We start from the raw sequence: 144,179 nt of genomic DNA, 5'->3' as shown, positions 1-144,179 counted from the left end.
ACTCGCACATCCTCAAGCCTGCCCAAGGGCTCCCCCTTTCCTCTACTTAACCTTCTTCAGTGGCCCTGGAGGAACCCTCCCTCCCGTGCTCTGCAGTCACTGCTCCCTTGACCTTTCTGCGAAGCCCTTCCTCTCACTGCCCACGTGGTAAGCACATGTGCACCCGAAAACCATTGGGCCTTATCTCCCCTGTCCCCAGTGCTCTGTAAGAACCTGGGACAGGGTGGGTGTTCAGTGGCCCGGGCATGTTTGTGGAACAAACGAATGAATGAGTGAGTGAATGAATGGTGGAGAGACAGAGCCATTGCTGGCTGTGTTGGGACAGTCACACATAAAGCCCTGATGACTGAGCATATAGTTCCATTACGAGAGCTTAAAAGTCCCAAGGATATAGAATATCTGTGTAATGTCATTTAAAATATTTAACAAATGCTTAACATTCCTCAAAATTCACCATTTTTGACTTCAAAGAAAACTTCAAAATTGTTTGAAAAATAAAATGCCCTAATGGAGATCATTTTCTCTAATCACATTTCAGTAAATTTAGAAACAAGTGACAAGCATTGAATTATAAACAACTGCATGGAAATTTCAGCTCTGCTAGATAAACTTGGGATCAAAGAACCATCAAAGCCCAAACTACACGATATTTATTTAGATAATAGTAAAAATGAAAACACTGCATATAAGAAAAATCTGTGAAATAGAGCTAATGTTATTTAAAAAGGAAAACTCATAGCATTTAACACATAACTAAAAATGGAAGGGAGAAAAGGAATTAATTGGACCTTGAGCAGCCAGCTAAAACAGAAATGGAAAAAAGATACAAAAGGAAAGCAGAGCAATGGGAATAATATAGAAACAAAATGTTCTATAACTCAGAAAATCTGGAGATTTGATAAAATAATCTAAGAGCTAATTATGGAGTGGCTATTAGTTTTTCTTTTAAATAGAGAAGGCATAAATACAAGACCGAAAATGTAAAGGAATAAAAAAAACCAAAGACAGAGAGGAAAATAAATTTTCTCAGCCTCCCTTTTAGAACTCTGTGCAAGGAGGTAGAGAGAAGGGGAGCTGGTGGCAGCTTTGGCCTGGACCCCTGATCACCCCTGCAAACTCCCACCTCTTGCCCCCTGTGAGAACAGTGCAGTCCCTCCTGGTGTAGCTGCCTGGCTTCCAGGGGGCAGGAATTAGAAGGAAAATTCCTATTTGGGCTGCTGAGTTGCCCAGGGTGCCAAGGCTGGAGCTGGAGGGGATGTGAGGCTTGGAAACTCAGACTGGGGCTGCCCTTTGGAAGCCCTTTCTGTACCGGGGGATTGGAGGCCCGGCCTGGCTTATTTGTCCTTTTCTGCATCTATATCTTTATTTATCTCTAAATCGATATCCATGTCTATATATACTAATAAAGATAATTTTTTAGAAAATAAAATAACAGATTCTGGATCTAAAGGGCTCTGTATGTGGGATTATTAAGAAGTCTGAGGGAAGTGCAGACCCCTGTCTTCTGGGACATACTGGCAGATGTTTGTGGGATGAATGAATGACTGAATGGCTGAATGAATGAGTGACCCGGGGGCAAAGCCATTGTTGGCTGACTCTGAGAGCAACCTATAACTCTGTGCCCTCTGCAGATGGTGCACCCAGTAGAGCTTAAAAACCCAGTGGAAAAGCCACAGCTCCTGGGAATTTTGTGCATCCTATGATAACATTCACTTTTTCAAGCTAGTAATACTCAAAGTCAGCATGTGTCCAAAGCAGAATTCTTAATGACTCCCCTCAAAGCTGCTTCACTTCCCTCCTCCATCTAAGCGAATGGTCCCGCCATCCACCCAGAGTTGCTCAAGCCAAGACCAGGGATCAGTCACCTTTCTCTTCTTCTTCTCTCTGGACTCCTGTTCAATCCACCATCAAGTCTAAAATATTCCCCAAATCAATGTGGCTCACTCCGTTTCTGTCCCGGTCGAAGGCCCCATCGTCTCTGGCGTGGAGCCCCATAGCAGCCGCTAACTCTGTCTCCATGCTTTCCTAGCGCCACCACTGGAGTTAGCCTTCTACATGTAAATCGAACCTGTCACCTCCCGGTGGAAACCTTCCAAGGGCTGACGGTCAGCTTTGTAATAAAATCCAGAGTCCCTTCCCGGGCCTCTTGGGCACTATAGGACCTGGCCTGCCAACCTCCCCAGCACAGGCTCTTGCCATTCTGCCCCTCACCCGGACCACCCTAGTTGCAAGTGCCTTTTTTCCTGTTCTTCAAGTTTGTTCCTGCTGCAGAGGCTTGCATTAGCTCCCTCCCCCAGAATGTATGCCCCTAAATCATCTTGCGACTGAATCCCTTTAAATTTTCTGATTTCAGCTCACACATCATCCATTTGGATCCAGTCTAAGGTTCCCCTCCCCGACCATTCACTCCATCACACCCCCCTGCTTTATTGTTAATATATCATGAGCAGGGCAATCTAAAAGTCTCCATGCACTTCCGTATGTGCGTGGGAATGGACAGTAGCAGGAGGCTCTTAGCCTAGGACTCAGACAAGGATTTGGGTTAATTTCCTTTCTTATCAGATGTGCTGTGGAGCCTTTTCTGGATCAAGGAAAGTGCTGGTCCTAGAAGCTAGTCAACACTCCTTCCTTGACTTCATGCCCCTAAACCAGGTGACTGCTCTCCTGGGCCTTGTTTTCTGTCCTGGCTCTCTCAGCTTTCATTTCGCCCATGGGCCTCGAAGGGAATGGGGGTGAGGGCACCAGCCCAGGAAACACTTTTGGGGCCCCTGTCTTTGGCAACTCTGGAACTAGCCTTTCTGGGGCAAAATCCTAGGGAAGCAGGTACCTCTCTTCTAAAGTCACCCACTTTTATAAAAAAAAAGTCTTTTTGCAAAACCTGATTTTGTAGTTAGTTTCTCAGTTCCTTCTAGACAAGTGTTGAATGTAAGTACTGGTCATGTGGGGAAATTTAGAGGTCGAATCTATTTCAGAGGGGAAGGGAAAGGCATCAAGGCTAGGCTACTTTGCACAAAATGGAAGGAGTTAGGCTGGTACATTTAAGAGAAACTGTGCAAGCTTCTAGACTTAGGGGGCAAGACAGGAAAGCAAAGAGAAAAACCAGGCAATTCAGGGGTGGGTTTGCTTTCTTCCAACTGCAGGAGAGAAGGAAGCCAACGAGACAGGCCTGGGACCAAGCAGAGTCAAAGGCACGTTGAGGCTCTCTTGCATGTGCTCCCACCTGGTGCTCCACCCAGGACACCCTGCATGCTTTGGCTAAAGGAAGCAACTGGCTGTCAGGAGCAGGGCCGCCTGTGGGCCTCCTAACTCCCTCTCGGGGGAGAGTTAGCGAGGCAGGTGATGGGGCTGGGGCCTTTGTGCCACAACATGAATGATTGCTATGAAGGGGAGATTTTTTTTTTTATTATTTTTATTGGGATTGTTCAGATACCATACAATTATTCAAAGATCCAAAGTATACAATCAGTTGCCCCTGGTACCCTCATAGAGCTGTGCATCCATAGCCACACTTAATTTTCGTTCAATTTTTAGAAGCTTTTCATTACTCCAGACAAGAAATAAAGTGAAAGATGAAAAAAGAAAAAAAGAAAAGGAAACTCGAATCCTCCCCTATCCCTAACCAACCCCCCTCAATTGTTGACTCGTAGTATTGGTATATTACATTTGTTACTGTTTATGAAAAAATGTTGAAATACTACTAACTGTAGTATATAGTTTGCAATAGGTATATATTTCTTCCCTATATGCTCCTCTATTATTAACTTCTAATTGTATTATCATACATTTGTTCTGATTCATGGAAGAGATTTCTAATATTTGTACAGTTAATCATGGACATTGCCCACCATAGGATTCAGTTTTATACATTCCCATCTTTTGATCTCCAGCTTTCTGAAGGGGAGATTTTGAGTAAAGTGTGAACTGGTTACTCTTCCCTGTGGGTTTAAGGGAACCTCTAGATGTGCTGATCACCTGTTCCTGCTTTTAACCAGATCAAGGGGGTATAAACACTAAATGCAGCATGACATCCCCAGGGTCTCGTGCGTTCTCACTGTCATCCCTGTGCAGTCAGAGCAAGCATCGAAAGAGGATGCTGGGTTGGGGGGCCTCAGAGTGAGGGGGCGCATCCAACAGCCTACTGCTTACCTGCCAAACCTCCGCCCCACCTGGAGTAGGACTGAGCTGATGCCACAAGCTTTGTGTTTTATTATCTGTCACCAAGCACAGGCATTTGCTTTATTGGTGTAAGTTAATTAATGTAAATGCCAGATCAGCTACTACTAGTTAAATGAGTTAATATTTGTAAAGATATTTTACATCTTTACATAATGCGGCCTGGCCTTGTAAGTGCTCATTCTAATAATAATAATAATTGTTATTATTGCTGATATGGTGTTTCAGTACCTGAATTCTTACAGCAGGTGGAAGCAAACAACAACTCTGACACTGGTGTCTTCGGTAAATGAAATACACCTGGCCCCTTATTTTGCCTTTTAACAATAGCTCCAAATACACGTGCACACGTTGTATGTCTAACGTATGCAGATTGCACTTTAGTCCTCAAAGCAGGAACCTACTTGTTTGCAATGGGGAGTGAGGCCCGTCAGTTCTCTGTTCAAGGAGAACCATCTCTGAGCTACCTACCTCCTGGCCCCGTTGCCGGGGAGAGTGCATAAGAGTTCACTTGGATTTAGAGACTCAGTCGGTCAGCTGACACTGCCGGGCCTCCTCCCTGTCTCCTGGGGACATTCGCTGCACCCTCACCTCCCCATGCTCCCCTCCCTCTGCACACTAACCGCCCGCCTGTGCCATGGCCCGTGGATGTTCATAAAGTCCGCGAGTGAGGCCAGGTGGTTGGATTCTTCTCTGGGGGGCCCGGGTCCCTAAGAGAGAGAACCTCTAAGTCAGCCTGCCTGCCCCGGGACCACTTATCTCGTGACACATAAGGATGGACTCACTCGCTGTCTCTCCGCTTGTCTTCTCATTCCTCTCCTGTTTGCCCCTAGTCGTTTTGAGCTTCCCTTCTCAACATGCTCCTGCCCTCCCACTCTCTTGAGAATTCCTTTCTCCCGTTTGTAGAATCACCTCCACCTTCAGTCTGACGTGGGCCAGCTCTCCTCCCCACCACCGGAGCTTGTCCTGGCTGCCGTGCAGTCTCGCTCTGGCTGCACCCCTTGGCTGCCCGCGGCTCCGGGCACACCCCCTCCAGGTTTGATCCTCCTAGGCTGCCCTGCTGCCAGCCTGTTCAGGCCCCGTGACGGGGTTCTGGGCCCCAAGCCCCCAGTCTGGGGACTGGGCTGGCCCTCTTCAATTCAAGGGCTTTCCATCCGACTTCTACTGGAAAGGGCAGGCTCTGCCCTGGGACCCCTGGGCAAATGCCAGAGTGGCCTTTGGATCAGTGCATCTCTGATGCAAGCTGAAGGTGGAAATAGGTGGGCAGGGATTACTGTTAGAAAACATTCCCTTTCTCTTCCCTCTCCTCCTTCGTTTTATGTAACTAGCAGCTTCTCTCCCCTGCCCCCATGTGCTTTGGTAGCGCATACCGGCCCCGTTTTTCAGATTGGTGTGGATATACTGCTTTTTAAATGAACACTCAACCATCTTGACCAACTCCTTTGGTTGGGAAAAGAATGTCACACATTATTGCATGAATTGACCATGTAAATGCCTTTCCTGAAAAATATCAAGTGAGTTCCTGGGGTTGTGCCAATGAGCCCTGAGGGGGTGGGCTTTCCTTCTCCTTTATAGCAGCATCCGTTGATACACAAAGAACATTCTGGGCAGCCCCTGTGAGCCAGAGAGAGAAATAGTGGAATGACGGAGAAAAGCATTAAAGGGGGAGAGGAGTAAAAGGAGTGATTACATTTTATCAAGATGTGAGATTGGCTGTCTCTTTTTTTCCCCCCCTAAAACAGGTATTTTGTATTGATAGACCTAAATTATGAAGCAGTCTGTTTTCGTCTGATGTCTGATGTTATCAGCGCTGCTATTTCTCCATTATAGAAAAATCTTGATTAGTGGCGCTAAATTTATTTCATTGGGGGATGTAGCTGGTATGTTTTTCATTTTCTCTACTCCCCTGCGTATCTTCTCCATGCCACTTCATTCCTCTGTGCTTTGCTTATGTTCTTCCCAATGCTTGAAACCCCACCTTCTTCTGCTGGGCCCCTCCCGCTGTCAGTCGCCAAATTCCTGCTCATCCTTCAACACCCTATCAGGCATCACCTTCTCCAGAAAACCGTCCTGTCCCCTTTACCCCACCCCACACCAACCCTAGGACACGGCTTCGTGCTCGTTCTTCCCTGCTGATCTCACATACTCTGGGCATCTATGTCCCTTTTCCCTATCCATAATTTAATTAAAACTTCAGGTAATGTGTCTCTCTTCCCTTCTAGACGGTAAGCTCTTTGGGGACACTGAGTGAATGTGACGTGGCTGCCTTCCTACCTCTGAACACAAGCCCTGGCACACAGGAGATGCTCTCGATGGCGTTTACCCCCACGCTGACCTCTTTCCATTGCCTCAACTCCAGACCCTTTCCTTTCTTGAGAAGAAAGAGCGCACCTCGGGGCAAGACTGGCTGTGAAATTCTCTTTACTTTTGGAGTGGCTGATGGGTGGGCCGACGACTCCACAAATGCAGCTTTGTAATCCATACGCTCTGTTCTCCACGCCAGAAGCTCTTAAACGCTTTGGTCTCAGGATTCCTTTGTACTATTAAAAATGGTTGAGGACCCAAAGAGTTTTTGTTTATGTGGGTTTTATCTAATGATAGTTATCACATTAGAGACTAAAACTGAGAAATTCAAAAAACTATGGATTCATTAAAAAAAGAAACAATCATATTTGGGGCCTTGAATATATCTTTTACCCATGTATGATTTTGTAACATCACACATTGGTCATTTGGAAAAATATTTATGCAGGTCTTCTAAATGTTGACACAGTTTGCTATACAATATAAAAAATTATATTTGTTGATATTAATCCCATTAGAAAAGTATTTAAGTCCTGGGAAGCTATCATGGTCCAATGGCACATGCAAGTTTTCCAAAATTCTAATTTCCTCTTGAAAAGCTTGCACTTTATCACTGGCAAATAACACTATCAATTGTTTACCTTGAAGTGACAAACTCACTTATTTTTGAGGAAATAGCTGCCAAATATCAAAGTCTACATAATCATAGACTGTACATTTTTCTTCCAAGTAAAAATGATGTTCCACATGGAAAGGGGATAGTTCAGCCTGCAACTCAAGTGATCATGAAAAGAAACCACTGTAAAGGTAGGACACGAGAGAACGGGTGCTCTCTTCATGTGATTGTCTCACCAAATGCCTAGGAAATAGTCATGAGTTCAAAACACCAGGATGGAAAAGCCCTTTGAGATGACCTAATCCAGCATACTTAGGCCCAGAGAGAGGGGGTAAGTCACACAATCTCACAGCTAGATGTGTGAGCGCCCAAGTTGGAACTAGAACCCAGGTCTTCTGATGCCCAGTCCAGTGCTCTTTCTACCACACCCTTATTCTCGAACACTCTGTATGGTGGCCAACATGCAGCCACACTCAGAAAGGTGTCTGTTGTACTCAGAGTGGACAATGTTTTGTTATTGTTTGCATATATTCTGATGGCTTATAAGTTTGTTTTGTCCAGTCCACATTCAGGAAGCTATTTCCTCTAGTTACTAATTGGCCACCATGTGTATGGGGTATTCAGTTATGTCTTTGTGCCCTAATCCCTGTGGAGTCAGCCCATCAAGAGAACTGTGTGAATTTTCCCACTCAATTAGGCCATGTTGCCATTTATGATGACCTAAAGAGCTCAATTTCCACCTGCATGTTGGCTCACTTAAAAGAAGCCTCTAGAACATTTTCCATGGGAACCGTCATAACTGGGTTGCCTCGACATTACTGTTTTCTTTCATCCCGGTCATGACTTTGATCCATCGTGCCTCAAGGAGTTTCAAGAGAAAACTGTGGGCATTTTCCTCTGCCTGGTGGTTGGGGACTGGAAAAGATAGAAGCGGCTTCTCCACATCAGTAAGCTGTAAAGCACCTAATCAAAGCTATCAATGATGGCTAAAACAAAACCCACAATTTTCTTTAGGAAGAAAGTGCCGGGCCTGCTTGGCTTTCAGACAGCTGAGCTGAGAAAAATGCAGGCCTTCTCTCTTGGCTATTTTCAAACACCATGAAGAGACAGGTCATTGACAACATGCAAAGAGCACGTGAAAGAAGAAGAAAAGTCTATGAAATGGGACTTGAGAATTATTTTTACCCATATGTTGCATTTTCTTCATAAGATAGACCCTGGGAGTCCTCGTCAGAAGCTGCTCCAGGCTGGGGCTCACCTGTCTGGGGTCACAGGCTGGAGTCAATGACCACTTCTAGTTGCTTCTAGCACTCTAATCCCTCTACTGGTAACTGAGGGCCCCCATCACAGGATTGTCGCGTGAAGAACAGTGCGTGGCCCAGAAGCACCTTGTTTCACAAACAGCCCTGCTGCTGCCTTCCCTCCCATGGTGCTCCAGAGCCCCTGGACCCAGGAGCAGGGTTTCCTGTCTTCTCAGTCTCTTCCCAGGGCCTCTGCCTCACCAAGATGCTGGAGCCCTGGGTTGAAAAACTGGTGGATCTTGGGGCACCTGCAGGGCAGAGAGGAGTTAAAGCCACAGCCCTGGTTATTCTGGAGACTGCTGTGGAAATACCTAAAGACCTGAGATGCAAACATCTCAGAAAAGAAAAGTCAATCAGAGGACAGCTTGGCAATAGGCAGAATGTAGCTTAGTTGGCATTTCACAGAAAGAAAAAACCCTACCTGCCTGAGCAGAGCTTACAGTCTGATAGGGGATAGAAGTTAAAAACTCCAAATGGAATCCTTCAAAATATGAAATGAGTGACGATAAGATGCACAGGGATGTGGGAAGATTGAGAGGAGATGGTGTTACAATTAGGGAAACCTTCCTGGAGAGCCACCTTAGTGGTGAGTTAAAGTGATGATTTAAAGATGGAGACCCTTGAAAGGGTAAAGGAGAAGCCCTGATTCCTTCTCTTCTTTCTCTTTCCACAGCCCTAATTGTGTCTAAGCTCTTCTCTAGAACCCTAGAACCCTGAGGTCCCATTCTTCAGTGGTCATTCATTGACTTCCTTCTGGGTGATGAACCAACCCAGTGCCAGGTCCCAAACTACAGTGGTTTGCAAATGCTGGCTGGGTGTTAGAATCAGCAGGTGAGGAAGCTTATTGAAAAATGCAGACTCTCTGGCCAGTCCTTAACATAGTCAGTCATTTGGCCATCCCTGCTGCTGGGGCTATGATGAGGAGAAGAACATGGCTTCTGACATCAATGACCTTCTTCTATTGGGAGAATCCAGACCCTGTACTCCCCATGCCCATGTGACCTCAAAGTAAGATTGTCAATGATGGATCTGGGTCAGGATGTCTTCTCTGAGGCCACACTTCAGCTCACTTGGATTGTACTGTGCCTATTCTTATGGGCACGGGAGTTGAGCTCCTGAACTCCAGCTGGGTGCTGGGGCCTTGCCACCTGGCTCTGCCTACCTGTCTGTTCTGCTCCACATCTCCTATCGGACCTTCTGTGGTTTGGCCCACCTGTTGGTACCCCATACTCTTGTCCTTGCAGGCCTGTTGCTCTGCCCGAGTCTGAGCTATCAGCACCTGCCCCCTCCGGCACCTGGGGATAGTTCTAGCCTCTCTTTGGGCCTTATCCTGAGTGCTCAACAGGTGTTGTCTCAGGTGTCTCTCACCTGAAAAGCTCTTTCAGGTAGCAAGGAGCAGTGATATACTCAGGTCACCTCAGGTAATGGGGGCTTATTGTAAGGATACATAAGGAAATAAGGCAACACTGGCAGCTCTTGGCCTCACAGAGAACTGGACCATTGTGCAGGCCCACAGGGGCCCCACGGGCCAAACACCAGCTCTCACCATGACTTAGTTTCTGTCTTAGCTTCTATGTCTCGCCATCTCTTTAATCTCTTATAACTTAATGCTTGCTCCCAGTGTGTCTTTTGGCTTCTGTGTTGTTCTGAGAGGGGACAAGATTGAGCTCACAGGGCCAGGTCCCCAGCAAGGCCACCTCACGGGCTGCTCTCCAACATCAAGTCAGCTACGATTGGTTCAGGCACTAATGCCAGTCATCTTTAGCCAGGGTAGTGGTGTCACAGGGTACAAAGCATGGTGACCCATGTATGAGGAGCTCTCTGGGGCTGCTTCTGTCTGCTCAAACCAGGTGTCTGAGAGGTAACTGAGGCTTTAAGACCTGCCCAGTTGCATGGCAAGAGAGCCCAGATCTAGGGCCAAAGCTACTCCACGAGTCAACAATCAGTGTTGAGACCCTGTCTGAAGGTCTTTCTGATATAGTGTTAACCAAGTCCAGAGACATGCCTACACATACTTCTCTATGTGTGGAAAAGCTTCATAGAAAGTCTTCTCAAATATTACTAGAGCTCCATCAAAAGTCTTCAAAGACTCATCATCTGTGGACAGGACCACCGAGGTCACCAAGTACAACTACCTACCCCACACTTGACCGCCTGCAGCTTGGGAAGCCCAGTGCTTCCTGGAACTGCCCTTCGGCCTCGAACACCTTCCCCCGACTTGGGTTCCTAATTCGGCTGTCGGCTTGCTCCCCAGTGCTGCCCACTTACCTTCTAAGGCCTTACATGGGAAAGGCAGGAGGCAGCAGGGACCAGAGAGGGGCGAGGCTGCCACCTCACGGCTCCTCTCAAAGTCAGAATTACTCATTTCAGGGGGGAATATTTAAAGTTGGAAGGGAGATGAATCACCAATTTCAATGAAAGACTGCATCATGTGAAAGCACGTTAGAGGAGGGGGGTGAGGGGGACTGAGAGAGAAGGGGAACCAACCACAAAGGAAATCATTCATCACTTAGCAATTGAGGACAGGGAAGAAGAAGAGGCTAGGGGATAAAACGGTGGTGAGAGCTCCATGTTTGACGTTTCTCAAGCGGGAGGCTAAGTTTACTGGGGATGGATGCCTCCAGTCCCTCAGCAGAACATCAGGGTTAACTAGCGCACCCTCTGTGGCTGGCAGGTTGGTTGTGGAGGACGTGGGGGAAAAGGATGGGGTGGGGGCAATTTCTTCTAGCTCTGGAGGCAGTTTGAGTAGGCGAGGACGAGGGCTCCTGGGCAGGAGTGGAGGGCTGGCAGAGAGTGGGCCCTGCCCTTGCTTTGGCTTCTGCCCTTGCCCCATTCCTTCCTCCCCTCACTAACATGAGTTGACTCATCCCCTCTGCCTTTACCACCCTGAACAAAGAAATTGCCATGCATTTAGCTGTGAGGGGGGCTTTCATGTACGCTACAGTGGGCCATTCAATGGGAGCTTGAAGACAATAATATGCCACCTTGCCACCAGGGGCCCTTCCCGTTCACGTCTGACCCACCACTCCAGTTTAGAGGGAGAAGGTAGTGACATAGCCTGCTGTCTGGGCTGTGCTCACCAAGGCCATTCTGCCCAGGGGCCTTCTCCTCCAACCTGTCTTTGGAGGGAAGAAGGAGTTGAGCTTGCTAAACTGAATACGGCTGGGTCCTCCCGCCCTCCATTTATCGCTCTTTTACAAACAGCCAGACAGGCAGAGGCAAGAAGGGCAGGTTGTGTTTCCACTTAGCAGATCTGAGAGCGTGAATCTCCAAGAGGTTAGGTGACATGTCTACAGTCCTCCCTGACCTCCAGTGACATGAGGGATGGGACAGGGCTGCAAAGCATGGCAAAAAGAGTACAGACTTTTCATCACCCAGTCCCAGTTCTAAATCCAGTTTTGCTACTTGCTAGCTATGTGACGTAGGGGAAGTTCCTTAACTTCTCTGAGCCTGTTTCCTCATCTGTAAAATGAGGATAATAAGTCCCACCTCATGGGGGAGTTGTGAGGAGCTCAATAAACATTGCTTTCCTTCCTTCTTTAAACCATCTTTCCCAATGATGTTGTCAAAGCATGCAAGGGCTGCCATACCATGCACCACTTGTAGGAGAAGATGACAGCTGCTCCTTGACTGCCTTTGCTCCAGCCTCACCGTCCTCTATGATGAAAATTAACAATTCTGCTGAGGTGATTAGTCTCTGTCTAACCTAGGGGGTGGAGCCATTAGACAAAGTGGTCTTGACATTTTGGGTGGTCTTAGACCCCTTTGAGAATCGTGTCCATCCAAGCTCTGGATCCCCTTCCCAAGAACAAAACAAACACCTACACATCCATCTGCACCATTTCTATAGGGTTTGAGAACCTCTGAAGCTACATGCAAAACTTCTTTACCAGATGGAAAGTCAGGACACGTGAGGACAAATTCAGCATCATGAGTGATTTTCTATAGAGATTTTATTCTCTGATTCATAGTTGTTCCCTTGTAAAATGGAAAGGATGATCTTTCTGAAGGCACCCAATGGGGTGAGAATAAAAAGTCAAGGAATGTGAGTGGCTGGTTGGGAAGGTGGCCCCGGGAAAGGGCTTGGCTTGGCCTGGAGGAGGGATGCCAGGGAGGATCGAATGACAAGGGTCTGAAACACCATCTCTTTTCTCCCTTGACTGAGGATTGAATGAGAGAAAAGAGGAATATTATCAGACAGAAGGAACTGAAATGCTCTAGCAGGGAAAGTAGGTGAACAACAGAATGGAAGCTATGGGCCCTCGTACCTCAAAGGCATTAAAGAAATAGGACAGACGGACTTTCTTGGTGTGGCTCAGCTCATAACAGCCAAGGGTCGGGGACTGGCCTCACTGACCACACCTGCCATAGAAACATCCAGGTGAGAAGAATAGAGGCCTGTCGGGATTGTGCCACCACCAATTTTAGAGAACAAGAGAGTTCTCCCTATGATTTTTTGGAGGTATCTCATCACGACAACATGCTTTTTGCTGTCTGCTCCACCAGTATCCGAGTGAGCTCTGCAAGGGCAGGTTGGGGATTCCTGAGGCCCAGGAGCAGTGTTGCTGCACTCTTGGAGCTACGGGAGAGAGATGGGCCTCTCTGGCTTTGACGGAGCCCCAGGATCTGGCAAGCATGGGGGTGGCCAGACAGCCACGAACTCTGAATTCTCAACACCTGTTCCGGGAGAATGTCCTGACATTACTAAGTCACCTTGACCTTGAGCTCATCCTTGCTGCCTCAAAATGTTTTCTTTTTTTTCCAAAAAATATGATTTCAATACCATACACATAGTAGAAAATTTAGAGAACATAGAAAACCAATACAAAAAAGAAAATAAAAACCACCGGCAATCCCACCACCCAGATTTAAGCACCATTAGCATTTGGTTATATCTTTCCAGTTTGCCTTTCCCCCACCTCATTCAGTAGTATTTCAGTCACATATCCCCTGACTTACTGGGGTTTAGGGTTCTGTGCCTCAGTTTTCCTATTTAGAAAATGTCAGAGCTACCTGCTAACACAATTATCTGTTTTCATGTGATTATCTAAGCTGTTTGGCCAGAAGAGACGTGTGTCTAGCCATCATTGGCAGTGAGGTTACGAGAGCGGAAGTACTGGGTACAAAGCAATGTAGCAGGTTGATGGAAGTCCAGGAGCTCCTAACTCTTAACCAATATGGATGTCAAAGAAAGATCTCACCTAGATGTGAACATGCCCAGATGCCAGCCTGCTAGAGCCAGGGACAGCAGATCAATCCAGGATCTGCTGAAAACTGTGCTTGTGCCTCTAGGACATAAAATCAAAACAGCAGCGAATCCTGAGGTGGACTTTGCAATTCATGTTTTTGGGCCCATCAGAAATTCGGACCAAACTTCCTCTTTGCCACACTATGTCTGTCCCATCACCTTCAGTTCAGACCTCCTTCTTGGGCTTTCTTAATGAAATGGGACTTTCCCCCCATCTGGCTGATAATAAACTCAAGGTCTGCCTTAGACTGCTTTGGGGGTCTCTTTGTGGTTCGGTGATAAGGTCTCACTCAGATGGTCCCAGTGGTGCATTGATGATTACCCCCCTTTTGAGGTGCTGACCCTGGAATCCCAGACCATGTGCATTCATCAGGGAAGGTTTTCCTAAACCTTCTGGGGAAAGTTCAAGCCCTGGTTTGTTTATTACCAAGTTGCTTGATTGGAAAATGATTGGCTCCTTCGGTGCTCAGACACTGGCTTTGCAAATTTCCAGGGGCGGATGGCTTTTTTTAGCTGGGAATTTTTCTTTTCTTAAATTATGTTTGTGCATACTGTGCAGGGGCATGGTCGTTTATTTCTGTCCATGTGGCCTGCAAGCCGATGGCAGGGCCGACAGTTCCAACTTCCAGCTTTCTGCCAGATACCTTAATTCCCTCAACTGTTCTGGGTTGTAGCCTTATTTTGGAAATCAGAGCCTGGGGAATTTCATCAACTAGAAATATAAGAACTTCTAGATAAATTAATCAAACATTCACTAAGACAGGGAAAAGTTCTAGACAGGCTCTCCTGGATCCTCCAGTGTTCCCTCTTTTGTAGAATAGATGGTGCCTGCACCCCTTCCTACTCCCCAGTCTTCCCACATGGCTGAGCAAAGCTTCTTTCTACCTATTAGGCATGACTTCAAGCCAACACTGAGCAAGCACCGAAGTCCTGGACTTCTGGGTGCGGGGAGAAGGGATTGTGTGGGCAACCTACTCATACCCTAACATGCTTAGGGCATCTTTCCCCGAGCTCCACAGCAAATCAGGTGTGCTCTCCTGAAAGCCTTCTTTGGCTGAAAATGCAAAAATTGTGTTTTACCTTACAGATTTGAAGTTAGGGCCTTCTGAACCCTTCCTGCAAATTTATGCAAACAGCCTGCAAAAGTTTGTGACAAATATTGGCAAGGGAAGACCTTTTGCAGGTGAAGTGCAGCTGACACCTAATGCCTGGCGGGGGACTCTTGGGGGTGGGAGTGGTGGGTGAGACCAGAAACAGATGAGAGAAGGGGTGGGAGGGGCTTGACTGGTATCTGCAGCAGTGATGGAAGACTTCAGGGTCTTTCTCCTCCCAGCCTTCCAACAGGGGATGTAGCCAGCGAAGGAGAAGAAGGAGTCAGGGGATTCTCCCTCTTTCTCATTGTAGAGGCAACTTCAGAGCTTGGGTGAGGATGGGACCTGCTGGCCTCTCCTTGTACTGTTCCAGATGCAACTTCTGGCACTGGGAGAGTTTGAGTGGGCTCAGAGCCTCTGACCTTCCTTCCCACGCCATTACATTTACACCACCCCATACCACTTTCTAAGTAACTTCAAATCCAACCATTTTTTGTGTCCCTGGAAGGTTAAGCTTTGTGGGTTTTACTTTTCCATGTCTCCTATCTGTTATAGAGCCATTCAAATCCTAAACCTTAAAACTTGAAGGTACTTTAGTGAACATCTAGTCCAACCCCCTCATTTTACACGAGGGAACTAAAACACTAGGAAATAGAGCTTCTTGCTCCAGTTCTCAGAAGTAGAGTCTTAACCACCCAGATCACCTCTCAGGGTGACATTCCCATTGGACTGTAAGCCCTTGGCAATCTAGGGGCTCTCTGAGATATCCTGGGGGCAAAAAAATACTTGTCTTCTTTTAAAGGGTAAAGAGTCACGTTACGCATCCCATCCCACTTGCCTCCCCCATCATTCGTAGGAAATTGTGTGGGCTCATGGACATCACCAGCTTCTAACTGTGCTTTTCGAAAGACTGGGTTTGTAGGGTTGCTCTTGACTTGTAAATAACTTCTGGTCTGTCCCAAACCACCCTGTTTTTCTGATCACTCTACTCCCTGGGCGTTGTTAGGTGAGGATGTAATTGGAAGAGACGGGGAGTAGTGAAAGAAGGTAATGGCAGAATAGGATGTGGGTGTGAGGGTGTGCGGGTTGATAAAAGTAAACATTTATTGAGCACTAGCTATATTCCTGGCATTGTGCTTGGTGCTTTACCAAGCATTATCCCCATTTTACAGATTGAGGAAATTGAGATCTAGGGAGGTTAAGTAACTTGCCCATGGCTAATAGATAAGAGGACCTAGGATTTGAACCTGAGGCTTTCTGGTTTCAGAGCCCAAGGTTATCGCCACCATGCTCATGGAGCAACGGTATAAATGGGAAGCTGGGTTTCAGGAAACTTCTAAATGGCCACACCAAAGAATGACTCTTTTATAATAATCCTGTTTTGTAATTGGACTTGAGATTTTTAGCATCATAGTGGAAATAAAGACAAGAAAATAAGGAGGGAAATTCCACATATTCGCCTTGGTCAGGACCTGCTTTTTCTTGTCCACCCTTTCCTGGGGCTGATAGACTGGAATTTTCCCAACAGGTGTGGCCTCAGATTGCTGGGGCTTTACGGTTTTGTTTTGTTTTGTTTTGTTTGTTTTTGCTGGCGAAGGCAGTTCTCAGGCCCAGGTAAAAACTCCTTTATCAATTTGTTTATCCACCCAGCAAGCATTTATTAGAACCCTCCTCCATCAATTATTGAGCCAAATAAACAACAGGGTCACTGATCCAACAATCCTAGCTCAGATTTAGAGAGCCATAATCTAATTTCAACAAAACCTTTTGTAGATTATCCAGAACAATTTTTATAACCCTTTGTCTTCCACTCTTCTCAACTATTGCTTTGCCAGAAATAATCTCTACCCTGAAGCAATGGGGGAAGAAATGGAAAACTTGAGTTGCTTTAGCACTTGGGCTAAAGTTCTTTGGGGAAGGATATGGAAGCCAAAGACTAACTAGAAGTTCTGGCATTATTTGCACATATCTCTTCCCCCTGCTTGTCCATATCCTTGGGCACTTAAACTGGGTTCACGACGTAAGGGCCAACTGTTCACTTAAGAATGCATCCCAGCATCCTCAGCTGACTTCAGAACTAACTGCCAGTTGCCACTTGCCTGCTCCAACCGAATTAACGGAAGCCGCCAACAGTCCTCTCCTGACCTCATTGGACAGAACCAGCAAAAGTACCTCTTTCTTCTGAGATGTCCTCCCTCCTATCTCAGCGTAGGAAGCCCTCTCATGTGGAGTCCAAGACCCAGACAGAGAAGGACGTTGGGGTCATTCATTTGTTCCCATCAAGAACCCCATCATGGGCTTCAAGATGAGTCTTGGGGTTGGTCCTATGAAGAGCTGTTGTCAGGGGCAGACAGAAGCAAAGGAGAGGGTGTGGGAAGGGTGAGCAGTCCCCTGACTGCAACCAACATCAAAAAACACCGTAACTCAGGGCTGAACACAGTAGAAACCAGGTTGTGTTGTCACATAAACATACGTATTGGTCAGACCTGGCTAGTCCTTTCCCCCTGAGACCTTGTAACACAGCTGCAGGGATCTAGAAAAGACATGGAGAGCATTAATCACTGTGCAAGCTTAGAGATAGTACCTACGGAAGGGTGGTGTGTAGGAGTGTGGGGGTGAGGGGGTGTGGGAGGGTTCCCTGCAAAGTGTGTATAGAAAGGGTGAGATGAGCAGACAAGGCCCAAATTGCAAGCATGGCTGTGGTGAGATCGGAGCCATCTGGGAGGGTGGAGACATAAGCCAAATCATAACTGGTTCTGCAAGTGAGACTTCATGGCTGAAACAATGATGTTACCTGGAGAAGGACTTTTTTCTTTCTAGTTCCTGGCTTCAATTTCAAGATTATGTTTGATGGGCGAATGCATGCACATTAGAGATTTGCATGAGTACATATCTGTCTTGGATTTTTGGAAGAGTTTCTCTGTGCTAAAGATTGTTGGCTAGGTTAGAATATCAAGGAAGGTTATAGTTGCTTTTTCTCCATATTATCTAGAAAGTTGGACTTTTATAGAATTCTAGTAGAGGTTTGCTGTAGAATAGAGGAAAAAGTACTGAATATGGATTTTAAATTTGGCTGCCAAGCTGCATGCCCTGGGACAAGCTATTTAACCTTTTCAGCTATGCTCCAGAAAGAGTAAGATCTATCTTGCAGGGCTCTTTTAATAATTAAGAGGGAAAATAACAAGAAAAAGATATGTAACCTGTAAAGAGCTGTCACCACTTTACGATGGTGATGGTGAGGATCTTCAAACTCCTGGGATGGCTGGTGCTCATTCTTGCCTCGAACAATTGTATGTACAAGATAATCCTTCCAGCTTGAGAATTGTAGTAGTAAACTTATACGATGCTGGTCTTACCTGGATGTTTAACATAACTAGATCCACCACCTACTGCTTTAAGCACAGGAGTTATGGGGCCGTTAGCAACAACAAAGACCTTGGCTACAAGTGAATGGAATGTATAAGGGGGAAGGGATCTTTAACAACCTTTGAGAGCAATATGAACGGCAAGTTATTTTTGTTCAAGAACACAAAGCAAACAACATTAGCAGTGAAAGGAATGCAAACCACATCTTGCCTATTTAAAGCAATAGAGGAAGGGAAGAAAATTATACAGGCAAAGCGGTTTCTTTTGTTTCCCCAGCTATGAATCCTGGTTAAAAAGTACACACATACCAACGAGATAGTTGAAAGCATTTCCTCAGCTCCAAACACAATGTGTTTCTTCTTTTTTAGTGTGTTTCTTTAAGAAAAAAAAAAATGCTAAAAATAAAGCAATGTCACACTTTTCTTCAACTTGCCATCTCATTTGAGCTCTATGTTTATATTCTGTTGAGAAAATCTCAAGACATTATCTGTTTCCTCTGTAGTTTTAGTTGATTCTTTCCAGGCACGGGGGTGGGGGTAGGGGAGGGATAAATGTAATTTTTCCAAGCACACGCTCATTCAGTTATTCAACATTTTTAAAGACCTGCCATGTGCTGGGCTCTCTGTTGGATGGAAATACAAAAAATAAACCAAAAGAGAACCCTGCCTTCTAGGGAAGGAAAAACAAATACCCCAGTACCTGTGTTTGGGTAGAAAGTGATTTGTCAAGAGAAAGAGCAGTTTTGGAGTTCAGAAGAAGGAGCAGTTATTTCTAGTAAATCTGATCTGCTAGAGGTGGAATGAATGCCTGAAGAGAAAATAGTGGGCAATACTATTAGAGAAAGATTTAAACCAGATCAGGGATGGCCTTGAATGATGAGTTAAGGATTTGTGACTTTATTTTGAAAGCATGGGAAGTAGTCAAAGTTTTTTAAGCAGGGGAGTAGCATGATAGTCTGGCTATATAAATAGACTCTGAAATGTGGAATCTCATCTTTGAGAATGAACTTAGAAGATAATTGCTTGGGTGGATTCAAAGATGACTTGAGAGTGTTAAAAGGGAACAGCAGTTTTGGCTTTATTGTGATGTCACATTTGCTCCTTTTCACTCTCTGTTTAGTGTGGAGAGTTATGCATGAACACACGAGAGAATGGAATTCTTCTGTAATTCATCTCTGCGGCCGTGACACTTAAGAAATATAGATGACACATCTAATTATAGTGCCAAGAGAGAAATTCCACCTGGCTGAAGGGGACGAACTGGTCATTCTGGTGTGGAGATGTCTCTTAGCAAGGGGAAAGGCATCAAAGCAGAAAATGAGAAGAAGCTCTGGTACCATTATCTGCTATTGATAAGGGGTGGCATTGTCATCAAGCTCTGGTCATCCAGATGCAATTCTGGGAGCTGTCACTAATTTGCTGTGTGACCTTGAACAAGTTGCTTTTCTTCCCTGGGCCTCAGCCTCCTCATCTGTAAACTGAGAGGTTAGACTGGATGATCTCTAGAGTCCCTGGCAGCTCTGACAATCTGTGGGTTTCTAGGACTGAGTGAGCCTGCAGATAGCTCTAGCATGGCAAATCTGGTGATCCCAAGTTTCTCTTCTCTCTCCTTGGTGTGGAGCGAGGCAGTGCAATGAGAGGCTCAGAACCCTGGCCCAGTCTTAAGACTTGAGTTCAAACCTTGGCCTTGTTGTAGTTTAGCAGTGTGACCTTGGATAAATCACTTAACCTCTCTGAGCCTCTGTTTCCCCAAAACAGAGAAATTAATAAGCCAATGCCCTCCAGCCAGGGGGGACAAACTCAAGAGGCAGGACATAATCTTTGACATCCAGATTTTCACCATTGCTGAAACTTTGTTGATCGGTATCAAGAGAATATCCAGAGATGGTTGCCTGGAGTTGGACTAGCATTAATCTCCTCTGGTTCTTTTGTTGCCAGGAGAGTTGTTGAATCCTCTGACTGTACAGTAGCATTAAAAACTCTGGACAGAATACATCAACCAACTCTAACACAGATAATTGTTAGGAACAAAAGGATTATTAGTCTTTGTGAGAGGTCTTGAAGCCAAGGGACTTAGATAATGTAACTCAATGAAAACATGTCCCAGAATCCATCTGAATCTGCTTTAGAGAATCAGGTGGCCTTTTCTTTGACCCAGTTGTGTACTATTCTATTTGTCCTATAGTATTGAACCGGGGTACTTGTTACAACTTGGAGAAGAAATTAAGGGCTACGTGATTATCCATGATCGGTCAACTCTTGCTAATGAAGATCAATTTAAACTTATGTTCTGGGTTTCTGGAGCAAAGACTGTGTCACTTATGATGTCTGCTAGGGTTGGAGATAACTGTGGACTACCTTTTTCAGTTGTATTAATTCCTACTGTAGGAATTGTAGCTCTGAGTGTTTGCATGACAAGTGCTCTCACTCTGTGCTGGCCTCTTTTGGAGGTTTCTGATGATTCTTTTCAGAAAAACATGATCCACTGAAGGGTGGAGTGGTACTTTTAAATATCTGGAAGTCTCTCACAAGTCTCAAGGCCTTTTGAACACTCCCAAATAGGTCATTATTATTGTTCCATTTAATTGAATATAATTTTGTGTGTGTGTGTAATATTTTCAAGCAAGTTGTGGAAATAGTGGTAACTTACTTAGATCATAAAACCCATGTAGAAAATTTAGGAAGTTTTAATCATGAGAAATTTAATCCTGTTCATGTTCAAAGCAAACTTCTGTGCTGACATTGTTTGAATATGGTAAATCAATTTTTAAAGACTCTGAATAAGCCCAAAACTGTCTACCTTGGAACTAAAACCTTTTCTTATTATCTTGTAAATACAGTAGAAAGGGTCATGTAAATATACGTTCAGTGTCCACAAAAAGAAACAGCTAAATAACTTCCTTTTTAGAAATTTTTGACTGATTATCTGAATTCTTAGATATTCTTGGAATATAAACATAACAACTGCCTGTTGTTTTTGATTATCTTTATAGTTTTCCAAGAGAGAGGAAAATAGGGAAAAACAGAAAATTAGAGGGATCTGGCTGCAGATAAGTATAGAATTATCATTAGAGCTAATTATGTTCCTTTTGCAAGGAAAGGTAAGAAAGGTTAGATGTACAAAACACAGATTTGGACATATTCACTCAAAAGAGAGTGACATTATAGCTCTTTTAGACAACAGCATGGGCCCTTGACAATTTTATGAAGCTGTGTGATAAACAAACAGCAATTACTAATCCCTGAAGTATGGAAACAAAGGAGGAGAAGGGTGTTTGGGCCCTACATTAAGCAAAATGATCTTGTCTTTTAGACAAGACAGTATCGTCATGAGTGTCTCTTCACTGCTTGCTGTAAGGTAACTCGCAAAGGAACAACCTTGACTGTTCATGTCAAAAGTTCCCCAAAGACCCCATTGCAATTCCAGATCATGTGTTGTCAGAGAGTTAAGCATGTAAGTTAACATGACAGTGAGCAAATATGAAAGAAGCTGGTGTTTGGCCCAGAAGAATGCTATTTTACAGTGAGAAGACCTCAGTCTACCACAGTCTATAAGGAGAGTTTGGGTCTCAGGAGCTTGGTCAAAGGCCAAAGGCCACTTATCACCAGTTAGGATCCAGGCAAAACCCCCCCCTGATTCCAGGCAGATGGAACTAAAGAAAGCAGTTCTCAGGAGCAACACAAAGACAAGATTGAGCAAGAAGCCCTTATAAGATGTTGAGATGGTGACTTGGGGTAGGGTTTGCCACAAAGGATGCCAGTCTGAGAACACCTTCTGAACCCCTCTGCCCCTGGAAACAGCTCAAGGACAGACTTACTGAGCCTGTTCACGCTCTCCCTCCAACTGAGACCAACAACACTTAAGACATTAGACAAGCAGACAGACACAGGGGCAGGCATCAGAAGTCTAGAAAACAGTTTCACCAAGGAGCAACACAAATGTGATCAGATCACCAAGACGTCCCAGACGACCTTGTTCCTAGGACAACAAAATAAACCCGAAGCTGAAGGGCCTTGAGGAGATATCAGAACCCACTTCAGCCTGAACTTACCTCCCAGCCATGGGCAGCCTGCGCAAACAGGCACGGACTTGGGGGGTTTCACACTATAACTGAGCTGAGGGCCTCTTGGCTCAAGGAAGTGAGGACTTCTGCTGAGTCTCAGTGGAACCTCCATTTCTGTCAGTGCTCTCCAGCTAAAAAACCACCACAAACACACGAGTGGTCAAACAAAGCTGAGTTTATTGACTGATTTCCACAAGGAAGAATGTACACCAGGGAAGAGGGTATTTGAAAGAACTCACTATGGGAATCGGGCATGTGTTAGGTGATTTGGGGGGGATTCAGAAAGCAGAGCTTTTCCGTGGGTTGGATATTATCCGTCAGCAGATGTAAATACTTAAGTATCTTAATAATTTATTACCTAAAAAATGAAAAGAATGGAGCAAGGCTAAAACCTGTGATTGGTAAAGAAGCAGCAGCCACTCCTACTAGCCAGGATAGGGGCATGTTTGATATTTTTTGAGATTTTGCACAGTGACCTTGTTTTTGTCTATGCTTAGACAAAATTACACAGTATTTTTTTCTCCCCTCACTTCTTGGTCACAGAGTGATGTGATGTTGGCGTTCTATGAGATTGTCCAACAGAACACCATGATCTGGTACCCAAGCCAGCTCGCTCCTACAGACAGCAAGTCCTGGCAGTCAGCATCAGCCCAGCTCCTGAATGTTAGGGGCTGCTTTTCTTTTTCTTACATACACCCATTTTTCAGTGTTGATGAGAGACTGAAAATAGAGAATCGGTTAATGAAAGGATTGGGAAAAATACACAGCAAATGACCCACAGTTTTGTACACAAGATCAGTCTCCTCTGGTTTGCACACATCTGTGACAAGTTTTGTTAACGTGCACACAGAACATAGTGATAGCAAAGAAGAAGGTGAAGGAAGTGTTAGAAGCAGGAGCAACTGACTGATGCTAGTATGGACGCACCTTGAAAACACCATGCTAGATGAAGGAAGTCAGGCACAAAAGTCTACACAGTGTATGGTTCCATTTAATGAAATGTCCAGAGTGGGTAAATCTATGGAGACAAAGTAGATAAATGGTTGCCAGGGGTCTGGGGGAGAAGGGGGCAATGGTGGGGGTGTTCCTGACAATGGGACTGGGTTTTCTTTTGGGGGTGACAGAAACATTCTGGATTTAGATAATGGTGGTGGTTGCACAACTTTGCGAACATATGAGAAACCACTTTTAAAAGGGATGAATTTTATGATATGTGAATTATATCTCAATTTTGTTTAAAAAAATAAGAAAGATAAAAAGAAGAAGAGGAGCAACTACTGGCAACCTACCTGATAACTTGGTAGCAAGAGGGGAAACAGACGCTGAGGAAAGCTTTACTTAGAATCATCTAGAGCACCAATCTCTGCCAGCTGCTGGTAACCTCTGCAGGCTTTTCCGCACACAGCAGCCCTGCCTGCCCTGGGCTGGACCAGATGCTGAGGGCCACAAAGATGACTAAGACATGGTCCCTGCCCTCTAGGGGTTTACTCTTCACCATGGTAATGGAAGTTCATCATAACGACCCCAAGTGTGTTGTCAAGACAAGGCTAAATTACTTAGAAAATGCTTAGCCTAAGAAAGCAGTGGGTCGCAGGTATTAAGCTTGCAACAGTCTTGTAAAAGAAATGCAAGAACCCACGTTGTCAATGTTCCGTTACCTAGAAAGGGAACGCATGCCCAAGAATGACGTGCTGCTGTTTTTGCAAAAAAGGCAAACATCAGGGTATTTCAAATCCTTCTGTCTCCTGGCCATCTGGGATCCCATGGTGACTGCACCAACTGTACTAATTTTTGTTATTTTTTCCAAAAGACCCAATGTGCCTCTTACCCAGAAGGCTAAGAAGGGCATTAAACTAAGAGGGAGGGGGATGGGACAAGGGGCAGGGGCCGTGGTCTGGCAGCAGCTGAGAGGAGACCCCTTTTCACCCCTGTCTTTACCACTGGGTTTGTTTTTTTTCTGTAGTGTGGTTTAAAACCTTGACTGGCACGGGTATATCCCCTGGAGTTTTCTGCCTGGAGGAAACGGGGCAGGTCTTGGATGGCCTCGCTCAGAAAGGAGGAACCAGGCGTCCTTGTAAACCATGGCTTCCAGTGCACGGTTGTGTCTTGGGGTTGATTAAGAGGGGGCCTTGAGGACTGGGGGAGAGGAGTTCTGAAACCCTCTTTCAAATAGACATCGGCCTGGCGAGTCTGGATAAGCACGTTACCTCTAAATCACCATTTCAACACACAGGCTATTTCAAGAGACCCTAAGTTCCCACTTGCCACAGGTCTGGGGACACAGGGCCTACTTAAAAAAAGACAACCACTCAGGAGTTTTTAAAAACAAATTCAAACCAGCTTCTGAAAAAGATACGCTTACAGGAAATACTCTCACTTGAATGTAGCAGCTTCTCATTTGAGCCAAGCTTGGGGGAGCCCAGGGGTCGACGACGAAAACGTCATGCCCCGACACCCCCCATCTTGAGTGCTGGGAAACTGTAACCACGTGGGCCGGGCTCTGGAGCAGCACCAGAAGGTTCTTCATGGAGAAGCAACTGGTAGTGCTGGAGGTGCCAGGGGAGAGTTTCACTGATTGTGCTTTTAGAGTTTGGATAGAGAGCCAAATCTTCAGTTGCAGGCTTCTGCTTGGGTAGGTTCGATCCACTGGACTTTTACCAGGAATAGACGTGCAGGATGGGATGGAAATGGGTCGAAAGTCTGAGTGTGCTGACCAATTTTCCTGCTTCTCCTGCAAAATCTTGGGGCTTAGAGAGCAGACAGGTTAGTTAGGCTCACTTAGGAGGGACAGAGTCCCTCCCAGGTCACCTTATGTAATGGGGATTTATTGTAAGGATATTTGTGGAAATTGGGAAGCCACCAAGCATCAGGGCTCCATAAACACTGAGGGCAGATTGGCTTCCAGGAGCCAGGAACAGGATTCTGGGTCTGGAGCAGCTCCAGGGACCTGGAGGTTGATGGTCAGGTGAAATTCCTCAAGCACACCTCTTCACTCTCAGCTCCTTTGTCTCTGCCTCCACTGCTGCCCTAGCCCCAACGGCTTTCTGCTTATTCATGGCTTCTGCTTACTTGTGGCTTCTCTGTGTCTTTTAGCTTCTAGTCACACTACCAGCTGCCTGTTCTCGCACATGCAAACTTCTCAAGGGAGCCAGTTGTCAGCATGACCCATGTTAGTAGCCACTTTCATGCTATTTGCCCTCCTGAGCTATATGCTGGCCTATAAAGGAGATGTCCAGGGGTCAGTCGCTCACCACTGGTCCCCCCAGCCAGGGCTGGGAAAGCAGACTCACCAAAGAACTGGGATTTCCTACATGGAAGGGCCTGTTTATGGTGACGGGAGGGTGTGTGGAGGAGAGAGGGTTGAATGAGGGCATAGCAGCTCTCCTAAGACTTGGCCTGCCTAAAATTTTGTCCCAATGATAAAAATCGTGAAGCACTAGGAGGTGCTTTGAAAAAGTTCCAGAGGCCATTACAATTACAGTATACGCTGGAGATACCCCACTGCTGATTATACTGTTTCTTGAGTTCCCATCAGGTTGCAAAGAGTAGTTGGGTTGGCAGGCACTGCATCATTCCCATTCTCTTCATTACTTGTTTTAGCTCAGTGGATGAGTGCAAGAAGAGGTTACTGGAAAGGCTTTCAGAGCCATTTCTGGCTGCAGGAGATGATCCACAGATTGCCTTAGAGATGGGTTCTGCTGTGCCTCTGCCTGACACCTCAGCTCATCTGAAACTTTACCTTTTTATGCTAAACTTCACGTTTCTAAATTTCAAAATAGTATTTGGAGCATAGATGATGCTTACATGTTGGCTGAATGAATGAAAATACAGATATGCCACAGAACTTCAAGGACGGCAGGATAGGATTGGGTTGAGATACTTGGTTTCGGTAAAAGAAAGGCCTAGCTTTGAGTACCGACTCTGCCACTTGCAAGCTGTGTGACATCAGGAGAAGTTACTTAACTTCTCTGAGCCTCCCTTTCCTCAACTGTAAGGCTAGAATCATGCCCACTTCAAAGTTCTTTGGGAAGTCCAAGTGACCATAAATGTCCTAGCCCTGGGCCTGACACAGAGTGCTCATGTTTTGATAGCTTTAATGATTATGCTAACTCAAGGGGACAAGAGGGTTGGGGCAGCTCCTTCCCCGAGTGCAGGCATGGGGGGCAGAGGCCCGCTGTAGCGTTCACCACCACCTGTGGCTATGGAGAGGGGGACTGATGGGTGGGCTCAGCCCTATCTGCAGAGAGAGTGCCTGCTCATCTTCGCCACCCAGGGAGTTAGAGCAACTGTAGTGCCAACTCTGGAGTGCCAGGCTCAGCTGGGGCTGGGCCAGGTGCCTGGTGAGGGGGGACTGTGTCCCAGAAGCCAGGTGCTGGGCAAGAGCTGGGGAAGACCAGGGCCCAACACGAGGGTTAGCCCCACCAGCTTAGTCCACGTATGGTCTTTCTTTCCTATCTTAAATCCTGCCCTCATTACCAGCTCTTTCCCTTTAGCATTCAAACATGTTCCTGGCTCTTTCAATAAAAATTACAACAAAGTCACCTTTCCACCCTGGGTTCCAATGAAACTATGGCCCCGACATTGCTTCTCTTTAAAGTCAAAGTTCTTGAAAGTATCTGCATTTATTGTCTCTTTGGCATCCCTGCCATTTCACTACCCAACCCTCAAAATCTGGCTTCCACCGTTCATGCCCCCACCAGCATTCCGGGCACCCACTTTGGCTGATGTTAGGTCTGGGCCCTAGTCCCCTCTTTTGTAAGGCCAGGCTGCAGATTGTGCTCCCTCCCTCCCCGCCAACCTCTCCTATTTGAAAGTGCAAACCAGACATTGCCAAGTTACAAGATAAACTATGTGTAATCCCCTGTCGGCCAAAGCTCATGTACCTTGCACGTCCAAGTCGCCATGTAAACCCCCAACTGGCAGAAAGCCCTATAAAAAAAGGAATCCCGCCACCCGACTGCACGGTTTTCCCTCTGTGCAGTCTCTTTCTGCCAGCTGGGGCCACCCTGCAGCTTCTCTCAATAAAACTTCTTTTGTTGGCTGCCGTTTGGCTTCATCGCCCATCTTTCGCACCAGAATACCTTACAGCTGACATGATTGCTGACCTAGGGATCATGAAGTCCAATCGACACTACTCCGCAGGTTTTGCCTGCCTTGAAGGCTTTTCAGTGGCAGGCCATTGACCGTTCAAACCCTGAAATGCTCTTTTCCTTGATTTTCCTGACAGTGCCGTCTCTTGGTTTTCCTTCTGCCTTTCTAGCTCATCTTTTACGGTTTCCTTCCTGGAATCCTCTTCCTCTGCCCACCCCATTTAACAACTGGGGTTTTCCAGACTTCTGTTGCCTACTCTCTGCAATTCCCAATCAACGTGTTCTCCTTGGGGGAGCTGATTCTTCTCAAGGATTCAGCTACCATTTAAATGCTAATAACTCTCCACTGCTCTGTACAGCCAGGGTCTCTTTCCTGAGGACCAGATGGGGTACAGCTACCTGGGTACAGCCAACTGGGCATCTTTTCTTGGTTACCCCCAAAACAAATGCCTTCCCTCACCTCCAAACATGCTCCGTCTCCTTTATTCCCTATCTTGGTCAATATCGTCTCCAACCAACCACCCAACTGGCCAGATTCACCACCACAGGAGGTTCAACCCTGACTCAGTCCAACTGGGTATGTTTTCTGCTCCTACTTATTTTTGGTGATTTGTTCTCCTTAATGCCCTTACCTAATGGTCACCAACCTCATTTTGTTCGACCTTACTATCTGTGGAGTTCATCCTTCTCTTCACCCCCACTGCTACTACTGTACCTCAGACTCCCATCACTCCTGGCCTGGACTTACACAACAGCCTCCCACCTGCTCTCCCCCCCAGGGTCTGTGGATACCACCCATCTGTCTTCACACAGCAGTGGCCAGAATGAACTTCTTATGATGCAGATCTGCTCTTGCCGTCCTCCGGCTTAAAATGCTTCAGAGCTTCCCCAGTGCCTTCAGGATGAAGTCCAAACTCCTTAGTGGGGTGTTCAAGGCCCTTCAGCTCACAAGGTGATTATGAACATGGAGAGAGTGGGACTCAAATAGACCTGTGCTCAAATTCTGGCAACATTTTCTCTATGTCATCTTGGGTGAGTTAATTAACCTCTATGAGACTTCATATTCTTAAGTCTAGAAGGAGGGTAACTTGCCTACTTCCTGGTGTGCTGTGAGGATCAAATAAAGTCATGTACATGTGCCTTTTGTATTTGTCTTTTTATCTCTTGCAAAGTGCCTGGCTCATTGTAGGCACATGGCGAGTGGGACTCACCATCTCCTCCCCAGACCCATCTCCCCAGCCCTGTGTCTTGCCTGTCTGCTTTGCACCCCATGATCTGTGCTCCAGCCCCCCAGAGCTGCCGTCCTCCCTTATCTCCACCCAGTTTACACTGTCTGCATCCCCTGGGCTCACCTCAGACCCCTTCTTCTCTCTGCTGGACTAACTCGTCACAATTTGAAGGGATGCTAGAAGTTTCTCCCGTGCATGCCAAGATGAGTTGCCTCTCCTGTTTCCATGGTGGCTTTTCCATGCCCCCCTCAGCTTGCTCTCTGAAGCATCCTACCTGTGGAAAACAGAGCCTGAAGTTTCTCCTCTCCTTCCCGCATACTTGAGGTGGGAGCCTGGGACACTAGGCCCCTGCTGAGATGGAACACTATCAAAGCACGGCTCGTTAAAGTATGCATGGATGTGAGAATGCAGCTGGGGAACTGTTTTTCTGTTATTGTCCTTGAGATTAAGATAAGACCCATTTTGCAGACAGATATAAACAACCATGTGAAAATGTCTACGTGCACAATAAGGCATTTCTCTACTCTAAAAGCATAATAAATAAGGGTCTTGGAAAAGGGACTCACACACTCGCCAGACAGGTGGTGTGTCCCCTGCTCCCAATCTCCAAGAGATATTTTTGTCTCTAATCTTAATTTCTGCATTACCCCTGGCAACATCTACCCTGTGTGCCGACGTCTCCTTGAGAGTGGGGGTCCATGTCTTTTTTATCTTTATCTCGTGCTACCTCAGACATAGCAGGCGGCCTATGAACATTGGCTGAATGAACAAACACAGAACATAGGATGCTACTGGGTGGCACGAGAGCTCTTTCTTATAACTGTTTCTTGTTCATTTTTCTGTTCCGTGGGGGCATGGCCAAGTGGTGGCTGTCGGCAGTCAGATTGTAAGCTCCCCGAGGGCAGGATCCCTGGAAGAGTGGCATGCTGTGGATGGGCATGCAGGCGACTCTCCGTACCGATTGCTGACCACCTCTCGGGCCTCTGAGAGAAGAGAGCTCCAATGTGAGGCCACTGGCCCCTCGTCTTACCCAAATCAAACCTGATGGCTGTGGAGGGTCCTGGGTTGGTTTGGAGGTCCTAGGTTGGAGCTGGTCGTGAGGGGTGGGTGGCACGGGGGATGGGGTGCGGAGGCAAAAAGAAGTTTGAGAGGAGAGGCGGAGAAGAACATCCTGGAGGAAACGTGCGGTTTTCTTATTCGAGGCCGGCTGGCAGAATGGCAGACGTTTGCCCGGGGGAACGTCAGGCAAGGACAAGGACGGGCCTTTACCACCAAAATGGTTTAGGATTTTGTTTTTAAATCAGTTTTCTGGCAGGTCAGAGCATCTCTGAATGTCACTTCCCATCAGCTGATGAGTGCGCTTGCCTGTTTTTTTTTTTTTTTAATTCAGTTTTGTTGGTATATATTCACAGACCCTACAGTCATCCACAGTGTACAGTCAGTTCACAGTATCATTATATAGCTGTGCATTCATCATCACAATCAATTTTTGATCATTTTCATTACCGCAAAAAAAAAAGAATAAAAATTAAAGTATAAAACACCCAAAACATTCCATCCCCCACCCCCCACCCCCCCATTATTCATTTAGTTTTGTCTCCATTTTTCTACTCATCCATCCATACACTGGATAAAGGGAGTGCGATCCACAAGGCTTTCACAATCACACTTTTGTCACTTGTAAACTACATTGTTATACAATCGTCTTCAAGAGTCAAAGCTACTGGGTTGGAGTTTGGTAGTTTCAGATATTTACTTCTAGCTATTCCAATGCATTAAAACCAAAAAGGGATATCTATATAGTGCATAACAATGCCCACCAGAGTGACCCCTCGACTCCATTTTGAATCTCTCAGCTGCTGAAACTTTATTTTGTTTCATTTTGCGTCCCCCTTTTGGTCAAGAAGATGTTCTCAATCCCATGACGTCGGGTCCAGATTCATTCTCAGGAGTCATATCCTGCATTGCCAGGGATATTTACACCCTGGGGTGTCAGAACCCACATAGGGGGGAGGGCAGCGAGATCACCTGCCAAGGTAGCTTAGTTAGAGAGAGAGAGGGCAACATTACATCTGAGCAACAAAGAGGCACTCAGGGGGAGACTCTTAGGCACAATTATAAGTAGGCTTAGCCTCTCCTTTGCACTAACAAGCTTCGTAAGGGCAAGCCCCAGGATGGAGGGCTCAGCCTTCTAAACTGATATACTCCAATGCTCGCGGGAATATCAGGAATTCCCCAGGTGGGGAAGTTTAATATTTCCACATTTCTTCCCCAGTCCCTCGAGGGGGCTTTTCTTGCCTGTTTTTAAGTTCAGGGGATCCCTGGAGATTTCTCCTGCTTGCCCATCTGGGCTGAGCCTGCCCGGGAGCCCTCCACCCTGCACAGCCCTCAGGTGGCAGAGCACCACCATCTCCTGAGTCATTAGATGGTATTGGGGTATTTAATTGCATGTGGTCTCACTTTAGCCAAAGTGGAGATTGCTAGCAATCTGTGGATAACCCCCTATTCCTAGTCCCGCAAGAGCCCAAGCACTGACTGCTCCCTCTAGCCTGCCTTCCCCCCAGGTACCGGCACTGGGCTCTCAGGCTGGCGCTTCTCGGGGGACAGGAGGCAGGCAGCCCCTCTGCTCACCCCCCACCCCCCAGCAGAGCCCAGCAGCCCTAGCATGCTCTTATTATGCTCTCTGTCTCTCTTCCTCATCCTGCAGGTGGATGACATACGTGGGGGAAAGGGGGCTGAAGAGTAACAGATTTTTGTGCCCCAGGTTGTCTTTTAGACACTTTTCCACGTCAGAAACTTTACCATTGGCTTGCTTATCATTTGCTAAGAAATGGGGACAGGCTTTTAGGCGTCCTGTGCTTTGCCAACTAAGAATCCAGGCAACTTTCTAGAGGGAAGGCCTCATTTAGATAAGTGATCCTGAGAACTTCTTTAATAAAAATCGCTTTATCCTTCCTTCCAACCTTGTGAGTTTCCAGACGAGAGACCCACACACCTTCTAGCCCTGTGGGGAGCCAAGCAGTTTGAAGGGGGCTTTAGCTGCAGATGGGAGTGATTGAAGTCAGCTACGTATCTGGCACTTCTCGCTAGCAGTCAGGAGGTTTGGGAACGGAGATGGTCGTAGCCTCTCCCCCGAGGTCTTCCAAAAAGGATGAGCTCTCATCAATGTAGGCAAACAGAAATATGGGCTTGCTGGCTGATGGGGGAGCAAGCCAGCTGGTGTCAGCTAGACCATCTCTTTTAAGGTTGAAGTGGATTTTGTTACTGGCAGGTGTCTAAACAGTGAACCAGGGAAGTGCCTGCAAGTTGGTCTGCATTTGTACGGAAGAGCACAGGGGCTGCAGGCTTTTAAAGCAGAGCCTCCTCCCCGTCTCAGTACACACACATTCTCTCTCTCCCTCTGCCATCTCCCTGGTGGGGGCAGGAGTCTTGCTCAGCTCAGGGCAGGGAGGTTAGGAGACAAAGAAGATGGCTTGAGCCCCTGCAACAAAAGCCTTCCCAGGAGGAGTCTCCATGGTTGGGGCTAAATCACAACAGTCAATTGACAGATGCTTTCCCCTGGAGCACTGACTGGCAATCTCTTGTATTCTTTCTTTCCCCTTTCTGCCCGACAAAGGGTCTGCAGCTACATTGGTTGGCGGATTCTGGATGTGAGCATCCAAGCATGCAGCAGTGCTGTGGGCTAAACAGAGACTGGACTTCCATCCTGTCCATCTGGTGGATAGCGGAGGGAGGAGGGCCCCTTGAGAGCTGGGCCCACAAGGCCCAGAACTTGGAGAAATCTGACAGCTTTTTAAAAAGAATCAGCATCCTGTGTTAGTTTTTCAGGAATTTATATCTGTAGGGCCAGCCTGGAGTGTGATTGACTACCGGGGGTGAGAACTAATTTTCTTTATAGTTGTGCTGGAAGTTAGAAGGCGGCTAAAAGATGAGTGGCAATGGGGACTGGGGTAGGGGGTGGTGATCTTAAAACTGGGTTTTTTTTTTTTAAACAAGTCTTCTTCCATGTTCAAAAATTGTTTTTAGAAATCCATTTCCTGAACTCACTCTAGAGTAATAAAAGGCATTGGCCCTCAAATAAAAGGGGGTGGGATCAGAACTGTTATGTGTTCTTTCATCCATTCATTCATTCATTTATTTAATTAGTATGTAGAAGCACCCTCTGTGTCCTCAGCCCTGGGCTATATACACTGAGAAAGAGAGAGAAGTAAGATATGGCCCTTGCCCCCTGGAAGCTTACAGTTGAGTTGGGAAATCTATAGTTGTGCCCACAAAATGGCTAAGCACCCATGCAGTGCAGAAGGGGGGGGGGCAGTCTGAATCTTCTGAACTGATCTACAACGGATAATCTTGCTTTTAAATACTGAAACATTTTCTATTGAACACTTGTGATGAATAGCTTTTAAGAAAAGATACCCCCCTCTGCCTTAGAACACAATTTTATCCCTTTCTGATGGCTTGGTCCTAAATTGACCTTTACATGAACATTCCCCAACTTTTTCTAGTTGTTGGTTCTTCCTTGCAAGTCACCAGCAGTTATTTCTTATTGTGTCAAGTTCTAGCTAATCTTGCTGCTTCTGTACCCTAATCAGCCATAACCGTTAAGAATGGAAGATTGATTTGGAGGAAGGGGAGAACGATTCCTGTTTAAGGAGCAAATTTAACTTCACATCCAATTCAAGGTTAACGAGTTTTGGCTTGGTGGTTGGGGTGTTGCATGGACGATGTGATAACTATTCTCCTCGCTTTTCTGAGAGCATTTTCCTTTCTTTCTCTTAAGCTGTGTACTCTATAATCACAGCTGTTGCCTGCAACCTTTGGCTAAGGTAGGACTGTGCTACCTAAGCTGAGGTGTCAAAGAGAGTGGCACCATCTATAATGCTGTGAGAGTTTAAAGAAGACCATGAATCCCCATGAGCTGTGTGGCCCCAGAAAATGTTTTATGGAAATGAAACTTAACTGGACCCTGAGGACAGAGCAGGTTTTGAGCAAGTTGAGTGGCAGTGGTGACATTATTGTGAAGGGGTAGACTGAATTCTCCAACAGAATCAGCGGGTCTTTGTGAAGAACCTAATATACGATACCATGTCATCCCATCCCACCAGCCCATGCAGGGATTTATTCCACAGAATCTTTCCTTGGGGCACTCCACATTCTGCAGGAATCCATGGTGCATTTGCCATCTGTGCCTGCTTCCTGGAGTGTGAGGGGGAATTGTAGGAGGGCCCTTGTACTCTGGCTCTCCCTTGGATGATGTAAGATGAGGCAGTTCTCCTGAGCTTCTACGTGAACCTCAAAGGGAGAGGCAGAGGTGAAAGAACATTGGTTTCATCTCCTTCTTGTGCTGGCAAAGGCTCATCCAATTCTACAGAATCCAAACCTTCCTATACTTCGAAGGATCATGAAGTTGAATTTGAAATCAGGAGCCACACATAGGTATTGGCTTATGTGGGCATCTGTTATTTATGAAAACAGTAGGATCTTTTTTCAACTGACCAATTCTTGGGGAATCATGAACTAAGTCAATAAGTCAACAGTTATTTTTCAAAAGTAGGAAATTTTAAAATAAAAGCTATAGGGAGGCAGTAGAACTCATTTATTCATCCAACAATTATTGAGACCGTATTTTGTCTTTTGGTTCAAGATGATGGGGGTGGGGGTTTAGAAAAGTTGGCAGTCTCACCCTTCCATCCAAAAATACAAGAAATAATAGGATATCCTTGGTGCATCAGAAGCCATGAGGAATCACTAAAAGATGGAATGTGGCTTTGATCAGAATGATGAAGGGAATGCACTATAGAAAGATGGCTACAAAAGATGTTCCAGGCCTGGAAGTAGCAGATGTTTAGCAGAAGGGGCCTCAGCATACCTGGCAGAGCAATTAGTTGGAGTTAGCAAGAGGATCAGCCAGGCAGGTGAATCTGCACTTGACCCCATCAGGACAGGCAGTGGGCAATAGAGATTGCTTGAATGCTTCGGTCAGAGGAGAAAGATTTTCACTGCTATACTCCCTAAAGCATACTCTACCAATAGCAGGCACAGTCCCTATCTTATGTCAGATTGGCTGGAGTAAATCCTACGCTGTTGCACAGCTCAGTCTTTCCCTCTGTTGACCAGGTTCAAGAGGGATTTTCAGATACAAGGATGGGCATACAGCCAGGATTCACCAGAACTTTGTGGAAAACCAATACGGTGAAAAAGTTATTGATTTCAGCAGACAGATATTCACAACACCATGGAAATGTTAATAGTGTAAGCAGAATAGAAAAACTTTAGAAAAAGTATGACTATTGCATCCATAAAGAATCAGCCAGAGACCTTCAAAATTTAAAAAGTTCACATCAAAATTAAAAACAACAACAACAACAACAACAGATAGGCTGGAACAGCAGAGTGGACATCACTGAAGAGTAAATTAATGAACTAGAAGATGAAACTTAGGAATTCTCTAGAGTTTACAGTCCAAATGGATCATGAGATGGAAATACGGAAAGAAAAGTTGAGATATGAAGAGTATATCTAGATATTCTAGCACCCATCTATAAGGAGTTTCAGAAGGAGAGAATTGATGGAATGGAGAGAAGAAAGTAAAAAGAAATGATACAAGACAAAATCCCAAGATAAAAAGGATGACCAACTGCTAAATAAGATGAATGAGAAGGGACCTCTACTATATGTCTATAACCAGACATATTGAAATATTAAAGACAATGGAAAACTACTAAAATCTACTACTAAAAAGATCATGTACAAAGGAACAAGAATCAGAGTGACAGCAGATCTCTCAGTGGCAATACTAACTGCAAGAATGCAGTGAAGCTGAATACTCAAAACTGTGAGGACAGAGAAAATATTGAACTGGGAATTGTATACACAGCAAAACTAGCATTCAAGTAGTGTGGGTGAAAATCATGAATTCATGGATTTTACTATCCTTCAACTCCCTCTGAAAAAAATTATCAGAGGTCATAAAAAAGCAAAGAGAAAATAAATGAAGCGGGAGTTAAGAACTTACTTTTTGCAAACTGCAAACACTCCTGCCTTAAAGAGAGCAGGGCAGTCTCCCTGGGTTAGCTCGCTTTTCGTTGAGTAAGCACGGACTCTTCTGCCATCTCCCCGAGGCAAATGGCTAGAAAGAAGCAACTGCCAGTATGGAAGGCATCTTAATCTTGGGCTACCCTTGCAGGTCCACTGTATTGATGTATGAAATGAGCATGGCATGCTGGCAATCTCCTCTCAACCCTGGTCTGATACCCTACTTTACTTTCTGGGGCCTTGAGAAGTCTGGCTCCCTGTCTGGGGTTGCCAGCATTCCACCAGATATTTTCCATCCTTTAAATTGTCAGTTCCATCCCATGAGTGTTCAGAGAGGAATGAGGCTGGTAGGGTCTGAGATCCCTCTCCCCAGACCAATGGGCTGGATTGGAGGAAGCACAGCTATGTGACATTTTCTGATGGGAGGCAACACGACGGCAGGTTTAGATTGCTCAGAACACCAGGCTGATGCCCAGCTGCGGAGAGGGAAGCACTGGCTTGGACCTCTGGGAACTCTTCCCAGTGGCCTGGCATCTTGGAACACTGCCAGCCTTGCTGGATGGACGAGGAAGACCGGTCAGGAAGAGGCCTTGACAGCCATGGGAAGGAAGGAAGTCAAAATGGTTGTAGGACGCTATAGGTACTGGAAGACCAGAGACAAATTCACAAAGTACTGCTTTAGGGCACCTTCTGGGCAGGTGTGAGAGGAGGCTATGGGGCTGCCCCAAAGGTCACCAGAGTCTGACTTTGAAGGTTCCTGGCAGGCTTTTCCTCAGAGGAGGGTTTGAAGGTGCTTCAAAAATTCATATGTGATTAAAGTAATTTTCCACCTCAAATTTCTGTCCTCTGCATAATAGTATTTGGGAAAACCAAGTGGGGCAATTATTCCCAGCAGGAGCTTGTCATTCTCAGATGGAACAGAGCCCTTCTCCATCCTTCCTTCACTTAGATGGGCCTTCATCCCTTCGTTCTTCCCTGGCTCTCTAGATTAGAAGGAGGTTGGAAAATGCATTTCATCACTTGTCTTCAGTAGAGCCCCAGGAACTGGGCTAATATTTCTTAGCCTCTCTTGTTATAATCAATTGCGCAGGCTAGAAGGGGACACTGGGAGCCATTATGACCTGTCCCCTGGCTCTAGGCAGGACTGAATTTAAACCATTTTTGATAACTGTCATCTCTTTCTTTCTTCTTTTTTTGTTAACTACCCCAAAGAACAGCTACTGTAGCATCTCCTGGGAAGGCTTTCTTGCATTTCACTTGATGTTGGCCGGGAAAGGTTAAGTCACTCTCCTGCAGACCCACTACAACTTAGGGAAAGGACCAGCCTGACAGTTCTGAATCTTTTCTCTCCACAAAGAGCACTGAATGCATACGGTCTCATGCCACACCTGTCTAGGAATAAGAAGACCTCTTGATCTTAAGCCTGCTGTGGAGAGTTTTTATACATTACCTGTTAGCATTGGGTTTGGCCCTCAGATATTTTTTTTTGTGCTTCAGGCACTATATACCCATTTCAAAGCATCTGAAGCAACTGTGGAAGAGGGGGTAGAAGGTGAGAAGTGCAAAGGAAAGGGTGGTAGATGAACAAGGTTTTTTTTGTGGATGCCTTGCAAATAGATGCCCAGAAGTACCAGTCGACAAATGCACTTCACCAATAGGTTCCTTCTACATGCATGGAGCATGGAAGAACCATAGTGGGCACATTTCCCCATAAATTCTCTGCCAGAGAGAGCTCAGCAAACCTTGGTTTGAATGTAACATTTTAAAACAGATGTTTCCTACCAGGAGACCACAAGCATTTGTGCTCCTCAAAGGAAGGAGGTGCTATTTAAACCTTGTCTTACTATTTTTTAAATAGCAACTTTTAAAGATAGTTAGGGTTGGGTATTTCTGAGGCTTAAGAGCTGGAGCCCTTGGAGCACAGGCTTTCCCAATACTCTTTATCCTCCTTCCCCCTTGTTTTGCTTAGTGAGCTGGGGTCAGCATCTCCACTCTGATTGCCAGCCACAAGGTGCAAAATAATAAAATGCAAGAGTTAAAAGTGACCCGAGGATTCACCTTGTCCAAACTCTTCATGTAACAGAGAAAGAAATGAAAACCAGAAACAGAAAGTACTCTACGGGCAGGAAAAGACTTTAGATGCCCCCACCTTGGGGTCCTCAGCAACTTGTGGCAGGACTGGGACAAGAATTGGAGCCTCAGGGCTTGTTTCCTATAGCTCCATGCTATCTCTGCAGCCTATATGCCAGGGCACAACTTACTGGTAGCCAGGAGAATCAACTATCAGTGTGGCATGATTTTCCAGGGTGTAGGGTGTATTTCCTCCCCAAGGGTGGATGCTTGACATTCCACCATTAGAGATTCATTCTTTTGTAACTTGGGGATTAGGCCGGCTTCCAGAGTCTCCTCTTGAGACACAAATGCCCCTGGGAAGTGCATGAACAGTTGCTAGCTAATGAACTGAAAGGGCTGTTTCTCTAAGACATGTTATACCCCAGGGTGGTGGTAGAGGTGTGGAGGGGAAGCGGTGGCAGGGAGATCTTGGTCCTCACAGAAAATTGGAGAATAGGTTTTGGACTGATGTGAGAAATGGACTCACCCTGTTGTAGACATTCCATAAATGTTACTACCTGCCTGACAGAATGTGACCCACTTACATTGGTCAGAGATCCTCTTCACAAGGCATGATCAAGTATTTGAAAACCCAGAGGGCAAGATGGGGCTGCCTGTGCCCTTATGCCAGCAGAAGGTTCCCAGCCCAAAGCATTCTGTGTAACAGGCCTTGAAACTCAGCTGCAGCCAGGTCCCCACCCCTTACCCCCATTTTGGAAGTTTGTTCCAAAGGGATCTGCAATTGTAATGCATTGCCTATGGCAGAAAAAGGGAGGAGTTCGTATTATTAGTTTTGGAGTGGAAGAGAAGGGAAGAGATCCTGGCAACAGAGGGGATGTTGTGTCATCTGTAGTCTGCCCTGCGACTGGATTTTGTGTCCTTCCAAAGGAATAGAAAGGTTAGGGTCATAGACTGAAAGGGTTGTTTCTCCAAGAGGCTTGATGAGACTCTGAACACAAGGAGAAGGTCTTGGGGGCTCTGCTGTTCCACCTGCCCCTCATCTATACAGCACCCAGCTTTTGGGGTGCTGGGAAACAGCAGCCCAGGCTCAGCTATCAGCATCCTCAGGAGGGATATTGTCAACGTAGGCAGCAGCAGAGCCCCTGAAAGCAACCTCAAGTTTATTGGACATTGACTAAGAAGACACTGGACATCTAATAGGAGTAAGAAGAAGAAGTTGACTCAATGTGAGTACATATGATGGGGTCTTATTGGATCTCCTAGACACCCTTGGGAGGGTCTTTCCAGGGAAAGGAGGGACTGGGGAAACCTTCTCTGTCACAAGAAGCTCAAGAAGAGGAACTCTGGGTAACTGTTGTTCAATGTGACATAGGCTGTGGCGGCCTGGTGATACCCACGTTCCTCTTAACGTCATTAGGACCCAGCTGGAGACCCTGACGGAGAAAAACGGGCTCTGATCCCAAACACCAGGGAAAGGAGCTCTTGGCTCCATTTAGAGAAAAGTCCATCAGCTCAATGGTCTGATCTCCCTCCTTCCCACCCACCCAGATTTGGGTTATGATTCTATTGGACTGGAAATTTTGTTCCAAATTCGGTCTGAGAAAGGGCAGCAACAAGAAGAGTTTCAGGGACTCTGTTATCCAATCTGGAAAAGGAAGGGAGACACTCAATCTTTGTCTTAACTTACTGGGGGTAAAATGAGGTAAGGGAAAGAGGGCAAGATTTGCTCAGAGCCGGAAACTACACTTGAATATTCCAAGGCCCGGTTTATGGGCCAGGAGGAAAAATACAGATATTCAGTTTAAATTAATCTCAATGTAGCATGGACTATGCTGCAAGGGGCGAAAATAGATTGGTTATTAAAAAAAAAAGGAGGACAAAAATCTATCTTTGCAGCTGGAAAAGAGGCAGGGCTTTTGTGCAAAGATGTTCTGATTACACTCCCCACCCCTTCTCCCTCCACTCTTCCCGTGTCCATGGTGCTGGATCTTTTTTCCTTCCTACGATTAATCCCATGTTTACTCGGGGTGCATTAACTAAGTCCAGATGCAGTTGTATGGGAGATTTGACCACTGTACAAGAAGTTAAAAAAAAAAAAAGCAATGCTTTTCATACCTAAAAATATGGTATGCAACCCAGAGTGACACCACTTAGCACAGTTACTAAGCAGATGTGACAGAAAGAACTGCAGCAAGAAAACTGGTTGATAGATGCCACTTAGATGGAGTTACCCTGTCTAGAGCCATTGCCAGGTTGACAGGTACTCTGGCCTCTGGGGATGGGGTGGACTCTTCACACTTGAGCTCATGCCTGTGAGTCTAACAGCAGGTGCAGTTTGGCCGAGTTAAGTCGGTCACAGCCAGTCGCCTGCCACCTGCCATGGCTGCCGTGTAGTGGGGTCTACAATGCACATGCTTTACAGTGACCGGCCCCACCACCCCCGCCAACAGTAGATGTTACCAACCCCCCACCTTCTTTTTACAGATGGTGCAATCAAGGCTCAGAGAAGTTGTGCCGTGTGCTGAAGGGCACAGAGTTAGTTAAACATCAAATTCCAGAGTTAAAACAGGGCCGTGCAACTAACGAGTCAATGCTCTTTCCACGGGTGGAGTCAAGGAGATATGGGTTTTAAGGCTGGTTCCATCCCTGGCTGGCTGTGTGACCTGGGCAAGTTCTTGAATCTTTCTGAGCCCTCCTTTCCTGCATTATCCAATGGCGACAGCAATGACACTGTCTTATGGGGTTTGTGTGAGGATTCAGTTGGGTAACACAGCACAGTGCCTGCCCAGAGTGGGCACTTGAACTGCAGGCCCTCTCCTGATCAACGTTGGAGACATCAGCGCTATTTATGATCACAAGTTTGTTACTGCCTTTGAGGCTACGGGAGTCAAATAGGGCTCTTTTCCTATTTTTTTTTTTGAAAGAGCTCCTTTTGACCTCGGTAAAGCCCGAACTATCGCTGACTTGTCGGCAAAGTAACTTTCCATTCGGTCATTGTTACAAGTGGGAGAGAGAGGGCTTTCTACTCTTCAGTCTTTGTTTCGGCCACCAGAGTTGAATTTTGGATTGAGATGAAATTGACCAAGCTTTTTTGTGAATTGGTTGTGGTTAGACTTGCCATTCGCACCTTGTGCAAAAAGTCAAAGTAGAAAGGGGGATGTGGGGCTGGCTTCATGCAAACCACCCCCCCTTTTTTTTAACAGTTGAGGAAATGGGCCCAGAGAGGTAGAGTGCCTTCCCCAAGGCCACCCAGGCATCTAATGGCAGAGCTAGGGCTCGAGCATGGGTCTCCTGGCCCCTGCTGTGACGCTCTCCCTCCACATCACACTACATCTCTATCCTGTGTAGCTAGGCATGATCTCCTCAAAGAGGAGCTGCTAAAGAAGCTCACTTTTATTAAATCACAGTGACCCAGGAACTATGCTAGATGCTTCATCCCTGTTAGCTCCTTTTATCCTCATAACCCCTCTGCCATGCAGGGATTGTCTTGAAACCAGCTTTACACACTGGTCCATAAGGCCAAAAAGGCTGTGCTCTTTCTCCCAGGTTCTGCTTCCTCTCACCTTCTTCCTCTCTCTGCCTCCCTTCCACTTTGAAGAGCCCTTGGATAGACTCAAACGGGGACTTTCAAATGGTACAGTTTCCTTGTAAGACTCTACTGGGCCCTGAAGTGTGTGATGTCGAAGGTGGTGGGATTATTAGGCATTGGTACAGACAGCAGGGCATGTTGCTGTCAATCAAGATACTCCTTTAGGTGCAGCCCTTCTTGACGAAAAGGGAAATGATGGTGGCCCACAGGCCTGAGGTCCTTGAGGACCATTTGTGGCAGTTCCAACAGAGGTAGACATTGATGCCAATGTCCTTTTTTTTTTTTTTTTTTTTATCTTTTTCAGATCACAGAACATCTTGGTAATATCAAATTTGTGACCGACGCCCATGACTTGGAAGTGACTGGTCTCCCTGTAAAGACCCCCAGACACACCCTATGTCTCAGCATCTCCCAGGACTCCTTTCCAAGGCATTGTAAGGTTCTTGGTGTGCAGAGATGCCCTTAAAACAAGGATTGTGTCTTATTTCATGGATCTTCCTCTTCAAGTGCCTGATCTAGGACTTTGAATGCAGTAGGTGCTTTTGTAATTGATGTTGGAGTAGGAAAGGGGAAAGATTGGATTTGTGCCTTCTGATGGTTCAGGCTGCAGTCCTAGGAATCAAAATTTTGGAAAGATCTGGAAGTATTATTAAAGTAATATCATTTTTGGGAACTATCATTCAGAAATAAATGCTTCTGTTCATAAGAATATAGGTAAAAGAATATTTATTGCAGTGTTGTTTGGAGAGACAGAAAACTAGGAACAACTTGAATGTACACCAGTAGGGGCTGTGCTTTAAAAATGTATCGTCTATCCTTACAGCAAGACATTATACTACCATTAGAAATAATGACTTAGTTCTACAAGCAATGACCTGGTATGAGGTCTACGATACACTGTTTAATGAAGAAAGCAAGTTGCTGAATAGTGTATATAACATGATTCCTTTTCTATACAACATATACCAACAGCACCCACTTATAGGTAGGTTACATATTATTTGCATGAGTAGAAAATAGAGAAGAATACCTAGCAAAATGCTAACATTACCCCACAGAGTCGAGTTTTAAATTTAAAAAAAAATCAAGCAAAGTTTAAATTAATAACAAAACAAAACACAAAACAACAACCCCCTGAGAAGAGAAGCAAGAGATCAGGGTGGTTAAATGGTCCAGAAAGGAAACAGATGGAATCAAGCACAGCTTTGTTTAGCCACCTCTGCCTCATTACGCATTTTCAGGCGGGGCTACCCCTGAAACATCAGAAATCAGCCTTGCACTAGGGCAGATCACAGTGTGTTATGCCCCGAGTGACATAAGTACATAGTGCATTTGGAGGGCCAAACCAGCAACACTTCTCATCTATAAATGTTTCAGAGGCACATAGAACTTTGATATTTGATAAAGAATATGTTCCAGCCTTGCTTGAGTGAAGGCCATGATGCTTCTGGTCCAGGCCCCATAAGCTCCAAGATCTCCTATCCATATCAATAGAAACTTCTTGCTGGGTTCACCTGACTATTAGCCATTGATTATAGCTACATTTAACCTATAAGAACCAATCCCTAAGGCCCTTGACAGTACCTAAATGTATTATAGCTCTTATAACATTGTGTTATAGTTAGTTGTTTAACCAGCTCTTCTTGGAAGATAAATGTTTTCAGTGCAGGGATGTGTCTTTTCATCTTTTAGTCCAGAATGCCTTGCACAGTGGAAGCACTCTATAATAGATGGTTGAAGAAGTATGTGTTGAAATATTGCATTGGATAGACTGAATTGAATTCTAGCTGGCTTGGTTGATTTGGGAGAGGTGTTCCAGGAAAAAGGTGAGCTTTTATGACAGATTTGAAAGGGTGGGAAGAGGAGTACATAAACTCCATCAAGCAGAAAGAGAAAATTTCTGTTGTGGCAGAATTTTAGACAAAATTTTAGTACCCCTCTTACCTCTTCTCCCGCCAAAGAAGTTTGGGTTCCTTCATAGGCCATTGAAAAAAATGTCTGGATGTCTTTTGAGTCCTTCCTACTCTGAGAGAAAAGTAGGTAATGATATTTGTCTTTTTCAAAATCTAAATAACCAAGGATTAAGCTATTAATGCAAAACTAGGAAAATGCCTCCCAAATAGTGTTAGAATAAACAACAAACAAATAAACTAGTATCATATCCACCACAAAAGTAAAATGAATTGACTAAATCAGATATCATCAGAGCAAGAAAGAAATAACATTCTGCTTTTAATGGCAAAATAAAAAAAAAGAGAAAGAAAGCGAGAAAGCAAGCAAGCAAGAAAACCACCAGTGGGTGCTGGTGGCACTCTTGCAAGTTGTTCTTCGGTACATTGTTTAAAAACTTTGAGCCTTGGGTTAAGCAGAAATAGGACCAGAGGCTTCCATGGAGGAGAAATGCCCAGGTGTGGAGCCGCCTAGAGGCTCAGTCAGGTAGCTGGCTGTTGAAGCCTTAGCTTGGCTTCCATCTGGTCCAGAAGAAACTAAGAACACAGCCAGGTTAGCTGCCATGGGGTGGTGATGGATAATGTCTGTGGCTTGATTCTTAAGGAGCCATGAATTCACTGCAGTGTGCCTTGGCCATATGTGAGCCCTGGCCATGTGTGAGGATCCCCTGGGAGGAAGAGGGGAGAAGCCACATGGCATGTCTTATACCTCTCCTCTAATTTTAACAATCACATTTGAATAAGCCAGAGCCTTTCCTTTCTCAGGCAGCCTGATCTGTAGCTTAGAGAAACTGCGTCCTGATTCCAGGGGTACTGGATTTTGGGAGGCAGCAAAGGAAGTATTGGTTGGCCCCTGAAGTTGAGCCTTCTGGAGGGCTCAGAGATGAAAGAATTATAAAATTACAGCATGGAGTAGGTGGAACCTTAAAGACCCAACTCAGGCTTCTAGACCTAACTCAACTTCTCTACAATATCTATGCCAAATAGTCTAACTGAACCCTCATAGTGACAGGAAACCCACTTCCTCTGCAGCACCTCATAAAGCTGGATAACTAAACTCACTTCCTCTGCAGCGCCTCATAAAGCTGGATAACAAAACTCACTACTTCTACACCATTTCATAAAGCTGGATAACTTTTCCAATTAAACCCTCCCCAAGAGTCTCATTCCAACCTTTGCATGCTAGCTCAACCATCTGCATAAGCGCATTCTACACCAAGGCTCTTGACAACCTCTGTGTTGGGGGTGGACTGTTCTTTCATCACATTTGGGGGTTCTTGTAGTTTTGGGGGGCCCTTTCTGTAACTTAGGGACCTTCTTCCTCTGCAGATCTTTTATTAATCTCCTCCAACTATCCTTCACCCAGGACTTTCACTGAATCATACATACTCTCTGGGGGCAGAGTCAAAGCACTGGAATTTTTAAAGCTCCCTGGGTGAGTCTACTGTGCTGCTGAGGTTGAGAACCACTGCTTTGTTCCCTCAACCTGGTTTACTTCTTGAGACTCATGCTATGGAATCAGACATCCCATATTTGAATACTAATGCTACCACTTGGACAATTCTTTGTGCTTTTGTAATCTTTTATGTGGGGATATGTGGTAGAACACAGCACCTACCTCAGAGTTGTTGAGATTAGATGAGAACACATGTAAGTCCAGAAAAGTCTCTTGCACATAAATGCTCTATAAAATTTAACTCAGAGTGTGGCATGGGGTCCAGCAAATAGTAACACAATAGTTGTGCTCTTCCCTTGAGCCAGCCATTGCTCTAAGCACTTTACATGTACTATTCAATACATTTAATTGAGTTGAAGAGCTAGTTCCAGAAAAATAAGCAAAATGTGTTTTCAGGATTTTTTTCCCTGGTATGAACTACTGTCCTAAACTACCCATTTATTTCACACCTGGAGAACTTCTTGTAATGCTTGTCATCCCATATGTCTTCATATCTTTTTAAAAGCTCTTCCACAAAAGTTCTGCACATTTCAAAACATGAAATGTTGATGACTAAGAGTTCATCAAGGGTCAGTACAATATCTTTTGTTACTTCCCGTCAGGCCTAGTGCCTACTAATGGAGCTAGCCATGTGGAATGACTGAACTAATTAATCTAGTAAGAGACTATGATAATACACTTATGCAAAGGAGATGGAGAAAGATGGAATTCCAGTGAATGGTGGGGATTTTGAGATAATAGTACTACAAAAGGCCTACTATGTTCTAGGCACTTTTCATGCATCTAATTTTACAACAACCCTAGGAGGTGAGTATTCAGATAATCTCTTGTAGTGTGATAAATTGCCCCAAAACTTAGTCTTTTAAAGGAACGTTATTTTCCTTTTCAACCTATAAATAGATGGGGTATAGCAGGGACAGCTCCTCTCTGTTCCAAGACTGGTAAACAAGGGACTGGTGTATTCACTTTCAAGACAGCCCACTCTTGTCCTCCAGCCATTATGGAACCACTGTGGAGTCCCAGGCTTCTCACTCTTAGCTCTCTGCTGCCTTTGGGTTGGATGGGTTGGAACAGAAAGCTCTTGCCATGAGAATACGGCTCTCTACCTCAGCCTCTCCACTCCCCATTCCAAGGGGAGTCGTGTCTGTGCTTGGGAGGAAGCCAAGCCAAGCAAAAGATTTCAACAGAGAATGAAGGAAACACACCCACTGAGGTTCTCATAGCAACATAATCACGCACAGGCAGCAGCCTATTTTGGTGGGAGCTTGTTTCAGCTCCCCTCCTCCCTGGTTAGTCACAGAATGGATTCACAAGCAGAAGCAGTGTGGGGTGGGGGGTTGGGGAGAGTACTGGACTGAGAGCCCAGAGGCTGGGGAGCTTGCTAAGGGACCATGAACAAATGTCCTCCTCTCTCTGATCTCAGGGTCTTTTTCCGTAAAAAGAGAGGATTGGACTACAGAGCTGGGAGAATTGTTTCTGCTCTGATTTTCTTTGACTATACAAGAACTGAGACTCTCTGGTTGGGGGATCAGCTGTCGCCCAGAATCTTTTGTCTCTGAGAAAGATGCTTAGAGGAAATGGAGTTCAAGAGGGTGAAAGTCATTCTCTAGTTTCACCTTATTCACCCCTCCCACTTTCTGCATGTGGGCAGTATGTGAAGGAGGAGGAGAACGACCAGGTATTGCAGAAGACTCTGCTCGCTTACCCCCAGCTAATCAAGGTCTGTGATCTGAGGAAGGAAAAGGTTAAGGCCATTCATTTGCATTTACTTCTTCCCCAACACACACATGCACACACACATACAGGGTTCCATTAACTCAGTCACTCAAGCCTCTTTTCATCCTTCTTACTCTCCATCCTTTCCTCTCCCTACCTCTCACTTCTCTTCACTCATCGCAATGTGTCCTCTCTTTTCCCTAAGGCCAGGTGATGGAGGCATCTTTAATACTGACCATGATTCTGGCCCTTGTCTTCAGTGAACTCGTGGGTAAGCTGAGGACAATCAGATTCACATTTCCTGGCTGTCGAAGGTGATGACAAAAACAAATAGAGCAGGTGGGACTGACCTCTCCAAATAAGTACAGGCAGGGATTAAGTGAAGACAGCCAGGATGCTCAAGAAGCATCTTTTAGGACCCTGTCCTTGACTCTTGGGTTGAAAGCTTGGAAGTGTAGCTGTCTGTCTTTAAAAGAGTCAGCATGAGTGGCCTGTTGCAATGGAAGAGGCAGAGTGGAGCCCGCCCCCTTGGTTTATCTCCCACCCACCTGACAGATGGCCAGTAAGACAGAGAAAAAGAAGCTCTCAAAGTGAAGACAGGAATGCATTGTATAAAAATTCACACCCCCTGCCGCCGCCCAAACTCTCTTTAAAAAGGATGAAGAGAATCCTAATGGGTATGTGACGTCCTCCCTCTTTCCCATAAATGGGATTACAAGATCTGGCGATGATGGGGGAGGGCACAGGAGGGAGAAATGTGTGCGCAGGGGGCTGCCAGGAAAGACTGGGATGGGGGAACACGACTGCAGTCGTGAACCCAAGGCTCATCCACTTGCATTTCTCCCAACCTTTTTTCCTAAGCTGCTACCTTCACCCCATCCTCTCAGCCTGAGAGGGGCTTGGACACGCATTTGCGTTGGACAGGGGAGAGTGCAGCCAAAAGGAGAGAGAATGATCCCATACTTAGTCCTAGAGTTTAAGGAGTTAAAGACCTCCCCCACCCCCCCATTCAGCACCCATCCCTTCATTCCCCAAAGTAAGGACCCAGGAATTGGCAGAGGAGCGAGAATTGGGGGTGGAGTGGGGTGGGGGCGAGGTTAACGGTGGCCCGGCCCTGTCCAGAGCTAGCCCACAGTGGGGGGACACGCGCCCGGGTTTAAAGAACCTGCAAGAGTCCAGTCCCAGCGCCTGTTTTCTCCGAGCCTCTCGCGTGGCCCCGCAGCGTCCGCGTAGCCCTTGCCCTGGCTCAAGTTTTCCATAGAGCCCGCGAGTGGAGGCTGCCAAGAGACCCCCGGAGCCTGGGAGAGGGGGGCGGGCCCGGGGGCGCTGGGGGCCCTCGGTCTGCGCCCAGCCACCGCCTGCTCTACCGAACCTCCTACCCCGCCCCCACTCACCGGGCTCAGCCCCTAGGAGAGACGCGCAGGGAGCGTGTTGCTTCGCCCAGCCGATCCGCAGAAGTTGAGAGGAGTTGGTGGCTGCCTCGGGCCGGCCGGACTTTGCCAGCAGCCGGGAGAGGGGACGCCGCCGCCGCGGAGCCTTCGGGGTTGCCTCGCTCCTGCTCAGCCCGCAGCGCGGGTGGAGAGGGGCGGGGAGGGAGTCGGGGTGCCCGAGAAGAACTTGAAAGTGTGTGAAGGAATCCGAACCAGATGAGAAGGGAGGAAAATAAAACAAAGTGGACACTGCAGGAAAGACTCAACCGTGGTTGATTGTATCGGCTGACGCTCCAGCAGAGGGGCTGGGTTGCCCCCCCCCCCATTCTCTCTCTCTCTTTTAAAGCGACACCAGCTTTCTCTTTCTCTACTATCTCTGTATCACCAAACCCTTGCTGGCTCTTATGGGCATGAAACACTCCTCCCGCTGCCTGCTCCTAAGGAGGAAAATGGCGGAGAACGCTGCCGAGAACACCGAGGTAAGAAGGCGAGACAGTCGGGGCTCTCTGCGACCCCGGCCGCCCACCCCGGACCACCGCGCCGCCGCCGCTGTCGCTGCCGCCGCGGCCACCGCCACCGCTGCTCAGCACCTAGTGCCAAACTTTCCCCAGCTCCATCCCGCTTGCTTCAGCCGGCCTCTGTATGTGTGTGTGTGTGTGTGTGTGTGTGTTGGGAGTGGGGGGAGACAGTGCATGTCTCAGGTCCCCTCCCTTTTGAAAATGCAAAAGAGCCGCTCTCACCCCATCACCCTCTCCTGCCATCCGCTGCTCGCTTCTTCTTCCCCCAAGTCCTACACCCTGGGCGGTCGTGCTCCCTGCCCTTTCCCCTGGGCTCCGTGAGGGCTCCCGCCTCCCGACTTTGTGCAGAGCGGGGATGGGTGATCGGGGCCAGGTCCGCTCCCTGCAGTGCCTTGACCATCTCCTGCCTCTGCCTCAGCTTTACCCTTCAAGCTCGAGTCAGTCCCCGAGCTCTCGGTCCGCGCAGCACCGCGGAGAGCTCCCGGCCTTGAGGAGCAGGGAGTTAAGTCTTGGGCACCACCATCAGACCTCTGACCAGACAAGAGCCGGGGAGAGGTCTGCAATCTTCGGTTGCTAGAGCCGCCTCAGGGGTGCTCCACCCGGGAAGGGTGCACTGGCCGCGGCCACCTTCAGCACCAGGGACAGCGCCCGCCCCTGCCGCAGCCGAGCCACCGCGAGCGGTGGGGGCGGCGCGCTGCCGGCTGCCGCGAGAAATGGGTCTGCAGCCACTCATCCCGCAGTAGCTTTTCAGGAGGTCGCTCTAGCTCGGCAAATTGCGCTCTAGCCCTCCGCCTTCGGCAGCCCAATAGCTGTCCTTTCTCAGTTGGCCCTGAACCTTAGAGCCCTGCTGGGTTGTGCGCCTTAGATTCGGGGCCGCGTTCCCTCTCCTCACACCGACTCCCTGTAATTACAACTGGACTAGTCCATAGGCTTCGGGCACCTGTAGTCACGGAGGGGATTATCGTGGGAGCCTCCTTACCTTCCTGGAGAAACGGTGTGCCGAGGTGGGGGCGGAGTGGGCTATGGGTGTGAAGATCATCCCTTACTCGGTGGCAGGAAAAAGACAGAGAGCAAACTCCCGTGCTCTATTAATAGCCGGTGTCTGGTGGGGCTGCCGTACATTTCACATATGGTTACCCATATGCAGCGTGGGGCGGGGATGGGGGTGTGGCGCGGGGATTGTCCCTCTGTCTTGCTAGAAAGTAAAAAGTACAGGGACCCTTCCCAATCTTCTTCCCTCGGGGTCTTAACTCTGCGATTGACCCCTACCTCACCGCGTAGGCAGCAAAGCTTTTAAAACCCTCTGAAAGACTAGAAACAGCATGCATCTGGCAACTGTCGATTTCGAAACAAACACGCTCTGGAGCTTAAAAGCAGTGGGGCGTTCAGTAGCTAATGCCATCTCCTTGAGTTAGGGCAAAGCCAGCACGCGTGCAACCCCCTGGCCACTTCCATTCCCTGCCCCCACTTTCCACCGCCCCCACCCACCCCCCCACCTGAGAGCAGACATTCAGAATGATGGTTAGTGCCTCAAAGCGGAGAACCAGCCTTACCAACCTCCGCTTACTCCCCGCCACCCCCGTCCGCGGCCTCTGATCGCCCACCCGCGGAAGAGATTTCTAAAAATAGCTCAGAGTCAAGGCCGCACTTTTGTAAAGTGTTGGGAGAGCAGGCACGTAGTAACAGTCGGTTCAGCCAGGTGGCTGGAGCGCTGGAAGCGAAAAAGAGCTCCCCCCACCCCCACCGCCTCCCTTCTTTACCCCACCCCCCGCGCTCGTTTTTTTCTAAAAATAGTTTGCGCGGGTCTCCAGCCCCTGCACCCGCGCGGTGGCGCTGGGTCTGGGTGCAGACCCCTGCCAGGTTCTGCAGTGCGCAGCGGCAGCTGCTGCTGCGCTCTCCACCTGGGTGAGGGTTAAAGGCGTCCGGGGCAGGCAGGGCAGCGCGCGCCAGGCTATTTTTACTTGCTACCCTCACGGCTCTGTTCTCCCCCTTCTCAGCAGTTGCACACGCCAGCTCTGCTCAAGGCATCAATGAAAACAGCAGTAGAGGCGGCCGAGATCCTGTGAGGAAAAAAAAAAAAAAATCACGCCGCGTGTGGGGCACAAAGGCGGAGGGGGAAGAAGCAGACCCAGCTGTCCTTCTTTGTGGGGTGCAGATGGGGGGATGAGTCTGGGGGTTCAGTTCTTAGCAACTTCCCCCTAGAAGGGGAGGAACCCAGACTTGGTCAAACGTGCCCAGCAGAGGTATCTAAGCAGAGTGACAATCACTTGGTTTTCCTCCAGAAACCGGCTGTTTTGGGAACAATCCAAGAGTACAGCAGTATTTCTGAAAATGGTATATTGTGGTTTGTCTCTATTTGCGGTTGGAGAGGGGCAAGGGCTTCTCTCTCCCTGTGTGTGTGTGTGTGTACGCTTGGTGACAGTAGTAGTGGTCCTTGTTCTTAATTCAACAGGCCTTTATTCAGCACCCTCTCTGCTAGGGATTATCAGGTGCCAGAGACCCAGAGATGAGCACCATCCTCCTCCTGCCCTCAAGGAACAGTGATTATTGGGAATATTGCCACATAATCCCGATGATGGTGTAGGACGCATCCCTGCCTTTTTGTTGCTGTTGTTTATAAGCTCTTTATCTCATTTTGTACTCACAATAATCCTGTGAGATAAGCAAAGGTTAGTCTTCATTTTTTATCCTCCATTTTATAGGTAAAACCCCTGAGGCTGAGACGTCAAGCAATTTCTGAAACTCCCCTGGTCTGTTAAGGATCAAGTCAGGTGTGGAAGGCAGATTGCCCCACTTCTGATCCATTGATTGCTCTTTGCCCTACACTTGCTATTTCTAAAAAGATGTCATGTGTGAATGGGAGAGGGTGAGGAGTGGAGAGGAGAAGATTCCTTTAGAGAGGAGAGATGAGAAGATTGGGGTTGGTAGGTAAGGAGAATGGGAAGAGGGGTCCTTTCACAAAGTCAAGGTAGGGAAGGATATTCTAATTGTTAGGCAGGAAGGAGGAAGTGAGGAATAAAAATACTTACATTGTGACCAAAGCCTTCCTCAAGTACAGAGCTGAGCCTGAGGACAGCAAAGTCACGGTCTTTTTGGGCGTGGTGGGCACTGGATGGCCCCGGCTGCATTATTTAACCACGTTGACCTCAGTTCCCTTATTTGTTAACTCGAGCTGAATCTCCTTATGGTACTGTATAGGGAGGGTGTGGGACACAAGAAAGGGCTGGGACAGCCCCTGGCAGAGGGGAACAGGCAGCTAGGTTAATTCCATTTACGCTTTCCCCAGCTCCCTCAGATATGCTTCTCTGCCTCAGCTGAGGGCACCACCACCCCCTTGTCAGCCTCTCCTCCTTCTCCCTGGATCCCCAGGTCTCATCAGAAACCTTTGAGATGTCTTGAAATGTCTGCAAAGCCCACCCTCCTTTCAGCCCACCACCGGGGGCAGAGGCAGGTCCTCCTCACCTCTTGTCCCCACTGGAGTAGCAGCCTCTGAACTCTTTGTCTTCTCTAATCCAGCCTCAACATCACTACTCAGCTGTCTTTCGAAAGCACAAGTCTGCTTAGTATCAGATGCCTCTTTAAAAACTTAGGATGTTTCCTTATTGTCTACAAGATAAAGCCGATTGCCTTAGTAAAAGAGTGCATGGCTCTTAAAACCTGCCTTATACAGTTCTCTGAAGCCACCACTGACTTCATGCCTGAATGTACACTGTTCCCTCTGCCTGTGCCACTCTTTCCCCTTCTCTCCGGGAGAACGATATTCCTCAACCTACAAGGCCCAACTCAAATGTCACCTTTTCTGGGAAGCCTTCCAGATCTGCCACTTGTCCCTCATCCCCTGGGAGAATGATCTCTCCCCTTTACATGTTCCTAACATCTGTCTCTCACTTTAACTACTGCAAGATGGTTGTTTGTATGTCAACTTATCCAGTTAGATTATGAACTTTTTTTTTTGTAGCCCCTGTGCTTAGTTTATCCAGTGCCTGACACGCAGAAATGGTTAATCAGTGTTGACTGAATTGATTCATGTGCTTCTGAACAAATTCATGAGCCTTTTGGGTCTTAGTCACTCATTGCTTGCTGAAAATTGAGGATCCTATCTCCCAGCCCTCCTGCCACACACTTACCTTGCTGTGGACCTTCAGACTCCAAATGAGTAAAGATTCTGGCAATCCAGGTGCTGCAGCCACTCAAAGCATGGGTTATTCATGGACCTATTCAACATTCAGCAATTATTGACTCTCACCGTGGGGTGGGATGTTTATCTGAACAGTAGAGAAGTGGATTAATCACAATGCCCAGTTTCAAACCATGGGAGATAATGGACCCTTCCAAGTCTCTTCTTTCTTTACTGATTCTCGGTGAAAGCCTGATGCATTACATACGGTGATGACTCCCTGGTTGGGGTTTTATCACCTCAAAGGAGAGCCCCCAGGGATGTGAAAAGAGTTTTAATGAAAGAGTCATTTTGAAGACTTTTTTTTTTTTTTTTTTTTTTTGAATGGTCTATAGACCTTCCGGCCCAAGAAGAGAGAATAATTATTGGCTGGGAAAAATCCTACAATTTGACAATGGGACTTGGGGTACCAATGAGTGCTTCCTGAGTTCTGGGGAGACCTGAGCTGACTTCTGACATGGTCTACACTGGTGAATTCAGTGAAACCAAGAGGAGACAGGGCCCAAGCCCACTTCTATGAAAATGGTTTACATCCACATCTCTTTGCAAAGAGTTGTGGGTGCTTACCACAGAGGATCTGGAGTCACACCACCTGGCTTTAAATCCTGGACTTAGTAGATAGGTCACATTGAGCAAGTTGCTTAAATTCTCTGGGACTCATAAGGTTTAGATGATGTAGAAATGAATTAATTCATGCAAAGGGCTTAGAACATTGCCTTGTACAAGGCGAACTCTCAATAAGTGCTTATGATTATTACCCTGCTAGCTTTTAGGAGTCCTGCCAAAAAAGTGCAAATTGTGGATGAACTCTCCACTTCCTCATTTCTCTAGCTGAAATGATCCATAAGCTATAGTCCATATCAATTTTTCTTCCCTCAGCAAGCACTGATTTGAGTCCTGTAGTGAGCTTGGGAGAATTAAGAAAATACCCATATATATATATATATATTTTTTTTTTTCCCTGGCAAATTTGGCTTTTCAGAGACTCCTAAATTGGCTTTTGGCTGTCAAAGAGGATTCAACACAACACTCCAGACTCCGATTCAGGAGAGAGTTTCATTTCCTCCTCTTTGCTAACTGCAATGTGAAGTGATTATCACATACCAGTGTGGAATATGCACGAATCTGTAAAAACAGTACTTACACCTTGGAGTCTACTGTGCCAGCAGGGAAAAAATGGCCAGCGTGAGAATATGTAAACTGCCAAGGTAACTGGAGGCAGCTACTGTGTTGTGGGAAAAAGCAGGTGTGTCGTACAGTTGTGAACAGATTTGGGAAAAGACAGAATGAGCACACACAAGAAAGGAATCGTATGCATGCCTCTGCCTCTGAGCACACCTAACATAACTCAAGACATGTAGTTGGCTGCTTGGTTTCTTGTTAAAATAGCCTCATGGAAAGCAATTTCCTCAAACCCCATGTGCATCTCAGTACTCAGGAAGTTCTTCCTTTAGTCTGAGCTCAATCTCTTCTATTGCAATATAGTCATCTTTCTTTATATGATTCTAAAAGAAGATGAAAACTGGCTGGTTACTTTTCTTTTTTGGGATGTGTGCCGGTTTGAATGTATTATGTCCCCCCAAACTCCATTATCTTTGATGTAATCGTGTGTGGGCAGAGGTATCAGTGTTGATTAGATCGTAATTGTTTGAGTGTTTCCGTGGAGATGTGACCCACACAACTGTGGTGGATGACTCTGATTGGATAATTTCCATGGAGGTGTTACCCTACCCATTCAGGGTGGGTCTAAATTAAATCACTGGAGCCATATAAATGAGCTGACAAACAGAAGGAACTCAGTACAGCTGAGAGTGACATTTTGAAGAGGAGCTATAGCCAAGAGGGATACTTTGAAGAATGCACAGAAGCTGAGAGTAGCTGCAGATGAGAGACAGTTTGAAGATGGCCGTTGAAAGCAGACTCTTGCTCTGGAGAAGATAAGATGGGACAAACATTCCAAGAGCAACTAAGAGTGACATTTTTAAAGAACTGCAGCCTAGAGAGGAACATCCTGGGAGAAAGCCATTCTGAACCCAGAACTTTGGAGCAGATGGCAGCCATGTGTTTCCCAGCTAACAGAGGTTTTCTGGACACCATTGGCCATCCTCCAGTGAAGGTACCCAATTGCTGATGCATTACCTTGGACACTTTATGGCCTTAAGACTGTAACTGTGTAACTGAATAAACCCTCTTTTCTAAAAGTCAATCCATTTCTGGTGTTGTGCATTCCAGCAGTGTTAGCAAACTAGAACAGGATGTATTAGACTGTCTCACCCTCCTTACTAGTGATTCCACTTCCTTTCTCCAGTATTCTAGCATTAACCTTCTCATAGATACAGCTAGCAGAGAAGAGTTCGAGCTTTCCCTCCCCAGTGTTATCCAGCCCATTAGATGTTTCACATGTCAAAGGGCTATTCTACTTCACTAGTTATAAGAATTCTCTCAAGCATCACAGCTTCTCCCAGATCTGTAAGGGGTGACCCATATGTAAAGATCTTTTTTTAAAGTGTAGTTTTGTAAGAGCAAACAGCTTGATAATGTACATTGCCATAAAGTCATAGAATCTCAGAACTGGGTGGAAACCCCCATCATTTAAACCAAGAAATGAGAACATGTGCCCCATATCAAAGAGCTCTCTGGTGTGGGTGTTGAGACCACATTTACTCCTAGGCCAGTGCTATTTATATCTCCTTTAAACTTAGCAGCTGATTTATAGTCTTTACTTTTTGTGCTAATTTTCTGGTACATCCCGATCTGTAATATCTAAAACCAGTGTTTCTCAATAGAAGATCTAGGAAATGTGCAAAATGAAATCTGTCTCCTTTTCAAATAATACTCAAAATGCTTTCATTTTGTAACACTGTGAGTTACATAGAATTATCCCCATTGCACAGATTAAGAAACAGAAGCTCAGAAAATCAGTGTTTCTTGCCCAAGATCTCATAGCGAGGAAGTGATGGAGCTAGAACTCAAACTGTTTTTTTTTGGCCACTGAAATTCATGCAGTGAAGGCATCAAAGAAACTAGTGTAAGAAACTTAAAATATGGGGAGAAAGATTGGATAATTAACAGGGAGAAACGTGGAATGTGGATTTGGAAGAAACCCAAGAAGGAACACCAGCCCTCCTTTCCTTTTCCAGGCCTTCTTTTCTTGCCAGCACTGTCTTGCTATCCTTACTCTCGCAGTCCTCAATACTATACCGTGTGGATGACAGGGACCTAGCAGAACTTGTGATAGGGATGATCATCACCTTACACCCCCACGTCCACCCCCATACTCATCTAAGTCACCCTCATGCCTGAAGCCCTAGGTGGTGGGCCAGGAAAAAAGTCTTATCTAACAAAGTACACCTCTTAGGAACCTAGGCCCAAGGCCATCCATTGCTAAGGTGGACCCTCATCCAACTTCTTTCTTGATCTGAAACGAAAAGCAAAGATTTCAGGACAAGGAACTTTGCTCTTTCTTATTTATTTTTGTAGTTGTATCACCCAACACATAGTAGGTCTGGGTAGAAAATGGCTGGTGAATGGCTAAATGAATACATAAATGGACCTGGAAATACTTGCAAAATCAATTCAATTCGTCTCTCTCTCGCTAAATTTCTTTCCTGCTGCTCACTCAGATGTTCACCTTGTCTGCTGGCTTCCCAGATCCTTTATCAGGCCTGCTTTCCTTGAACAATAACAGTAATTACAACAAGAGCTCTCATTTTAATGCCCACCTATGTGTTGGACACAATGTTAAGTGCTTTGTGAGCACCGCCTTATTTAATTTACACAACAACATTGCAAAGCAACTCCTGTTATTTCCATTTTACAGTTGAGGAAGCTGAAATTTGCAGTGGTTAATTATCTTGACCATGATTAGAGAACTAGTAAGTAGCAGAGATGGAACGCTCTCAAGCTCTGTGCTCTGCTGTTGATTTAGGCCTCACGTCTCTCCTTTATTCGTCTCTCCAAACTCAAGCTTGTCCTGCCCATTGCCCTGCACCAGCATGCACTTACCTGGAGATTTGGGAAGGAGCAGATAGACTTCAGTACTTGAGAAACAGCCTGTAACTGATTGTGGTTCCTTGTATTTCCCCACATCCTCCCAGGAGATTTACTTTGTATTTGTCAGAAGAATTGTTTTGCTGGTGGAATTTTGAGCCCCTTAATAGCTTATTTGAAGGGCTGTTCTGGAGGTCAGGAGGGACAATGACTTTCTTGGCACCTTCCAAACAATCAAACCATGTAGACCGTTGACTTCTTGGCTTGAGGCAGTTTTGCGTGGAGGTTAAGTGTGCAGGCTCTGAGGCTAGAACGCCTGGGTTCAGATCCTAGCTGTGCTGCTTATTGGCATGGCAAGTTACTTCACTTATCCATGCCTTCATTTCATCATCTATGATAAGGATAATAGCACCTTATCCCATAGGGTTATTGTGAGGCTTAAATGTTATTCATGTAGAGCACACATCTGGCACATGGTAACTATTGAAGAAAGATGAATTATTAGCAGTAATATGAGTTTATCCAGTGGTGTCCCAAAGGGAGAGCAGATAAACAAAGGGCCCTTGCTGGTGACATTATGCAGTCAGTGCTGGGACAGCAGCGGACACAGGCCAGTGCGGGGAGGGCCTCCGGCTCGGGCAAGTCATTCTCACCTCAGCCAGCGGGAGCCAAGACGACAGCTGGCGACAGGGCTCTTTCACACCCCGTGCCGTGGGGTCTACTGACAGTCCCCATGTGAAATGCCCCGGCTTTAGGAGGGATTTTTCCAGGTCAGACCTCGGGGGTTTGGCAACATCTATAAAGTGAAACTTAAACCTCACAGAGCTGTCTACAGATGTAAGAGAAACGGGGGTTGGGAGAATATCAGTCGTGTTAAATTGCAGGCTTTCTGAGGGAAGGGGCAATATCTCCGACTTCTCTGTCTCCTGACAAGCCTCCTCCCTAGAAAGAGCTCAGCTGTGGGTTGCTGAACTGCTTGGTGATTTTTCCCACATTCCTGCAGAGAGAAACTGAGGTATGGGGGAAGGGGAGGGAGAGAGAGGGAGAGAGAGAGAAGAAAGAGGAGAGGGAGATGCTCAGGCTCACATGGCAAATGGGATGTTTAATTACTGAGTTGAATTCTCTGTCCTTTTGGTCGTGAATCTAGTAGACTATGTTACCTGTGTGTGAGGTCTGACCAGTAGGGCAGCAGGTACAGCTAAGACAAATTGAGCTAATTCATTAGCAAATTCATCAATTAGGCCCTTTTGTAGCTCTATTGTAAAAGACAGTCTCTTGCTAGCTGAAGTAAAGTCAAGTGGTGGCCTTTCAAGGCTGGGCCTGATGGAAAAATGAAAGACTGCAATTCCCAGAGATGTGTTAAATTCAAGGACTGCATCTCTCCCTGACAGGCAGTTATGACAGCAATTCTCTAAGGAGGCTCAATCAGAGAATCCTACCAAGAATTACAGCCCATCTAAAGTGTAGATAGGATCCTAATTAGGAAATGTTCACTATTAGCATGCATTAATTCAACTTTTGCCTTCCAGTGCATAGTAGGAAGTTGATGAATATTTATTGAATGAAAAAAGGAAATGAACCTGTAAATTGCACATACCGTGACAAGCTTCCTTTTATTAGAATCTCTTTCTACTCTCCCTTCCCCAAAATTAAAAATCTTGACCAGGTAGGTGTGCAGGTGGCTTAGATACATTGGGCTGTTTTCCCAGAGTGATTTAGGGGAATGTTTTGGAGTCAGACCTGAGTTTGAATCTTGTTTTCATTACTGTAGGATTGTAAAACTCGCCTTACGGGGTAGCCATGAGGGTTAAATGCTAAAACATGGTAAGAAGCTTGACAAGTGTTTTCTCCTGTTTCTTCCTGTTATAACTTTAAATTTATTTGAGCAGCTTTTGTTTTCTTTTTAGAGGCAAATTTGGAGTTCAAAGTGGGAACAACCACTTCTAATGTTCAGGGAAGGTAGATATAAATGAGCTAATCTAGACAGACTGCAGGTGTGGGTATGTTTGTGTGTGTGGATGTATGCACACCTCTGAATCAGTAGGTATATTATATGTTATGTGGAAGAACATGCTCATACACTTACATATTTATCATATATGGTTTGCAATTCATAACACATAACACATAAGGAGCCAATTTAATTACTGACCTGGAGCTTCTGAGCTGGATGCAGGATCTGGAGACCCAACAGGGAGGGGAGTAGGTGTATGTGGGACCCAAGCTGGGGTGAGGCCAACGTGGGGGGAAGTCGAGGGAGAATGCTTAGAGACAGAGCTGAGAGTCAGAGCCAGGTTATGCTGCCCTGACTTTGCAGCTAGTGTGCAGTGTTTATTACATGCTGCGGTTTTCCTCAGGGCTGGGTCCAGGGCCACCTGCCCCTGTCCCCACTACACACCCTCTCCAGGCCATCTCATCCACTCTCTTGGCTCCATTTCTTATTTCTATGCTGATTATTCTCAGACTCAGGGATCTGTAGCCCAGATCTCTCTTCTGGGCTTGGACCTGTATACCCAAGACATCTCCACACAGGGGCCTCACTGGCACTTCAAACAGCACAGCTTTGTTTGTCCATTTCCTTTGTTTATAAGTCAACCATAAACTTAGTGAGAATCCCCTCGGGATGCTTTCACTTCTCTTCCTGAGTTCCTCATCTTGCTGAGTATCAAGTCATCAAAGCCTCAAGCCTGGACTCCTCTCTCCTTTCCCCTCAACAAGGCCTGGGGGTTCTACCTCTCAAGTATTTGTCCTCTCTGGCCCTGAGTTTGTCCCCTTCTTTCCAGGCCCGCTGTTGCCGTCTGGGTTCAAGACCTCATCTCATGCCTGGGTCTCTGCACGAACCTTCTATCTGTCCCCACACATCTTCCCTTTCCGTGCTTGGATGGGTTCCCATAGCAGCATGTATGTGCTTTCTGAGACGGGAAATCTGATCATGCGTCTCTGCTCCTTAAACCCCTCAAGTGACTTAATACCCCCCCCCCCCCCACCTTTACCGTGGTTTACAAGGCTCTGCACGTTCAGGCCCCTGAGTCCTTTCCTCCCTCTTTACTTGTAAGTCCTTTCCTGCTGCTCTGGACATATTCACATGCTTCCCTCCTCTCATCACGTGGGTAACTTCTACTGTTCTTTCAGTGTAGATGTCACCTCTTCCAGGAAGCCTTCCCTGACACCATCTCCTTTCCCATGTCTGGCTTTATTCTCCCTTTATGTGATCCCATAGAACCTGTGTGTCCCTGTCACGGCACATAGCATACTCTACTTTGTCCATTTCCTTTGTCTGTAAGTCAACCACAAGCTTTGTGAGAACAGAAACTCTGTATGCTTCACCATCAAATCCCTAGCATGTATCACAGTCCCTGATACCTATTAGAGGCTTAAAACCATTTTTTCAGTGAATGATCATTGCTAATGAACCTTTTCTGGATGGAAAATGGCCGATGAAGGCTAGGGTTTAAATGAGTATCTATTTATTGCTTCCTTTCCTAGTAGACTGATTGAGGTTATCAGTGACATAGTATCCACTACAGGAGGAGACCTCTGAGGTCATAATAGTCACCCCCCCATAATAGGCTGTGGTCCAGCTGTCTCAGTTGTATGTTCACTGATGAGGCACAAAGCCAGAGCTGCAGAGAGAAGGCTTATAGCAATGCAACCTGGGTGAGAGGAGATTTTCTGATAGACAAAGTGTGTGAATTACATATTTGGACATAAATCTCAGAAAGGGCCTTAGAGTCAGGGCTTTGCCTGGGGCAACTGGGGACTCCCTACACTTTGGCAGTGGCGAGAGGTAGCAGAGAGACTGTGGATGTTCCCCTGAAAAGTACTGCTCAGTGGCAATGGAATGTTGAGGATGGGATCAGCCAATGTATTTCTTCCCACTGGATGCAATCCATCATTCCTGTCTGATCTGAGCAGGAGGCATAGTGGGGGAGTGACCCCCAAGCAAGGGATCTGAAGAGCCCTGAGGCTCTGGTTCCTGGTGGACCACTTGGGGCCCCTGGGCTGCTGTTCTAGGTGGGGCCGTGCTGGAGCTGCCTTTAGGCTTCCTTTATTAATGTTTGCTCTTGGTCCAGCATTGCCTTTCACTCTTATTTTTAAGGTTGAACATCAGATGTTCCATATTCCAGGATGTAACAGGAAACTAAACCACTGGCTTGAGCTGCCAGGACTGCAGGGCCCTGGGGACTTTGTCAACAAGGCAGCTCTGTGGCTTTGCTCGGAGTCTACCCTGAAGCTCTGCTAAGCCTGCTCCCACCTCCCTTTCCTCTTCTAGCTTTGCTTCGGCAGCATCTTCAAGCTCTCCAGAGTACACTCCACATGCACTAGTCAAGACAGTGTGGATCTAAGAGCCCCATGGAGAAACTGCCTCAACCTTTCTTGATTATTCACCCCAGTTCCTCAGGCCCTTGGTTGATAACAGGTAGCACAGAAAGTGTGGAGAATCAAGAGCCAGAATCCTGTTGTCAGCTAGCTGTGTGACTCCATGGCTCTCAGTTCCCCAGCTGAAAAATGGATGAAATGACCCAACTTCATGGGGTTGGCCCGTAAATAAATGGAGACGATGGGCATAAAGACATGTTGAAAAGATAGGAGTACCGTGCAAGTCTTCAACTTTGTTGTTTTTAACCTGCTATCTCAAATGCCTCCCAGTGTAATTTTATGCCCCTTTCCTCTCATTGAGTGTCAGTGCAGTTGGAGAGCATTTCATTGCCATTCTCCACAAGGTTTCCCCTTCCAGACATGCCCCTATGTGCTAAATACCTGTTGTTGAAAACGTCGAGATGTTTTCCACCTAGGTGGCAAGTGGCATAGAATTTTGAGGTTTGCTGAAAAGCAGGAGGAAGCTGTCAATCTGTAGTTCTTGATGGAGATGAAAAAACCTTCTCCAGAACTTTCTGCCTTCATTTATTGAAGGCACCTGCTGGCTCAGTCTTCTTTCTCTCCCACATTCCGGGCATAGGCTTCTATGCAGTGTTCAACCAGCTGCAATAGTTCTTTCTCTTTCAGGCAGAAGAGGGTATTAAGAGCCCACCATTCAGGTGGCAAAGGGAAGCAGCCACAGCTTCTTGGTTCTGGGCTTTCTGGGCCTGGATGCTGGAGAGACTCCAATCTTAGGTAGCTGCTGCCCCGACAAGGCAATCGAGGTACAACCTTACATGGGTGCAAAGGGTCTAGCCTGTTCCCAGTGTGAGAAGGGGAAGAAGGGAAAAACAAGAGAAAGATTTGAATTTCAAATCTGTTAGAACCATTCTTTGCCTTCCTCAGTGTGCAGTGCTGGGCCATTATCTCCAAAGTGCTGGGACCTGGCTTATCTCCCAGGATATGGGCCTGAGCCAGGATGTTGTATTCCTTTGGGCACCATGGCTGGTGCTGGCGATGGAGCGCCACACTGGGACTCTGGAATAGGGATGATTCTATCCCATCCTCTGACATGGCTCTTGCCAACAGCCTTGGAGACCCCCTTTGTGACTGTTCTAGTTTGCTAATGCTGCAGAATGCAAAACACCAGAGATGGACTGGCTTTTATAAAATGGGGGTCTATTTCGCTACACAGTTACAGTCTTAAGGCCACAAAGCGTCCAAGGCAACACATCAGCAATCGGGCACCTTCACTGTAGGATGGCCAGTGTTGTCTGGAAAACCTCTGCTAGCTAGGAAGGCAGCCGGTGTCCGCTCCAAAGATCTGGCCTCAAAATGGCTTTCTCCCAGGGCGTTCCTCTCTAGCAAGCTTGCTCCTCTTCAAAACATCACTCCCAGCTGCACTCAGTTCCCTCTCTCTGAGTCAGCTCATTTGTATGGCTCCACTAATCAAGGCCCACCCTGAATGGGCGGGGCCACACCTCCATGGGAACATCCCATCAAAATCATCACCCACAGCTGGATGGGGCACATTCCAAGCAAATCTAACCAGCACCAAAACGTCTGCCCCACAAGACCACAAAGATAATGGCATTGGAGGGACACAATACATTCAAACCGGCACAGTGACCCACTGGAGTGGTTTCCCCTCAGTGTTATTTCACTTAACCACTCAAGGCATTAGATGCTCTTGGTTGTTGCATTTTTCTTGATATGCTCACCTCTCTGGGCTTCTAAGACATGTTTTCTCCCACTTCGTCTACCTCTCTGATTGATTCTGTTTCAAGCTCTCATGTGGATTCTTCTTCCTTGCCCACCTCTTAATGATACCATCTCCAGCTTTCTATCCTTGAATATTCTCATCTTCTTCCATGTCTTGTGATATCCAGAACTGCCCTTCTGGTTGATTGCCTCTTCCTTAGTGGTATGCAGGCACCTCAAACTCAACATAACCCAAATTGAGCTCCTTATATTTCTTTGAATTTGCTCATCTGCTCCTCCAATTGTATACCTGTCTCCACGAAGCATACCACCATTCTTCCTTTCACCTGGCCGGAAATCAGGAATTCTATGTAGGCTTGCCTTACTCTTACTTCCCTACCCTAACCCCAGAAAATTTATAACAAAATGCTGCCAATTCTGCTGTCTTAGCATCCTTTACATCTATCTCCTCTTTATCCCCACTGTTGTAGATCAGACCCTCATTAACTCCTGTCTGAGCCACTGCAGCTAGTGTCCCAGCATCTGCTCTTGCTCCTTGCCAGTCTATTCTCCACTACACCACACAATGCCGGGACTACAGAAGGACCCCAGTAGATGCTGGTTGAAAGAATGAATTATGGATAGGGATTGCTTGCTCTGAGGTTCAATGCTAGGTGGTTTTCTACAACTGGATGGTATTGTGAGTTGCCCTCAAGGATCACCGTTCTCCACCTCCTCTGGCCTTAGTGGAGATGCTTGGGTGAGGGTCATGGGGCTCAGGAGACATAGGTTTAGTCTAGCTCTGCAAACTTGCTCACCATGTGACACGCCTTTTCTGAAGCTGTCTTTGTCCCTGGGATCACTCCAAAATCAAGAATTAAGGAGTCTGAGGTTTCTGTTTGCTATGAATTTGCCATACAGCTTTGTCCTTGAGGAGGAAGAAGGGCAAAGATTATGAGAGGGAGTGAACTCAGAGAAGTTTGGCTAGACCTGTAGGGAAGTGTCTTGGAAGTTCCTTATGAGAAACATTGTTCAATCCCCCAGAATCACCCAATCCACTCAAAGTGTTCTAACATGGGCTTCCATGACTTCTTTCCTTCTCTTTCCCTCATGACAAAATGAGCCTGGTCTTGGGGATTCTGGAAGTCTCTTTGCAGAGCTCTAACACTTGAACCAATTATAGTATTTGCCTGATGGACAGATAGTACAACGTCCTCTATGTTTTGGATTGAGTAGGGATTCTAATCCTGCCTTCATCATTAGCTGACTGAGTAACCCCCAGTAAGTCAGCAAGTCCCTTGGACTCTTTGGGCCTGGTTGACGGCATGTTACCTGAAGTCAGATGACAGGACCACATGATTCATTGAGGTCCCTCTCAGGTCTCCGTGTGTTAAATCTACTCTTTCAAGTTCAGTTTTTAGTATATATACCTGTGCTCTGTGATAGCAGTCTCCGCTTTCCCTGGTAAGCATTCTCTCATGTCTTCTATGCTTCATTGTACCCAGTGTCTTTTAGGAAAGTGGTTAATTGCCTCTTCCACATCAGTTTCCCCATCAGTGCCAAGAAAGTACACACAGCATCACTCCTTTTCTGGGATGTATGAGTAAAGAGAGCCTCACAAGTTACCAGGCTTGGAAACAGGTTTAATAGTAACTAAATCCAGTCCATTGCCTCAGCAGATCTAGTCCCTATAGTATATTATTCTGCAGGATTTTATCCCGTCTAATTTAAGATAATGAATAATAACAATTAGATCAAGTATTGCTCCAATGCTTTCCTCCAAGGAGCCTAAGATGACTTAGCACATCTTGGAATCCATTTCCAGCCCCCAAATCTTGAAGGACAAGGAGGAGCAGTTAGAGGAAGGGGGCAGGTATTTTTGTGACTGTTCTTTGGAGCAGGAAGCTCTGAAAGGATGTACTTTCTCAAAGATAGAGAGTCTATTTCAGGACCAAAGCCAGGCTCATAGCCCTGACTGACCTGTGCATCAGGTTGGTTGCTATGTTTATTTTCCATTCTCTGCTTATTTGTCTTGACTTTTCTGCCCCTCGAAAGGCAATGTCTCACCCCCTATAGAAAGCCAAGGAGTTTGCTTTTCTCAGGAGCTGGTTCTTGGTTGTCTTAGTGTCAGAGCCCTGGCTAGGTCTGCTACTAGGTCTTTCTGGCTTTCCTTGCTGGGAATGCCAGTGACCAGATTGGTGTTGGGATGTTGCTAGCATTTCAGGCTGTGGGGTGTGGTTTAGAGAGTAGTTGTTCACCCAAGTGCTTGGAGCATTTCTGAATCCAATGGCTCTTGCAATAGAGATCATAAATGTAAGTTGGAGAAGGGGTCACCCTGCCTCAAGGCAGGGGTAGACCAGATGACCTCTGGAGGCCCTTTTCTAAGTATGCTGATCTTGTACATTTGTCCTTCCAATTAATTCTCCATCCTCCTCCACCCTGCTCAGTGCCCTGGCAAGCAAAATTTTATCAAAGGATCACCTTTCTTTACCTCCTCCCAGACTTCTGGCTGACTGAGTCTGACCATTCGAGGGCATCAGCAGGAGAATCAGCAGGAGAGCAGGGGAGGGAAGAGAATGAAGTCAGAGTATTTATTCTTCTACCTCCTTCCCTGTGGGGTCACTGTCAATTGACTCTTTCCCTCAACTGAAGCTTTCATGTGACCTTTTTTTTCCCACACAGCTCTCACTATCTCTGGGTTCCAGTAACCTCTCTCCTCTTGCCCCATAAAACTTAGGGATAGTCACCGAGGTCGTCTGCCACCATTCCTGGGACACTGCTTCCACCAAGCTGCTATTAGAAACAGAAACGAAAGATGCCATCCACTGAGCCCTTACTATGGTCCAAGCAACTTTCAAAACCCTTTCCATGGCTTATCTCATTTAATCCTCACAACAGTCTTCAGAGTAGATAGTAATAATACCCCCAGTTTACAGAGGAGGAACCTGAGACCCAGAAAGTTTCAGTAACTTTCCCAAGGTCTCATAGCTAGTAAGCGAGCTTGGCTCTAATCCTGAGCAATTGTATTCCACAACCCAATCTCCCACTAGTTCCCAGTGTGTTCCCTGAACCAGCATCACCAGTGTCACCTGGGGACCTGTTAGAGGTGCAGTTCTTGGCCCCCAATCCAGACCTATTGGATCAGAATCTCTGGGAGTGGGCCCAGCATCTGAGTTTAAACAAGTCCTCCAGGTGATTTTGATGTGCACTTCAGGTTTGAGAAATGCACCACACTAAATCTCCTCACGTGCCATGCATATATAAGCACTCATCATTTTCCTTAAGTGGAGTGTGCAGTCTCGGACCCACTGGGCCTTTTCTGGCCCAACTACCATGGCTGTCTCCATTCTCTAGCCCAGTCTGGGAAAAGGCTGCCTTAAGATCCCAGGCATTGTCCTTGGCTTTGGCAGTCTCCTTTTCCTGCTCTTTGGTGATCATGGTGGGTCTTAGGAGCTCAAGGTCCTGAGCCATCACCCAGGTTTCCTTTGTGGTCAGTTTCTCGGGGCTGTGTACTAATTCTCTCTGGCTCTGACCTTCACTGATCTTCTCCCCCTTGCCTCGACTTCCCAGTTGTGAACACAATGGTGAAAAATAATGGGAGAATATGGGTCCAACCTCTCCATACATGGGTTTTATTTGACTGCATAATGGCCTATATTTAAATATCAAGGAGTTTCTGATCAGCCAATAACAACATGGGACATCAGCTGCTTCTTAGAGGAGGTGCCCCTTTTCCATCGGGCTATAGGCCCCATGTCTTACCCACTGCAGGTATAATCACCTATATCTGTTCACTCCACTAGCTCATGTCACCTGCTTGGTTCCCTTAGATATGTGAGTGTTTGGTCCTTGGACTCAATAGTGTCTATTCCAGTCCCTTCTCTTTCTCAGGATACAGGATGAGTTACTGGCAAAGTTGACACTAGAAATAAGAGCTCCTGGATCCCAGTGGGGCTTTTTCTCTCATCATGTGATTCTTTCTCCAAGGCTGGGGCTTCTGTGTGCCTCTGAGCCGTCTCAAACTTCCCAAGTAGAAGCTTCATCATCAAGATCTTTTTATAGGTCAAGATAAGGGAAGCCCACTGGCCAATTTAAAGTAGGGTGAGCCCTCTCTGGAGGTTGGAGATGGATTCAAGGCATGGGACAAGGCATGATCCACCAGTAGGGCTGAATTTTTGAGTCCACTCAGGAAAATGACAAAAAAAGTTAAGGGAGAGTCCAAAATGCTACACTGTGGGGCCTTAAAGAGACGACTTTGACCTGGAAAATGTTCTGGGCAGGACTGTCATCATTCACCACGTACATCTCAGGATGACTAATGGAACAGCGCTGTCTCTTCATGAGTCTGTGCTAAAACACGGGAAGCAGTTTCTTCTAGGCTCGAGTCCAGTTTCTTCCTACTTCTAACTATGACTTTGAACAAATCACTTATTTTCTCTGGGTCTCATTTTCCTTATCTGTAAAATGGGAATAATATATTCTTTCTTCAAAAGATTGATATGAAGATCAAATGAAATAATACTGAAAATGCACTTAGAATAAGGGGGCCTGGCTCAATGAATGGTGGTTGTGGTTTTGTTTGTGGGGGTGACTGTTGATAAACACTTTCCTGTGTTGGATGAATTCAGCAAAGCAGATCTGGTTTGCATGTTCAAGTTAAGCCCAAGAGAGCTGAGAGTAACATATGGGCACCAGTCATCTGGGAAGATGCCTGGGAAATGAAAAGGGGAAACTGTACTCTAAAGAGACATTCATTCCCAGGGCCAACTCAAAGCTATGAGCCCTGTCACTTACTAGCATCAGGGACCTAGAGATAACCATTGGGCCCTCTGATCCTGGGTCTCCTTTGCAGGGCTGTTTGTCCATCCATATGTTTGTGCATCCATCTATCCAGCTAGCCAGTCATTCCTTCTACAAACATCTTCTGAGAATGTACTTGGTGCCGGCCCTGTGCCATGCATGATGATAGACCCCAGGAATATGATCAAGAATAAGAAATAGTCCTTGCCTTTGAGGAACTTATGCTCTTCTGGGGGGCTGTGCCAATTTGAATGTATTATGTCCCCTAAAATGCTATTATCTTTGATGCAATCTTGTGTGGGCAGACATATTAATGTTGATTAGACTGTAATTCTTTGAGTGTTTCCATGGAGATACACCCCACCCAACTGTGGGTGATAACTCTGATTGGATGGTTTCTGTGGAGTTGTGGCCCCGCCCATTCAGCATGGGCCTTGATTGATTTACTGGACCACTATATAAGCTCAGACAGAAGGAGCAAGCTTGCTACAGTCAAGAGGGACACTTTGAAGAATGCACAGGAGCTGAGAGAGTAGCTGCAGATGAGAGACAGTTTGAAAATGGCCTTTGAAAGATGGTCTTTGAAAGCAGACTTTTGCTCCAGAGAAGCTAAGAGAGGAAAAATGCCCCAAGAGCAACTAAGAGTGACATTTTTGAGGAACTGCAGCTTAGAGAGGAACTTCCTGGGAGAAAGCCATTTTGAAACCAGAACTCTGAAGCAGATGCCAGCCACATGCCTTCCCAGATGACAGAGGTTTTCCAGATACCATTGGCCATCCTCCAGTGAAGGTACCTGATTGTTGATGTGTTACCTTGGACACTTGATCACCTGAAGACTGTAACTGTGTAACCAAATAAACCCCCTTTATAAAAGCCAATCCATTTCTGGTGTTTTGCATTCCGGCAGCATTAGCAAACTAGAACAGGGGCTCAGACAAGGACACCAGCAGCAACAGGTGCATCGTGAAGACTACAAGAGGGGTGCCAAGGAAGCAGCTATAGAAGGGCTGCTGGAGGAGAAGACGAGACTTGGAATGTAAAAGAAGACTTCCCCATTCACTGAGAGCTGCACTGCAGGAAGGAGAGAAGCAAAGGCCGACTCCCTGAGGCTGCGTGCTTCTGTTCTCCCTATTTCTTAATATTTCATAAGACACCAAAACCACAGGCTTTATTTCCACACAGATAAAACCTAAAACCTCCTCTGCGCATTGCCTAGTGGTCAGCTGGGGAGAAGAGACTTCATGACACTTAGGTGGGGAAGAGACTGCTATTCATGGAAGGGGAAATGTCATGATACTCAGTAAGAGAACTTGGACCCTCTGATTGCCAGCCACAAAAGGCTGTACTTAGAAAGGAGTCTGGTGAAACGCTGAGGATCTATCATTATGTTGAGAGTTACCTTTCTCTAACTGGACAATTACATGCTGATTGTTATGGGGGCTGATTTCTTCATGAGGGTGTCTAGCTTGGTCGGAGTGAGGTGACAAAGTAGACTTGCCAGAGGGCGTGATATCTTGGTGCCCTTAGAGAATAACTGGAGTTGACCAGGTGTGGGTTTGGGCAGGTAGGTGGGCAGTAGATGAGGGGGAGTGGGTCATTCTAGGTGAAGGGGGCAGCAGGTATAAGGGCAGGAACAAGAGCACAGGGCATTCAGAGGACACAGGAAAGGCATTCCGGCTTGAGCAGCGTTTGAGAAGGGAGGAAGTCAAAGAAGGAACCTAATGGGTGGGGAGATGGGACTTGTAAGCCTTGCTAATGAATTTGGACTTCATCTGGAGGAAAAAAATCAGAAGCTACTGACAATTCTTGTACAGGGTGGCAACACAATCTGCTATGTGTTTTAGAATGATCGTTCCGGTCCTAGCATGGGGAATGGATTGGAGAGGGCCAAATGGGGAGCAGGGGATTCTTCAGGAAGCTGTTGCAGTAAAGCAGGAGAAGGGAGGTCAGTTGCAGTGGGAAAAGTGGAGAGAGAGACTAGGGAATGGCTCAAGAGGACGGGGAACCATTACTGCATATGACTGTGTGGACTGTCAAGTACTGTGCAAATATTTTGCAATAAGCCATACTCCAGTATCCACTAAAGGTGTGATATGATAAGCGAGTACCCTTCCCTGGGGACATGTAAGCTTTGCTGGACACACAAGGCTGATTTGGGTTCTTACACAGGGAAAATTTTTCTGCCTGTAGAAGTGGTTAGATGCCGAAACCGATAATGGAAAGAGGATGGCGGAATTTCCTCTTTTGGACGCCTTAAGGACAAAATAGATTATGTTGGTTTTATCTAGGTGCAGTCCCATTCAGAGGAAGGGGTATGGCTTGAATGAAACTTAGAGCTGGTTGTCATCCTGAAGGCTCTCATTTTCACTGCTTCCTTGAGAATTGCTGGGGGTGCTGAGCAGAGAGGTAGATGGTATCTGCCAAATTTTTAAGGACTCTGGTCATCACTCCAGCTTACACTTTGGCCTCATGGATAAACTGTCTGCCAACAGCTAACCTAGCTACCCTGGGCTCTGGCATGCTCAGTCTCCTTCTTAGGGAGAGCAGGGCAGACTGGGCTATTCATGTAGGGGAGCCCCTTAGTGTCAGCACAGAGTGGGGACGGGGTCAAGCTTGGGAAGTTGAGGAAATACCCATATCTGCTGTGCCTGGCTTGGGACTGGGAGTGGGCTTCAGAATTGACATATAGATTCTCCATTACTGTGTTTTTCAGCCCTCTTCTTTGCATGGAAATTTTTTAAGGGGTCCATTCATTTGTTTCATGCATGCCTGCTTTCACAAATGTTTATTGAACTTCCACACAGTGCCAGGCACAGTTTTAAGATCTGGAATGTCTAGTGAAGAGCTAAACATTCAGAGACTGCATTCATAGAGTTTGCATTTTATGGAGAAAGACAGATAAGAAACAAATATATGAAATATGGTCAGGTAGTGATAAGAGTTCGGAAGAACAGTAAAGCAGGTAAGGAAACAGAATGTGATGGAGGTGGTGGGGTGTTGCAGATAGGGTAGTCTATAAAGTCCATTCTGAAAAGGTGGCATTTGAGTGAAGACCTGAATGAGGTGTAAGAGAGAACAATTTGAACATATGGGGGTACAGCAGGTACAAAGTCCCTGGGTAGTAACAAGTTTTGAGATGTATAAGGAGCAGAGTGAAGACCCATGTGACAGGACCTGAATGATCAAGGGGCTGAAGAGTGTTGGAGAAGTTGCAGGGCCTTACAGGCATGTAGAGGATGCTTAACTCTGGGGCTCAAAGTGTAGGATCCCTGGACTCTGAAAGGATGGCAGTTGTACTCTGCTTCTTCCTGTTTTTCTTTTTAGCACGTGGCCTTCCTTTGCTTCTAGATACTAACTTTCCAGGCTCCAGGAATATAGATATTCCATGGAAAAATGCTCTCTTCTGCTTGTCTTCTACCTCTTAACCTATCATTATTAAAATGTACTCTCTTTCTCCTCTCAGGAGGGAAGGGACCTGATGAGTAAGTTTACACTAAGGCGTTAACTTGATGGGTAAATGTTTAACATGTTGTGCATACCCCAGAGAGTTTTTGATCCTTGGATTTTGAAATTTCTAAGAAGGTTAGTAAGAGAAATGCTGCTTGTGCTATCAAAATGGATTTCATAGGCTTTAAGACCAAGGATTTCTTATAGTAGCAATCCACCAAAATTCTCAGGTTTGTCTATTTCTTCTCATGATTTCAGCATGAGAAAATATATTTTTGTTTAGTATATTCTATGCTTTGTAATTAAGTTAATAAGCATTTGGGATTATTGTGTACTCTTGATGAACTGATCCCCTTTATCGTTATTAAATGACTATCTGTATCCTGATAATAGTCTTTGATCTGAAATTAATAGATTTGATACTAATAGCTTTTCTTTCATTAACGTTAGCATGGTTTATCTTTTTTCATTCTTTTATTTTTAACATAAATTGTGTTCAGATGTTAAATGTAAGTTTCGAGTAGGACAGCATATAGGTTTTTTTTTTCTTTTAATCTAATCTGACAATCTCTGTTTTTTAATTCAGGTGCTTGGATCATTTACATTTAATGTGATTATTAATATGGTTGGGTTTAAACCTATCGTCCTGCTATTGGTTTTCTATATTTCCCATCTGTTCTTTGTTCCTCTTCCTCTCTTTTTCTGCTCTTTTTTGGGGGAATCCTTGGGTATTTTTTAAATTCAACTTTATCCCCTTTGTTGGTTTATTACTTATAAATTTTTTTCCTTTATGAAGTGGTTTCCTTAGGGTTTATAGCATATATCTATCTTGAACTTATAACAATCTGTGTTCAATGACATTATAGCACTTCACATATAACAACCTTACAACAGTATTTCTCCATTCCTCCCCTTCCAGACTTTGTGCTGTTGCTGTCATACATTTTATTTCTATGTATGTTACATATGCCGCAAGACATTGTCATTATTTTGTATTTAAACAGTTGATTATATTTTAAATAGATTTAAATATAAGAGAAAATATTTTATATTTACTCACATGGTTAGCATTCCCGAGAACGTCATTCTTGGTGTATCATCTGGTATCATTTTCATTCTGCCTGAAAGAGGTCCTTTAACATTTCTTGTAGTGTGGTTCTACTGATGTTGAAATCCTTCAGCTTTTTTTGTTCTGAAAAAGCCTTTATTTTGCCTTTTTTTAAAAAAAGACAGCTTCACTGGGTATAGAAACTAAGTTGGCAGGTTGCTTTTTCTCTCTCAGTTCTTTAAAGATGTTGCTGCACTGTCTTTTGGCCTGTGTTCTTTCTTATGAGAAATCTGCTGTAATTCTTATTTTAGTTCCCCTGCATGTGACATGCTTTGTTTCCTCTCAATATTTTCAAGATTTTCTCTGTATCAATAATTTTAAGCAATTTGACTGTGATGTACCTTGGTGTAGCTTTCTCTTCATGTTTCCTGCGTTCAGGATTTGTTGCACTTTTTGGATTTGTGGTTTACTGTTTTCATCAAATTTGGAAAGTTTTCAGCCATCATTTTGATATTTATTTAAATATTTTTTCTGACTCCCCTTCTTTTGGGTACTACAAGTACATGTATGTGAGACCATTTAAAGTTTGTCCTACAGCTCACTGATACTTTGTTCAATTTTTTTTTAGTCTTTTCTCTGTGTTATAGTTTGGATAGTTTTTATTGCCATGCCCCAAGGTTTTTCTTCTGTAATGTTTAATCTGTCATTAATCTTATCCTGTGTATTTTTCATCCCAGGCATTATTATTTTTCTCTTTAGAAGTTCAGTTTGAGTTTTTAAAAATACATCTTCCATGTCTCCACTTAATATGCTCAATCTTTATCTAGGTTCTTGAACATATGAAATACAGTTATAATAACTATTTTAATGTTCTTATCTACTAATTCTATCATCTGTGTCATTTCTGGGTCAATTTTAATTGAGCTTTCTTTTTATTGTTGCTGGTGTTTTCCTCCTTTTTTGCAAGCCTAGTAATTTTTTTTCACTTGCAATTTTATTGGCATACAATCACATACCATACAATCATCCAAAGTGTACAATCAATTGTTCACAGTATCATCATATAGTTGTGCATTCATAACCACAGTCTATTTTTGAACATTTTCATTACTTCAAAAAAATAATAAAAATAAAAATAACAAAGAACACTCAAAACAACCCCCCCTCCCCATTGTTCATTTACTTTTTTGTCCCCATTTTTCTACTTATCTGTCCGTGCACTGGATAAAGGGAGTGTGAGCCACAACATTTTCACAATCATGCAGTCATACCATGTAAACTACATAGTTACGCAATTGTCCTCAAGGATAAAGACTACTGGGTTGCAGTTCAACAGTTTCATGTATTTCCTTCTAGCTATTCCAGTACACTAAAAACTAAAAAGGGATATCTATGTAGCACATAAGAATACCCTCCAGAGTGACATCTTGACTCCATTTGAGTTCTCTTAGTCACTGAAACTTTTATTTTGTTTCATCTGTCTTCCCCCTTTTGGTCAAGAAGGTTTTCTCAATCCCATGATGCTGGGTCCAGGCCCATCCCCAGGAGTCATATCCCATGTTGCCAGGGAGATTTACATCCCTGGGAGTCATGTCCTACGTAGAGGGGAGGGCGGTGAGTTCACCTGCTGAGTTTGCTTAGAGAGAGAGGCCACATCTGTGCAACAAAGAGGTTCTCTGGGGGTCTCTTACGCACAGTGACAAGTAGGTTAAGTATAGTAATTTTTGACTGGATGCCAGGCATTATGAATTTTACCTTGTTTTGGTGCTAGATCTTTTAGGATACTTTGTACTCCTGAGCATTGTTTTGGGATGCAGTTGAATTACTTGGACAGTTTAATCCTTTCAGTTCTTGCTCTTAAGCTTTGTTTGGTGGAATCAGAGAAGTCTTTAGTTTAGTGTTCATTTTCCACTACTGAGGGAAAAGGGAAACAACTCTCCTGAGTATCATTAATTATGAGTTTTCTAATTTGGCTTGGTGGGGGGTGGGGTGGGGTGGGGAACAAGAAATTTGCCCTGCTTGGAGTATGCACCAGAGATTAGTCCTACTATCCTTTCAGTAGTTCTATTCACGGCTTCAGGTAGTTTATCAGTCTTAGCCGAAGACTTGAGGGGGACTCTACAGACTTTCTCCAATGTCTCCTCTCCATATAGTGTTCTGCTCTCTAGTGCCCTGACTTGCAAACTCTAGCCGCCTTGGGCCCCCTAGATTCCCACCTCCATCACCTCCGCTAAGAGAGTTTGCTGGGCTTTGCCTATGTTCCCTCTCCCTGCTCTGTAGCCTGGACACTCTTTCCAGGCATTAAGTTGGGTCAATCACAGGGCTTACCTTTTTTGTTTGCCATCTCTTGGGGATTATGGTTTTTCCATTCCTGATGTCATGAAAACTCTTACTACACCTATTTTGTCTGGCTTCTTAGCTGATCATTGGAATTGCCTGGCAGTACTTAAAAAGTCTAGATTCCTAGAATCTGTCAACTGCTAATTGGAGACATCTTTAAGTTGACCTGGTGGTTGCCTGAGTCATAACTCTTTTTAGTCGGAATGCCAGTATTTTCAGTAAACACTTGCATCAGGTTCTCTGATTAAAGTAACTGGTAACTAGGAATCTGGGTGGAAATATATTTATTGGGAGGAAATGGGTTTATTAGAATTAGAGGAAGAGAGTCTAGAGGAGTTTATGGAAACCAGATGAGACTCTAGATTAAGTCTGACTATGGCCTTGGCCAGCAATCTGGGATTTCCTTTCTGATTTAGAGCATGACTTTGTATCTCATTTCTCCTGCCATCAGCTTAGTGGCCAGATGATGACACCTGCCCCCCCCCCCGGGCTATTCTTCATGGTCTAAACCAGCCAGTCTGCCTTTTTGAGCCATGGTGTCATTACCTGTGATGCTGGCCTTGCACTACCTGGATGTGAAGAGATTGTTCAAATACAACTTGAATCTGTACTTGAAGCCACTTGTATTCTATATGGATAGAATTATGGATGCTTAGTAAATGCATTCTATATTTGCATGATATTTTCTTCTCCTCAAAATCCCAGGAGATAAGACCCTTCTCAGTAAAGACATTTGGAGGACTATTGAGACCTCCAAAGAGTGTTGAGTATTATTAGGGCTCTGATGATTGCTCTCAGTTTTGCCTTTCTTCCAAATCTCTCTGCCTTCTCAAGGGGAATGGAAGGTCTCTGATTACATGGTGGGAAGGAGCCTCCTTCACTCCACCCTTCATAGTATATTTATGAAGGACAACATCGACTCCTTCTTTGACTCCATTGAAATATAAGGATGCTGCAATCAGTGCATCTTTAGAGAGTTCCCATCTTGATGCCACAAAGACATGTAAGATCTGGTTACTAGCCCAAAGGAATTCACCCCTTGGTTGTAGAAGTAACATCTGTAAATGTGAGACAATTTGCCAACAAGATAAAATAGGACTTAATCAGTAGTTTTGGACAGGAGCTGTGATGGGAATTCAAAATAGGAGCAGGTTGGACTCAGGGTTGGGGACTGGAGAAAATGGTCACATTCCTGAAAATACCAGTTCCATGATACTCAGAAAGCTCAAAGAAAGAGGGGAGAACTAAAGCTTAGAGAGTGAACAACATGGAGGGTGAGAAGCCAGGGTCAAGCAGTCAGCAGAACACAGCTCTAAGGACAGCCAAAACCACTGTGTCCACTGCCAACGAAGGGCCCAGAGAGTATCCAAAAATAGCATCATGGCATAGAGTCAGATTGCAAGAGTGGGGAGTCTCATGCTCCTGTACCACACTTTAGAATTTCCTCTGGATATTTATGCACACAGCATCTTTCAGTCATCCCAGGAGCCCTGAGAAATAGGCAGGACACATAACTAGTGCCATTTGACAAGTGAGGAAACTGAAGGTAAGGAAGGTGCATGGTGCGTAGTGCCATGAACAGGAGAAGAGAGAACCAAGACCAGAACCTACAGCTGCTCTCTCTATGGGGGGTGAGATGGGATGGGGTGTGTGTGTTAGGAAAAGGCCCCTTTACCTGCCTCCACTGATAACCCAAGCCTGGGGTAAAGAGATCCATGAGCCCAGCTCAGCTGTGTTTAGATGTTTGACCCAAATTTGTTACTCAAGCTTAGTCTAACTTTGGATGAGGTGAGGCTGTGTCTTTCGGCACATCTGCCTGTAAAGGAAAGCAGAGAGTAAAGACAAGCTCAGTAACCTCTTTTATGTCAAAGGAGAAAGAGGCTCCCATTGCCTTGGGGAGGGTAGAGGGAGGAAGAGGAGGGGAGCGCATGGGGAAGTCTGCTTTTTAAGCCCATTAAGGAGGAAGAGCCAGGAGCCAAGCATCCAATTAACCTGACATCTCTTGCAGCCAAAATATCTGAGGATATAAGAAGAGAATTTAATATGTGGAGGCTTAGGAGAAAAGTGACTAATAGTTGGAAAACAGCCCCAGTTTATTTAAAAAATAGGTCAGGCCCAACGCATCCACTAGATTCCTTCCCAGCAGTTTCTGATCCAGGAGACAGAGGGAGTGCCGTGTGGGGGCAATGCCATTTCAGTCTGAAGCAGGCACTGCTGTTGTGCCACAGAGAGACAGCCAGGGGCTGACGGGAAGCACCGGGACACGGAGTACTGTGGCCGAGGGCTGTCCTCGCGTTGAGCCGCACAGTGACCCTGATAGCTACAGCGAGTCAGAGACTGGCCCAAGGTCACGCAGCCTTCAGAGCTAAGATGCTTTCTGTGACTTTTGGCTGCCTCTCTCCCAGGTGTCCTTGGCCCAGCTCTAATGTTGTCTGGGAATCTCAGTGGCCGGAGGCAGTGCCAGGCTGGTGTTCTACGACTCCAACAGGAGCCTGGTGGTCAGAGAGGACTAGAGAAACAGGGAGCTGTCCTCAGCACTGTTGGGAGCACGCGTTCATAGGCATCACCTGGGGACCTTGTTAAACATGCCGATCGTAGGGTCTCGCCACTGCCTGCCATGCATTCTCACTCCGTTGGTCTGGGGTGGGGGCTGGGATCTTGCATTTTTGAAACCAGCCCAAGGTGATTGCTTGAGACAGATTGTGACACAGAAATGCTGCTCTCATCCCAGATTGTTTAACCCAGAACATTAATTTCTAGAGCCATTTATAAATCTCTCAGTAAAAAAAAGTCTGCCCCAGTCATAAATTTGATAGCATTAGACACCACGGTTCCCTCTTGGAGATTCACAATTCATTTTAGTAAATTAAAGGCTTAAAAGTCTTGCAATTAAGAAATCTCTTTAACTTATTTGCCCATACTGAGTTGGCCACAAAACCGTTTTCTGGGAGTGGAAGATGCAACTCTAGACCAGTGGTTCTCAAACTTTAGGCTACATCAGAATCCCTTGGAGGCTTGTTGAAACACACATTGCTGACCCCCACCACCTCAGAGTTTCTGATTCAGTGGTTTCAGGTCTTGCAAGTTCCCAGGTGATGCTGATGCGGGCAGACCCCTCTGCAAGCTCCTGACAGGCCTCCCTGGCAGCATCCCTGAGCTGCGTGCATGGCAGGGTGAAGTGTGGTCTGAGAGTGGGGGGTGGATGGTGGTGATGGGAGGTGGAAGGTGGCAGAGCCTGAGAGAAGGGGATTCCAGGAAGCACAGGTGCAAGGGGGCTTGATTCCAAGGTAATAAAAAAGTTTGTGAGGATGACCCTCCACGGGCTCTGCTGGATACCAGAGTTATAATCACAGAGAGCAGTACATGGGGAACAGCAGCTGGCCCTGCATTGGGGCTGGCCTGGCCTCCACCCCTAAGGCTGGGGAAGGGGACCCAGAGAGTGCCTGTGCTTTTATGAAGCCAATTCTAGTGAAGGGCTTGAGGGGAGGGGGTGTTGGTGAATGAACCAGAGCAAGCCAGGTGGTCCTGGGAGGCCAAGTGCAGGAAGGCAACACTGGCTTGCAGAACCAGCAGTGTCTGGAACTTTCTACCCCTCCCCCGGATGCCTGGGGCTCCTGATGCAGGGGTAAGAAGTAAGAAGCAGCTCCTGGAGCTGTGGGCAGCAGCACAGTGCTTCCCTCCCTCTGCTGAGGCTGGTTGGGGGGTGGGAAACGTGGGAAGGGGAGAGATTGTGAGGTGGGACCCGGGGCCCACTTTGGCCAAAGGCAGAGCTGAACGCGCTCTCTTTGTGGTGTGATCGTAGGGGATGGGGCTGTCCCAGGGCCCACGAGCGCCCTTCCTTGCCTCGTGGCTACCCCACATTGAGCCATTAGAATGTTCTCCTTTCATGTGAAGCTCTGGTTCCTATCTGAAGGCAGACAGTTGGTTCTGGAAGAGCTGACTCTTCATGTGATTATCAGCCACTTGGACCACAGTTTAGGTCTCGGTCTTGTGTGTTAACTTGGGGATGAAGAAAGGGCACGATGGGTGTCTGTGGGTGGCACGGAGCAGGAGTTGGGGGGCAGGTGGAGAGATTGGTCTTGTGGAGTCCCCCTCCTTTCACCCCCTCCTCTGCTGCTCCTGCATCCCTCCCTGCCCCCTGCCGGCCTCTTTGCCCCCCTCCGCAGGACCTCCAGGCCAGGCTGGCTGCTGTGAGGACTGACAGCGTAGGTTAGGAAAAGCTCTCTCGACATTTGGAAAGCAGAGCAAGATTTAGCTCCTTCCGCAGAGCCTCTTGTTCTCAAGAAAAGTGTTTTTTACAGCTTGGGCTGCTGCCAGGAGGAGCCATTTATAGTCCACTGGGCTAGGGTCGGCTTCAGAAGCGCCGGCGTCTTGCTACCCTTTGCCGCCTCAGCTCCCTGCATTTCTGCCTTTGCCCCTTTGTATCTCCGTCACCTTCAAGCCCTCCCTTAAAGCCTCTCTCTCTCCTTGCCCCCTGCCCGTTTCCTATTTTCTTGAGGGTTCCAGTTCTAGATCTACCTTTCATTTGCCTGTGTGACCCTAGACAGACTGCTTTCCTTCTCTGGGCCTCAGTTTTTCCATCTGCAAGCTGGAAAAGGACTAAATGCTCCTTTTCAAACCCAGTCACCTGGGAGAGGTGCCTACGTGTGCCTGCCCCCATTGAGGCACTTTCCCCTGTTCAGTTATTGCTTCTTGATCCTTTTTCTGCTCCCCCCCGCCAAGACTGGGCTTTCTGCCGGGGCCAGCTTTGCTCGCTGTTCCTGAGCACGGGGCCTGGCCCCAGCCGTAGCTCCATTAAGCTTGGTTAGGTTGAACTGAACTAACTGTAGCGGCGTTCAGAACACAGGCTTTGGTGCCAAACGTAATTGGCTTACATCCTGGCCCTGTTCCTTGCTAGCTCTGGGCTCTGATGAAAGATGGAACTTTTTTGAGCTTCCATTTCCTTATCTGTAGATTCCAGTGCCTCTTTGAGTTATCGCGAGGCTTTCATGAGATGATGTTTGTGAAGTGCTTAGCCCAGTGCCTGGCACACAGTGGGCCCTCAATCAGACTCAGGTATCATCGTTAGCATCTGACATTGCTCCTCATTTTCAGGTGGTTAAAAATGCTCTCCCTGAATCGCCACCCCCACCTGTGGAAATCCTATTTATCCTCAGTGGAATGGGGTAGTCCAGGAAGATAGCAGATTATTTATTGGGTTGAAGATGCCACAGAAAAGGCTGGATCTGGAAGGTTACAGTGTCTGAAGGATCCCAGTCAACAGTTGGCTTTGGCAGCCAAAGACAAAGTTGCCAATCCTAGGAGTGGAAGGTGATTCTCAGCAGCTCAGGAAAGCAGACAGCATTGGGAGACTCTCAGCCAACCGCAGTGCCCTGAACCTGAACCTGGAGCCCTTGTGAGGAGGTGGGGCAAGAGCAGGGCAGGGCCCCATTCTACACAGCTGGGCACCAGACTCTCCACCAGAACAAGGCTGGAGGCAACAGGGCACAAACAGTTACCAGAACCAGAACAGCAGGGCAGAGCAGGGGACTGGAGCTCCAGCATGGTGCTGTGGGGCTGGAGGGACTGAAGTGTCTGATGGGGAGGAGCTTGGGCACAGGAATCAGACTGCAGCTGTGATGCCCACTTAGATGGGCAGACCAGGTGCTGAGCTTGGGAGTACACCTGGCTTCTGCCCCCAGTGCCATTCCCAATCCTCTTGCTGACTTTCCCAACATACACAAGATTGAAGTTTGAAGACCGCCTTCTCCCTGAACCCTGGTTGCTCTGGATAGCCTATGGAGGAGCGTGGGCTCCTGATTTCGTTGAGGAGATCATTGCCATCCCCCAGAACCCATTCCCTATATCCCTCAAGTCTCTCTGAGGCTATGAGTGGCAGTCAGATGACCAAAGGCCAGGCTCTCAGAGCCACCCTCAAAGACCTTCCTTTGTAGCTGAAATCATCAGTAATAGCTTCAGAGCCACTGTCCCTTAGCACAACTTCCTCCTAGGTGGATGAGGTTCTGAGGGACCTGGGCAGGGCTGACTTTGCGTTGGAGCCCTTGTCTGGACACTGGAACACAATGCTTGCATCACACCTCCTCAGAGGGAGCCCCCACAGCATCCTCTCTGCTTCATGGCCCTCTACCTGTCCCCAGGCCTCTCCCCCTGGGCCCTCTCGTGTCTCCTAGGTGTGGCCTTTAGAGGAGGCTGCTCCCCTGCTTGGCCCACTCCTCAATCCCTTCGACACTCTCTCCCTCAGGGGTCTCCTCCACGTGAACCCTTCAGAATGCCCTTCGTGCAAATGGTCTCCAAATCTAGAGTGCCAGCCTTCTCTAAAGGTCTGTCATTACATTTCCTTTTCTCTTTCAGGATCATTATTTTTTGCTATTTACAAAAGAAGTACCTGCTAGTGGCATAAAGTTTAGAAGATACAGACAAAGGAAAAGAAAGGAACAATTGTCTACAACCCAACACCCTGCGATGATCACTGCCACTTCTGGTGCCTGCCCGAGTCTCCCCCCTTCACACACATGCGGGCATGGCTGGGTTTCTATTGTGAAACGGCAATCATCTGTCTAGTCTTCTCTTACTTGTCCTCCTCAACCAACAACTTAACACAATCATATTAATGTGTTAGTAAACACTCCTGCATAACATTTTAAAAATTAATTTTATTTAAAAACTCCAGCATTTACAAACACTGTATATCCACCAACCTCTGGTAACTGCCAATCTACTTTTGTCTCTATGAATTTGCTATTTCTGGATATTCCATATAAGTGAAATCATGCAGCATCTGTCCTTTTGTGTCTGGCATATTTCACTCAATACAAAGTCTTCAAGGTTCATCCATGTTGTCGCATGTATCAGAACTTCATTCTTTCTTACAGCTGAATAATATTCCACAGTAAGGATAGACTGCATTTTATTTATCTGTTCATCTGCTGACGGACACTTGGGTTGTTTCCACCTTTTGGCTATTGTGAGCGATGCTGCTATGAACATTGGTGTACAAGTATCTGTTTGAGTCCCTATTCTCAATTTCTTTGGATATTGGGTATTTCTAGGAGTGAAATTGCCAGGTCATATAATAATTCTATATTTAATTTTTTGAGAAAACGCTATACTGCTTTCCAGAGTTCTTACATAACATTTTTAATGGTCACATAGCATTCAGTTGTGCAGATGTACCATAGTTTATTTAATCAGTTTCATTTCTGTTGTCCATCTAGGTTGACTCTGAATTTTTGCCATTATGTACAGCACTAGCACAAAATTATTATAGCTATGTATTTACAAATATCCATGGTTCTTAGGATAAATTCCGAAAAAACACAGAATTACTGGGTTAAAGGATTTATGCTTTTTGACATCTTTAATGCATTTTAGCAAACCACCTTTCAAAAAGTCTCTACCTAGTTACATTTCCACTAGAAGTGCATGAAAGTACCTATTTTTCTGTAACCCCTGCTAATGCAGCATTGTAGTAGTTTTTGTGGGAGAAGAGAGCTTATTTGGTATTTAAAAGTATTCACATTTTGTTTTAATTTGAATTTACTTGATTTTTAGTGAGGTTAAACATTTTTACTGAATGTTTATTTGCCATTTGTGTTTATTCTCGTGTAAATTGACTCTGAGATCCTTTGCCCAATGTCAAATTGGGGTATCTTTTTCTTATTGGTCAATAAGAGCTCCCTCTCTATTAAGAATATTAACTTTTTTAAAACGCAATTTTATTGAGATATATTCACACACTATACAGTCTATCCAAAGTATACAATCAATGTACCATGACATAGTTGTTCATTCATCACCTCAATCAATTTTAGAACATTTTCATTACTCCAAAACAAAACAGAACAAAACAAAATATCCAAAATATCCATACAGCTTATCTCCCCCTATTATCGACCCTTAGCATTGGTGTGGTACATTTGTTACTTGTCAATGAAAGAATATTAAAATACTACTGTTATCCATAGTCCATAGTTTGCAATAGGTGCATTTCCCCCCCCATACCACTCTATCATTAACTCTTTGTAATAGTGACATACATTTATTCTAGTTCATGAAAGAACTTTTTTATATTTGTACTGTTAATCAAAGAGGATATTAACTTTCGTATCCATGTATGTTAGACCTGTATTTCTCCATTTATCATTTGCCTTTCGATTTTGTTTATGATATTTATTGAGAGGGACTACATCCCTGCCTGCTTGCTAGGCTTCCTTTCTTAAATGACTCAATGACATTTCAAACTCAACATATCAAAATTGAAATTCATTATCACCCCTCCGCTCCAACCTGCTCTTCCTTGCTAACTTGCTTATTTCTGTTAATGTCACCACCATTTTCCTAGTCACCCAGGCTTGAAATGCTGAAGTCATCTTTGATTCCAACTTCTTTCTTTCCCTTATGTCCCATCAGTTGCCAGCTCTTATAGAATCTATTATTGCAGGTTCTCTGGTAGGCAAATCCTCTAATATAATAGTAGCTGAGGTTCTCATAATTTCTTGACTAGACTTGGAAAATGGCCTCATGAGTTGAGTCATCTCCCCAGTCCCAGGCCCTCCACTCCTTTCTCTTTGGCTCCTCCTCTACTCTGCCAGCACATCCATCTTCCTAAAGTAGAGCTCAAACATAGGACTCCCTGGTTAAAAAGCAGCAACGGCTCCCCGTTGACTTTTGCATTTAATTACACCCTCTTAGCCTGGCCATAATTTCCTTTCAACCGTGTCTCCCACTATCACAGCCAAGCTGCTCCCCAAACAAGCTCACTGCTTTCCTGCCCCTTTACCTTTTTGCGCAAACCGTCCCTCTTTCTGGAATTGCCTCCCACCATCTCCACTTACAAAATCCATTCATAAAGCTCTCCAGCTTACCCCCACCCCCAGCTCTGCCTGGGTTTCCTGACTCTTCCATTTGAAGGAATTCTCTTCTTCCTGGAGCCCCCAGAACAATTTGCTTGAACTTCTCTTGTAGAACAAACCTCACTCCATCCTGTCCTGTCGTGGAGCCCTTATTCTCCTACCAGAAAGCAGAGTCCTGGGGGCAGCGTTCTGTGCATCTCTTGTTTCCTCTTCCCCAGGACTGGCACGGGGCTCAGTTGGAGTAGATGTTCCGCAGGTATTTGTGGAATTAACAGCAACACCACAGAGGACACACCTGTAAACTGACGGGTAGACTGCCAGGCCCCTCTGCAGGAGTCTTAGTTGGGCTGAGAGCCCTCGGGGCTAGGCACTGGGTCATAGGCACCTCTGTATCCCCGTGACCTGTGGTTTGGGACATGAATGATCCCCCAGCCCATACATCCCTTTGCCTCCCGAATGCAATGCCTGGAGCATGGGAGGCACTTTGCCAGTCGGCTGTTGGGGGAAGAGTTGGGAGCTCCACGGAAAAGGGGACCTAAGAGTTGCTGGGACCCTCTGTGACCTTGACCACGCATGATGCCTGAACCCACCAGGACTTTTTCTCTCCTTAATACATTTAAATAGAGTCAATATTGGGGTCAGCTGCAACCACAGAGCATTCTCCAGCTTTGGAGGTGACTCGGCAGCCCGCACGGGAGTGTGCAATTGACACAGCCTATTTTTAGCCTCCCGGAGACCGTGACCAACATCCCAAGCCGAGGCGGAGCGCACCTGCTGCATTCTAATGAGGCAGCCCCGCTCGCCTCTGCCAGCCAGCCCGGGATCTCGCTGCCCTGAAATCTGATGTTGCTAAACTGGGAAGTGTGCTTATTTCCCAGAGGCGGTAGCCTAGATACACCGGGAAAATGGGACCATCACACTGCCTGCAGCTCGTTCTCCTGCAGCGCCTGCCAGAGGACAGTCTTGGGGCTGTGCCCAGAGCATGACGGAGGGTTTTCTTAATCTTGCTCTGTCCTAGGATCTCCCTGTTCCCCTGCTGGAAGGGAGACAGAAAGTCTGAGCTGACCCAGCTCACAGATGAGAAAATCAGGGCATAGAATAGGGACATGACTTACATAATCTGAATGATAAAAATATTACTCATAATGATTGAGCACATCCTTTGTGCCAGGTGATGGTCTAAACTCTTTACATGCATTAACTCATCTGAGCCTCTTGACAACTCTGCCAGGTAGGTTTTATTGTGATCTGTATTTTAGGGAGGAGGAAACTGAGGCATGGTGATGGCAAATGACTTCCCAAGGTCAAAGAGGAAGCAAGCAGCAGCACTAGGGTTTGGAAGCCAGACAGTGTGGCCCCAGGGAATGCACTCATAATCACGGTGCCATCTGCCTCTCAATATATATTTTTAATTTTGCTGGAGCCAGGATAGGATCCCGGAGCCCTGATTCCCAGTCCCAGAGGTCCACCTCCTAGACAATATGCTTCTCTGGTGCGCCTTTTAATTTTGCCCCGCTTCAAGGCCTTCTCTGGGGGAGGGGAAGGAGCAGCTTCTCCTGGCACAGCTCTGCTTCAGCGGCGAGGCTGGAACCTCTGGGCACCAGTTGCTGTTTGGCATCTGATTTGCTCCATGATTTGGGGCAAGTGGCTAAACCTCTCTGAGCCTCCATCTGCTTCCTCCTTCCTCCCCGCAGCCTGGGGAGGATGAGGGGGCAGGCAGTGATGGAGAGCTGAGCTGCATGTCTGCATCAGGAAGCCCAGAAAGAGTGAAGTTGGCAGTGTCCTGGTGGAAGGCTGGCTCTCAGGCTGGGCACCTGCAGGGCTGAAGTTTAGGGTGCAAATGTGGATCGGAGTCCAGGGGCTCAAAGGAGCAGATGTGAGACACTAGAACCAAAGAGATCCTGTTTCAGCCTGACTGTTGGGTGGAGAGAAGCCCATGGACTTGATCTTCCTAAGGATGCAGACGGGACTTAAAATTTGTTTTAGTTTAACAAGCACTTGCTATGTGCCAGGTCCTTTTCTAAGCCCTTTACAAATATTAATTCTCAGGGCAACCCTGGGAGATAAGGACCATTTCATCCCCATTTTAGAGATGGGGGATCTGAGGCACGGGGAAGTTGACAATCTTGCCCAAGTTCACAGAGCTAGTAAGAGGCAGAACTGGAGTTTGTGTCCAGGTAGTCTGGCTCTGGAATCTATTCTCATAGCCACCATGCTGTGCTTTGCATCTTTCCCTTTTCTGAGTACTTAATGGATCACCTCTAAAGGAGGGCATTATTATTCCCACTTGTCAGATATGGACACTGAGGCCCAGATCAGCTCAGATCACCTGGCTAGTGAGAGATGAAACCGGCTTGAATCCAGGTCTTTGGGGCTTCCCAATATCAAGCTGCCTTTCTGCACACTGCAGCCCTCCACGTGACTACCAGCCGGTGTGGAGCGGCCATCTACCCTTCAGAAACAGCTGCTGCGGCTGGGGGGAGCTAGGCTTGGGGAACAGGGAAGAAAAAGGAGCGGCATCTTGTGGGGGCAGGAGATTACTGCCTCTGTTAACCCCGGGTTCCCCTTCTCTCCCCTCAGGTGAACAGCCCCCCTGCACAACCCCCTCAGCCTGTCATCCCACCCAAGCCCGTGCAATGTATGCATCATGTGTCCACTCAACCCAGCTGCCCAGGACGGGGCAAGATGTCCAAGCTGCTAAACCCGGAGGAGATGACCTCAAGAGATTATTACTTTGACTCCTACGCCCACTTTGGGATCCACGAGGTAAACCATCCCGAGCTGTGGGGCGAATGGGGGCAAGCTTGGCACGGCTATTTCGTGACTGTTTTCTGAGGCAGTATGATGTGTCTGACTCTGCTATCCTAAAACGGGATTGTCCCAGTGACCCTGAGGCCCCTGACCCTCTCTTCATCCTGGGGGGTCCCCTCTGGAGCAGGTGAGTAGGAGAAAGCTTGTGTCTGTGTGATTCATACCCGGAGAGCAGGGGATGTTTAGGGTATATTTGATATTGGTTTTACATCCCACACCTGTGTCTCTTGCCAACCATAATCCCAGATAATCCAGTGTGGACTGAATGTCAACAGTCCTTGCAGTAGGAGCTCAAACGCTTTGCAGCCAGGGTCCTGAGGCTGAAAGGACCTTCTGGAAGTCGTGAGGTCCACTCTCTCTCAGCATTCCCCTTCCAGGGGAAGAAATGCAGCAAGCCTCCTTGGTGAGCTGGCCCAGGTCTGCAACCTTGATTGAGTCTCAAAGAAATTCTTACGTCTAAATGCCGGTCTTCAACTGCAGCAGGGAGGATTTATGTCAGCTGTGGAACAGAACAGGCTTCCTAACCAAGGCTTCCTGGCAACACTGGTGGCACATGGTGCTTGTACCCCCTTATAATTTCCAATACTCTGTCAAGTCACCCCAAATAAACAACCCACATTTACCAGGTACTTGCGGAGTGCCAGGCACTGTTGTAAGCACACTATACGTGTTATTTCCTGTTTAATCTTCATAAGAACCCTATGAAGAAAATGCTTCTATTAGTCCCTTCTAATGCAAGGAAAATATTTTAAAGGGAACAAAAGTTTGCTTGCTGGCAAATGCATTTGCAAAACAAGTCCTGACTCCTCCCCTTCAGATCAGATGCTACCACCAAACCCTTCCTGTGCTGAAATGGTGAAGCCATTGCTGGAAAGGTGTTTAACAACAATAACTAGCCTTCTTCTTCTTCTTCTTTTTTTTTTTTTTTTTTTTTTTTGAGTGCTTACTACATGCCAGGCCCTGTTACAAACCTTTTATATTACTGACACATTTATTCCTCAGGCCAACCCAACTCTGTGGGGTTGGTATTGATATTGTCCTTGTTTTACAGATGAGAATCAAAGGCTCTAAGAATCAGATCAACCCTCACTGGTCCTTGCTGGTCCTTTGACCAAGGCCACACAACTGGTAAAGGGCAGGGCTGGCGATTAAACACGTTCGCTGCAGGGACTTCATTCCTAACCACCATACCTTATCGCCTTCCTGGAAAACAAATCTTCCTTCCTTTCCGAAAACCTTAAGAATCACCTAGATTCATTTGTTCTTGCTGGTTCCTTTGCAGCACCATTTGGAGGTAGAAGGTGGGGGTGGGGCTGAGCCTCCCGTACCCCAGGGCAGCCCCGGGTTTGGCTCTCTGAGGACTGCTCTCCCCACAGGCCTGGGGACTGCAGGGGAGATGATGGGGTGGGGCCGGTGTTCAGTTCTGGGGGGCCTGGCTCAGGAGGATGAGCAGCTGAACCTGCCGCCCTTGCAGGTTTGAATGCCATCTCCATGCAGACAGGTGAGCTGTTACACAGTCCTGGATCCTGCTCCCCATGAGGGTGTGGGTGGGGACCATGCACGGGGCCCTGTCGAAGGCCTGTGAGGGGCTCTGGGAGGCAGAAGGGAAGACTTTGAGAGCTGCCTCTCCTCGAGAGCCTACCCTCTTTAAAGGCCATATTCTCCATGTGACAATTTCTAATAGGCCTTGAGGCTCGGGTTATCCATTTCCGGGCTGTTCCTGGGAAGATCCCAAAATGCCTCCCCTGGCATCTGCCTGAGATTCCTTCATTAGAAACCAACCAACCAGGATGTCTAGCTCAAGCTTCCCTTTGCCAGTCTTCAGACTCACTGCCCCCGGGGAGCCCTCTGTGATTGACTTCTCTGACACTTCCTCTGAATCCCTAAATTCTTGCTAGCCACACCTTTGGCACTTAGATTGTGCTCTCCTGTGCTATTAATAATCTTTAGAATTCCTTCAGGACTTGCTGTCCCCAGCTTCTTAGCCAGGGATTGTCACATTGTCTGATCTGCAAAGATTTGTTGATACAGCTGCTAAGCTAGTCACTCAAGTGATACTGGTAGCACCACAGCCGGGCACCCAGAAAAGAAAGCCTCCTACTGGGGAGAGGACACCAAGGGCCACCAAATAAATCAAACTTGTCTGTGAACACATATAAGAATAGTGCAGACTGAGCAGGGGTTTTGGATAAAGTCTGCAGGTCATAGTTAACATTTCTTTCCTTGGTCACTCACCAATCCTAGAAAACCCCTTAGCCCTCCTTCTCATCAGGCAGTACTTCTGGACATCTAGCTTAAATCCTTGCTGCTGCAGCTATAGGCCATCTCTGTACCCCCAGCTTCTGGTGAAATGCGTCAGTCCTTTCACACAGGGGTGGCTAACTATCTATTCTTCACCCCCGAGGTTTTGCTTCACCCTGGATGGACTGTCAACATGGTTCTTTGCAGAAAAGAAGGCCTGCTCATTTCCCGTTATCAGGCACCAGAAAGCCTTGTTCCAGGCCAGACAGCTCACAGCTATGCCTTTGCCTGCCCAGTCTGGGCAACACCCATATTTCACCATCCGGAGCAGAGCTGGCTGTTTGGCAGTCTTCTGCCCGTCGTGAACAAGATGCTCACACGGGCAGGAAGCACTGCCAGCTTGTTGATTAATAGTGATCTGTGAGTGTTTGGGAAACATGGAGCAGGATGGATTGGGGGGAGAGGGATGGTCATTGGGGCCTGGAGGCAATGCTGGAGACTTCTGTCCTTCCCATCCCACCCCATCCCACGGCTCTACCCAGAGATGACTCTGGACTCGGTTCTGGAGGGCAGGCGACTAGGGAGAGACCTCTTCCTTCTGTCACTGTGCCTCTCTGAGAAGAACAGAATCTAGAGCAGGAGCAGAAGTGACAGGGGAGATGAGTGTTTACTGAGGCCTCTGCCCTGGGAGCAGGGGCGGGCTCCATGACCTCCAGGACCCCAGCTCTAAGTGCTCAGCATCTTTGACAGTCGGTGCTGGGATGAGTTGGCCTCAGCCGCGAGAATCCCTGCCAATGTGGCTGTGCTCTCAGCCCCCCCAAAGCCCTGGGCCCCGATCCCATTCCTGGCCAGCTCCCTTCTTTTGAGAATCTTTGCTGCAGTTTCTTTTGAAATAGATTCTTCAGGGCCTCCTTTCCCAGCAATTAGTCAATGTGCTGTCATGTGTTTAATAGGCAGGAAAGCTGGGAGACAAAGTTGTCCACAGCTGGGGGCTGGGAATTGTTTTCCACAAAGAGTGGCAAGTTCTTGTCTGAAACGTCTTGAGACTTCTTTGGGCCATTCTCCCTGGGATGATTAAATGAGGGGTGGAGGAAGGGAAGGGAGGGTTTTTTGTTTGTTTGTTTGTTTCTATTAGCAGACCAGGTAGGGGAAGGAGGTGTCTGGAAGCTTGCTAAGTCACAACTTCTGTTCTCCCAGAATTTGCATCTTCATAACTAGCCCCTGTGGTCTGGGGCCTTAAGGAAGGCAGAAAGGGGCACAGAAGTGACAGAAGGATGATGAACTAAAGGGGTGCTTTTGGGGAGCTCACCCTTACAAAAAAGGTTCTCTGGAGGTACCATGCCAATCCAACTCCAATCAGGAGAGGCCATTAGAACTTTAACTATGGCTATGATTGAGAGATTTCTGAAACCTCTGTCATTATTTGCCTCTCCCTCTTCACTATTTCCTTGCATGGATGAAAAAGGTCAGGGTTCTCACAAAGAGTCAGAGCTAATATTTTTATAACCCTTATTATATTTATTTAATCATCACAATAGTTTCATGAAGTAGGTGCTACTATTGCCACATTTTCCAGATGAGGAAATTGAGGCATGGAAGTCTACACAGTGTCCTGGATCAGAAAGCTCAAAAGTCATGGAACTATTTGAATGCAGGAATTCTGGCCCCAGAATCTGTGTTAAATCACTCTGCTGTACCATCTTCCTATTAAGCACCTATTACTTTACATGCCCTGTGCCTGGGCTGGGGATACTGATCTTCCCATCTGGTGGCCTCACAGTTTTGAGGTCTTGTAATACTGTGGTGCCTGGTCTCAGAGATCTCAGAGATCACCCTGCTCAGAAGGTGGTGTGATGGTGAAGCTTGAACTCACCTTCAAAGTATTTGAAGATTGAAGTAAACTCCATCCAGCCAAACCCATGTTTTTCAGCCAAGCAGAAAAGTAAATCTAAGCTCTTTTCAGATCCCCTTGAATTTTAAGGCCCTGCTAGAGAGATTAAAGCTATAACCCACCCCAAACATGCTCAATTTATGACTGAATTGAATTGAATAGCCCATCCTTTCAGCTGCCGAACAAAGGAAAGTGCATTCCCTTTTAGGAAAAAAAAATCTACTTCATCCACAGCTGTTCCTTAGATGCAATGTGTGACACAGAATAGAAAATTATAATACCTGTGAAGAAAAGAAGAATTTGATCCACAGTCGAGAGAAAAATCAGTCAATAGAAAGGATATACACACAACCCAGGTGTTGGAATTATTAGGCAAAAACTTAAATAGATACAATGGGTGAAAAGAAGAGGAATTTCAGGAGGGGTTTGGAAATGAAAAAGAGCCAAATGGAAAACTTACAATTAAAAAATGCAATATCTAAATCAAATATTCACTAGATGGGATTTATAGCAGAAAGAATGCAATAGAAGAAAGGATCTGCAAACTTGAAGATAGGTCAATAGAAATCATCCAGATTGAAGCATAGAGAGAAAAGAGTTTGAAAAGAAATGAACAGAGCCTTGTGGGACAGACTCAAGTGGTAAAGCATAAGGATAATAGAGTACTAGAAGGAAAGAAGAGAGAGAATGAGGCAGAAAAAATTTTTGAGGAAATGTAGTGTGGTAGGCTAAATAATGACTGCCAAACTATGTCCATGGCCTAATCCTGGAAACCTATGGATGCTGCAGTATATGGGAAAAGGGAATTTGCAGGTGTGATTAAGTTCAGGATATTGAGATGGAAGACTGTCCTGGAGCAACCAGTAGGCCCAATGTAATCACGAAGGTCCTTACAAGAGGGACAGGGGAGGAATCAGAATCAGAGGAGAAGGTGGTGTGATGGGGAAGCCACGATGGAGTGGTACACTTTCAAGATGAAGGAAGGGACCATGCACCAAAGAATGCAGCTGGTCACTAGAAGCTGAAAAAGGCAAGGAAAAAGATTCCCCCCACTTTCCCTTCAGGAGGAACCAACCCTACTGACACCTTGTCTTTAGCTCACTGAAACTGATTTCAGGCTTCTGAATTCTGAAACTGTGAGAGAATAAATTTGTGTTGTGTTAAGCCACTAAATTTTTGGTAATTTTTAATAGCAGCGATAGGAAATAGATAAATTTCTAAAACTAATTAAAAACTGCAGCCCTTTGTGTTGATTTGCTCAAGCAACAAAGCCACATCTGAAACGCAGCTACAATTGGAGTCACCACCTGATTATATTTATGATTTCTACTGTCATCCTCCAAGATCTGTCTGTTTTCTGCAAAGGCTAAACAGAGGAGTCAAATGGCGATGTGGTGGGAATCACCACACTTGCATCTTTAAAATCCTAGATGGTGGCACTATGTTTGCAATCTCCCCAGGAATGCAGAATTGCTTTTGGTTTACTATTTTCCTAGGTAGAGGCAGTTGGTGTGGCTGCCACTTGGCCTTTCCTACCATAGTAGCCCTCATTCCATCAGTCAGGGAACCAATGTGGGGATGTGTCTGTTGCTTTGTATGTCTAGCCCAACTATGTATTCCAGAGCTGGGGAAATAACCACAGGATGGATTCAGGGACCCACTGGTCCCACTGTGAGATGGACCAGAGCTAAAAATCCATTGATCACCTGACCTCCATAAACCCCTACCCTGATTGGTGGGCTATGTGATACTTTGGGTCTCCAGGATTACCTTGTCCAGTGAGCCCCCCAAAAGTCTAATAATTTCCCTTTTCCCAATGTACAGACACCCTGGTAATTGGCTATAGATCCCTTTGGAGGAAGACTGGGAGAAAGAGTCACAGTATAAATCTCTGGTAATAAAGCTGGTTCCTTCCTCATAGGGACCTGGCTCCCTCTTCACTAAAGTCTGTAAACTGGCTCAAGTCTGGGAATGTATTGAGAGGCCATGGCTCTCTGTTTTGGTGGTTCAAATTATACTTCTGTTCACTACAGCTATAGCTTTTCTGTTTATATAGGTCATATAAGAATTTAGTATGGTGCCTATCTATTTCTTTACTAGGTACACCATGATCAACCAAATGCCAATACCATAGGTCTCCATGTAGAACTATTCTGATTAGCCCTGACTACACTGTCCATTATGGTAACCACATCTACCTTCCTACCTTTGGTCATAAAGTGCTCCCACATGGCCCCTGCCACCCTGAGATCCTTTTAACCCCATTGCGTTTAAGGATCCCAGTTCAGTGGTGGCAGTTCCCACTGTAATTTCAGATCCACCAAGAAGAGCAACCACAGAACTTTTCAGGGATACTGGGGGTCCTCCCACAAATGCATTTCTCACAGTTGTGGTAAAAGGTGTGTGCTCTGGACCACCTGAGGGGTGGGTGAGCAGGTCTTACACAACAAATGCACTCTAGTATTCCAGTCTCCCTTTGGACACTTTATCTGTATTAAATAAACCTCTGATACTTTCCTCTTCTGTGTACCAAGGGAGTTCTGACATTTCAGTTTCCTATAGCGTAGCCTCCTTTGGGTCCATGTTTCACTCAACCAACCAAAGAAACCATTAGAGCCTTTCCAAGACCCTCAAGCTAGAACATTACACCAAAATCTCTGCTTACTGGGTCTATATCAATAAATTTGGCCTGATCCAACGGTATATTCCTTCCATCTTAATGTCACACTCTTAATATCCATTCCCTGTATTTTCTCCAGGTTTCTATTTATACAAATAGGAAATATCATGCAGTTCTTTGGTGTGTATTTCACCTCCTCCCTGGGTCACACTTTGTACCTCGTTCTTTGAGAACTGCTGGGAGTTGGGTCCAGTTATAGGGCTAGTAGCAAAGAGGGGTGGTGGGGGCACATCCTGAGAAGGAGCAGTAGTATCTTGTAAGGCAACTACCTCAAGGGAGGCCAATACAATTCTTCAGGCAAGGGGGGTTAACCTCCTCAGGCAGAGGTGCAAGGGCTGCCTCTGCAAGCAAGGAAGATTCGATAGAATTTAGGGTTTGAGGTCCTCAGCTTCATTGTAATTTGTCCAAGTGTTCCCATTCCAATTTTTAGGGTCCTATTTCTTCCCAATCAGTGCCCTAATTTTAACAAAATTGTCCCTGCAAGGATGGGTATTTAATTTGCCTTGTAATTCAGATACTTACGGGATTAGACCTGTGGCTCAGAAAATGAAGTCTCCGTTGGGGCAATCATAGAAGCTTTCAGGTGTTTTATGCGAATCTTGAGCTGGGAATTTAAAGACCTGAGTTCATCATTTTCTTTCCCCAAGTCTTCCAGCACCGTTAATAGCAAGCAACCAACCGACCCCACCGTACTCTTCATTTTGATTAAAATGTTCTAAGATAATAAATACTTGGTCACCCAGGGTTCTGTCTTCCATAGGCATTGGATTACAGAAATCTATGGGCAATAATTTGAGTATCTCTTTTGCCTTTTCAGGCCATGCACTTCCCGTGCCCATTTTACCACTGGAAGTAGAGGTGTTAGGGAGATCAGGGGCAAGCTGGAACTCAAAAGCACAAACTGGAACCCTATGAGGAGACAGAAACTGGTGTTCACTCTTATTGCTTTGGACCTTGGCAGTGAAGATATTCTGCAGAAGCTGGCTTGTCTAATCATGTTGCTAAACACAGAATCTGACCCAGGAATTAGAGAAGCTGAGGGAGAAGGTAGAGCACTTGCAGGCCCAGCTGCAGCTTCAGATCAAGCAAGTGAAGCAACAAGTTGACAACAATATGTGTATACTGTGAAGAGGTTGCTGCCTTGTTTCTGCCTTCAAAATCTTGCAAGAATGTTCTGTGTGAACAACCTATTGGAAACATACAAGAAAGGAATTCTGGGGAACATAGACACATTACAGAGCCAACACAACATACATGCCAGAGCTTCAAACAGTATGAAGCAAAAACTATAGAAAGAAAGGGAGAAAGAGGCAAATACTCAATCATAGTTTCAGAGTTTAATTGATTGAACAAATACACAAAAAATCATTAGGGATATGGGAAGTTTGAGCAATACTATCAAACAACCTGACCTAATTGGCATTTATAGAACATTGCATCCCTAAGCTGTAAGAATATACATTCTTTTCAAGTACTCATGGAACAATTCATTAAGATAAATCATGTGCTGGGGCATAAAATAAAATTCATCACATTTCAAAAGGTTAAAATTATACAGAGTATGTTTTTTTATTATAATGGAATTAAATTAGAAATTAATAATAGTTATCTACAAAAATCTTCAAATATTAGGAAATGAAATGGCACTCTTCTAAATAACTCATAGATAAAAGTAGAAATCACAAAAGAAATTATAAAATATTCCAAACTGACTGATAGTGAAAACACAACATATCAATATTTGTGGGATGCAGTTAAAGCAATCCTTAGAGGGAAATTCATAGTTTTTAATGCTTGTATTCAAAAAGACTAAAGCTCAAACATCAACGATGAAAGCTTTTACCTTATGAAGCTCAGAAAGAAGAGCAAATAAAGCCCAAATAAGTTAAGAAAGGAAATAATAAAGATAAGAGCAGAAATCAATGAAATAGAAATTGAGCAATAGAGGAAACCAACAAAGCCAAATGTTGGTATGTGTGTGTTTTTTTTTTTTTTTTTGATTAATCAAATTGATGCTCAACTAGACTGATCAAGAAAAAAACAGCAAAAAGGCAAATTATAATATCATAAATGAAAGCAAGGACATCATTATAGATCATACAGGCATTCAAAAGATAGTAGGAAAATATTATATTGTCATGACAATGTTATGCCATAAATTTGACATCTTAGATGAAATGGACAAATTCTTGAAAAAACACCCCATCAAAATGGACTCAAGATGAATAGAAAACTAAAATATCCCTCTATTTATTAAATAAATTGAATTCATAACACAACAGCTTCCCACCCTCACCCCGCCTCCACACAATACAAACTCCAGGCTCAGGTGGTTTACTGGTGAAATATACCGAACAGTTAATACAGGAACAATACCAATCTCACACAAACTTTTTCAGAAAATATATGAGAGAACACTTCCTAACTTGTGTGATGAGATCAGCAACTCTGGTAACCCAAAAAAAAGAAAATTACAGAGGAAATTACAGATCCATATCCCTCATAATTGTAGATACAAAAATCTGCAACAAAATATTAATAACTAAAACCCATCAATATTTAAGAAGGATACTATATCATGATGAAATGTTGGCTTGACATTTGAAAACTAATCTATGGAGCTCAATGACTTAACAGAATAAAAGAGAAAAATCATATAATGTTGGTGGTTTGAAGCTGTATGTATCCCAGAAAACATTCTCTTAAATCTAATCCATTCCTGCAAGCCCATTGTAAGTAGGGCCTTTTGACAAGGCTACTTCCATTAAGGAGTAGTGAAGGTATAAGATTCATTCAGAATGGATCTTAATACTCTTACAGGAGTCCTTTTAAATGGAATGAATACAGAGAGAGAGAAAGCCATGGAAGCAAGAAGCTGAAATCAATACAATCTAGAAGAGAAGGGAGACACCAGCAGACACCGCCATGTGCCCTGCCATGAGCCTTGCTATGTGGTAGAGGAGCCAAGGATCGCCAGCAGTCAGTCTTCAGGAAGAAAGCATTGTCTTGATGATGCCTTGATTTGGACATTTTCTTGGCCTCAAACTGTAGGCTAATACATTCCCATTGTTTCAGCCAACCCATTTCATGGTATCTGCTTTAAGGAGTCTAGGAAACTAAAACATGTACCATCTCAGAAAAAGCACATGACAAAATTCCATACAAATCCATGATAAAAACTCTCTGTGAATTAGAAATAGAAAGGAACTTCTTCAATCTGACACAAGGTATATATGGGAATGCTAAAATTGTACTTAATGGTCATATATTATAAATAATTGAATGTCGGTTCTCTCAACTTCTATTCAACATTATACTGGAAGTCCATGCCAATACAGTAGGCAAGAGGAAAGAACAAGAAATAAAAGGCAAAAAAAAAAAAATAAAAAATAAAAAAAATAAATAAAATCTGTGTGTCTTCATGCACAGATTATAAGATTTTTTTATATAGAAAGACAAAGGAATCTATTTAAATACCTACTAGAATTAATAAGTGAATTTAGCAAAGCTGCAAGTTTGAGGTTCAATATGCATATATATAAACACTAAACATTTGGAAAATTAAATTTTAAAGAACACCATGTACAAGACCATAAAAATGAAATACTGAATTAATTTAATAAAGGAAATGCAAGCCCTCTCTACTGAAATCTATAAAACATTGCAGAGAGAAGTTAAAGGCTTAAATAAATGGAGAGGCATATCATGTTCTTGGATTGTAAGCCTCAATATTGACTAAGATGTCAATTCTCCCCAATTTGATCTACAGATTCAATACAATTGCAGTCAAAACCTCAGCTGATTCTAGACTTTATATGGAAATGCAAAGGATCTAGAGTAACCAAAATAATCTTATAAAAGAAGAACAAAATCAGAGGACTCACACTGCTTCATTTCATGATTAATATGAAACTATAGGAATCAAGCCTGTGTTGAATTGGTTCATTGATGGAACAGATTAGAGAGACCAGAAATTGACTCATACATACAGTCATTGATTTTGACAATGTGGCAAAGTAATTCAATGGGCAAAATGATAGTCTATTCAATAAATGGTGCTTGAATAGCCAGCTATTTGTATGAAAAAATGAACTCATACCCTAACTCATGTCATACACAAACATTATTTCACATGAAGCATAGACCTTAAAGTAAAAGGCAAAACTATGAAACTTCTGAAAGAAAACATAAAAAGATAACTTTGTGACCCTGGGAGACAAACACTGGGCAGGACCCAAAAAGCAGTAATCATAAAAGAAAATAAAAACAGAAAATCTGTCTTTATCAAAATTAAAAACTACTTTTCAGAAGACAACATTAAGAAAATGGTTGCAGATTGGGAAAAAATATTTACAAAACATATATCTGACAAAGGATTCAATTTCTACAATTCGTTAATAAAAAGATAAACAACTTTTTATTAAATAGACAAAAGACTTGAACAGACATGTCACAAAAGAAGGCATATAAATAGTTAATAAGCCTATGAACAAATTATCTGCGTCTACAGTCATCAGGGAAATGCAATAAAGATTACAACAAGAAACCACTTCACACCCATCGGAGGGCTAAAATTAAAAAAACAGTTTCTGTTGATGTGGCAGAAAAGTTTTGCTAACGGATGGTGGTGACAGTATCACAACATTGTGAATGGAATTAACACCACTGGATTGTATATTTGAAGGTGGTTAAAAGGGGAAATTTTAGGTTCTATGTATGTCACTAGGATAAAAACAAACAAACAGACTTAAAAAACACCATAGAACTCTACAACACAAAGAGTGAACCCTAATGCAAACCTTGGACTCTAGTTAATAGTACAATTATAATAGTATTGTTTCATCAGTTACAACAAAGTTATCATGCTAATGCAAAATGTTAACAACAGAGAAAACCATGTGTGAGGGGGTGGTTACTAGGAATTCTGTACTTTCTGCACAAATTTTCTGTAAACCTACAACTCCTCTAATAAAACAAAAACAAAATCAAACCTAACAAAACAGGACTGAGAATACTAAGTTGCCAGGATGTGAATTCTCTTACCCTGCTGGTAGGACCATCAAATGGTACAGCTATCTTGGAAAACTGGCAATTTCTTATAAAGTTAAACCCACATCTACCTTAAGACCCATCAAACCCACTTCCAAAAATTTACCCAAGGGAAATGTAAACATACATATTCAAAAATATTTATACAAGAATGTCCACAGTAGTGTTATTGATAATGACCTCAAACTGGAAACAATCCAATATCCATCAGCAAATGAATGGATAAACACATTGCGGCAAGTTCACACAGTGGAACACTATTCCACAAGAACAAAGAAACAAATCTTGGGTCTGGGCGATGATGGGAAAGAATCTCAAAAAATTCATGTTGAGCAAAAGAAGTCAGACACAAAAGTGTGCATCCTGTATGATTCAGTATTTATGAAATTCTAGTACAGGCAGATCTAAGCTTTGGTGATAGAATTCAGATCAGTGGTTGCCTGCCCTAAAAATTTTCTGGGGTGATGGAAATGTTCTACATCTTGATTATGGTGGTTGTTACATGGCTGTACCTTCATCAAAATTCTTACATTTAACTAAACACTTAAAATTGCTTTTATTGTATGCAAATTATACCTCAATAAAGTTGATTATTAAAAACCGTCATCCCAATCCTATTGGTGATAACTTAGAAGAGTTTGCAAATACTTGAATGGCCCATGATCCCTGCCTCACCAGCTTACACAGATTAATTATGTTCTCCTTGGGCTGGAGGCAATTGCAAGAGGTAATCTAGTACTTCCTTCACCACAAAGCAGTTAAATAATGCTGAGCAGAGGAACATCCTCTCTATTCTGAAAACAAAACAAACAAACACTCCTTTAAAAACCTGTTCAACGATAATTCCTTCACCTTGGCAGAAAGTTCTCCTCTGGGTCTAATTTAAATGTCTCATCTGCAATGCACCGACTTTTCCTTTTGTTCTTTGGTCATTTGAAGCGTTCTCAGGTCTGGACATAGGTTTCTCTTCTGAAGGTACCAAGCTGTCTTTCTGGGGCAGAGTTTTGAGGTTGGGGTGCTTAGGATGCTGCAGCCCTGACTAGAGGCAGCCTCTGCCCCAGCTGCCCCTTGGTACACTTCTGTGGCTCTGCTGATCAAGATCCTTGAAGAATATTGGTGGGACGTTCCTGGGGCCCACCACCTTGGTGTCCTCCCGGGTTCCTTGAGGTCTATTGACATTGCCTTTCCTTTCCTTCCACCACAGGAAATGCTGAAGGATGAGGTGCGGACTCTCACTTACCGGAACTCCATGTACCACAACAAGCACGTGTTCAAGGACAAAGTGGTGCTGGACGTTGGCAGTGGCACTGGGATCCTTTCCATGTTTGCTGCCAAAGCAGGGGCCAAGAAGGTGTTTGGGGTGAGCATGCCACCCCTCCCTCCCTTCGCCTCTGCAGAACCAGCCCTGGCACTGCATCCCCCCTTCCCTCCCTCTTACTGGGGTCACACTGCCAAGCAGGAGTAGAGGACACCCTGGCACCTGGGCATTGCTTCCTGCCCCTTACCCTGATGACTGCTGACATTTGCATGAGAATTCTTGGTTTTTCTGAGCCCGTTCTGGTCTGATGGTGCTTGGCCCACTGTCAGCATGATGGTTGCACCAAGGGGCTCGGCTTTGGAGCTCAGCTCTTCCACACACTAGATGTGTGACCTTGGGCAATTCACTTCTCCATACCTCAGATTCCCCAGTTGTAAAATGGGTGTAATAATAGTACCAGGCACATGGAGTGATTGTGGGGATTAAATGAGTTTAATACATGGGGAGTGCTCAGAACGGTGCCTGGCATATGGCAAGTGCTCAGGGTTTGTTATTCTAGTTGGGATGGGGCCCTAGGGAATAATAAAAAGAAAATCTCCTTTCTTCTTTCTGTAAAGGGCAAGTCTATAGTTTTAAATTCTGCTGCTTTAGCTGCCACTGTGTCCCCAGGTGGGTTGACCCACTGGGAGCCCCCGAGCCTTCCCCTGGATCTCCCAATGCAGCTGTACACAGCCTGATGACAGTGGGGCCAGGAGTTCCAGAGCTGGAAAGCAACTGAGAACAAACAGTGCTCTGAGCTGCTGGCTGACGTTTGAAAAGTGTAGTGGGTCCAGGGCTGGAAAAAGGGAGTTCACCTTGATCACAATTAAAGGCAAACTACAGTCAAACTCCCAGTATGCAGAAAAGTGAGGTCATTAGCAGAGGCCCCACGGTGAGCTGAGCAGCATTCAGCGGGCCCTCAGCTGCTGCGCGTTTAACTAAACGCTCCAAATCCCCTTGGCTCCCTCTGCCTCCAGAGGCTTGCCCTGATTCGCAAGCCCCGGCAGCTACGACATCCTCCTCCATGCGTCCCTGGAAAGCACATGGCCATGGCCGTGGAAAGTCCTCTGGAAACCCAGGCCAGCCTCAAGAGGGTGGGGTACCAAGGTCATCATCACCAGTTCTTGTCCTTCCCCACCTTCAGAGGCTCCTTCACTAGGCCCTCCTCGCCAGGCTGGGAGCCGGGGGCCAAGGGACAGACTCCACTTTCACTGGGGTCGTAGAGCACAGAGTTGGACTTGAGACCCTCTGGTGATCCCCACGTGCTTTCCCTCCCGGGGCATCTCTGAGGCCCCACCTCGGCTCTGGCCTGGGCGGGGGGCACGGGTGGCTGAGGGCTGAGCCGGGAAGGCAGCTCCCCCTCCCCGTCACTGGCTTGCATGCTCTCCAGGGGCTCCAGCCAAGGCGCTGTCAAGAGGTTCCCACCCGGCTCCTTCCAGCTGTGGCGACTCGTCGCAATCTGTCTCCCTCCCGCTCTTTTCCTGTAGCAGCTCTGTTATAAACAGCTCCACCACAGTTAGCCAGGTTTCTTTCCGGATGGTTCACTTCATGGTTTCTCCTGCTCCAGGCTCCCCCTTCCACCCACTGCTCTTCTCCAGTGGGGAGATGGGATGGCAGGAGAGAGAAAGGAAAAGACAGACAGACAGACCAGGTGAGAGAGGCCACTGACAGGGTGAGAGAAACAGGACAGAGACAGATGTGAAGAGCGATATAAAGAATCAGAGGAAAGCTAGAGAAATGGTAGAGAAACCAAAAGAGGAAAGAACCAAAGAGAAAGGGCAAAAGAAAAGAATAGGGAAAATGAAGAGAGAGGACAAAGAGCGAAGAGGGAAGAGGAGAGTTTAGAAGAAAAGAAAAAGGGGAAGGAGAATGATAACGATGCCTCAAACATCCCAAGTGCTTTGGGGGTCCACTTGCTGCTCCAAGTGTTTTATATGCATTAGCTCATTTCATCCTCATGACAACCATGTGAAGCAGGCCCTGTGCTTCACGCATGAGGAAACTGAGGCACGGTTAGAATGTGTGAGTCCAGGCTGCCTGGCTCCTGAGCCCACGTTCTCAACCACTAACTCCAGTGGCCCCTTACAAACCAGATGATGAGGTGGCCCACAAGGGAAAGAAGAGCAGAGAGACACGGTCCCGCAGACAATGGAATCTGAAGGCTGCAGGTGTGGGGAGTGCTGGGAGGGGCTGGTCCTTCCACCACATAGAGCACCGGCCAGGGTCGGGCTCCTTAGACACAGCTCTCACCAAGGGACCCCCTCCTCATGCCACATGGGCATCCTTGCCCTCACAAGGCTTTGATGGAGGCTGTCGGCAAGTCTTTCAGTGCCCCCAGGGGACCGCTCCTGGAGGAGATGGCCCCGTGGGCAGCCCAAGGTGGGGTCTGGGTGTGGAGGAGGGTGTTGCCCCCAGACCTTGCACAGCCCAGCCTTGGTGGGAGGGCCGGCCCAGCAGGTGAGGACAGCTCTTGGCAGCTGCCCCTGTCCAGCACCCCCTGGGTCTCCCGTGGCACACCTGGGGCCCCCAATGCCCAACCCCTCCCACACAGTCCTGCTCTTAGCTGATGGTCAATCAGACTGTCAAGTACCTTAGTCCTTTGATGAGGAGGTTTTGGAAGCCTGGGAAGTCTTCCAGATGGAAAGGAAGAAATCCTTTCAAAGGTGGAAATAGCAGAAGGGATGGGAGCAGTGTCTGGGGACTGTGGCCCTAACCAGGCATTTCCCAGATGGCTCCCAACCCGGGATGTGCCCAGCCTGCTCTGGGAGGACGGGGGAAGGATAAAGTCCAGGGAGGCTCAGTGGCTCTGGCCATGGCTCTGCCTTCCCACATCCTCTCCTGGGAGGGCAGTGGCTAGGCCACCACATCCCATTCTCCTCGGGCCAGGAGACTGAGGCCTGCCATCACCTCCTGAACCTCCCAACTCACACCAGGCCCTCTAGCACGGGAAATGGTGGGATTTCAGCCTCACGGCAAAGACAGCCTGATTAATGGAAAGACCCCTGGCCTGGCAGTTGGGAAGGCTGGTGTTTAGGTTTTATCCACCAAAAATGAGCTGGACTGCTGTGGGCAAGTCTCTGCCCCTCTCTGGGCCTCAGTTTCTCCATCCGTTCCATGGCCCTTGTGTCCCTTTGTGTTGGGCGTTCTGAGATTTTTTTGACGCCTTGTTCCTTGTTCTGTGCCCTTTCTAGATTGAGTGCTCCAGCATTTCTGACTACTCAGAGAAGATCATTAAGGCCAACCACTTGGACAACAGTAAGACACGCTCAGGGTATTTCCCGTGGATGTGGATCGAGGGGCTTGTCCTTCCTTGTTGAGATGCATGGATTGACCCTAGATAGAAGAGTACAGGGTTCTTGGACCCGGGATGGTGGAGTGCCTAGGCGAGGCCCTGCTAGCAGGATTGTGGGCTCCTGAGGTCCCCCTGCCCATGCCGGGCAATGCTTACATTTGTCCCCTCTCAGTTCCCCGTGAGCCCAGCCTGGGGCTAAATCCTAACTTGCTTTTGCCTCTGCTTGGTCCCAGCTATAGGCAATCTCTTGAGTTCTGCAAAATGGCAGCTCTTCCCCCTCCTCCTTTTCCCTCTGCACAAACCCCAGCCCCACTTTTCCCGCTCACCCGCCCAGTGGCAGACCTCAGGCTCTGCCTGTGATAGGACGTGGCCCTCCACTGCCCACAGGCCCTGGGGCTGATGGGCCTGTGTTAGCAATTAGGCTCCTCTTGGGAGTGGGACCTCCAAGCTGGAGTCTGATTATACGGAGAGGTGTGTTCCCTTCCCTGCCTCTCCTCTCTCCTTTCCCGTGGATGGCACCATCCCTAGCCCCTTCTCTCTGGAGCCCGGCTTGAGCACATTGAGAGCTGAGAGTGTCCCTGAGCAGATCTCCTTTTTATCAGTTGGCAAGATTGAATTTAGTTGCCAGGCCCTGTGCTCAGTGCTGGGGAGAACCTCAAAGGAAGAGCAAGAAATAGTCTGTGCCCTGATACTGGCTGGGAGGTGGGCACCCAGCCCTCTGTACATCTCATGCTGGGGCTGGGGCTTCAGGGATGAGCAAGGCCCAGCCCTGCCTCCAGGAGCTCCTGGTGTAGTCAAGGAGAGTGGCGATTAGACAAGAAAAGTCACAATACAGAGGAACAGGTTGGAGCCGAGTGTGGCAGGGCGACAGTAGTCCTGAAGCAGTGGGATTGGGAGAGGTTCACTCCAAAAGAAAGAGCTCATAAGCAGAGTTCTGAGGATGGAAACAATGAGGTTTGGAGGTAAGGCCATTCCCCAGAGGCATCCAGGTCAGGGGACAAGCCGGCCAGGCCTGGGCAGGGGGAGAGAGCAGGGCTAGAACAAGAGGCAAAGTGGGAAGCAAGGAATCTTGGTTTTCAGTCCCTCTGGGGAATTCTCCGCCCCAGAGTCTGAGGTGCTGGGAGTCAGCACAGCCTTCCCTCTCTGTACTGTGTGCTCCTCAGCTCCTGGGGTGGGGTCCATGTCATGGCCCCTGCTGGCCCACCGGAACTCTTGTGCTCCCCTGCAGGGTGCCTGCTGTCCAGATACCCCTTGGGGTCTGACTTAAGAAACCAGGCATAGGTGGCAGCCTTCCCTTCACATTGCAACACAACTGTTCTCTGTCCTGCAACACACATGCCACCTGCCCTGTGTGTGGCTTGGTCCCTGCTGCAGGCTCCTTGAAAGGAAGGAACAGTCATTCATTCATTCCACAAATGTCTAGGAGCGCGTTCATGAGCCAGGATCTGGGGGTAAGGCAGTGAACAAGACAGGTAAAGCCACTGACCTCATGGAATCGACATTCCAGTGGGGGACACAGAAACTAAATAAAGATGTGAACACTCACAGAGAACTAGCAGATGGTGATGGGTGCTCTGCAGATCAGTCAGGTAGGGTGATCTGATAGGTGGGGACCAGAGGCTACTTTAGGCTGAGTTTACTCTGAGGAGGTTGCACTGAAGTTCATATTTGCATGACGTCAAGAAGCCAGGCTGACAGAGGTCAGAGGAAGAGAATCCCAAACAGAGGGGACAGCCAGTACAAACGCTCTGAGCAGGATTGAGATTGGCATGCTCGAGGAACAAAACGAAAGCCAGCAGGAGGCAAAGCAGAAAGGGGTAACAAGATGGAATCAGAGAGGGAGGCAGGGGCCAGATCATGTAGAGCTTTGTAGACTAGGGAAACAAGATCTGACCTTCTGAGAGCGATGCAGTACTTTTGAATGATTTTGAGCAAGGGAGGAGCACCCTTGGGTTTATATATTTAAATGATTCCTCTGGCTGCCCTATGGAGAATGGGTTGGAATGGATTGTAGGCAGCAAAAGCATAAGTAGACACCCAGTGGAGGCTATTGCAGTGCTCCAGGTAAGAGGTGCTGTGTGTGGACCGGGGTGGCCTCAGTGGAGGTGGAACTAGAGGCAAGGGGAGACACAGATGGATTGGATGTGAAAGCAAGAAAAAGGGGAGAGTAAGGGTTAAATTTACTGGGCTTGAGCAACTGGGTGGCTCAGCCAGAGGTGAATGATCACTGGGATGGCACAGGGAGTGAGAAATCAAGAGCTCTCTTTTGCACATGTTAGATCCAAGATGCCCTTTAGACATCCAGGTAGAGATGGTGAGTAAGAGTTGGCTATATGCATCTAGAACTCCAAGGAGAAGGGGATATACAGTTGGGAGTCACTGGCTTATAGATGTTATTTAAAGCCACAGCATGAGGCCACTAGTGGCAAGGCATAACTATAGAATAGAACTGGGCCAAAGATAGGGCTTTGGGGGCATTTCAACATTTGGTGGTCAAGCAGAGAAGGGGCTAAAAGATGCAGGGAAGGTCCATTCAGTGAGGCTGATAGACATTCAGAAGAGCAGAGTACCACTAAGCCAAGGGAAAGAGGAAATGGTCAACTGCAGGGAATGCTAAGAGATCAAGTAAGATAAGAGCAGAGAATTGATCAATGAATTTGGCTATGTGAAGGTTATTGGTGATCAAGGGCAGACTCAATGTAGGGGTGGGGATGGAAGTCCAGTTAGAGTAGGTTAAGGAGAGACTGTGAAGTGAGGACCATAAATAACTCTTTTTGCTGTGATGGTAGTCAAAGAAATGGAGCAGTAGCCACAGGGGGATGTGGGGTCCAGGAGGAGGCTTTGTTTTTTGAAAATAAGACATATGAAAACATGTGTGTATGATTAAATGGTCCAGTAGAGAGAGAAATTTCAGACCTAGGAATAAATAAGAATAAATAAATATAAGAATAAATTTGCAAGCAAGGACCTTGAGAAGGTAAGAGGGGTGGGGTCTGGGGTCCAGGTGGAGGGGTTGGCCTTTTTCCTGGAGTAGGGTCAGGTCAACCATAGTAACTGAGGGGCAGGGGGGAGTTGGGCCCGATGGAGGTAGGCTGGTGGTGGGAAACTCCTGGTTTGTTGCTTCTGTTTTCTCAATGAAGATTGAGGATGTCATTGGCAGAGAAGAGGGGTAGGGGTGTCAGAATTCTGAAGGGCAATGGGGAGGAATGCAATGGTCTTTTGGAGAGAGGAAAAACAGACATGTTGGGTGGTAGGGCTTGCTGGGACGCATTCAGGGACTGTTATTCAGTGTGGATATAGATTCGAAGTGAGTCCAGTTCACCCCACCGGGTGATTTTTCTCTTATAGCACTCAGTCGTGAGGTGACTGAGTGAGGGGATGCCTGGGTTGGGACCTTACTGGGAAAACCCAACAGTGGGAGGAAGGTGCAAAAACTTGGTGACAGTAATGGACCATGGGGTCTCAGCTGGATGAGGAAGGAGGAGAGGAATATAGGGGGTGGTGGTGGAGAAGCGATAGTGAAATTGGGCAGGGCACTGGGCAGGTGGCATCTGTTGGCCATGAGCAGTGCCGAGGCCTCTAGGCCTCTTGCCAGCCTGAGTAGGGGGAAGGTGGCTCAGATACCCCGGCCTCTGACTGAGTGCCCAGAGCAGCCCTTTGGATCCTGACTCATTGGGGAAAGCCAAGTCCCTCTGTCCCCTTCTCAGAAGGTGCTTGGTGGGGCAGAAGCAACAGAGGGGTGACCTCTCTTCCTGCCCAGTAAAGGTGGAGAAAGAAAACCAGCTGTTTCTTTCTCTGCCAAAAGGCAATGGAGCCTAGAGTCCACGTGCATTCATCTGATCTCCCACCCCCCAGCTCTGTGAAATGGTGGGGCAGGTGGCTTTCCCCATCTAACAGATAAGGAAACTGAGGCTGAGGTTTGGGTGACTGAGCTGGGCCAGGCTCGTTTGTATTGGCTGGCATTCCTGTACTCTTTTCTAGATGTCATTTACGCTGATGTGGAAGCATGGAGAGCCTACAAACCTGAAAGGAGAAACTTCTTAGCGGAGGTGGGAAGGTGCAAAGGGATACAGAATCAGATATCGCCCCAGTGGCCTCCAAGGAGCATTTAGCTCCTTCCCCCTGCCTCGGTGCAGGCTTCACGTGCTCAGGAATCCCTGATCTCTGAGATCCCAGAGGGTCTGCCCCACCCCCTTGCTTGTCATCTATCCTCCTTGACTTCAACTCAACCCAAACGTGTTCCGGGCTCTGGAACTACAGCCTCCCTTGCTCACCGTCCTCCTCCGGCTTTCAAACAAAACCAGGAGGTTATCATCTATGCTTTATCATTGCCTAGTGTCCAGATCTTATTCGTGTTTTGCCGATTGTCACAATGACGTTTGTAGCAAAGGGATCCAGTTCAGAATCACACTTTGCATTTGGTTGTTATGTTTCTTGAGTGTCCTTCAAGCTGCCACAGTCAGGCTTTCCTCGACTTCCATGGCTTTGACACTTTTGAACATCACAGGCCAGTCTTCTGTAGAACGCCTCGCAGTTTGGGATTGTGTGATGCTTCCTCAGGATTGGATTTGGGTTCTGTGTTTGATGGGAAAGTCACAGACACGATGCTCTCTTTTCATTGCGTCCTATTAGAGGGCATGCAGCTTTGATTTGTCCTATTACTTAGAGCATTTACTTTGATCCCTTGAGTAAGGGGGGTGTCTGCCATGCTTCTCCACTGTAAAGTGGCTCTTTTCTGTCTTGTAATTAATAAGATTTTCTGGGGAGGTCCTTTGAAGCCACATAAATATTTGATTCCTCATCAAATTCCATTTATTTAGTTACTCACTACGGACTTATGGTTTTCTATTTGATTCACTAGGTTATCTCTGTTATCACCTCTGACTTTGGTTCCCAAATTGTCCCCAGTTTGGTCACTGGGAGCCCCTTCCAGCTGGCTTCTGTGACCTTTTGATATGCCCCTGTTCTGGTTTGCTAATGCTGCCTGTTATGCAAAATACCAGAAATGGATTGGCTTTTATAAAGGGGGTTTATTTCGTTGCAAAGTTGCAGTCTTAAGGCCATAAAGTGTCCAAGCTATGGCATCAACAAGTATACTATCACTGAAGGGAGGCCAAATGGTGTCCGGAAAACATCTGTTAGCTGGGAAGGCATGTGGCTGGCATCTGCTGATCCCAGGTTGTGTTCCAGCTCCACTCTCAGCTCCTGTGCATTCTTCAAAGTGTCTCTCTTGGCTGTAGCTGCTCTGCATCTGGGCCTGTGTGGATAAAGACCCACCCTGAATGGGTAGGGCAACACCTCCATGGAAATAATTCAGTGAAAGATCTCACTGACAGTTGATTGAGTCACATCTCCATGGAGACACTGAACCAACAGGTTCCAACCTAATCAACACTAATACGTTTGCCTCCACAAGACTGCACCAAAGAATATGGCTTTTTCTGGGGGACATAATATATACAAACCGGCACAGCCCCCTTTCACTTGTTGGTAGCTTTCTTACTTTCTGGCACAAGATGTTCCAATCTCATCTTGTACTTTCTCTGCCCCAGCCCTGGAATCAGCTCTTTCTCCAAGGAGCCCTGGCTCCTTTTTATGGAGATTGGCATTTAGATACTGAGTTCTGGGGTGAAGTGCATTCACTGCTTTTAGGGTGTCTCTGATCCCAGGCAGTTTCAGCGGAGAGAGCTAGGGAATATGTGCATATGTGTGTGTGCATGTGTGTGTACATAGACATTTGCATAGCAATTCATGTTGTCACACTGACACCTTCACTTCTAATCCACAACCTCAGGCTTCACTCTAGCTTTCTCCCTTCTCTGATCATGAAAAACCTGCCTCCCATTATTCTTCATATATTTACTGACTGGATCAATCCCCTGTACATAATCGATCCATCTCCCATTGTTGCCACCTCCTGCCCCCATGCAGATGCTTCTGGGGCCCTGCATGGGCAGCCACCTTGCTTTGCTCGGGCTCTGGCTTGCTGAGCAGGAACAGCCCATCCTCCTGGGGATGGCCTTCTGACCCCGCCCAGGCTCTGACGTACTGGGTGGGGTGCCCTGCATCAAGGATGCTCTCCTTGTCCTGCTCAAGCTTCCACACCCCACACGGGAGCATGGCAGCATCTCCCTTCTGGCCCTGCAGCAGGGACGGCTGGCTTGCTCAGTCCCACCTGACAGCTTTAGGACTGAATCCTCCCATGCTCTGGATTCTGCTGGCTAGGACTTGATTCTGCACTCCGGAGGCAAAGGCCCAAGAGGGCTAAACCATTGTCCCTGAGAGAAGAGCTGCCCCACCTTGCTTTGTGCCTGTTCCTACCCCTCCCACACACTGTACCAAGGAGGAGGGGACTCCATGCCCAGGACCCTTTATCAGGCAAAGTTTTGTCCATTTCTTCCTCCCCAGGGGTCCAACAGCTTGGTGGAGCCAGAGGGGCCCCCAGGACCCTGTCGGTTGTGCCAGCTCGCTCTGCCTTGGCATGTGTACTAGAAAGAGGACAGCTTGACTGCTTGGATGCTTCCATGGAAATGCTTTTGAAAGGCTGCAGCAGCCAATTGTGTGGGTCTCGGGAGTGTGGGTGCAGAGACATAAATAACAACACAGGACATAAAATACCTGCCACCCAGAATCAATCAATCTCTCTTTCCCTCTCCACCTCCATAAGGCTTCTTGGAAAGGATTTATTCACATGGATGTGCACACTCTGTGCAGCCACCTGCAGGAGACAAGCAGCCTTCACATGGCTTCTTACACACACATGGCCCTCACACGTGCCATGGTGACTCTTCCTTGACAACTATTATTTCCTCCCCTTCCCTGCCGAGGAAACCAGGGGGCTGCCAAGATGCTTAAAAAGGTAGATGCATTGTGAAAGTTGGCATGGGAGCTCAGGGACTGATAACGATTTTCTTAATTATGGAAACAATAAACCAGAACCCATTTACTTCTTAGAAAATTGAAGAAATAAAATGTATCCCTCCTCTCTCTTCTTCTACCTGTGCACATCCTAAAACACAAATGTCAGGAATGGAAGAGACCTTAATATAGTATGATGATGGGGTGATGATGGACCAAAGTCCCCTGCAACCTAACAGCAGGGAATGCTTGGCCAAATCACTTCACCCTGCTGAGCCTCTGCTCACACCTCCGGAGAGATGTGTCAGTGCCCAGCTTACAGGGGTATTGGAGGATTGGAGATACTGCACATAAAGTGCCTAATAGAAAGGCCTTGCAGATAATAGGTGCTCACCAAGTCTTAACTATAGGCCCTTTCTGCTTTAACGTTCCTGCAATTCAATAATTCTTGGCTACACGCTCCAAGTCTAATCTAAATGGTGCTTGAATTCTTTGCTCTGACAACATTCCTCCATGCTATGCAACTGTCCATCCTGGGGTGATTCTCCTGATGGGGAACCCACTACCAGCCACCCAGGGAGCTGCAATGTTAGACAGCACTTCTGTCCACTGAGCTGAATTCTGCTGCCCTGCAACTTTGCCGATGTTCTAGTTCTTTCCTTTAGGGTCATAAGAGCAAAGAGACTCCCTCATCACATGGCAGTCCTTCCCCCAGATCTCCAGGTAACACATTCTCAGTTTCTTCATCCTCTGCTCAAAGAGCTTTCTTTCTTTCGGACTCTTCAGCATCTCTTCCACCCTCAGAGGGCCATGCTAAGAAATGAGGACCTCTGGTCACTGGAGGAGTTCAGATGCCATACTCCTAAAAACGGAGCTCCACGGTTCCTCAGCATTTGTGGAAGACACCTTGTCCCACTGTTTCTGAGCTGGAAGTCAGCCATGATCCATTGTCTATCCATGCATGTGTCTACCAAGCTCTATCTCCTAACCTATATCTGGTCAGTGGAGGTTTTGAATTCCATACTCAGTTCATATTAAATTTCAGGTTGTTAGATTTGGTCCTTCTTTATGGACTAAGACTCTTTAGAACATCACTCTTCCCCGATTGGGTTATCTACACAGCGAGTGTAGACGCTCCTGGAGGTTGGTCTACGTTGATCTCATAAATCAGCTCCTTTGAGGACAGTCATGTGGCCGGTGATGAATCCACATAGTAATTCCTCACCTTCTCTGTTAGGAGGCCATGGGGGTGACACCCTGTTGAGTTCCTTGTTGAAGGCCCTGCATGGTGCCCTGCGGCACGGCCATTAAGAGAACTGGGTCTGGAACTAGACTTCCTGTCCACACCCAGCTCAGCCAGATGTAACTTGTGATCGTGGATAACGCCCTTCCTGTGCCTCAGTTTCCTCGTCTGTGAAGTGGGAATAATTGTGGTACAAACCTCACAAGGTTATTGTGAGGGTTAATTAGTAACTGTAGGTAAAACTGGGGTGTGCTGGAATGGGCTCTTACAAGCTCCTGAGAGCAGATTGCTAAATTTTAAGTCAGTTTGAGGAATGGCGGAAGCCACTTTGGTAGACTGAAATTTGCCATGGTAGGAGTAGTTCCACCACTGAACTCAGCAAATGCTACCACTCAAGGCCTTTTCCCCTTGGAGAGCCAGTTGCTAAGTATCTACCAGCACACTACTATGCAAAACACAATGGTATCTGGCAGGCAGTAAGCACCCAACAAGTGTTAGCTAATGTTATTATTATTATTTCATTTATTAACTTAACTAATAGTCCTGTCAAAAGAAGAAATGAGATTAATCAGATACAATAATTTTTAATGAACCTGTACCAGTGGCTCTGGTAATTGCGACTTTTTTCTAATTGCTCGTGAAGCACATGATTAATAATCTTAGAACTGAGTTTCATTTATTCACTCCTTCAAGCATTATTGCTCCAACTACTAGGCCCGGCACCAGGCACTGGGGAGTCAGTGGAGAACAGGACAGACAAGAGCTTGGCTCTCATGAAGCTTCCAGGCTCGTGGACAAGACAGACAAAAAAGCAAGTGCACAAACAAAAATCACAATATAATTATAAATTGTGGAAGTGCTTGGAAAGAACCATGGTGGAGTCAGTGAGAAAACTGCTTTTGATGGGGTGGCCTCAGCGGGGTGCGGGAGCCGGCTTGCATGGCCTTGCAAAAGCTGATTCTCGGCACCTCTTCCAGCTCTGTGTGGTTAGCTTGAAACCAACCATGGTGGAAGCATTTACATCATGGGCGTCAGTAAATGCCCCAAATCAGGGCTGCCTCTTTCGTTCTGAAGAGCTGGTTGTTAAACACTTAGCAGCACAGCCCTGGTGGGCAGGGAATACTCTTCTGAGGGGACAACGTGGAAACAGAGACCAGAATGATGAAAAGAGGCCAGCCATGCTAAGAGCAGGGGGAAAAGAGTTAAATACAGAAGGAATAGCCTGTGCAAATTCCCTGGGAGGGTAGAGACTTCCATCTGTCCCCATGTAAGCTTCTACTATAGTTAGTGAGTGGAAGTGAAACCTGGAATGATTTTTTGAATAGTGGGGCCTAAGAAAAGCTTTGTTGCCTTTTAAGTCTCATCGATTTCAACCACTCTATGCAGTGCCACCCCCTTCTTAATAATCCCTGGCTCCCTTGACCAAACCCACACAAGCATCTTCCCATGGCCAACATGTTGGGTATTTGCCCAGGCTTGGATATTGCAGGGCTTCTAAGGCGTGGGTGACAACTTGGGGTTGGGAAGAGTCCTGGTATGCTTTTGGTTAACTGAGCATTATTCCAGCCAGTGCCTGGAAGAGGAGAGATGCCAAGCAGGGCCTAGGGCTCTGGCCAAAGCTAGGCTGGATGTTAGAGCCCCAGCTAAGCAGACTGGGCCTTCAAGGGAGCTTGAGGAGGCTAGGGCAGGAAGCCAGGCAGATTTTGCACTGGGGAAAAGTCTGAATGTTCCTGGGCCAATTAGCGGATTTGGGAGGGTACCATATTGAGGTACTTACCATACTGGGGCTACATAGCACCCAGGGCTTGTCTCTGCTGCTCCAGTTACGGGTCTTTTTGCTGCAGGAGGTATTCCAAGTCCCACCAGATGTTGAGGGTAAAGATGCTAATGTTCTCTTTCTCCTATTGCTATTGGCTCAAGAATGGGTCTGAGCCTGACCTTGTAGGAGAGGTTTAACCAGGTCTCTGGGGCCTGGGAGAAGACACGGGCAAGGAGCCAAGGCAGGGACTGATGTGGGTGGCAAATGGGTTCTGTCCCTGACACTGGCTGCCTGTGCTGATTCCACCTGTCCTTGTCCCAGCAACCAACCTGACCAACCCTTAGGACAAGGATGGGTTAGGCCTTTAGTCCTTTGCCTTCTCTGCTTTCTTTTCTCCCATCATCCCAAGAAGTGATTACTTTCTATAATGAATCTACATTCATTACATTGCTTGGTGTCCACAATCACCCCATGAGATAGGTAAGTTAGATGTTGCTATATCTAACTTACCCTAACTTTGCCCAGTGAAGGGAAGGATTCTCTGGGGGGTTGTGTGATTTGCACAAGGTCACACACAATGAGGCTTGGGTTTTGGCTCCACCATTTTATTTCTCTTAAACCCCTCTTCCCTCATTAGGCAAATAGAATAATATGAAACCGCATGAGTTGCTCTGAGGATTATTGAGATTATATATGTCAAACTGCTCTGCAAACTGCAATGCAAGTGCTAGTAATTTTTGCTGTCATAATCAGGACTAGTTGGAAGATCCTTTGCCTTTCAACCCAATATCGTTTTTACGGAAACGCTTATCCTTTCATCCAATCATTCAGCAATGATTTTTTTTTTTTTATCAATAAAGAAACTTTATAGTTTAATTTAGTATCACTTCATCAATCACACTTCATTGCTGGATATAATAAAAAGGTATTGGCTTTTTTTTTTTTTTTTCATTTTTATTGAGATTGTTCAGATACCATACAATTATCCAAAGATCCAAAGTGTACAATCACTTGCCCCTGGGTACCCTCATACAGCTGTGCATCCATCACCACACTTAATTTTTGTTCAATTTCTAGAAACTTTTCATTACTCCAGACAAGAAATAAAGTGAAAGATGAAAAAAGAAAAAAAGAAAAGGAAACTCGAATCCTCCCCTATCCCTAACCAACCCCCCTCAATTGTTGACTCGTAGTATTGGTATAATACATTTGTTACTGTTTATGAAAGAACGTTGAAACACTACTAACTGTAGTATATAGTTTGCAATAGGTATATATTTCTTCCCTATATGCCCCTCTATTATTAACTTCTAATTGTATTGTCATACGTTTGTTCTGGTTCATGAAGTGATTTCTAGTATTTGTACAGTTGATCATGGACATTGCCCACCATAGGATTCAGTTTCATACATTTCCATCTTTTGACCTCCAACTTTCCTTCTGGTGACATATATGACTCTGAGCTTCCCCTTTCCACCTCATTCACACTCCATTCGGCGCTGTTAGTTATTCTCACATCTTGCTACCAACACCCCTGTTCATTTCCAAACATTTAAGTTCATCCTAGTTGAACATTCTGCTCATACTAAGCAACCGCTCCCCATTCTTAAGCCTCGTCCTATATCTTGGTACCTTATATTTCATGTCTATGAGTTTACATATTATAATTAGTTCCTATCAGTGAGACCCTGCAATAATTGTCCTTATGTGTCTGGCTTATTTCACTCAGTATACTGCCCTCGAGGTTTTGTCATCAACCCTTTTTTTTTTTTTTTATATTGTTTTGTTCACTCACCATACATTCCATCCCAAGTAAACAATCGATGGTTCTCTGCATGGTCATACATTTATGTATTCACCACCTTCACCACTATCTATATAAGAGCATCTACATTTCTTCCACAAGGCAGGAGGGAGAGTCAAAGAAGGTAGAGAGGCAAAAGAAAGAGGAAAAAAAAATGACAGCTAGGAAGCAGAAAAAGGAAAAATAACCTTAAATCAAAGTAGAGTAAAGTATCAGACAATACCACCAATGTCAAGTGTCTAACATGTCTCCCCTGTCCCCCCTCTTATTTGCATTTACCTTGGTATATCACCTTTGTTACATTAAAGGAAGCATAATACAATGATTCTATTAGTTACAGTCTCTAGTTTACGTTGATTGCATCCCTCCCCCAATGCCTCCCCATTTTTAACACCTTGCAAGGTTGACATTTGCTTGTTCTCCCTCGTAAAAGAACATATTTGTACATTTTATCACAATTGTTGAATACTTTAGATTTCACCAAGCTACACAGTCCCAGTCTTTATCTTTCCTCCTTTCTTCTGGTGTCTCACATGCTCCCCACCTTCCTCTCTCAACCGTATTCATAGTTACCTTTGTTCAGTGTACTTACATTGTTGTGCTACCATCTCCCAAAATTGTGTTCCAGACCATGCACTCCTGTCTTCTATCACCCTGTAGTGCTCCCTTTAGTATTTCCTGTAGGGCAGGTGTCTTGTTCACAAAGTCTCTCATTGTCTGTCAGAAAATATTTTGAGCTCTCCTTCATATTTGAAGGACAGCTTTGCTGGATATAGGATTCTTGGTTGGCGGTTTTTCTCTTTCAGTATCTTAAATATATCACACCAATTCCTTCTTGCCTCCATGGTTTCTGCTGAGAGATCCACACATAGTCTTATTAAGCTTCCTTTGTATGTAATGGATTGCTTTTCTCTTGCTGCTTTCAGGATTCTCTCTTTGTCTTTGACATTTGATAATCTGATTATTAAGTGTCTTGGCGTAGGCCTATTCAGATCTCTTCTGTTTGGAGTACGCTGCGCTTCTTGGATCTGTAATTTTATGTCTTTCATAAAAGATGGGAAATTTTCATTAATTATTTCCTCTATTATTGCTTCTGCCCCTTTTCCCTTCTCTTCTCCTTCTGGGACACCAATGATGTGTACATTATTGTACTTTGTTTCATCCTTGAGTTCCTGGAGACGTTGCTCATATTTTTTCATTCTTTTCTCCATCTGCTCCTTTGCATGTAGGCTTTCAGGTGTTTTGTTCTCCAGTTCCTGAGTGTTTTCTTCTGCCTCTTGAGATCTGCTGTTGTATGTTTCCATTGTGTCTTTCATCTCTTGTGTTGTGCCTTTCACTTACATAGATTCTACTAGTTGTTTTTTTGAACTTTCAATTTCTGCCTTATGTATGCCCAGTGTTTGCTTTACAGCCTCTATCTCTTTTGCAATATCTTCTCTAAACTTTTTGAATTGATTTAGCATTAGTTGTTTAAATTCCTGTATCTCAGTTGAAGTGTACGTTTGTTTCTTTGACTGGGCCATAACTTTGTTTTTCTTAGTGTAGGTTGTAATCTTCTGTTGTCTAGGCATGGTTTCCTTGGTTATCCAAATCAGGTTTTCCCAGACCAGAACAGGCTCAGGTCCCAGAGGGAAGAAATATTCAGTATCTGATATCCCTGAGGGTGTGTCTTAGAAAATTGCTCCACCCTGTGATGCCTCAGGTCAGTGTGCTTTTCTGCCCAGCAGGTGATGCCTGTTAGCCTATAATTCTTGACTGGTGTGAGGAGGTGTGGCCCCGTGCTCCCCCAGGCTCTGGGGTCTGGTTCTGAATGGAAAGGGCCCCACCCCTTTCCTCCTAGAGAAGACAGACCCCCCAGGTGGAGGTCATTAGCATTTCAATGGTCTGTCTCTCTCTGCTTGTGCTGTCTCCACCCTTCTCTGAGTCATAACCCTGGAAACTGAAAATGACTGGGTCTTTCTCCACTGAGGTGAAAAAGAAACAGATAGTCCCCTTCAGACCCAGTCCAAGGTGACCCTCCGGCTCTCCAAGGTCAGTCGTCACCCAAAGCCTCTGTCTGTTTTTTGGGGTATTCGTACCTGTAGTGAGCAGTTCACACTCGCTACTTAAAACCCCAGTTGGAGCTCAGCTGAGCTATATTCACTTGCTGGGAGAGAGCTTCTCTCTGGCACCACAAGGCTTTGCAGCTCAGGCTATGGGGAAGGGGGTCTCACGACTTGGATCTGCAGGTTTTACTTACAGATTTTATGCTGTGATCTTGGGCATTCCTCCCAATTCAGGTTGGTGTATGATGAATGGATGATCTCATTTGTCCCCCCACAGTTATTCTGGATTATTTACTAGTTGTTTCTGTTTTTTTGTAGTTGTTCCAGGGGGACTACTTAGCTTCCACTCCTCTCTATGCCGCCATCTTGCCTCAGCAATTATTTTTGAATGTTTGCAAGGAGCCAAGTGCTTTCTGCTAGATCCTGAAAATAGGAAGCTAAGCTAGATGACAAAGAGCAGGAGTTCCCAGGCTGGAGGCAAGCAGGGTTCTTAGGCAGCTGGTATGGATGTCCCTGGAATGGGTGAGGAAAGTGCCCTGGGAGTGGAGGAGAGGGAGCAAGTGACTTTGCTATGGACAGGGTGACATCAGGGAAGGCTCCATGGCTCATCCTACAACCCCCCACTCCCACCCCCCCACCACACACATGATCTCCATGCCCACCTTTCTGTAGGACAGGATCTGTTCTAAGAACCAGTGAGGAGTCTAAAATGGGGAGATTTTCACCTAATACCCTATGCAGTCAGCTGACCCTAACTGACATGCTGGAGACCCAAAGGAGAACAGTCTGGACTGATTTGTTAAAAAAAAAAAGCCAAGCAAATAACCCAAATAACCATTAATCAGAATGACTAGATTTCTATATCAACTACCAACTACCCCAGCCAAGAAGGAAAAAATAAAATCTTAAACCATTTTAAAAAATCCCACTAAAAATAATTCCTTCTACCCCCTGCAAAATCTAGATATTTGATTTGCAAACTTGAAGCTACAAGGGAAAATCTCCTATTTTAGAGTTTATTGCTCCCTGTTGTGCATTTAGCAATGATTAATCATTCTAGAATTCATGAGCCAGGGTCCTGTCACAGCTGGTTGAACAAAGTTTCCATCATCCTTATGGAATAAAAATACAACTCCAGACAGTGACCTCAATGCAACCTTGAGTTGGTGCCATTTTAGCGATGTGGGGTTCAGATTGGGGGTGGAGCTCTGCAGCCTATAGCTGCTCACGGCCTTAGTATCAGGGGCTAAGACCCCCCTCTAAAAGCCTCAACATGGAGGGGAAGGGAAGGCTGCAGCTGTTTATGCCCATACGTCTCTAGCCAACCTAATGCCATATGCTTGACCCGATGAATTGGCCTAACCCTGCCATGAGAAATAGGGTTATGCAGACTGGGCAGCTGAATCTGGGAGTGTTTGCTGGTGGTGACTAGAGACAATGTGAAGGATACGCCCAATGATTTGGCAGGGCAATTACATTAGAACCCATAGAAACAATGTGGTCTCTTAAAAAAAAATGCGCTCCAGGAATTGGTGCAAATTGAAGCAAACTGGATGTTGCAGTGCTTTTCTTTATTGATGTCAGTTTTCCTCACCAGTAAGCCACACAGAATCCCTTACATGTAGCAACCGTTCTCTCTATGTATGTACCCAAAGAATCAAAGCATTTGGCACTGCAAAGGATTTTGGGGGATTTTCAGATTCAGCTTCCCTCATTTTTCCCCAATGAGGAAACTGAGGCACCCAGTTATTTGATCAGGGTTAGTTGTCAATTAGAACAAGAATTAGGTTGTCTGACTCCAGGGTCCCAACATAAGGTTGTATGGGTTGGGCAGTGCACAAAGTCACCTGGGCAAGGGGATGAATGGGATGTGAAATCTAGTCCACAATGGACTTGAAGAGGAGTGGGCCTTTTTCCTTCCACAAAGGGCCCTCTACTCACCAAGCCAAGGGTGGGGCCTCATCTGCTCTGAGAAGAATTTGCACTTGAATAGATACAGAAGGGTGAGGTTGAGTGAACAGAAGCCCAGACTGTTGAACATTTTTTAGGCTTAATTGATTCCTTCTGTCCTTTTGAAAGTGGAAACAGTGGGATTTTTGATGTTCTGTGACCCACTGTATTTATCGATATCTAATGGAGTAGAGGGTTAGCACAGAGAATGGGGGCAGGCACCCTGGGGAACGCAGCAGGCACCCAAGGGCTATTCCATATGTGCCTCTGTCAGACTAGATGATAAGTTCTCATCCATCTCTGTTTTCCCAGCTCCTAATGGAGTCCTGCTGATGGAATCATTTCCGGTGGGGTCTTCTGCTAGGTGCACAGGGTGGAGATCATGGGACCCCAGGGGCAGGAGGAAACCTCTTCCTGGACAGCATGGAGGTCATGATCTATTGCAGGACGAAGAACCAACGTCTAACCCCAGAGACACATGCAGACATTAGGGAAGAGCCTTCAGGGATGGTGCAGAGAGAAAAGAAAGCAAACGTCATTAAAACACTGTAAAACTGTTTACAAAAATAACACAAACCAGGTTTTGCATGCAAATGACTAGGCAGGTGGATCAGGCATATATTTGCCAATTCTTTTTCAGAATAAGAAATAAATTAGGCACTATATTTGCATTTTCAAAAATCCTTTGCTTTGTGAATTCTCTTGGTGCACCTTGGGTCCTGTTCTTCATTGAGTTGCTGACCTCGGGTCTCAGAGCCCCAAAAAACAACCCAGCACATCAACACCTACACACACACACACACACACACACACACACACACCCTCAGCTCCATCCCAACCTCCTGCCTTACTTCTTAGGGGTAGGAGCACATGACCAGGAGGGAGGAGGAGGGCCACACAAGCCTAGAGAGAGACCACTCTGGAAAGCCATGGCCGATGTATGTGTACATAGTATCTGACTCCTCACAAAGGAGGCTGTGTCTGATTAAGCCTTGATTAAATACCAGATATGAGAGAGCAAACTGTCATTGAAGGCCGCTAATGGGCACTCCACCACCTGCGTTATCCATTGTGAAGACACTAAATAAAGCTAGTGAACTGTGTGTCCTTTGCCATCTAGGAGCCTCCATCCAAATTAATTTTCATGGAACTCAGATTCAGGACAGATGTGTTATTTTGTTTTGACTCCTGAATACAGACAATTGTTCAGTTTTCCCAGCAAAGACAAGGCATTGTGTGATTTTTCAGAGGATGTTGCACAAAGAGAGTCTCAGAGAATGAATATGAGTAACCTTTTAGCAGAAATATTCGGAAAGAACCAGCCAACCAATGCTTCTCCCTGTCAGTTTAACAGCAGCATCTAAGATAGCTTTTTCTCTGATCTTTACAGCAATGAATGCAAAAAGGGAGTCCAGAGTTATATGTATGTCTATGTCAAATGATCAAAAACCCAACTTACAAGTTTCTCCTGCCATAGTGGGACATGAAGTTCTTGGAAGTGATTTGTGACAGAGGCCACTTAGCATTGGGACTGTGTCCCTGACCCTATCCTCTTCACCTCTCCGTGGGCTGGTCCACAGATGACGCCCACCCTGTGTTGGGCTCAGCTATGAACCCAGCATGCCACTTGTATTATTTCATTTAATCCATACAACCACCCTATAAGGAGATATTATTTTCCTTGGTTGTTCTCGGGGGAATGGAAATACAGTTAGGTCAAGCAGATTGTGTCAAGTCACACAGCTACTGATGAAAAGATCCAGCACTCAACCCAGACTTTTCTGACTGCAGAGGCCACGTTCTCATCCAAGAAAAACACTAGATGATCACCCCTAGGTGATGAGCCCTGGCTGGGGACAGATGCAAGAGAGAGGGGTGCATCCCTGCCTTCTTTGGTTTGTATCCCTATGGTAGCTGAACATGGGATGGGGGCTGGGATGGGGGCTGGGATCAGGGTGCTGGGACCACATCAGACTTGGGTTCTGTTCCCCCAGCCACCCTTTAACCTCTTGAAGCCTCAGTCTCCTGTGTTGTAAATAAGAATATCAATAACCATAGTGATTACTTCACAGGGTTGCTGGGAGGATAATGTCATATGGTGCCTGTAATGTGCTTAGGAACATAGCACTTGCTCAGTAATTTTAGTGGGGAAGCATGAAAGTCGTTCTCAATTCTTTCAATAGAAACTAGTTTGGTGAAGGGGGAGGTATGTCACATCCTAAAAGTAGAATCAGAACAGGGCTAAAGACTCACCATGTGGTCCTGAGATTGGGTGCTCATGGGTCCCAGTTGGAGTCCCTGCAAAGCTTGGCCGTGGGATTCTTATTTTCCAGTCATCACCATATTTAAGGGTAAAGTGGAAGAGGTGGAGCTGCCTGTGGAGAAGGTGGACATCATAATCAGCGAGTGGATGGGCTACTGTCTCTTCTATGAGTCAATGCTCAACACGGTGATCTTTGCCAGGGACAAGTGGCTGGTAAGTGTCCTGCATGCTGTCCCCTTGTTGGTTAGCTGGCTGCTGTCTTGCTGCTCCACCCATGGCCTACGGACTCAGAAGGTTGTGAGGACTTCAGAGAAGGCTTGGGCTAGGAGACCTCTTCCAGGTCCTCACTTTAAAGCAGATCTGCTCCAGGGGACAGAAGCATTATCCCTGCATCCAAAATGCCCAACCGTCAGAATGTTCTTCTACAAGTCTAGCCTTGGTTTCCTTGACACCCATTCTCTCTTGTCAAGACAAAAGTCTATTCTGATTAAAAAAAAAAAAAATTTGCTTAGGGTTTGTGTGACTGCCAGAGAGCCAAGCATGCTTCTGACCTTGGCTTCTCCAAGATAAAATATCATGACATCTTTCACTGTTCCTCATTGAACATAACTTCACCCCACTTCACCTGTTCCATTGACTCCACTTGGGTTCCCCAGATTTTCCTTGCTCCAAAATTAAGATTGAGTATTACCATCCTAGCCATAACCCTGGCCAAGGTGACAGTCTGCTGAATGAGAAATGCTGGCGAGGGGGTGCTTGTCTGGTGCCTCCGTGCAGTTCAAAAATGTGATGTCTTTGTCAGGTGAATAGATTACGAGACCCATTTCCCCACAATTCATCAACAGAAACCTGGAGGGCTTATGTTTCCAGACCGGGCAGCTTTGTACGTGGTAGCAATTGAGGACAGACAGTACAAGGACTTCAAAATCCACTGTAAGTCACCTTTCGATCCCCTCTTGGGATTTTACTGTACTTTTGGTGTGGGAGGTACTTTGATGGGCCTGAGATGACCTGCTGCTATCAAGAACGCAGCTGCTTTCCCTGTGGATGAGTATATCTGTGACCCTATTTGATTACTTCCCTCTAAATGTTTCCCTCTGGTTCCAAGGGTAGAGGTCTACAGAAGGAAAACAAGCAATGTGGCTTATTGGGGTGAGAGGATGAATGCAATGTGAATGAAAAACGAATTGAAGGAGCAGAAGCTGACATTTTGCAGAGAACAGCATGCCAAGTTGCCTAGAAGCCTGTCAAGGATCAGTTATCCCAGAAATCCACCATGGGAGTCAGAAATGGCCAGTCTGTAGACAGGCCAGGCATTTTGACCCTGCTTTCATACCACTTGAACTTATCAAAATAATATTGATTCTCTTTAAATTAAGTAAAATATATATTATGTGTTCTTCCCTGAGGTTCTTTTGGAGAATTGCAGTAGTGGTGATGATGGTGGGGGTAGGGCCTTTGCTATGAACAATCAAACAAATGATTATTGCTTGATTTGAGTATTTGTTTATGTGTGCATGTGTGTGTGTGCACATGTGTGTGTCTCATGGGACTCACATTCAAATCCATGTTCATGATGTCTTAGCACCCTAAAATTTGTGATTCTCATAGAAAAAATGAAAGCTGAAAACCTCTCCAGTGCTTTATCTAGTTTGAAAAGACTGTTTTCTATTTCATTCCGAGGGTAACATTTCTCAGTGCTGACAGCCTGATCCTTAATGAGATTATACCAAACATGCTTTTGTGAGGTTAGTCACGGCCCTGTCTCCTCAACCAGAAATAAACAAGGAGCAAAGAACCTCCTGCCCCCGCCCTCCCCCCCAAAGCAAACAAGCACACAGCTAATCAAACCAAAAAACAAGAGGCAGAAGCTCTGACCCATTCAACAGTCTCAACAAATCTTAGGGTTTCTGCCCCTAGAGATGGTCAGGCACTATTGGCAAGATTGTTATGGAGGGGTTCGCGGACAAGAGTGAATAAATGTCCCCTGTCCAGAGAGACTAAGACTCTATACTTTAACAAATTGCTGCTCACTTGAGTTGAACAATTGCCATCTAATCATTGTCAGAGCCACTGATGACCTGTCAACTGGACTGTACAGTGGAATGTGTGTATTTGCGCGTGTGTGTTCACACCTTTTTGGAAACGGGAAACCAAAGCACGCAGCTCAGAGCCAGAGCTCAGAAGACAGAAGTAGGACAGTTGTTTGAGGCTCTGTGTCCTGGAAACCCTTTCCCTTTGCTGTCTGCCTGCCACCAATCCAGTGTGATTTCTAATATTTGACTTCCACGGAGAAGGAGGCAAAGCTCCAAATGCGAGCATAGAGAGGTAGGGTAGCCTAGTGTAAATGATGAAGCTTTGTAGTCGATCAGCCCTGGGTTCAAAACCTGGCTTTGCCACTTCTTAACTGTGTGACCTTGAGCAAATTACCCAACGTCTTTGAGCCTTAGTTAAAGATAATGTCATCAATCCCACAGAATTGTCATGAGGATTAAGTGAGATAAAGTATAGTAAAGGACAGAACACAGTTGTTGGTGCTAAACCGGGGCCAGCCGGGATCTAGTCTCTGAATGTATAATGAGCTCCCTTTCTGCAATGGCCCTGGCAAGTGAGCCTGGCTGCCAAGCCTGTTGGCCTCCAGGGGCTTGGCATCCAGGACAGATGTAGACTCACAGAAGACTGCCCAAACAGCCACCCGGTCAACACTGATCAAGTACAGGAATACACAGGACATATTTTGCCCTGGGGCTGCATTATGATGCTGCTTTTGAAGTTCTTGCCATGTAACTGGACTGAATAGTTACTTGAGGAGGAACTTCAGATATCATTCTTCATTTTCACATTCACTTCAGTATCTATTGAGCTCCAACCTGGGCACAGCTCTTTAAGAATCTTCGTCATGGTTTCCAAAACAAACATACCTTCTCGCCTTCTACTTTCCACAGATTGTGTTTGGGAGCCTCTAGTGTGGGGCTACAAGAGGAATGGGGAGGACCCTGAGAGGGGGTAAGGGGCAGTTTGCTGCTACCCAGCAACAAATGTGATTCATTCTTTCATTTCCACTTGCAATTTTCCTTGCTTCTAGGAAGGAAAAAAAATTAAAAGTCAGACTCATTGTTTCTTTATGGAGAGCTTACTTTGGAGTCACTATTAAAAAAAACACACACACAAATAATTTAGAGTATTGTTAACTTTTCTACTTAAATATGTTTTTGAATGATCTGGTTTTGTTATTAGTAAAGGATGCAAGCCCATTTAGAAATCCATGTTTTAAATAAATGGAGATTTGGGTTACTTTGAGTTCTAAATCAAAAGTAAAGCATAAAGCTTGCTGGTTGGTAAGGGAACAATTGTGAACAAATTTCAGTTGGCCCAAGAACTGGCTAAGAAAGAAAGATCTTAAATTGGGGCAGAAGAGTGAGACATGCCCAGCCTCTTTCAGAAACTAAATTATTAGGGAAACAGCTTCTTCTCTTCCCTCCCTTCCCCACCCCTCTCCTCCCCATCCCTTCCCTTTCTCAACCACATGCAACATTGGGAATCAAGGAATGAATAAAAATAAAACCTGTCCTCAATTTCCTCACCAACATAAGAAGAGGTAAAAGTCTGACATGTACTAGGCTTAGCAATACATGTTACATGAATGAATAAACAAATGAGGAAATAAAGGCAGACCAATAATGTACAAGGTGTAGGGTTTAACCCTGGGAGAGAAGTGTTCATTTTTAAAACTTTCTTCTATGTAGGAGATTCATGGACTCTCAACATTGGGAGAAAACTCGGTGGGTATTCTGTTCAGGAATTGAACCCTCTCTACAACCTCCTGAGAGTCATGGGGGCTGACACCAGGCCTTCCAGGCTGGTGAGGAGGCTGAAGGAAGGCCACGTGCAGAGGCAGTGGTGCCCCCAGCTGGAGGGTTGAGGGGCAGGTCCTCTGGGAGGGCTCAGTTTTTGTCCATGGGCTTCTCCTTCATCTTCTCCTCTGGGTGCCACCTCAACATCAAGGGTTCTGCTCCAGCCCATTTTCTGCCAGAAGTTCCTGAGAGCCTAGAATGTACGAAACTATTGTAAGCACTTTCCCTTATGCCTGGAGGAGAAGCTGTAAGTGGCACCTGGACCGCTCCCTCTGTTTTTCTCTGAGTGCATCCTGCAGCGGTCTCATCAGCTCCAGCAGAGGAATTCAAACTGCTGGGGCCAGAGTGGGAAAGGAGGATGCAGCTATAGCTCTCACCAAGAAGTCAAATGTTATTCCCTACTACTTCATCTGTCTTTTTGTTTGATTGCTTCCAAGATATTCTCTTTATTTTTGGTTTTTAGCAGCTTTACTCTGATGTGTGTCTCTGTGTGTTTTTCTTTGTATATATCCAGCTTGGTGCTCTATGAGCTTCCTGGATCGTTTGGTTGATGATTCCATTAGTTTAGGAGTATTTTCAGATACTATCTCATCAAATAATTTTTCTGTCTGATTCCTCCTCTTGTCCTTTAAAATCTCTAATTACACTATTGTTAGACTGTTTGATTTTGTTCCATTGCTCTTGGATGCTCTATTTTTTTTTCATTCTTTTTTTTCTCTTTGTGTTTAAGTTTGGATCATTTTCATTGACCTGTTTTCCAGTTTATTGATTACTTCCTCCAAAGTTTCCAATCTGCTAATTAGTCCATTGAAAGTACTGTTTATTTCTGATATTGTGATTTTCATTTCTGGCATTTCCATTTGGCTCTTTTTATAGTTTTCATCTCACTGATAAATTTCTCCATCTGTTCATGCCTGTTGTCCACCTTTTCCATTAGATCCTTCAGCATATTTTTCATAGTAGCTTTAAAGTCTCTGTTGGATAATTCTAGCATCTGAGCTATCTCTGACACTGACTCTGATTCTATTGCTTATTTTGTCTTTTGGTTATAGATTTTTTGTTTGTTTGTTTTTATTTTTGTTTTGTTTTTGTTTTGCTTTTTCATGTGTCTTATAGCTTTAAAAATTAATACTGGACAGTAAAAAGTAGAGACTAATATTTGTGGATATGAGTCTTATGTCCAGAAAATAATATTTATGCCTGGAAAATAGCATGCCACTTCCTCTGCCAGGCTATTAGCATGGGAATTTGAGTCAATCTAGTCAGTACTTATGGTAGGTCTGGGCTTTTTTTTGTTGCTTTAGTTACTTTCAGTGCACTATTGTACAGTTTCCTTTGCAGAAGTTTAACTCATGAACAAAAGCTTCACAGGTCCCTCTGATGTTATTTTTCTAAAGTTCCCAGAAAATTAATAACAATATTTCCTAGTGGCCAATGACCTTCACCCCACTTTCACTCATGCAGTAGACAGTACAGAATTGCAACAACAAGTTAATGTGCTTGATTTGTGTTCTCTTCCCACCCGTTTCCACTTCCATTAAAGGGGCTAGTGAGAAACCACCAGAAAAGAAAAAAAAAGACATAAAGCCCTGGAGGAGCTGCCCCCTGCATAACTGGAGGTGGGGCAGTATCACTGGGTGATAAGACACGAATTAACCTCTGGAAAGGTTACGAAGAATGTCAATCATTGCAAAGCAGTGTAGGCTTAAATGTTTGAGAATTAATTTCAATTTAAAAAAATCATTATCTGTGGGCCTATTCTGCATCAGATGGTGTGCTGTAGGTGCTTGAGCTTACAGAAGGAGAGTTTCCATGGCCAGGGGTGGTTGGAGGTGGCTCCACAAAGGCCTTGAGACTCTCAACTCACCGTTTGAGGACTGGAAGGGACTTTAAACACCATCTAGCCCAAACTCGGGTTGAAATTGCCTGGATAAATTTGTAAAAATCCAGCTTTCTGGGTCCCAACTCTGGAGATTCTGATTCATTAAATCTGGGTTGGGCCCAGGAAGCTGGACTTTTAACCGTGTCTCAGACAATTCCGAAACACAGAACCACTGAACCAAACTCGTCATTTTACAAACAAGCCCAGAAAAGGGGATTGATCGGTGCAAGGTCACACAGCTGAGATGGTGGCAAAGCCAGAGCTCAAACCACATAATTGTAATAAATTATCTACTACGTATCAAGTACTTTCTATGTACCAGGCACTTTCTAAGGCACTTTACATATATTACCACTTTTAATTCTTACAAAAACTATGGGGTAGCCATCATTATCCTCAGCTCTATTTTAAAGAAGAAATGGAGGCTCAGAAAGGTTAAATTCTTGCCCGACATTACATGGCAAATAAATGGCAGTGCCCATATTTGAACTCCAAAGCCCAGGTCTTTAATTTTACACACATCCACTCTCAGGCACTTGCCCAATGCTTGAATTGAACATTAACATAAGGCAGGGTCCAGGGAGGAGAAAAGCAGGAGCCTGGCTGCAGGTCTCCTAAGGATGGGTTTTTACTGAAGGCAGTGTGTTTTTGCATGTATGTTGTATCTGGGGAGAAAGTGAATCGCTATTTCCAGAATTGGGAAGGGGGTCTTCTCTAGAGCCTGTCCTCTTGCCCGCTGAGCAGCTTTCTTCCCCCAGTGTTGGTTTCAGTTGAGAATTTGGCACCAGCCTTGGCTGATTGAATGGGACATGACTGGCAGTTTATCATCAAGCCAGAATTTCCTAAGTGCTCACCCTCTGAGAGGTGACTATTTTCTCAGCCGCCTTCTCCCCGAGGAAGGGCTTTGTGTGCTTCCAAAAAAGAATCCAGTCAAAGGAGAAGCTTTTCACTGACCCTTCCCACCCCTCTCCTCACACACCCCCTCTCCCAAGCACATCCAGGGACATAAGTTCCCTAAGGTACCATTTGCCTGATGAACGTTTCAAAATAAAATTTAATCACATGCAATTTTAGAGCAAGACATTTCTACTTCAGTACATTTCTCAACCCATCTGAATAAACAGATAAATGATTCAGCATCTGCTAAAGCCATCTTCTCTGCACCGTGGGGCAGGGTAATTGCATTCCCGGGGTCCTGTCACGGCGGGGTCAGTGCAGCTGGAGGGCCAGGGGGGTGGGCTGGGTTTGAGCCCTGGCACCACCATTTCCCTGATGTGTGATATTGGGCCTATGCCCACCCCTCCCAGCCACGGTCTCCTCAACTGTAGGAGAGAGGGATCCTCACAGAGTGGCTGGGTAGAGTAAATGAAGAGTTGGTTAATGATGGCAATTACTTCCATCATTTAAGGGTAGTCTTGGGCCACCAGGCTTGCATTCATTTACTCACCACCCTCCACCCTAATTAATAGCATGTTCTCTCTCTTTCTTTCCAAGCCTAAGTACCTTTAAGGGGCCAAGAGCTGGGGTGGTTTGTGTCCCACCTGGGGGTTATTTCTGTGGGACAGAGTCTTAGTGAATGCCTCATGGCATGTGAGAAAGGCAAAGAATCTCACGGGCCCACCCAATGCCCTCATTCTGCAGCTGAGAAAAGTGAGATTTGGAGATGTTTGGTCATTTGCACAAGGTCTTGACTGCTGTCTCTTTCACGTTTCTGCTGCCTGGTTGGGATCAGGGAGATAGATGGGCCTTTTAGGAGTGGAGAATGGTTTGAGCCAAGGCTGGAGATAGGAATGGGAATGGCTGATAAAGGTGTTCCCGAGGCGGGGGGGCAGGAGAGTAGATACTGGAAAGAGCAGGTAACCTGGTTTCTAGTCTTGGCCCTGCTGCATTCTAGCTGTGTGACCTTGGGGAATTTTCTCGGCCTCTCTGATCTCTAGTTTTCCTGGTTATAAAATGAGACCCATCTTTTCAGCGGTACAAATGAGCTCCTGTGAATGAGCCCTTGGCACTTTGCAGAGTTGCCCACCTAGGGGAGAAATTCCCCTCCTGTTATGATGCAGGGGGACACAGGTGCCCCTCACCTCCTTGGGCATGCTGCACCCTGGGGCTCAGGAAGGCCAGGGTGAGTATCCGGGGATCCCGCTGCCTGCCTTGATGCGCCGCTCTGTCCCCACAGGGTGGGAGAACGTCTACGGCTTTGACATGACCTGTATCCGAGATGTGGCCATGAAGGAGCCGCTGGTGGACATTGTGGATCCCAAACAAGTGGTGACCAACGCCTGCTTAATAAAGGTCTGGAGACATCCTGGTTGGGTGTGTGCATGCCAGGAACCCAGCTGTGACACCCTGGAGAGCAGAGCTGCCTGGGACTGGAGTTGAGGCACTACCAACCGCCGCTCAGCCCGGAGAGGCAGAGCAGTCTTGGCTGGAGCTGAAATTGCTGAACAGCTGAAATTGCTTGGGTGCCCCATGGTGGTGAGCCAAAGGCTGTCACGCTCAGCCAGCAGAGCCACTGGGAGAAGGACTCCATGGTGCCACAGCTGAGCACCCTCCAGTCCAGTGCACCGTCCCCTGGCCTCAGACAACCCCTTGAAGGCAGGAGGATGGGCTCAGGTTTGGGGAAGCTCCTCCATTCTGCAGTGCATGTCCACTTTACAGAGGAAAGAACTCCATTCCCTCCGTGGTGGTGTAATCGGTGTTCCTCTCCCCTCCAAACACACATCTGACCTGGCCAGACAGAGCCTCCAGCCCCTGTTCCCGCATGCTGTTGTTTGCCCAGGCTCGGAACATCTTTTCTTCCAGGACTTTCTTCAGTGCAGCTCAAGAAGAGCTGGTCCACATCCTGGGCACACTCATACTTACTGCATTCTTATTATTAAATATTAAAATATGTCAAATTAGATAGAGGAAAAACTGGAAGTTTCCCCTTTGCCTCCCCTCCCCACTGCTAACAGGTTGGATTCAGTCTTCCGGTCCTTTTTCTAGGTATTTGCTTATGGAACTGTTAATATATGGCTGTTTTTTATCTAAAGAAATACCAGTGTCATATGGTTCAAGCTAATATGTGTGTGTGTCCACACACACATATGTAGTGGTAGATTTTTTTAAATTAAAACATATGGGCTCCTGAAGTAAGAATTCGTCAGCCCACCCAGCTCTTGTCTTGTTAAAACAGACTTGCCTGCTCTGATCCTGTGCTTCTCACTTCTTTTCTGGCACATATTGGGGTGCAGGTCTGGAGTATTTACAATGGGATAAAGCAGGGAGAGCCCCAGGGCCAGAGAGGATGAGAGGAAGTTTCTGAGCCACCAACTCTAATGCCACCTGCTGCTCTACCCAGCTGAGATCCGTCCTCTGTCCCTGGACGCAAGCCTTCCTAAAAAGATCTGCAACCCTTGCTCCACAGTATCATGGCAGCATTTAGAAGGGACCTCAGAGGGTAAACAAAACTAGATGAATCTCATCCAGGTCTCAACATAGGATCTCCCTTTTGTTAGCACCAACCTAAGTGTTTTGGCTCAGGGTCTAACCTTAGACTCTCCATTGGCAGGGTTCTGGCTACCTATTTAACTCAGCTCACCCCAAGTCCAGGCAGCATTAACTGCAAGCAAATGTGCCCTTTCATTTCTTCCCAACTGCTCTCTCTCCCTGAAGGCTCTCCCTCAGGAACCTCTAGAACAAGGGAAGTACACCTCAGACAAGAAGCTCACCCCCAGTGCAAAACATTTCTGTAAATATTTTGGAATCTGTAGAAATTGGTTCATGCAATTGACTTTGCAAAAGTGACGCATGGCAGCTCTATCTAAACATCAGGCACCTGCATGTGGTGGCGTCAGCGTGGGGGTAAAATTCCTTTGATGCATTTGGACCCCAGGTCCCTTTCTGTCCCTGACCCCATACCCATGTGCAGGTGTGGCCGCTGTGTTTCTGTGCTAGTCCTTCGTGGGCTGGTCTGGTTCTCCCCTCCCCTCCCACACCCACTCCCCACCCTCTACCCTGCATTAGTCTCCTTCCTTCCTCCCCCTACTCCGAGACAAGAAACAGCAAGGGTTTTCCTCCTAGTGATACCTGAGGGTATCCGGGGGCCAAGGAGCCAAATTTAATCAAGGAGGAGCAAGGAAGTTCTTTTCAAGAAAACTCCAGAAATGCTCTTTTCAAAACTCCTAAGGGCCGAGATTATGTCTCAAGACCGGAAATCTGTGATCAAGTCCTGCTCCCTTCCTCATGTAACCTTTTCTCCTCCCTGCCCGTGTTTGCTCCCGCAACCAGGAAAGGCCTTCTGTCAACCTTGGTTAATGTGCTAAGCAACGTCGTGCCGGGCTTGTTGGGAAAACACTTGCCCTTCTTTGCACACTTAATTGCTATTTTCATGGCTATTAACATTGCCAAGTGTGACACTTTATTATAATTAAGACTCTGCTTTGACCAGGCTTCTGCTCTGAGACATCCATTTGTAACATTATTTAGTGGTGGGGGTAACAGTGGCTAGGGGCTCTTCTGTATGGTTCATGACTGTGGAACCTTCTGCTCAAGAGGGTCGTCAGGGGGGGAGGCAGTTGGTGTCCCTGGGGTCTCAGAGCTGCTGATGGGGCTGCAGGATAAACCTTCCAGCAAAGGGCATCAGGATAACTGAGGCTGACTGCAGACTTTGGATCTGGGGGGAGCTGGGCCTCGGCTGGCTGGAGAGCCTTTGTCTCAGCCACAGATGGTTTTGCCCTCGGGGATGGCCTGGAACCCACTCCAAAGACCAGCTGTCTCCATTGTCACAATTTTAACACAGAGCTGCATTAACAGCTTTACTTTCCCATCCTAAAGGCTTTTGTCCTTTCAGAGCCACTATTAAGATGCAAATGTCTCAGGGACCTATTAAACACTGTCGGCTAACACGAATTGATGGCTGACACTTAGCTGACAGACATCTGAGAGCCAGCCCCTATAGAGATGGAAGTCCTGGGAGACGGATATGCATGTGTCCCTAACAGGTGAAGAAGTGAGGGGAATGACCCAAGAAGAGTGTCACAAAGCCTGCTTCCCAGTTCTCCCTGTCTATGCCCAGACCAAGATGTTTGGATACTTTTAGATGAGCCATGGGGAGTCACTGAAGGTTTTAGATCCAGGGAGTGACGCCGTCTGAGTGGCCTGCAGGGAGATTGATCTGGAGGGGCCGTGAAGGAGGGGCCTGGGGAAGGAAAGTCTTCAAGTAGGGGCTTTCAGTTAGGGGAAGATCGATTGGTCAAACACACGTCACGGTGCACCAGCTGCTGTGCTACCCTCTGAGGCCGTGCAGACTGAGAAGGCGCAGCCTCCACCCCTAAAGCTGGCAGGGACTAGGCGGAGGGGGGCCCGGAGTAGGGTGAAAGGTCAGGCAAGGCTGGTGGTGGTGGGACTAAGAGAGAAAGATACCTGAGACCTCAGGAAGGGCCCGGGACCTGGCTGGCTGGCCCTGACAGAGAGGGAGATGGTGAGTCAGTGAGTGTAGACACTGTGGCCCTGGGGGGCCGGGCTGACTCCATGAATAAAAAATGCAGTTACCCGAGGCTTGCTCTTTAGAATTCTTGAGCTGGGGGGATCGTAGCTTGGAGCGAAAATGAACATTATGGAGGCTGATGGATACTGAGTCTAAAAGGATGTGCCAGGCTGGAGCAATAGGTCCAGTTAGCAAGGCGACATGTCATGGAGGCCCTACCCTGAGGACCCAGAACCAAGGAGGGATGTGAAGGGGTGCTGGCTTCCTTCAATGCAGTGAGAGCTGGCAGTGTGCTCTTTGAGATCAGAAGCCATTAGAAGTATGTCCCAAACAAGGGTGGGTGAAGGGCCTGATCTGATCACTCTTGTACTCAGTTTTGAAAGTGGTAGAACCCACGCGGGGCGGGGTGCTAAGTCATGACTTACGAGAAATGACTGAAAACCCAGAGGAGGTTTACACTGGAAAAGAAAAGATTTAGGGGACCGTGTGAGCTTGGAGCAGACATTTGGCCTGTTTCGTAGGCAGAAGTGAGAGATAGATGTGGGCTTAATGTTTTGAAGAAGGACCTAATGTTTGGAGATGTCAGGACATGGAATGAGTTGCCTGGTAGCTAGTGAGTTCACCATCCCTGAAGTTGTCCAAGCAAGAACTAGAAGGGTGCTTGCTGGGAATGCTGCAGAGGGGATTTCTATACTGGATAAAGAGCTCAGCTCAAGGAGCCTTTTAGATGGGTTTTATATCCCATCTAATTCTGCATCCTCAATCCAGAGCTCATTGGTGCAATCAGCTCTTGCTCCCCAATCTTTGGGCTCTGGAAACACAGTGTAACTTGCGTTTGATGTGACATCACCCACATTCCCCGAAGCCTGCAATTCCATGCTCTTCCTAATCAATGGGTCAGAGAGCTTCAGCTTCCCCTATGCACATCATGCCTGATCACCCCTCTCTGACCTGATTGGCCTCCTCGCCCTTCCCGCTCTGTGGAGGCAGGACTTCTCTTTGAAGGCCTTAGGGAATATTGCATCAGCTTTTCCTTTATTTGTCCTAGAAATATAAAGATATAAAAGCTGATTCTAGTATTCCATGTGTCCCTTTTCTTGTTCCCCCACCCTCAGACCCCTCTTCCCTAATTATTCCCAACATATTACATCATCCGGGTCTCAGAAGGACCACCTGGAACCATTCCAGGCACACAGGTGTCTGTCTGGCTCCTTGGAGTTTTCAGAACACCCCTAACTAGTGGGAAGTTCTTCCTTGGGCCTAGCTGGAATCTGTTTCATTGCCTCTTGGCCTCTTGACAGGTTTGTCCTATCTCATAGGAGCCAGGAAATGGCAGGTCAGCATCCTTCGTACAGAAAAGAACAGCACGTTGCAACCCTCTTTCAATTTCACTTCCTCCCCACGCAAGTTTGATTTCCAGCTGCTTCCCAGCTGAAATTGCCAGAACTATTAGTTCTTCATGTTCTCCATTCCCCAGCCAGAATTGAAAATTCTCACCTCTTGTTTCCCCTTTGTATTTTTTTTAACTGTCCATACTTGTTATAAATGGTCAGCAGAGCTTCTCTGAGCTCAGTCTGTGACTTTTCCATGGCATCAAGTCCTTATTTTGGAGATAATGGTGAATATCTCCTATTTCTGGGAATTTGAATGCCAGAAAAAGTGGGAAATAAGTAGCCTCATTCATCAGAAAGAGCTTGATAAAACACAGAATGTTCCAACCCTAGAACTTCTTTTTCAGTGGGTCTGCGTTGCCCTCCCATCCCCCCACACCCACCCCAAATTCTCTCCCAGCTGAGGCTGAGGTCACACTTTGAGAACCACGAGGGGAACACAGCAGTGCTGCGGTTGACCACCGGGTTTAGGGGTGTGTTGTCTAACTAACCATTCTCTTCTCTCTCCCTCGACACCCCACCAGTCCCTGCCCCCCAGCAGATTTACCTTCCTAACTCTGATCTCCTCAGGTTTTGACTCAAATCGGTTTGCACCATTGCCTGAGTGCACTCCAGCCTAGAAATGATGGAGGAGGTCATTGGGAGGGTGGTGGGTGGGCCCAGGAAGTCACCCCAAGAATAATGGTATCCCCAGACAGTCTACCAACGGCGGACGCCCTCCCTGGACGGAAGCCACCGACAGAGTGGGCCTTTTCTCCAGACCAGTCGGTAAGTTTCTGGCATTTTCTCTCTGGGCTGCAGGAGGTGGACATCTACACGGTGAAGACAGAAGAGCTCTCGTTCACATCCGCGTTCTGCTTGCAAATACAGCGCAACGACTACGTCCACGCCCTGGTCACCTATTTTAATATTGAATTTACCAAGTGCCACAAAAAGATGGGGTTTTCCACAGGTGAGCTGTCCTTGGCTTTCCAGGCCCTCCCCCAACCCCGTGTTTCCCTGACGCTTTGTCGGAAGTGTCTCTGGCTGGCCTCAGTTTGGGAGAAAGGTGCCGGAGTACTAGCCAGAGACCTTCACTTGCCATCTTGGAGCCTTCTATGGCATGGAGAACCCACAGGTCACCCACACTTTTGGCAAGGAGTAGGTAAGCAAAACCATGGCTGGTGCCGCCAGAGCTGAGAGTGCGTTGGGTGAGGGGAGGCAGGAGGTGGGGCCCACGTGTGGGCTCCCCTAGACTTTTCAAATGCATGTTTGTTCATCCAATTAACACTTACAGAGCATATTCTAGGTGCTAGTCTCTGGGTGAGGGGGGTAAGGATGCACAGCGGAATAAGATTTCCATCTTCACTGCTGTGATGTAGAACAGGGCTCAACTGGTCTCTGCAGACTGGCCTCTGGGCGCCCTTCCTGCCTTCCCCACTTCCACTCGGTCCATCCTTCCTTAAGCCCCCAACAATGTTCTCCAACCATAGACCCTCTCCCACCTACCAGCCTCCTTGCCTGCAGCAGATGAGCCCACATTTCTTAGCCTGGTGAATGTGAGCTTTTATGACCTGCTGTACCCTGCTATTCCAACCTCATTGCTCACCACCCCTCCTCTCTGAGCCTCCCCACCCCTGTCCCACCACTGCCACTCCACGCATGGCCCAGCCATGCTGAGCTTCTTGTAGTTCCCTGACCTCAGCGAGGCTTCCTGGATCTCTGGGCCGTGGCCTCTACATGCACTAACCCTGTGCCCATGCAGGGTGTACCATGAGAGGGAGGTGCCTCATCGCAAGGCTCTCATCACCCCCTTTCCTCTCCTGGCCAACTCCAGCACAGGCTTCATATGCCAACTCATTTGTTACTTGATCCCCTCCCTTCCTTTTGGGTCAGGGTTAGGTGTCCTTCTCAAGGCTCACTAATGCCCCAAGCATCTGCCTATCACTACAATGTTTAAAGTGACACGTGCACAGTGACAAAAAGAAAATAGAACAGAAGGGTATAAAACTTAAACAAAAATTTATCTCCCCCATCCTTTCCAGTTCCACTCCTCAGAGATATAGATTGCTAATGATTTCTCATTTTTGTCTCAGTATTTGTAATAGGTGCACAAACACATGCATATTTATATATGCTTTTTAATTTTTAATTTTGAAATAGTTATAGACCCTCAGGAAGTTGCAAAAATAGTACACAGAGTTCCGTGGATCCTTCAGCCAGCTTTCCCCATTGGTGACATCTTGCAATACTGTACAATATCAAAACTATGCCTTTTTGAAAACATAAATTGGATTATACTACACACACTGCCCTCTGCTACGTTTTCTTTATTTAATAATGTCTCTTGGAGATACTTCCATAGCATCATAGAGAAGTCTCCTTTCTTTTTAAAATGGCTGCACAGTATTCCAGTGTAGAGCGTGCTATCATTTGTTCAACATTTCCACCCTTTTTTTTGCAACCATCTGTCTCTCCCATGGGTAAGGATCACATCTCATTAGTCCCTGCTTCCTGGCTCCGAAAAGAGTGCCTGGCTCATAGTAGGTGTGAAGCAAATCTCTGTGAAGTGAATAAATGACGATATGACCCCTGCCCTTGAGAATGCATTCATGGAGCTCATTCATACAACATCTCCTGGGAACTGGGAGCAGATCACCAGGGCTGAGTGTGTGAGTGTGTAGGGGAGGAGGTTGGCGAGTCCTCCCAGAATCCAAGGAAATGGCTACTCACTTCCTGAAACCATGGTGATGATGATCCTTTCTAACCTGTGGACAGAGGGGACAAGGGACATTACTAATCTGTCCCAGAACCGGTGCCTCCTGGCTCCCGAGACAGAGCCTTCTGGTCTCCAGCAGCCAGGCCAGTGCTGCTGCCTCCCTGCCCTGGGCGCCTGAGCTGGGTCCTTTGTCGACTGCTACTCTCCTTAGAGGGTTGGCAGACAAGTTCATCTTCCCTGTAGGCTGGAGAAGCCGGGAGAGGGGAAGGGACATTTTGCCTTGACCTTACATGGTGGGTAAGAGCCTGGCAATGGTAAGGGAGTAAGGGTGGTAATGGTTCTGAGACCGAGACTGTTCATGGGTGTGGAGGATGGAGCCACAGTAGCTGGCTCACCTCTGCCACCCCCAGGAACTTGCTTAGCCCTGGGCTGCCTATTGCAGGTAATGAGAAATCAGCGGGCAAGTACATCTTGGAAAGAATTCTGGGTTTCTAAAGCCTGGACTCCAGCCCTGTAGCACAGGCCCTCTGCCAGTTCTTTCTCTCCCCATGATGATCTATTTCTAGTCTACTTCTAGCCTTTTGGACCCCTGTCTAGAGAGGAGTCTGGCTCTGCAGTGGCAGGGAGGTCATTCTGGATGGCCCCTTGTGGAGGATGCCTGGGCGAGCTCAAGTCCACAATCAAAGAATTTGGCCCTGGAGGATTTGCCTTCAGCATTGACGTCACCAACCCATTGGCAAATTTCCTCCTTATTCTTTGGTCACACCCCAGCATAGCCCAACACAAGTCCCTATGAAGAGGAATGATGAAGAATATGTCCCTTAAGCTCAAAGAACCTGGGTCTAAATCAATGTGTGAGCCTGCCCCTGTGTCTTTTTTAGGTTATAGTGTTAGAGCTTCTCCCCATTGTGCAGAATCCCAGAAACATAAATTCTAAAAGGACATTCAGAGGCCCTATAGTCCTCCACTCCCCATGCCTTAGTGCAGTTCTGAAAGGGTGGTCCTCAGATCAGTAGCATCAGCATCACCGGGGAATTTACTAGAACTGAAAATTCTTGGACACCACCCCAGACCTCTGGGATCAGAAACTCTGGGAGTGGAGCCCAGCGGTCTGTGCTTTAACAAGCCCTCCAGGTGATCGCTTCCACACCTCGCTTAGAGAACCACCGTCTCGCTGCAAGGCTGCCCTGCACAACGGGGTTGAGCATTTGACCACTGCTCACTCGTTTCCGGAGAGGAAATTGCACCTCCTCAGTGAGGCACACCCTCGTGGCTCACCAAGGCTTTCTGCCTTCTGGCTAACATGGAGCCTGCTTTCTGTCGCATTCCCATATAGAGAGACAGACTGCAGGGGAAAGAAACGGCTTTGGCGTGGCTACTTTGCCAGCTGCCTTGGGACATCAGTGTAGGGCTTTGCTGTGGGCAAGTAGCAGATTTCTTTTCCGGTTAGTGTGGGCTCGGCAGTGGGCACCGATGCTCAGACCCTATATATTCTGACCACCCACAGAGTGTTTCCTCTCGTTTTTGAATGGCCTCAAATGCACAGAATTAGGTTAATCATAATTTTTGGTTCATGACATGCTCTCATCATGGATCCATGCATGAGCTTTTGGCTGATTCATTCATTAAAATAGTGAACACCTGTGAGCTCACCACCTAACCCAGGAACTAGAATGTAAATAAATAAATAAATAAATATTAACTAGAATGTTAACAGTAAACTAGAATGTGAACTAGAAATAAATGTCTTCTCACTTATTAGAATTTAATACCTTAGTTACTATCAAGAAATCAGTTCTTAATTGGAATGTCAGTATTAACTAGACATACATTATGAATAACTAGAAATAATTCATGCTCACATAGTAAACCCCTGTGGGCTCCACACCCAAATCGACGACGGAAATGCTGCCGATACCTCTACATCTTCCCGCATGTGCCACCTCTCTGTACCCACCCCGCCCCCCCACCAGATGACTATTTATCCTAGATTTTGTGATGAACATTATCCTGAACATTATCACATGTGTGCATGTACCTAAGCAATAGATTGTCTGATCTCAGCTGGTTTTGACCTCTCTGTGAAGTGTAGCCCGCTGTACGTGCCCCTCTCCATCGACCCCCAGCCGAGTTTTCCATCTCAGCCCTGCTGCAGCTGGCTCTGGTGGGCCCACTCAAAAGCACATCATGGATCGTGCAGCTTGAAAACGATTCCTGTTACTGCCTCTGGCATCTCTGCCGCTCCAAGCAGAAGTTGTCACAAATGGGCACGGGAGCCCAGCGTTCCGGGCTGTGCCAGCCAGTGGGTACACTCACCTCCCCAAACTCACTTTGGGAACCAGGCCCCTTGGTGCTGCTGTTTAATCCAGGAAGGCTGTGCTGTGGGGTGGGGGTAGGGGGGCGGGGTGGGGAGTGGGAGGCAGCCGCCTGAGCAGCAGCAGGCCTGGGTTCGAGTCCTAGTTCTGCCAGCAGCCAGCAAGATGGGGTGACCAGACATTGGAGATGACCTTGAGCAGTGCACTTTCTGGGCCTCGGGATCGTTAACTGTGAAATGACAGGGGTGGACCTAGATTGCCTGGCAGGCCCTTTCCAGCTCTGACATAATGTGACGTTGAGTCCTTTTGTCAGATCAAAGAAACTCTTGGTACGTAGTCTTTTAATTCCTCCCAAAGCTTATGAACCCCCTAGGGAATATAAATCCAAATTTACAACTGGAAAAATTATTAAATCCCCAAAAGAACTACTAGCCATTCAGCCGTTGGGAAGTGAAATAGGAAACAAGATTTCACACCCTTTCCAAAAGCACACAGAAATATCTTCTTGTGAGTGACCCTGCCATTTGTCCCCATAGCCCCTGTGCTCCTGTCCCCCCATCTTTGATTTCAGCTCCCACCATACTTTACTACTATTTACCCGAGTGTCTTCTCACTTAGGCTGTAGGATCTGCCTGGGGCAAGGCTGTGTTCATCTTGAATACTGTTCCCCAAATTTGGTTCCATACCTGGCACATGATAGGCACCATAAATCGACGTCTTTTGAATGAATGATTGAATGAATGAATGAATGAATTTGCACTTGGAATGCTGTGGGCAGTGCTGGCACACTCACTTCAAATTATAGAGCAAAATCTGGCCATATTATGGAACCCAGAGACTGTGAAGGGGAGCTTGGGGGAGGGATAAAAGGGGAGGCTGGCAATATGGGGTTTGTTCATACTAGGAAAAGCTGAAAACCAGTTAGAGGACCTTGATGGTTGTAGTTTGGGGCAGGGGAGGGGCAGGGAAATACTCATTCACTGAGCACTCTAGAGGTCCCCCCAGCCATTTGTTGAGTGCTCACCATCACGTAAAGTGCCATTCTGGATGCTTCCCCAGGACGGTCTAGACCATCGGAGTGAGGCAGCTCACCTTTGGAGGCCAAGGCCATGGTTGTGGACAAATGAAGCTTTATGTAATGGTTAGATAACTCCCTAATGCAATAAGATGTTGCAGGTAGGGTGACCATGTAATTCATCTTCAATTAAGGACACTTTTGAGAGTGAAAGAGAGAGCTGTTAGTCCTGCCAGGACAACAGGCGTAAACTGGAGCTTCCTGGGAACACAGGAGGTTTGGTCACTGGAGTGTAGTATACTGCCCCTTCTCACCTCATCTAATCCCCATGACACCTCTGGATGTAGGAAATGAGCCCCAGGGTCACAGGGCAAATAGGCAGCAAGGTGGAGACTGGATCCTGCGCCTATGGTTGCCCAAATGAATGTTCTTTTCTCACTCGTGCAGAGATTTCACTGTTGCTGTGTCTCTGCAGCACCTGGGGGCAGAGTCAACAATCTTGGCATTGCATTATCATTGTTTAGGATGTTTTTTGCCCTCGTCTATCATTTTGTAAGCATATCATAAAAAAGCTTTTAAAAAGCTCTTTCTAATACAGTATTTTCACTGTGAAGGTTTACTTTATCAAAACAGCTAATAAACAGACCTATTAATCATAAAAAAAACATAAAAACAAAAACAAAAAAAACTCCCTACCCCCCAGAATGACTGATGCCAAATCTCTTGAAATAAGGTCAAAACATCTGAGCTTTAAGTTTCTCCTGGGCACTTTGGTGGATAACTAGGATTTAGAAAACTGATTTAGACAATCAGTCCACAGCTAACGGCCCCACCATGGAAATAAGATGTCTGGCAGAAGTTCTTAAGCTATTGATGTTGATGTCAAGGGAAAAGAATATCATATTCCTCCACTCAAGGCTGGCATGGCTGTCGGGGCCACCATCACAGGCAGACGCCTGGGCCCAATGGCCGGGGAGCTGAGCCAGTGGACTCTCTGGGACTCTCCTGGGACGTCTGATTAGCTGACAGGAGGTGGCTGCTCAGATCCCCTTGCCTGAAGGTCTTGGAGAACAGGAGGGAACACCTGTCTGAGCTGGTGGAGGTGGAGGTGGGGGCGAGAGTGCTGTCAGTCGCACACCGACAATTGCAGCACACAACCAGAGGCTCTTGACAATTTATTTAGATGCAGTTGGCAGGGAAGCATTCTGGGAGCAGGTGGACTTTGTAGACAGCAGCATGCCTTAGAGGCCGGGACGTGTTTGGGGATCCAGGGCCTGAGAGGCACAGATTGCATGTTCGTGATCCTCCTTCCCCTTCCACCTGCACAGGCTGCACTTTCTCCCCATGACCTTGAGTTTGTATTGATTTCCCAAGCTCTCAAGTCTCCATCCAAACCACTGACATTTGATCAAGCCAGTTCACTGCAAAGGGCAAAGAAAGATAGACTCTTCACTATCATGAAAATAGATATTGGGGTTTGAAAGCATCTTACAGTTCACCTGGTCCAACTCGGCGTCTGATAATTCCCCAGGCAGTGGTGGGTGTGTGAACACTTCCAGGGGTGGACCTCAGATGGTTCCCATGATGTGGGACAGCTCCAGTTCTTTCTTGTGAGTTAAAAATCTGCTCCTACAAATTCCAGGTGCCTAGCCTTAGTTCTGCCCCCAAAGCCACATATCAGTCTTTCCACATGACAGCTTTTTGAAGTGTTTGAAAGGCACGTATCGTGTCCTTCCCCAGTCTTCTCATCTTTAGCCCTGGTCATAAGCAACAGTGGAAATCAGTATTAGTGACTCCTGCATTCTGGTGGAGGACAGTAAGAGCCTGAAGGTCAAGAGGAACTTACTCTAAAATGGGTTCTTCTGCAAGCCATAGGTTCCCAAGACCTCAGTGTAATCACACACGTATGGGTCCATCACAGCACAACAAAATTTCTCCTCTTTGGGTTCTCACTCTTATTCACTTATTCAGTGCTTATAGATCTACCAAGCACAGCATAGGTGTTGAGGATATAACTGGCATGGCCATGGAGAGTTCAGTCTCGTGAAGGATGCAAACTAGTGGGTGATAAAAGGCATTTACACTGCTGTATGATAGACACCAGGGCTATGCAAATGTGGGGTTTCGGGGAGCCCTTAATCCAGGATTGGGTGATCAGAGAAGGCATCCCATAGAAAGTGACCTTGGGGGATGAAAAAAGAGAGAGAGTCTGGTGACAAGAAAAGGAAAGAGTGTTCCAAAGACAGGTGCTACTGAGGAAGATGGCCCATAGGCAGGACCCGTGATATTTGGCTATAGACTATGTGGAATGCCGAGAGGAGATGGATGGAATTAATGGCAAGCATCTCTGTGGCTTTGGCTCAGGCAGGGTGAGTGAGCTATGGACCAAGCACTGGGGCTGTGGAGTAAGAATCACCCTTCATTTCTTTCTTTCCCAGCTAGGAGGGCAGGGCCAATCCCTCACAGCAAGCTTGGGCTAAGATGGTAGGTTCAGTTCCAGGACACAGGGAAGCAGGCAGGAAAAATTATTTGTAAGATTGAGGAGCAAGTACATGGGATGTCAATGGAACTGGGGAAGCTTGTTTAGCTCCCTGATGTTTTCTGAAAGCCTTCGATCTGTCAAACTAATTAAAAGCAACAGCATTTTGAGATTCATTTGAGTTAATGAGTTTAGTTGGTGAGAGTATTTGTCGTCCATCCCTTGGCGTGAACGTGTTCTATGGGCTTGTTTTATTTCCGATCCTAGCTGAGATCAGCGATCCTGAGAGGGTGTGAATTTGATGTGGAGATGTCCTTGGGGGAGGAGAGGGAGTTCTGGTGGCGACTTGGAGGCAGGCTACAAGGACTGGGTACCCGACCCGGCAAGAGTGTTGGGGAGTCTGATAAGCCCAGAAATTTCTACACAGTATCCTGTCCTCAGCCGTTTTGGACACATCCTCTCTGACTCGTCCTCCCTGCTTCCCCTGTCTTTTACTCCTCAGCCCCAGATGCCCCCTATACTCACTGGAAGCAGACTGTCTTCTACTTGGAAGATTACCTCACTGTCCGGAGAGGGGAGGAAATCTACGGGACCATATCCATGAAGCCAAATGCCAAAAATGTGGTGAGTACGGGGCAGCCTCTGTGACAGCAGGGGTCAGAGAGGAGAAGGGTCCCTAAGAGCTCCCAGGACCCACTTGCTACGCTTCTTTTTTATTATTATTATTTTAAATTTTTTTAAATTAGAGAAGTGTAGGTTTACAGGAAAATCATGCAGAGAAGACAGAGTGCCCCCAGATCCCCCACCCCACTGACATTTTCCCTATTATTAACACTTTGCAATAGTGTGGCACCCTTGTTACAAGGGATGGAACAATATTATTACAATTATACTATTAATTCTAGTCCATAGTTCTCATTAGGGTTCACTGTTTGTGTCATACAATATTGTTTTGTTTTTTAATTTGTATTCTAGTAACATATATACAACTAAAATTTCCCCTTTTAACCACATTCAAATATCTAATTCAGTGGTGGTAATTATGTTCACAATGTTGTCTGTTACCAAAACTTTTCCATCACCTCAAGCAAAAATTCTGAATCCATTAAGCATTAACTCCTCATTCCCTACCCCACCCCCTCCCCTGGTAACCTGTAGTCTGGTTTCTGACTATGAATTTGCTTCTTCCAATTATTTCATATTATTGAGATCATACAATATTTGTCCTTTTAAGTGTGTGTTGTACAATCAGAAGAGCTAGTGAGGGAAGCAGGAGGAAACCGGGTTGGATGAGACAAGGCATAATTGCAGGATCCCAAACTTGTTCCCCCAAAACTCAGGCACTAGAGCCCGTTTCCCCTCCGGACTCTCTGTATGTCTCAAGGAGAGTAGTCAGCTGTTCATGTGAGGGGAGGCTGTGAGCATGGAGACTCTTTGTGGGTTTTACCTCACTTGGAAGGAGCTGGGCCAGGAAATAGCAGTTTCGGGCAGCCTGGAAGATGTTTGCGTTGCATTTCCTTGGCTGGCCTGGTGGCTTGGAGACCTTCATCTCTGAGTAAATCTAGGTGTAGGTGTGCACATTAAAATACCCTCTAAAATGCTCTGAGGGTTATACCACAGAAGCACCCACCCTGTTTTCTCCCAAGATGAAATTGGAGGGAGTATTTTTATATTATAACAGGAAGGACTTAGGTTTGAAATCAAAGCACTTCCTTCTGAGGATAGATTCCGGAGGGCTTTGGGGGGAAGTCCTTTCTAGAAAACTTAGAACACGATAGCTCCAGGAGGGAGGGGGGTGGTGCCGTGACTTCCCGCTGTGACCCTTTGCCCTCTCTTTGCAGCGAGACCTCGATTTCACAGTAGACTTGGATTTCAAGGGGCAGCTGTGTGAAACATCTGTATCTAATGACTACAAAATGCGTTAGCACATGGGGGAAGCTGCAGAGAGGGAGCGAGAAAAGAAACTCTCACCTCGATCTGCTGCGCTTGCACCAAGGAACACTGTTTGCAGGACTACACACTTGAAACCCAGAGTTTTCCACTCTGCCTGGAAGATTGGGCTCCGGAGGGCCCTGCCACCGGACAGAGAACCGCCAGCTCCTCGGCTCTGCCCTGGGAGCCCTTCACAAAGGCTTTCTTGTCGCTGACAAAGAACAACCTTGAGTGCTCTGGCTGGGTCCCCCAGGATGGAGAAGTACACGTGTATCCCCTTTGTCCTCCTTAACTGTGAATCTCTGGATCTTCCAAGTTTTGCATGCTGCAGGCATCTAGGACAGACAGCTTCCCCTAGAACCTGGAGACGTAGTGTCTTTGATAGCATAAGCGAGATCATCCCTCTGTGCGGTGGTGAGTGTGCGCGTGTGCGTGCGGATAGCATATATATTAGTTTATTTACCCACGGGCACCTGTATATGCATGCATATACAACCAGGCGGGTATCCTTATGTGTTCATTCAGAGGGTGTGTGTGTGTGCGCGCGCGTGTGTGCAGAATATATATTACTCTCAGAGGAGGTCCTGTTGCTTTTGAATAGGAATTTGTTTTGTGATTAGTTCCTCCCCTCCCCCAGCCCCTAACAGATGTTAAGCAGCCATGAAACGTTCTCTGTGCTAGCTCCGGTCTTCTTGGACGAGACCGGGGCTCCAAGCCCTGAGCCTAGGACCAGGCCCCCTGTGGGCGCTCAATAAACATCATGAGAGTGAAGCAATGGGTGGGCCGTCTGTTCCTGGTGCAACCTCTGGACAGGGTGGGCTGGGGGCAGAGGTCAAAGGCCACATTAGAACAGGAAATGAAAAGAGCGGTTTTCTTCCTGTGTTCACATTTGCTCCCTGAAGGTAACACGGGAACGGCTGGGAGTGGGGGCTGCCCCGAGAGCATCTCCTGTGCAGACTCTCGGAGGTCCTGCCCTCGGGGGGTGGGGAGAGGGTCCTGGAG

At 46.2% G+C, this 144,179-nt stretch overlaps 1 protein-coding gene across 1 annotated transcript; it reads left to right on the top strand.

The window, feature by feature from the left end:
* Positions 1-47,464: 47,464 nt before the first annotated feature.
* Positions 47,465-143,943, top strand: PRMT8 (protein arginine methyltransferase 8). Its single transcript, XM_037847831.1, has 10 exons — positions 47,465-48,208; positions 85,542-85,727; positions 98,838-98,993; positions 102,122-102,185; positions 120,215-120,357; positions 120,990-121,077; positions 128,057-128,172; positions 133,540-133,690; positions 141,748-141,869; positions 143,087-143,943. The coding sequence occupies exons 1-10, from the start codon at positions 48,134-48,136 to the stop codon at positions 143,168-143,170; spliced, it is 1,185 nt and encodes a 394-aa protein (XP_037703759.1). The 5' UTR covers positions 47,465-48,133; the 3' UTR covers positions 143,171-143,943.
* Positions 143,944-144,179: the final 236 nt, after the last annotated feature.

Source organism: Choloepus didactylus, chromosome 8 (assembly GCF_015220235.1).
Source record: "Choloepus didactylus isolate mChoDid1 chromosome 8, mChoDid1.pri, whole genome shotgun sequence".
Classification (NCBI taxonomy): Eukaryota; Metazoa; Chordata; class Mammalia; order Pilosa; family Megalonychidae; genus Choloepus; species Choloepus didactylus.
This window is presented reverse-complemented; position numbering and strand designations above follow the sequence as displayed.

Bases quoted from the DNA above. Each gene is read 5' to 3' on its own strand.
- PRMT8 (XM_037847831.1), top strand. From the start codon at position 48,134: ATGGGCATGAAACACTCCTCCCGCTGCCTGCTCCTAAGGAGGAAAATG. The intron at 85,728-98,837 runs GTAAACCATCCC...CTTCCACCACAG, and splicing joins CCCACTTTGGGATCCACGAG to GAAATGCTGAAGGATGAGGT. The intron at 141,870-143,086 runs GTGAGTACGGGG...CTCTCTTTGCAG, and splicing joins AGCCAAATGCCAAAAATGTG to CGAGACCTCGATTTCACAGT.